At 42.4% G+C, this 105,988-nt stretch overlaps 4 protein-coding genes and 1 pseudogene across 6 annotated transcripts in view; 1 reads left to right on the top strand and 4 right to left on the bottom strand.

The window, feature by feature from the left end:
- The window catches only part of LOC149320620 (protein ZBED8-like), a 28,167-nt gene extending 10,025 nt beyond the window's left edge, over window positions 1–18,142 (bottom strand). Inside the window, exons 1-6 of one of the 2 annotated variants that reach the window (XM_089503172.1) lie at window positions 17,699–18,142; window positions 16,495–16,621; window positions 13,079–13,149; window positions 11,218–11,344; window positions 4,549–4,643; window positions 1,070–3,024 (exon numbers count right to left, since the gene is read on the bottom strand). In XM_089503172.1, coding sequence (XP_089359298.1) covers window positions 1,087–3,024; window positions 4,549–4,643; window positions 11,218–11,344; window positions 13,079–13,149; window positions 16,495–16,621; window positions 17,699–18,109 — 2,769 coding nt within the window. In that variant the 5' untranslated portion in view covers window positions 18,110–18,142 and the 3' untranslated portion in view covers window positions 1,070–1,086. Of the gene's footprint in view, window positions 1–1,069; window positions 3,025–4,548; window positions 4,644–11,217; window positions 11,345–13,078; window positions 13,150–16,494; window positions 16,622–17,698 lie in introns of those variants that run through there. The other variant, XM_089503180.1, reaches the window with a different exon arrangement.
- An 8,442-nt stretch (window positions 18,143–26,584) lies between these two features.
- On the bottom strand, window positions 26,585–53,582 carry LOC149320619 (uncharacterized). The gene is made up of 8 exons (XM_089500053.1): window positions 53,473–53,582; window positions 50,238–50,735; window positions 49,217–49,319; window positions 48,529–48,599; window positions 47,179–47,305; window positions 44,315–45,702; window positions 27,012–29,197; window positions 26,585–26,927 (listed from the first exon to the last, which is right to left on the bottom strand). The coding sequence occupies exons 2-8, from the start codon at window positions 50,640–50,642 to the stop codon at window positions 26,585–26,587; spliced, it is 4,623 nt and encodes a 1,540-aa protein (XP_089356179.1). The 5' UTR covers window positions 50,643–50,735; window positions 53,473–53,582.
- A 4,126-nt stretch (window positions 53,583–57,708) lies between these two features.
- LOC149320618 (zinc finger protein 202-like) lies at window positions 57,709–66,084 on the bottom strand. The gene is made up of 7 exons (XM_089506021.1): window positions 65,921–66,084; window positions 63,627–64,148; window positions 62,543–62,669; window positions 61,692–61,762; window positions 60,664–60,790; window positions 58,204–58,734; window positions 57,709–57,818 (listed from the first exon to the last, which is right to left on the bottom strand). The coding sequence occupies exons 2-7, from the start codon at window positions 64,020–64,022 to the stop codon at window positions 57,805–57,807; spliced, it is 1,266 nt and encodes a 421-aa protein (XP_089362147.1). The 5' UTR covers window positions 64,023–64,148; window positions 65,921–66,084; the 3' UTR covers window positions 57,709–57,804.
- A 188-nt stretch (window positions 66,085–66,272) lies between these two features.
- Window positions 66,273–89,649, bottom strand: LOC149320617 (uncharacterized). The gene is made up of 4 exons (XM_089504741.1): window positions 89,546–89,649; window positions 88,581–88,707; window positions 86,622–88,023; window positions 66,273–67,243 (listed from the first exon to the last, which is right to left on the bottom strand). Exons 1-4 carry the CDS (start codon window positions 89,615–89,617, stop codon window positions 66,952–66,954), a joined length of 1,893 nt encoding a protein of 630 aa, XP_089360867.1. The 5' UTR covers window positions 89,618–89,649; the 3' UTR covers window positions 66,273–66,951.
- Window positions 69,438–99,676, top strand: LOC149320616 (uncharacterized; annotated as a pseudogene). The gene is made up of 6 exons (XR_016279477.1): window positions 69,438–69,486; window positions 72,674–73,174; window positions 74,137–74,263; window positions 75,440–75,553; window positions 76,284–77,668; window positions 97,704–99,676. The product of XR_016279477.1 is annotated as an uncharacterized LOC149320616 (transcript).
- The last annotated feature ends 6,312 nt before the right edge of the window (window positions 99,677–105,988 follow it).

The raw sequence follows: 105,988 nt of genomic DNA, 5'->3' as shown, positions 1-105,988 counted from the left end.
CTGTAGGACAACTGCAGGACAAAACTCAGCCCAAAATGTAGGACATTGAAGAAAAATGGAGGACCTTAAATGTCCTACATTTTGAGCTGAGTTTTGTCCTGCAGTTGCCCTACAGTTTGGTCTTGAATTTGTCCTACATTTTGTCCCTGGTAAAAGTGGACAATTATGGCAGCCCTACGCAAGGGCCATCCAGTCCAACCCCATTCTGCAATGCAGGAACTTTCAGTCAAAGCATCCCCAACAGATGGCCATCCAGCCTCTGTTTAAAGACCTTCAAAGAAGGAGACCACCACACTCCAGGGAGTGTGTTCCACTGTCGAATAGCTCCTAATGTCCTCCTAATGTTGTGGTGGAATCACTTTTCCTGTCATTTGCATCTGTTGTTCCATGTCCTATTCTCTGGAGCAGCAGTAAACAAGCTTGCTCCTTCCTCAATATGACACCCCTTCAACTACTTAAACAGGGCGATCATACCACCTCTTAACCTTCTCTTCTCCAGGCTAAACATACCCAGCTCCTTAAGTCTCTCCTCATAGGGCTTATGATTTCCAGATCCGTCACCATTTTAGTTGCCCTCATCTGGACACGCTCCCCCTTCCCCACATCCTTCTTGAATTGTGGTGCCCAAAACAGTATTCCAGGTGAGGTGTGACCAAAGCAGAATACAGTGGCACTATTCTTTTGCCTGCTGCAACCATCTTACAAGAATGTAAGCATCTCTTGGGAGGGAACAGAATACACACATATATAGTCCTTATCAGAGCACCTTATCAACCAAAAATGAGGCCCAACAAAAGCTGGCATCTTTTCAGCCGCTCTGTGTGCCACATGGGAGAAAAGCCACATATAAATCAAATAAAATAAATAAAATACAAGTAAACAAATTCTTGTTATTCCCAACAAGGGAAACACATTCAATCAATTGAATTGTGAATGAACATGTAGGTGGAGTCCACTGATTCAGTGGTTCTAATCTAGGGTGCACCTACACTGTCTTGAAAGAAAAGCACATTAACAGAGCTTTCAATGGTACAAACAATTTTTTATTGAAAGGTAAAAGTCTGCATCTGGCATGCTTTTGAACAATTAATGTGATTCTTGCTTTTGTATGCATGCTGATAACTTGTCTATCCTTGGCTCATATTTAGTAAGTTTGAGAGCAACACATGCAGCCCTCAGGTCATCTGTTAGTCTGTTTCTGGAGTCAGATTCGATGTAATTCAAAACTGAAAACAGCTGCTCACAAGCATAAGATGACCCAAACAAAGTAAGGAAAGCAATCCCAAGTGCTTTCATTGACTTAAAATTATTTGGCAGAGAATTCCACACTTTAAGAATTTCATTTTCAGGTCTAACTATGCTGTCCAATGCCATCCTTTCTATCTTCTCAAGTGTTTCACGCAGGTCATAGAATTTATTTTTCCAGAAAGAGCTTTCTTGAAATTCCAATAGCTCCATTTCCAGATTTCCTAAATCTAACCAATGTAAGCAAGAAAGCTCAAGTTCTTCAAATTTGGCTTTATCTGGAAAAATAAGAAAACACAAGGTTGTCTCCATCTTATAGAACTGTAAAAACCTGTCACTGAAATTCACTTTTGCAGCTGCCACAGTGCTAGAAAATTCCTTGTAGATTTCTTGATGGCTTGTAGGATTGTCTGCAAATTTTGTAGAATTTTCTAAATGCATTCTTAGGTTTGGAAAATATTTCAGCTGCCCACTTTCAAGGTCTCTTTCAAAAACCTGCAGTTTTCTCTCAAATGTTTTGATATTACAAAACACCCTTTCTGCTGTTTTTCCTACACCTTGCAGTTGTTTGTTCAGTATATTGAAATGTAGTGTAAAATCTGTAAAAAACATGAGGTTGGTAAGCCAGGCCATATCAGTGAGCTGTGGATATTCCCGCCTTTCCTGATCCATAAACAGCCGGATTTCATCCAAACAGGCCACAAATCTCTCCAGGACTTGTCCTCTGCTCAGCCACCGGACATTATTGTACATAAGTAAACAATTATACTGTGCTTGAACCTCCTCAAGAAGTGCTTGAAAGTGTTGACAATGCAGAGCATGAGCCATGATGTAATTCACCATTTCTGTGACATCTTTGAGGACATCGTCAAATTTTTTGCTGCTTTCCCTGGCACAAAGAGCTTCTTGATGTATAATATAATGGAACTGAATTACTTGCTGTTTTGTTTCTTTAACAAACAACTGTATGAAACCAGATTTTCCCCCTACCATAGAAGGTGCCCCATCACAAGTAATCGAAACCACTTTTTCTGGTCTTATGTCATGTGACGAAAAAGCCTCCATCACAGCATTGTAGATATCTATGCCTTGTGTTCTTTCAGGCAAAGACACCAGTTTCAACAGCTCTTCTCTCATGATGTTACCAACAGCATAACGCAAAATTACTGCTAGTCTTGCATGATTATTTACATCTGTGCTTTCATCCAAGCACATGGAATAACAGGTTGCCTTTTGTAAGTCAGTGGTGAGCTGCTGACTAACATCACTGGCCATGCACTGGATTTGATCTTTAACTGTATTTCTGCTAAGTGGCATCTCAGAGATGCGTTGAATAATTTTATCTTTGTTTAGAAAATCATGAAAAAGGGAATTACTCCCAGACAACATAGCTGTTTTGATAATATCCCCATCAAAGAGGGGCTTACCATGTTTTGCTAGGCAAAGTGAAAAATTAAAACTGGCAGCTGTCAAATGATTTGTTTTAGCAAGATAGTTGGGAGAACTAAGATTCTGGGAATGATAATTCCTCAATTTCCCTTTAAGAAACTCTTTTCTTTCCGTTTCATCAAGTATGGCAACACCTTTGTGGTTGGTGTCTAAGTGCCGTCTGACACTTGATGTGCGACACACAAGGATTTTATTACAAAGAATACATAACGCTTTCCCATTGTGTTCTATCATTCCAAATGAGCTTGTCCAGGCCTCTTGGAATGATCTTCCACTATCTGTTTTTCCTGTTTTGGAAGTACTCATATTTGAGTGTTCAAGATTTGGAGTCTACAAAAACACAAAATTAAAAAAAAAAAAATGAAGCACCCAATCCAAATACCAAAAATAGCTAACACTATTAGTTAACACTAAAGAAATGGATATTCCCTGTCATAGCATATGACCAAACAAATCAAGAAATGCCTTCCCCATTTCTAGCTTGTTTCTCCTTTATTTCCTTTGCAGGTCCTGCATCAGGATGAGCAGTGGACAAGACAAGCCTGGAACATGCCTTGGTTTAAACAGATCAGATTTTCTAAGACAGCAAGAAACCATAGGTTCATATTGTGATATGTGGCAGCGAAACACACCACAGTTTCTTAGCAAAGTCAAGTGTGCACATTAGAATAAACCAAACTTTTAAAATCTAGGCCATAGCTTGTTGTGACATGGAAATTTGGTCTCTGATATACAGTCCAAACATCAATCCCCATTCATATGGTGTTACAACCACTCTCATGTTAGCACAATATGCACATCTACAGCCAGAATGAGGGTCGTATATATTTTTGCTCCATTTATTACAATCAAACAGTTGGAAACCACCTATATTTATTGCCTTAGGTCGTTATCAGATACTCCATGTAGATCCATATGACTGGTAACTTAAGCTTTGCTCGGCAGTAACTGAAATCACAAAGCAGCCACAAACTCTGACTAAGCTGTTGCCAACTGCACAAACAAAGCAGTTTGGCAACACTTTATTTTCCATGGCTCAATGTGATTGAATTCTGTGATTTGTAGTTTAGTGGGGAAGGCTAAATATCTCACAAACCTATCCTTGGAATATGTCCCTGGAAACAGCTAACTGTGTGTTTTTTCCCCTCCTTAATTTCTTTTCTACAGTGTGCCCTTGTTATCTGGTGGGGTTTGCTTCCAAAAACTCCCTTGGATAAAACCCGTGGATGCTCAAGTCCCATAATGGCAGGTAAAATTATGACCTTTATATAAAATGGAAAATCAAGGTTTGTTATTTGGAGTTTATAGTTTTAAAAATATTTTCAAGGTGTGGATGTTTGAACTCATGGATTAAATCTGTATTGATAAGGACTGTATATATAAAAAATCATTGGATTAAGGAACATCTGGTATCACAATACTTTACAATATCATTCTGTTATATGAAATGGAATTTTCCCATGAATATTTTGTTAAGAATGTCATATCCCAAACTGTGGTTGCCTTTAATAAGTGTAGCACATATTTTGGAGGTAGAGTTCAGTACTTTGGGTTGCTATTTCTAAGTACAGGTGAAAGCATGGAGAGCATTTCCACAATTGCTTGGGACTCTTGCTTTTAATTTAAAAATAACAACACAAAAAACACAAACTTCTTGAAGCAGCCCTGTCCCCCTTTACTGGATCTCAGATCTCTCAAGAGTGAATGGGACCCCCCAGACGCATATGCCTGTTTATCACAATCTCACAAGTAATATTGTTACTCCCCTCTTACTTATTGATTGAATTTGTACACCACCTTTTCCCCAAAATGGGATTCAAGGCAGTAATAATAATGATAACCTTATTTATTTACCTGTTGACAAAGATCCTTGTACCTCTGTTTTATTTGTTGCCTCTGGTCTGATGAGCGGCTGGAGAGGATTTCAGTAATTAGCTTTTCATCTCTTTCTGAAAAGAGTTAATGCAAAGAGGGGAGGAATCAAATTGAAATTGTTAAGAGGGGTAATTCATATAAAATGGGGAGGGGGTAACCATGTAAAACACGCCTCACCTGCATTGCATAAATAATGCAGTTTGATACTGATTTCTAGCTATGATAGAGTTCAGGATTTTCCCTGGCCTTGAGGTTCCTGGGACAAAACCTGAGACCCAGGGCTAGTCCACACATAAGCATATTATACGAACTGTATCGACATTTAATCATTTTAATTTTCCTGTACAAATTCATATCTTTTCATCTTTCTATGCTGAAAATTCATCTATTTGCCCTCCCTCTGCTGAAAATGTGCAGCCTTGTGAAATGGATGACCACAAGTGTGATAAGGCACATTTCTGTGGGTTTCTGTGGCTACTTTGGTAAAAACCATGAAACTTTTTTCTGCAGTTTTTTTTAAAAAATTGGGTCATCCCTGCAAAAAAAACTCCTGCGAATTATGTATGACCAGATCACATTTTTTCAACTACGCCAGCTGCGACCCTTCCTGGAGCCGGGCGACCTAGAAACAGTGGTACATGCGCTGGTAACCTCAACTTGACTTCTGCAACGCGCTCTACATGGGGCTACCCTTGTGCCAAGTTCGGAAACTCGAAGTGGTGCAGAACATGGTAGCCAGGTTGATCACAGGTACATCTAAAACCAAACACATAACACCTGTCCTAAAATCTCTCCATTGGCTGCCTTTTAGTTTCCAGGCACGGTACAAGGTGTTGGTTATAACCTTTAAAGCCCTATATGGCCTGAATCGAGACTTATTTGCGGGAGCGCCTTCCTCCACACCAGGGGTCAGCAACCCCCGGCCCGCGGGCCGCATCCGGCCTGGTGAGGCCTTAGGATCAGCCCCAGCCTGGTCCTGCCACCGATTGCCACCGGCGAGAGGCCAAAGGCCCCGTGCCAGCTGCAATCAGCGGCAGGACCTCTCGCGCGGGGCCTTTGGGGGGCAAGGGGCGGAAAGGGGGGCAAGGGGGGGCAAGCAGAGTGCAAGGCGGGCAACTGTCTATAGAAGCCTCAGAAACATGCATTTATATTAACATTTGTTAAAAAATCAGCAATTTTTTTAGTGTCCTCCATTTTTATAAAAAGTGTCCTCCAATTGAAATTTTTGTCCGACATTTGTCCCGGTCTGAGGGACAGCAACTCGGCCCCTGGCTCAAAAAGGTTGCCTACCCCTGCTCCACACAATCCACCCCGCATACTTAAGTCCTCTGGGAAGAATTTACTGCAGCCTAAAAAGACCAAATTGGCTGCGGTAACCCAGAGGGCCTTTTCATCTGCCGCTCCTAGGTTACGGAACGATCTGCAAGAGGAGATCCATCACATTACTACTCTAGAAATCTTTTAAAAGGCTGTTAAGACAGATCTCTTCCAGCAGGCCTTTCCAGATTGCCTCCCCTCCACTAATACTGATAGCCCCCGTCTACTCCAAGAAAGATAGATGTCTCGCCTTTAATTTTAGCTAATTTTTTTTATTAGCATTTTATATTGTTGTTTATCTTATGTTGTTATTGCTTTAGTTTGTTCTTTTTAGGGCTGGGACGGGGGTAGGGGATTAATTAGAAAAATGGATTTTAATTGTACAGTTGGCCCTTCCCTTATGCGGGGGATCTGTTTCGGAACCCACTGCGTAAGGGAAATACTGTATATATTCAAGCCCCATTAGAAACAATGGGGCTTGTTCCTGCAGGGCGCAATTGTTTCCTCCAGGGTGTGGGAGAAGCCTTTCCGGTGTGGCTTCCAGATTTTGGTATCTGCAGGAGGATCTGGAATGGGGTATCAGTTGGACAACCTGGATGAACAAAGGATTTGGGTGAGCACACCTCTGTATAGTGACATGAAGTCCAAGTGGCAGAGGGGCTCAACCCAAATTTGCATGGTAAGGTGTCCATCCCTGTGTTGAAACTACAAACCCCACCTCAGCATACTCATACCCTATTAATGGCTTCAATCATGCAGGTTCTGTATCTAAGGGATATAGAACTGCAAACTAAACATCAGATAACAATGATATACTGCAGCAAAAAAAGACTCATGGTCAGTGTAACGAGCTGACTACAAACCAGCCAATCAGAAGCCAGAGGCCATAAGCCAATCAGGTGCTGGCTTGGGAATTTGAAGATTCCGCTTGGCAGTTGGGTTGGGTCAGTTGGGCTTTTAGAATCCTGAGGGTTGAAGGGGAGTTGAGTTGAGGAGACAGTGAGAGGAAGAGTCTCTTCCAGAGGGGAACTTGGTTATAGTCTAGAGCAGTGATGGTGAACCTTTTAGAGGCCGAGTGCCCAAATTGCAACCCAAAACCCACTTATTTATTGCAAAGTGCCATGTCCCTTTGGCTTTCTAGTAACAAACTCTGGCAAATTCTGTGCTGGGGTGATGGTACATGTACCCACAGAGAGGACTCTGAGTGCCACCTCTGGCACGTATGCCATAGGTTCGCCATCACTGGTCTAGAGAGAGGGACTTTTAACCAGTTAGGGACTCTAATTGAAGAAGGCTTATGGTAAGCCTGAGAGGCAATACTGTGGCGTTTAAGCTTAGGAAGGTGGATAGGGACAGTGTCAGTGTCCTTAACAGCTGGTCATAGAAATACTCTGTAGCAAGTTTAACTGGAGTAATAAAGTAACCATTAAGAAGTAACACGTGCCGGAACTAACAGTTGTTTAATATCATTTAGTTCAAGGAATATCTGTTCAAACCTTTTGTTAAATAAAGTTCTTATTTTGTTTTATCCAAAGGCTGGTCTGGCATATATATTTTATCCACACTACTATATTATATAATACTGTGAACCTGCCACATAAGAAAGGGGGTTCGTTCTATAAATTGGTTGGCAGCGGGGTGGGAAAAGAAAACCCCCATAGGACTGCCATAAAGAGAAGGAGTGTGTTCGTTACAGTCAGTTTGTGATTTCCTAAGTCCCCTACGTGCAGAGCTTGAACGTTAGGAGAAAAAGCTTTAAATGTTTTACTAAGCATTGTAAGATTTTAAAAAATTAGTCTGTTCACATATTAATAATGAAAGCGGACATTATATCCCTGCTTTCTTCAAAAAAGGTTATTTGGGGTCTTATAAGCATCTATGACTCACATCCCGCACGTCAGAGATAACCAAAGCATTCAGACCAAAGCAGATAAATTTCCAAAATTTTGATACCAGAGGAATCCAGGGGATCCCAGAATCAAATAATTGAAGGAGACCAAAGGTGCAATCCAGTCCGACCCTCTGCCATACAGGAATACACCATCAAAGCACATCCAGCCTCCACTTAAAAACCTCCAAAGGAGACTGTACTACACTCCAAGACAACCTATTCTATCAAACAGTGATTGCTGTCAGAGGTTCTTCATAATGTCTTTCTTTTCCTGTAGTTTGCATCCATTGCTGTATGTCCTAGTCTCTGGAGCAGGAGCAGCAAACAAGCTTCCTACATCCTCAATAAAACATCCTTTCAAATATTTAAACATGGCTGTCATGTCACCCCTTAACCTTCTTATCCCCAGGCTAAACATCCCCAGCTGCCTAAGCTGCTCCTCAAAGCAGACCCGGCCTTCCAACCCCAGGTGAAAAAACATCTCAGGAGGACTGGTACTTTGAGAAATCTACATCCTTGGAAGCAGGCGCATGGTACTTTTTCAGTGGCCTTCCCATTTTGGGTGAAGTAAGCATGTCTTCTGTGCAATTTGACCAGCGGGTGCACACTCATGTCCGACTATTCATCATTTTCTGTGGCCAGAGCAAAGCAAGTCTCAAAACTAAAATCTTGTTCTTCCTCCATGCAGGCCTGAGATTTAATTTCCAACACAAGGGTTTGTCAGTGTGGCCAGGGGCCATTTGTCATCTCTGAACTCTCTGTAGACTCTGAAGCCCATCACCTAACCTGCAAAGCCATCCAATGATTCAATTTTTTTAAAAAAGGGCATAATTTTCAGTCAAATTTTGCCCCCAAATCACAGAACCCTTCAAATGTGTGCACACAGGCAGAAATACCCCCACAAGCACCTCAGAGCCCCATACTACCCCAACCACATCCACATCTATTGTTTTTGCTGTGTGCTCTTCAAGTTGTTTCTGACTTATGGAGATCCTAAGGCATACCTATCATGCGGTTTTCTTTGCAAGATTGGTCCACAGGCGGTTTGCCATTGCTTTCCCCTGAGGCTGAGAGTATGTGACTTGCCCAAGGTCACCCAATGGGTTTCAAGGCCAAGTGGGGAACTGAACTCTGGTCTCCAGAGTTGTAGTCCAACACTCAAAATACTTTACCATGCTGGGTCTCCAGTCCCTCTCAAAATGGTGAGAGGAAGTGACATTACTCACTTCTTACTGCCATTTTGGCAAACTACAAAGGAAAACAGAAATATTTGGGGGGCAGAGATATCACCCATGGGTGGCCAGTGGGGAGCTCTCCCTAACATCCATGCTTTACCTATCCCACTGTAATATATACATATAACATTAATATATTAATATAATAATTATAATAAAATATTTATTTATATCCTGCCTCTTCCCTTTTGGGGGATCGAGGCAAGTATCAACAGAGTTTAAAAGTACAAGTACAATATAATAAAACAACAAAAAAACCCACCCCCCTATCCCACCCTCCCTAAAATACAAATTTATAAAATAAAATTGTAGATATCTGCAAACATCGCAATAATACCGGAAGATATTGTTCACTGAACAGTGACAACTAATATGGGAGCATAATATGGACAGATTTCTTCATTCAGGACCTAGTGAATCTGGGTAGGCCAAAGAGGGTTGTTTTTACCACCTTCTTAAAAGCCTCAACTGAGGGTATTTGGCAGATTTCTTCGGGCAGGTTATTTCAGATTTTTGGAGCGGCTACAGAAAAGGTCCTCTGGGCAGTTATCACTAATCTAGTTCTTCTCCACTGTAAAAGATTCTTCCCTGAGGAATGGAGTGTGAGGGAAGGATTGTATGGGAGGAGGCGTTCCTTCACGTAAGCTGGACCCAAGCCATGTAGGGCTTTATAGGTAATGACCAACACCTTGTACTGTGCCTGGAAGCTAATGGGCAGCCAATGTAATGACTTTAGAATTGGTGTAATATGGTCAAATTAATATTTTTCAGCAACCGGTCTGGTAGCCATATTTTGTACCAATTGAAGCTTCTGAACATGGCACAGGAGCTGCCCCAAGTAGTGCGCATAACAGAAGTCAAGATGAGAGGTTACCAGTGCTTGTACAACCGTTTCTAGCTCCTGCTGCTCTAGGTAGGGTCACAGCTGCCGTATCAGCTGAAGCTGATAATAGGCACTCCTGGCTGTCGCATCAACCTGTGATGACAGTTGGAGTGACGAGTCCAGGAGTAACCCCAAGCTGCAAACACAGTCCTTTAGGGAAATGTGACCCCATCCAGGACAGGTGGACTTATCTCCATACCTAGAGAGGGATTACCTCTTACAGGTACCTCCGTTTTATTTGGATTCAGCTTAAGTCTATTTTCCCTCATCCAATCCATTACTGACCTCAGACAGTCATTCAGAGGGGAGATGCCCTCCTTGGTCGCTGAAACAGTCAGAGACATAGAGAAATAAATCTGGGTATCATCAGCGCACCCTGCCCCATGTCTGCAGATGACCTCATCCAGCAGCTTCATGTAATATTAAACAGCATGGGGGACAGGATGGCACTCTGAGGGATGCCAGATGTCAGCTCTCTTTTAGAGGAGCAGCTGTCCCCCAGCATCACCATCTGGAACCTACCTGAGAGGTAGGAACGGAGCCACTGCAAAGCCGAGCCTCCAGTTCCTAACTCTCTCAGGTGTTCCAGAAGGATACACATTTCACTTGCCTTCTCTACAGTATTACACATTTGGTGGGAAATGGACACAGAGAAAGGTTGTGCACTGCCCACTCCTGCCACTTATAGCCTTGCTATGCTATCAGTTCTTAATTTCATTTCTAGTTATAGCTACGAAGAGCCGGGGAATATTTGCCACTTCAGATGCCAAAGCCAAACTCCAGAACCCATAATTCCTTGTTGTTGTTGTGTGTTCAAGTCATTTCTGAGCTATGGAGGACCCTATCATGTAGTTTTCTTTGAAGAATTTCTTCAGAGAAGGTTTGCCATTGCCTTTCTCTGAGACTGAGAGGGTGACTTGCCCAAAGTCACCCCATGGGTTTCCAAGGCCAAGGAGGATTTGAACTCTGGTCTCCCAGTGTCTTAGCCCAACAGTTGGAGGAATACAGATTTCATAACATGTGGAGGGACACCAATTTCCCCCCTGTGCCTTAAGCAGACCCCAACCTCCTCCAGTGTTGCTGTTGTGGTGTGCTTTCAGGTCATTTCCAACTTATGGCAGCCCTAAGGCAAACCTGTCACAGTGTTTTCTGGGGCCACAATAAACTACAATTCCCAGGATTCCCTAGCACTGAGCCAGGGCAGCTAAAGCAGTCACAAACTGGATTATTTCTATAGTGTGTTTTGGACCACTATTGCTGTTATTGCTACAGTGATTATTGTCCTTCAAAACATTATCAGTAAAGTAAACAGGAATCCTTACCAAGAGAGGCCACGATCGCACAGGTCTCCTCCATGACATCCCTGTGCAGAGCTCTCTGATCAGGATCCAGTAGGGCCCACTCCTCCTCTGAGAAAGACACAGCCACGTCCTCAAAGGTCACTGGAGCCTGTATGAAAAAAGAAAATATTTCCTGACCACAGCTACCATCAAAATGATCTAACATCCAAATCTAGGAAGCTAGTTAAAGTGAGTTAGTCGAGTATTACACTGTAGGATTTAAATGTCTATGGATAGCATCCTATTAGGATGTCCTAATAAAAAACAAGGTTATATGGTTATAGATCATGCAAATTATCTTCCAAGTTTTAAACCTCAAACAGCTTTGAGACTAACAGTGAGGAGGAAATTTGTAGAATAAGCTTTCATGGACATAGTATATATCAGCCCAGTCACTGGGTTCCTTTATGGCTGCATTTGCACTACAGAAATAATGCCATTTGAGACTACTTTAACTGCCAAGGCTCCGTGCTATCAAATCCTGGAATGTGTAGTTTGTTGTGGCACCAAAGCCAACAGAGAAGGCGAAATATCTCACAAAATTACAAATTCCAAAATTCCATAGCATTGAGCCGTGGCAGTTAAAGTAGTGTCAAACTGCATTATTTCTGCAGTGCAGATGCAGCCTGTTTTTGTAAAGCTAAAAGAAAATAATACTGTCCTTCTCTGTCCATTTTTATACACTCACACAAAAAATGTTTATACATACACAGACACACACACACACTTTAAAACCGTGTTCTTTTTGTCGACTATTAAGAAATGGTTTGGGTTAATTCTTTACAAAGGAACTGAAACAAAAATCTTCTCCTGTTGCACTAGTCAAATTGTATGCAGGTATCATTTTTATTTATGTTTATAATAATTTGTTTCTTATTTTTTCCCCAGTAGCTGGGATTCGTGGTGGCTTACAGAATAAATACCTGAGTATGAAAATTAGAATCGTACGTGGCTTGTATTCCCTATTACCATGTACAGACACAACAGCTGGACAGTGAGGAAAGCAGATAAGGGGAAAATCAATTCGTGTGAATTGGGGTGCTTGAGAAGAGTGCTAAGGATACCATGGACACCCACAAAAACCGAAACAAACAAATGCATCTTAGAACAAATCAAAGCTGAAATCTCCCTGGAGGCCAAGATGATAAAATTGAGGTTGTCGTACTTTGTCATGAGAAGGAATGACTCAATGGAAAATACAATAATGCTAGGAAAGGTAGAGGGATGCAGAAAAAGGAAGGGCGCATGCTAGATGGATGGGCAGATTCCTTTAAGGAGGTCATGGTTATGAATCTGCAAGAACTAAGCAGGGCAGGGGAGGACAAGGTGTCTTGGAAATGTCTCATCCACAGGGCTGCCATGAGTGAGTCAGGATTGACTTGATGGCAATTAACAACAAAATAGAATTTAAAAAATGCTGTTAAAAATGGATAAACAACTGGACAGAAATTATGGAAGAATAATTCAATACATGGTAACAGCTGTGAGGATATTACACAGGCGCAGTGGGTAAATGCCTGTACTGCAGCCATTCACTCAAAACCACAAGGTTGCGAGTTCAAGACCAGCAAAAGGGCCCAAGCTCGACTCAGGCTTGCATCCTTCCGAGGTCGCTAAAATGAGTACCCAGACTGTTGGGGGCAAATTAGCTTACTTGCTAATTAGCTTACTTGCTGTTCACCGCTATGATCTTTGGAATAGCGGTATATAAATAAAACAAATTATTATTATTATTATTATAATCTCCCGAGCAGCACAAAACAAAACGGCATCATCTTCTACACAATATGCCTTCTGGTATGGCTATCACATCACCTCTCATCCAAGAGAGACTTCCTCCTACCTGAGAGAGTTCTTTTCCTCTCCAGTGGAGAAATGATGGTTGGATATTTGCTGGTGAAATTATTCCAGCCCCTGAATTAGAGACAAAGACAGCTTGGTTAAGAGACCAAAACTGCAATGCTGAAAACATCTGCTAGGAGGTAACCCCTTCAAAGAGAGCCAGTGTGGTGTAGTGGTTTCAGCACTGGACTATGACTCTGGAGACCAGGCTTCTAATCTCCCCTTGGCCACTGAAACCCACTGGGTGACCTTGGACAAGTTACCCTCTCTCACCTCAAAGGAGGGCAATGACAAACTCACTCTGAACAATTCTTGCCAAGAAAACCACTTTAGGATTGCCATAAATCAGAAATAACCTGAAGGCACACAACATCAACAAAACCCTTCCAATGCTATTAGTTTTACAGAGTTGAACTGAGACTGGAGAGCTCTAGCTTCTAATCTCCACTGAGCCATGAAACTCTGCAGGGGACCAAGGGCCACTCACTCTCTCAATCTGACCAACTTCACAGGGCTGGCAAGGAGAAAGATTATAAGATCTTGAACACATTTGGCAGAAAGCCAGGTACAGGCAAATTTAATCCTTTAAGGTTGATGAACAAGGTCTGTTGGTAGACTGAATACAGCAGTTTATTTATTTACACCAAAAAACTCCTGGGGCACTTGCTCAGAGTATATTGCCTACCAAGCAATTATCTTAAGCTTATATAGAATTCTTCCTAATCACTGTAGTGGCAGCAATTGAATTCCAAAAGGTTATAACAGTCATTTAACTTACCAATAAAGAGCAAGCACTATTTCTAAATTATGTACATTACTCTTGTTCTTTGTATCTCACTCTGGCGTTCTAGCTGATGTCTTCATCATGATGTTTTAAGATCTTTGTCATAAGATCTACATCAATGCTTCACGATCTTTTAAGTTCTACATTTGCTTCTATGTCATAGAAGCAAAGAATGACATAGCTGGACAACCATCCCATTCAACTTCCTGCCATGCAGCAATACCCAATTAAACACATCCAAAAGACGGCCATCCAATCTCTGGTTAAAGACTTCCAAGGGGACTCCATCACCTCTGAAACAAGTATATTTAACTATTAAATAGACCAGCTATTGAATAGACTACCTTGGAGGGTGGTGGAGGGATATATGTTTAATGTAATTTGAAAGCTCTGAAAGTTTACAACATTTTCTAAGCAGTGTTTTTCTTCAGCATGGCTCCACCTTATGGTCAGGGAGCTATTACCTTCACAGGATGCCAATTTAACAAATAGATACCGTATTTTCTGGCGTATAAGACGACTGGGCGTATAAGACGACACCCCCCACAACTTTTTCAGTAAAAATATAGTTTGGGACATTCTTGCCATATAAGACTACCCCTCTTCCTGTGAAACCAGGGGCTGGCTGTGCGCGTGCGCCCACAGGCTTCAAGGGACCCCCAGAGGCCTGTGAAGCCAGGGGCCAGCTATGTGCATGTGCGCCGGCTTCAAGAGACCTCCGGAGGCCTATGAAGCCAGGGGCCAGCTGTGTGCGCGTGCCAACTTCAAACACCCTCCGGAGGCCACGGGGTTCTCTTGTTGCCAGGCTCAACCCAGCATATAAGACAACCCCCGATTTTATATATCGTCTTATATACTGGAAAATACAGTAAATAAGTCTGGCAATAATAATAACATATATAGTTGTGTTAGTCTGTAGAATCAGTATGTAGAGAGATCTTGTAGTACCTTTGAGACTAACTGAAAGAAAGAAGTTGGCAGCATGAGCTTTTGTAGACTTCAGTCTACTTAAATAATAATAAAAGTTTTATTTGTATCCCGCTTTTCTGTGATGAGACAATCAAAGCGGCTCACAACACATTAAAATCCACATTTACAAAATTATGTCCCAAATTCTCCCCCTTAAAACAGGATTAAACATGTTACAATTAAAATATCTATTAAAAACACAATAAGAAAATACGAGGACAGAGCACTGGGCTAATACATGATGTGGGGGAAGTCATTCTGTGGCTGGGCTCTTTTATTCAGGAAAGGCCTGCCAGAAGAGATCCGTCTTGACAGCTTTTTAAAAGCTGTCTAAGCTGGCAATTTGACGGATCTCATCCGGCAGGCCATTCCATAGTTTGGGAACAACTGCAGAGAAGGCCCACTGGGAGGGAGCAGTTAGTCTGGTTTTTAAAGGCTGCAATAGATTCCTCCCAGAGGACCTGAGGGTGTGGGGCAGATTATAAGGAAGCAGGCAATCCCTCAAATAGGTTGGACCCAAGCCATGTAGGGCTTTAAAGGTTATAACCGACACCTTGTTCTGTGCCCGGAAACTAATAGGCAGCCAGTGAAGAGATTCTAGGATGGGTGTTATTCGGTCACTCCTAGTTTTTCCGGTGACCAGCCTGGCTGCCATATTTTTCACTAGTTAAGTTTCCAGACTAGGCACAAGGGTAGCCCCATGTAGAGCGCATTACAGAATTCAAGTTGTGAAGTTACCAGTGAATGTACAACAGTTTCTAGGTCCTTTACTTCCAGGAAAGGGCGCAGCTGGCATATCAGCCAAAGCTGATAACAGGCGCCCCTGATCGTCGCATTCATCTGATTTCTCATGTGAAGCGACGGGTCTAGGAGCACCCCCAGACTGCGAACACAGTCCTTTGAGGAGAGCGTGACTCCATCTAGGACTGGAGGTTGCAACCCTATACCTGGTTTGGGGGCCCCTACTGTAAGTACCTCCATTTTGTCTGGATTCAGCCTGAGTTTGTTTTTCCTCATCCAGCCGATTACCTCTTCAAGACACTGACTGAGGGGAGAAATGCCATCTGTTGTCACAACTGCTGATCGGGACATGGAGAAATATATTTGGGTGTCATCAGCATACTAATAACACTCTGCCCCATGTCTGCGAATGATTTCTCCCAGTGGCTTCATATAAATGTTGAATAGCATTGGGGACAGTATGGCGCCTTGAGGGACACCACATTTAAGCTCCGTTTTTGAGGAGCGACTGTCCCTGAGCATCATCCTCTGGAATCTACCCGAGAGGAAGGACCGGAACCACTGGAGTGCAGTGCCACCGATTCCTAACTCTCCCAGGCGTTCCAAGAGGATGTCATGATCTATTGTATTGAAGGCCACTGAGAGGTCTAGAAGCACCAACAGGGTCATGCTTCCTCTGTCAATGCCTAGATGAAGATCGTCAGCCTTCCTCAAATGCTTTTGGTAGAGTGGAAGCCAGGGGCAGACATATATATGCCCTAGGTATGTGAGAATGTCCATTCAAATTCAAAATCCTTTGGGTATGAAAATGAAGTAGCAAGTCCAGTTTTAACAATTGTTGTCTGTGGACAAAGATATAGCTGTTGGGTATGGAAATGAGGTGGCAAGACTGGTTTGGCCTTGGAAACTAGCCTCATCCTTACCTTGCAAGGTGATTCCTCCATCACCGTGCCGCTTGTTTCCCTTTCGCTGAAGATTCTGTCTGGTGTCCGCTGGAACTTTCTTGGGCACTGTGAAATCAGATTGGATCATCACAGACCGGCTTCCCACCTGAAAGAGAAGGGGGGACCTGATGGATGGAATGAGCCAAAGGAACAGAGAAGAAATGATACAGGGAACAATGTTGGTCGGTGTGATTTAGTCATTCCTCTTTGGATATCTAATTCTGCCTATACGCTGCAGAGTTAATGCAATTTGACACCACGTTAACTGTCATGGCTCCATCCTATGCAATCCTGGGATTTGTAGTTTGTCATGGCACCAGAGATCTCTGACAGAGGCTGCTAAATAGCTCACAGAACTACAGATCCCAGAATTCCACAGCATTGGGCCATAGCAGTTCAATTGGTGTCAAACTGTATTCAATTCTGCAGGGTAGATGAAGATTTTTAGAGCAGAAGTAAGCAACTCCTTTGAGGCTGTGGAGAGGATTGTCCTCCTGAATCCAGTGGAAGCCATGCCTTCCCAGTGAAGCCATTCACAGCAGCAGCAATAACATCTGGAATTGCCTTCAAAAATACAGGGAGCACGTACTTTGTTTTAAAGTGGAATCCTGCTTCCCCGAGGGTTTGTGAATACAGCTGGGGTTTGGTTCCAGGACCTCCCATGGATACCAAAATGTGTGGATGCTCAAGTACCATTAAATACAATGGCATAGCGAAGTGGTGTCCCTTACATCAAATGGCCAAATCAAGGTTTGCCTTTGGAATTTATATTATTTTTGAATATTTTCAAACCATGGCTGCTTGAATCTGTAGATTTTAAAAAATCTACTGCTACAGAGGGACTGTGCAAAAGTCTTGCTTTCATAGGAGATGGAAAAGCAGAGTCAACTGTGGCACAAGAGTGACAAAATTGAGCCAGAGAGATGTAGTGGTTTGAGTGATGGCTTGTGCCTCCCCGCTTAGCCATGGAAACCCATGGAAACCTTAGGCAAGTCACCCTCTCTCAGCCTCAGACAAAGGCAAGGGCAAAACCCCTCTGAAAAAAATCTTACCAAGAAAACTTAGGGTCGCCATAAGCTGGAAATGACTGGAAGGCACACACAACAACAGTGACAAAACTGGCAGCAGAGGGGGCAGAGGGTCCATTCTTTGCCTGAGAGCCACCAGGATGAAATGTTCTTACCTGCTGCTTATTCTGCTTCTCCTCTGCCTGGCTCAGGAGGAAACCCTCTGCCAAGGCTACCGCCTGGGAACTGGTCTCTGCTCCACATTCTCGAATCCAGCTCTCCATCTCCAGGGGAAGGGCCGCCAGAAATTGTTCCAGGACCACCAAGTCCAAGATTTGGCTTTTTGTGTGTTGCTCTGGCTTCAACCATTGCCAGCAGAGATTGTGGAGTTGAGTGCAAAGTTTTCGGGGACCCTGCGACTCCTGGTAACAGAATTGCTTGAAGTGCTGGCAGTGCTCTTTTGAGTGCATATTGGCTTCGCCCTGGGCCTTCTGGGCATTTCCTTCCCAGAATTCGCTGCCATTCCCAGCACTGATGGCATCAGGGCTTTTACCTGATTCAGAGACAACTGAGATTTGCTCCTTCATCTTTGTTCTGGGCTTCAAAGCCAAAATGTTTTCTCTCCGATCCGACACTGCCAAAACCTCAAGCTCCAGCTTCTAAGGGAAGTGGCAATTGACTCTCCACCTATTCTTCCTGTGCCCCCCTGGCCATTCACCTCTCTTGGGGGGAAGAACTCTGTGTGGGTCTCCCATGCAGGACTGCCAGATGAAAGAAGAATAATGCTGTTATACTTTTAATGTTTGCGTGGAAGAGAGATGTTTATCAAGTGTCCCTTGCCTCCCAAGTTGCACCTTCTGAAACTCCCTCTGTCACCCAGCAATTGGAGGTACAAGAGTCCTATCTTGCACCCTGCCTCAAATCCCAGCAATTAAAGGTACAGGAGCCCTCTCTTGCACCCCAGCAACTGAAGGTAGAGGAACCCTGTCTTGCCAACCCCAGCAATTAAAAGTACAGGAGCCCTGCCTCATACCCCACCAATTTAAAGTACAGGAGGCCTGTTTCACACTCCAGCAATTTAAGCTAGGAGAATCCAGTCTTGTCCCTCAGCAATTAAAGGTACAGGAGCCCTGTCTTACACCCCAGCAATTAAAAGTGCAGAAATCTTTTCTTGCACCCAGCAAGTAAAGGTACAGGCGCTCTCCCCCCTCACACCTCAGCAATTAAATGTAGAGGAGTTCTCCCTTGCACCCCAGCAATTAAAAGTACAGAAGTCTTTTCTTGCACCCCAGAAATTAAAAGTACAGGAGCTCTCTCTCAGACTTCAGCAAGTAAAAGTATAGAAGTCTTTTCTTGCATCTCATGGAAATAAAAGCACATGAGCTCACCCTCAGACCTCAGCAAGTAGGTGCAGAAGTCTCTTCTTGCAGCCCAGCAAGTGCAGGTACAGGAGCCCTACTTTGCATGACACTTGGCAACTCTTGTCCCACCTGGCCTCTCCTCCTCCTCCTCCTCCTCCTCCTCCTCCAGACCAACAGCCACTTCAGAAACACTGAGGAGGAGGGAAATGCCCCAGGATCTCCTTCCTGCCCAAACTGGGGGGAAGGCAAGCCTGCTGCCCCATCAAACCCCTCCCCTTTGGGAGACCTAGTGCCTCAGTTCCTCTTGCTCTGCCCCAAGCCTCCCTCCTCAGCAGGGGCTCCCTCTCCTAGACCTCCCCCTTCCTTTCCACCTTCCTGGCCCTTTCTTTCCTCCAGTTCCATCCAGGACCAGCAATCCTCTCAAGTTTCCCGCCTTCACAATTTTGCAAGAGTCCCTCTTAAGTCAAGATTGAAAATTAGAGGGTTGGTGTTTCCGGGGGGTTCCTTTTGAAAATGGCACCGTTCCGGACCTTTTTAAGAACACACACACAACTTCCGCTTCTGGTCAGGTGACTGAAGCCCAGCCAGGCTCCTGGCAAGAGAAAGCCTGCCCTAGAGACCTCCTTCTCAAGTGTTCCAGGAGTACCTGGGTCCCTCCCTAGACACACTTTATAAACAATAACTGTCTTTATTGTACTTTTCCACTTTCTATTCTGTGGTATAAAGTATTATGATTCTGTTCTGGATCATAAAATCACAGTCATAACAAAATCACAGAATAAAATCACAGTCATAATAAATAAATCACACCTAAACATGTTAGATTTAAGTACTATGATCCTTAGTACATCCTTAGGTATACATCCTACATAAAACAACATAATCACAAGGGCCATCCATCCAGTCAAAGCCCATTCTGCCATTCCTGTGGTCTCCTATGATTCTACAAAGATCATGCGTCCAAAAGCCATTTGGCCCATTGCACAGATTACACAAAGTTTCCTAATATCGCTTGAACACCATAGTCTTTAAATCTAGCATGTTTTTATGTAGCATATATACTGAAGGATATACACCTAAGGATCATAGCACTTTTAAATGTCATTTTAAAAGTCATTTTAAATTTGAAGGGGGAGGGTTAGGTTAGGAGGCTTTTATTATATTCATCATAATTTGGTATTTTTATATATTTTAATGCTGTTTTTAATGTAAGCTGCCTCAATCCACTTGGACAGGCGGGATATAAATATTTTATCTATTTATTATTATTATTATTATTATTGCTTAAATCTAACATTGTTTAGGTAGGATGTATACCTAAGGATGTTTACCTTTTATAGCTAAACACTAACACCTTTTGTAGTACCTTTGGTACTAACTGAAAGAGAGAGGTTGGCATATTGATTTTCCAGAATAACACTAGGGTTTTTTTTAATGCAAAGGGAACTTGCAGCACCTTTGAGACTATATGAAAGTCAGAAGTTGGTAGCATGAGCTTTCACAGACTTGAGCCTATTACTTAGATGCAAGTCTATCAAAGTTCATGCTGCCAACCTCTCTCTTTCAGTTAGTCTCAATGGTGCTACAAGATCTTTCTACTCTACTGTTCCTTTTTCTTTGATTGTGTTAGTATTTAACTATAAAAGGTAAACATCCTTAGGTATACATCCTACCTAAACAATGTCAGATTCATGTACTATGATCCTTAGGTGTATATCCTTAGGTATACATCCTACATTTTAACAAAATTAGATTTAAGTGCTATGATGTTCAATTATTATTATTATTATTATTATTTGTATCCCACCTCTCCCTGTATTGGATCAAGCAATATTAGGGGACCTTGTCTAATCTGTATTATGGGATATATGGTGTTTGGACAAAAGAAAATTATTTTCTGGCCGGATAACAAAGAGATGTGTGGCAGAAGGCACTAGTACTAGTTTCTATCAAGGTGGATCTCACAGGGAAGCCTGAAAGGAAAAATATGTTGAGGGGGACAGGTGGAGGACAGCAATGAATGCATGAATGTTTGTGAATAAGTAAGGGGAAAGCCCTCAAACTTTTAGTGGAGGGTCTTGCATTTCTACTTGATGCTGGTACCTGGGGATGATGGTAGTTCTGTCTACAGAAGTCATGCCATTACGTTCTTTTGGAGGCCAAGGGATCTGGTAGCATCTTTGAGACTGAAAGAAGTTGGTCGCATGAGCTTTTGGAGACTAGAGCTTACTTCCTCAGATTCACAGGATGGAATTTTTATGCTAATTTTCAGACTAACCTGGCTGATTCTAAATTCTTTTGGTTACTGAAAGTAAAGCTTTGCTGTTATTGCACAGAGGAACAATTTACCGAACTGAAGGGATGAGGCAAGTTCTGACATTACCCAACTTCCAGACTTGAGAAGCACCAGTCCACAGGGCTTTCATCTTATCAGGATTCATAGAATCATAGAGTTGGAAGAAACCCCAAGGGTCATCCAGCCCAACCGTGTCCTGCCATGCAGGAACTCACAACCAAAGCACCCCCTTTCACAGATGGCTATCCAGCCTGTTTAAAGACCTCCAAAGAAGGAGACTCCACCACCCTCCGAGCTTCAGTTTATTGGCCCTCATCCATTCTGAAGACAAGGAGGAGGAGAACTGAGTGTGATCAGCACATTGAAAGCACCTGTTATATGGGCCCATGACCCCAATACTTGGATATTGAAAATGTAATAAAGTGCATAGTCTGTGTGACTTTCCTCCTGTGACCCTCATGTGAAAGCCATGAATCCAGGTGGGAAATTCCAGACAAGGCTAGCAGGACTGGAGTCCCAGGAACCAGCTTGATTGAATCAATCACCCTTTTGAGGGAAGGGAACCCAAGACAAAAAAAGTGGCCAAGAAGCTCTTAGACCAAAAAAAATCATGGAAATATTGCACATTAAACCCATCTATCCTGGTAACTGCCCATCTATCACCCTTCTTGGTTTGGTTTCAGCTTATTGTTCCAGCCTGGAAAAAACAATGCTAAAGCCATTTCCCAACCATTTGCTCTTGGGATTAGACCCAAAGATGGAAATGAGACATATAATACTGGGCCATTTGGCTTCAATCTTTGGCTCAGTCAGCTGGCAGGCAGAATCTCTGCCAGATGTTCTGGGTAATTCCTCTGGAAGCTTGCCCAACCCATCTGTGCCATGGAAGCTGCAGAGTCCTACACTTCATCAAGGACCCCCAGCCATTGCAGACCAGATCATCTCAAGTGTTGGATGTGACTGTGAGGAGAGCCTCACTGCTACTCTGTCCCTCTTTGAACCCTTGATTCCTTTAATCTCTACAGTGTTTACGTGTTGCTTATCTTTTGCCTTTTAATGCCTATTAATAAAACCCAAAAGACATCTAGGGGTAGCCATGTTGGCCATACAGCAAATCCAATAACATCCAAACAGATACCTTCCTCTGAAGATGCCAGCCACAGATGCTGGTGAAATGTCAGGAAGAAACTCTTCTAGAACATGGACACATAGCCCGAAAAATCCACAAAAAACTATGGATGCCAGCCATGAAAGCCTTCGACTTCACAAGGATACCTTTATTGGGACAACCAAAATGCACAATTACATGTTGCAAGCTTTTGAAGTCACACAGACTTCTTTATCAGGTAAACAGGAGAAATTGTAGATGTTAGTCATAGGCTTGCATTTTCTGTTTCTGGTCTTTCTTTGTTCAGATGGTAGGGAGGGCTATCTGCAGGCTGTTATCTCCCCCTTTGGCCACCAGTCACTGGGAGAATCTCAAATGTCCAGGAAATTTAATGTTTCATTTGCAACTCAAAGAAGATGGTCCCTTTGGGATCCAGCATATCTCCATCCTTTGTGAAGCCACAAGAAGTCTTAATGCTTTGCATCAGGGAAACTTTAGGTGGTGAAAATAAAGAAGGCAGTGTGAGTTCAAAAGCTGGCATTTTGGTTGGACCAATAAAGGTATCATTGTTTGGATGTTATTGGATTTATTAATAAAATCATTGTTATTTGCAAACCTGCTTCTGGAGTTCTGTGAATCTGGACATGGTATAGCTGGTAAAAGATCCAATGAGCTATCAACCTCCATCCCCTACCTTTAAGATAAATACAAAAAACCCTGTGTAACTGGTTTTTTGAGTGTCCTCCAGAGGATACGTCCTCCATGGTGGGTAACACACTCAATTAAAAACCTTCTAATAACCTTGCTGAAAGCCTCAATATTGATCAGGCCTGCACAACATGTGGCCGCCAAAGGACTTCAGGAAGCCCACGAAGATGTGGAATGAGTTCAGTGTTCCTCCACCGCTTGGCCTTCTCCCGAGGATTGGGCCAGGCAGAGGAGGATGGAATAATACTATGAATTATTATTCATTATTAATTAATTAAAACCTATCTGCGGCCTGGCTAAGTTTAGCCTATTTTAATTTTGGCCCCTACGTATTGCCAAGTTGTGCAGGTCTGATATAGATATTAAAGAATATATAACCAGGGTGCATCTAGACTGTAGAATTAATGCAGTTTGACACCACTGTAAGTGTAGAATGTTTATATTTTTTAATCTATTTTACTGATTGTATGTACAGCACTGTGTAAATCTACAGCACTATATAAATAAAGGTCACCCTCCTCTGGAAACACTCCATCTTGTCAATATCTTGCTTGAATTGTGGTGACGAGAACTGTATTCCGATATTCCAGGTGAGGTCTGAGTCAAAGCAGAACAGAGAGGCACTATTACTTCTCACAGTCTAGATGTTATACTCCTATTCAGTGGCGTCACTCAGGTGCAGACTGCACCAGGTGACACCCTAAGAGAGGGTGACACCACTGCTCCTCAAACACCTAACATTTGGCAGAAATGGGCTGTGGCATTCATCTGCTTCCCTTTAAAATGCTTTAAGAGATGGTAGGTGTGGGGCAAAGCTCAGTGGGAGGAGAAAGGAGAGGCCCCACATTTTTTTTTAATTAAAATTTCAAAATTCAAAATTGTATTTTTAAAAAAAATATTGTAAAATTTTATTTAAAAACATCACATTTTAACCAAATCTTCACTATGTATATGTAAATACATATAGCTTGTGCATATGTTATTGTAATTTGAAGGTATAATTTTAATTTTGCTATTTTACAACTATTAGCATGACATTCAGTGTATATAGGAATTATGATTTACAAGTAACATTAGTGCAAAAGAAATTGGCAGCATGAGCTTTCATAGACTTCAGTCTACTTCCTCTGATGTATTTGGAGGAGTGGGGGCCAGGCATAGAAAATATATATGTCCGATATATGCATCTGAGGAAGTAGACTGAAGTCTACAAAAGCTCATGCTACCAAATTCTTTATTTCAGTTAGTCTCAAAGGTGCTACAATTTCTCTCTACGTACCGATTCTACTGACTAACACAGCTCTATATTTGAATTAGTGCAAAAAAGAAGCATTACTAAGGATTCTGTATGGTGTAAAGTGGAAGGATGTCAATGGGAAGTGATACCATGAGTAACCACACCAGGTGACACCAATCCTAGGGACTCCAGTGCAGGCCAGAATCACATTGGCTTTTTCCCTATTTACCAAGACAGTAATGGGACTGGGAACCAAATCCTCTGAGGATAAGATGAGGGAGATGGGTATGTTTAGCTTGAAAAAGAGAAGATAGAGAGATGATATAATAATCTTCTTTCAATATCTGAAGGACTGTTATGTGGAAGATAGAGTGAGCTTGTTTTCTGCTTCTCTGGAGGATCGGATTGGAATTAATGGATTGAAACTCCAGCAAAAAAGATTCTAATTGAAGTTTAGAAAGGACTTTCTAATTGTAAGAGCGATTCACCATTGGAACAGACTATATTTTGGATGATCCAAATTTGAAAACCATTGGTCTAGAGTCAGACAATACTACTGTTAAGTGGATTTGTAACTGGTTGATGGGTCACAAAGAGAAAAGAGTGCTCACCAGTCACTTGGAAGGAAGTGACATGCTTCAGGGTTCTGCCCTGGGTCCAGAATTGTTCAACACCTCTACATATTGACTCCCATAAAGGAATAAAGAGCATGCCCATCAAACCGGAAGATGACAGAACCTGGGAGAGGTAGTTAATACCTCAGAGGATAGGATCATGCGTCAAGATGCACTTAACAGATTGGAGAACTGGGTCAGAACTAACACAATTAATTTTAACAAGGTTGAATGTAAGGCACTACATTTTGGCCGGAAAAATCAGGTACACAAATGTTTTCATTGGTGAAACATGTCATGAGAGCAATACATGTGAAAAGAATCTTTGTGCCTTAGTAGGCCACAAGCAGTAGGAATGAACTGCAAGGAAAACACTGCAATGTGATCACAGTGGCAAAATCCTATCAAAATACAGTTCTGTGATTAATTTAGCAGAATGATAGTCTAACTCAGGGGTAGGCAACCTTTTTGAGCCGGGGGCCGGGTTGCTGTCCCTCAGACAACTGGGGGGTCGAAGCCGGGGGTGGAGCTTCCACTCTCCGGGGGCCAGGCCTCCTCCTCTTTGCCGGCCCCTGACGGGGCCCCAGGCCCCATCAGAGGCCGGGAAAGAGCCGGCAGGGGCTGCCAACGTTGGAGGCCTCCCCCTCTTTGCTGGCCCCTGATGGGGCCCCAGGCCCCTTCAGAGGCCGGCAAAAAAGCCGGCGGGGGCCACCAGCGCTGGAGGCCTCCCTCTCTTTGCTGGCCCTTGATGGGGCCCCAGGCCCCGTCAGACGCCAGCAAAAAAGCCAGTGGGGGCTGCCAGCGCTGGAGGCCTCCCCCTCTTTGCTGGCCCCTGAGGGGGCCCCAGGCCCCATCAGAGCCTGGCAAAAAAGCCGGCGGGGGCCGCCAGCGCTGGAGGCCTCCTCCTCTTTGCTGGCCCTTTTGCCATCGCTGGGGCCCTCCAAGAGGGCTCCGGCGGCGGCAGCGGGCCTCTGGGAGGGCCCTAGCAATGGCAACGGGCCTCCCAGAGGGCTGCTGCCACCGCCAGAGCCTTCTTGGAGGGCCCCAGCAACGGCAATGGGCCTCCCAGAGGGCCACTGCCACCACCGGAGCCCTCTTGGAGGGCCCCAGTGACGGCAACGGGCCTCTTGGAGGGCCCCAGCAACAGCATCGGGCCTCCCAGAGGGCCTCTGCCGCCACCAGAGCCCTCTTGGAAGGCCCCAGCGACGGCAGCAGGCCTCTTAGAGGGCCCCAGCGACGGCATCGGGCCTCCCAGAGGCCGCCGCCAATGGCGGCAAAGTCTCGTGCGACCTTTCTTGTGGTCGCACAAGATTTCGCCTCTAGGCCGCCACCATTTTGTTTTTCAAAATGGCGACAAAGTCTCGTGCAACCTCGGGGAAGGTCGTGCGAGACTTCGCCGCCATTTTGAGAAAAAAAATGGCGGCGACCGGGAGCAGCGAAAAGCCGCAATCGGCAGCGGCGGCGGCAGGGGCAGGCAGGGGCCGGCCGAAAGGCCTCCGCGGGCTGAATCCGGCCCGCGGGCCGGAGGTTGCCGACCCCTGGTCTAACTCAATACTTCTTTGATCAGATCTCACCTGGAGAACTGTGTCTGTTCTGACAGGGATGAGTTACTGCAGATTTCTGTCCTGGCAGGGGGTTGAACTGGATCCAGTCTTGGGATCTATTGCTAATATATGACCCTGTGATTCTTGTTCGCTCTCTGATGTGTCATACGGTCTTACCTGGAAGTAAAACATTTTCACACAAGTGACATTTTTATGGCATTTGAGGCTATGTGGATTCTCTGGTGGTTCACAAGGTTCAAATTTCGAGGAAAACTTTTCTCATAATACTGGCACTGGTATGGTTTTAGTCCTGTGTGGACTCTCTGGTGATTTACAAGGGCTGAATTTTGTGAAAAACATTTCCCACATTCCTCACATTTATATGGTTTCTCTCCTGTGTGGACCCTCCAGTGGCTGACAAGGGTTGAATTTTGAAGAAAACATTTTCCACATTCCTGACATTTGTATGGTTTCTCTCCTGAGTGAACTTTCTGATGGCCCATGAGGTTAGAACTCCAAGCAAAACATTTTCCACATGTGAGGCATTTGTATGGTTTCTCTCCTGTATGGACTCTCCGATGCAATAGAAAGTGTGAGTTGCAAAGGAAAGATTTACCACATTCCTCACACTTGTATGGTTTCTCTCCTCCATGGACTTTTTGATGCCTCACAAGTTCTGTCTTTTGAGCAAAACATTTTCCACACTCTTGACATTTGTACGGTTTCTCTCCAGTGTGGAGTTTCAGATGCAACACAAGATGTGAATTCTGAGAAAAATATTTCCTGCACTCATGGCATTTGTATGGTTTCTCTCCTATGTGGACTCTCTCATGGACCAGAAGGTATGAACTGTGGGTATAACATTTTCCACATTCTTGGCATCTGAATGGCTTCTCTCCTGTGTGGACTCTCTGATGGATGACAAGGTTTGATTTACAAGAGAAACAGTTCCCACACTCCTGACATTTGTATGGTTTTTCCCCTGTATGGCTGCTTTGGTGACTGACAATCTGTGAACTGGAAGCAAAACACTTCCCACACTCCTGGCATTTGTATGGTTTCTCTCCTGTGTGGACTCTTAGGTGCCTCACAAGTTCTGACTTTTGAGCAAAACCTTTCCCACATTCCTGGCATTTATAAGGTCTTTCTCCTGTGTGCACTCGCTTATGAGTCAATAGGGATGAACTGCAAGGAAAACATTTCCCACAGTGCTGGCATTTGTGTAGTTTCTCTCCTGTGTGGACCCTCTGATGCAGTACAAGGTGTGAATTTTGAGTAAAGCATTTCTTACACTCCTGGCATTTGTACGGTTTTTCTCCTGAGTGGATCCGCTGATGAGTTGCAAGCCATGACTTCTGAGCAAAAGATTTGCCACACTCCTGGCATTTGTATGGTTTCTCTCCTGTGTGAACTCTCTTATGCCTCATGAAGGATGAACTGCAAGGAAAAGATTTTCCACACTCCTGACATCTGTATGGTTTCTCTCCTGTGTGAACCCTCCAGTGGCTGACAAGGGTTGAATTTTGAAGAAAACATTTTCCACATTCCTGACATTTGTATGGTTTCTCTCCTGAGTGAACTTTCTGATGGCCCATGAGGTTAGAACTCCAAGCAAAACATTTTCCACATGTGAGGCATTTGTATGGTTTCTCTCCTGTATGGACTCTCCGATGCAATAGAAAGTGTGAGTTGCAAAGGAAAGATTTACCACATTCCTCACACTTGTATGGTTTCTCTCCTCCATGGACTTTTTGATGCCTCACAAGTTCTGTCTTTTGAGCAAAACATTTTCCACACTCTTGACATTTGTACGGTTTCTCTCCAGTGTGGAGTTTCAGATGCAACACAAGATGTGAATTCTGAGAAAAATATTTCCTGCACTCATGGCATTTGTATGGTTTCTCTCCTATGTGGACTCTCTCATGGACCAGAAGGTATGAACTGTGGGTATAACATTTTCCACATTCTTGGCATCTGAATGGCTTCTCTCCTGTGTGGACTCTCTGATGGATGACAAGGTTTGATTTACAAGAGAAACAGTTCCCACACTCCTGACATTTGTATGGTTTTTCCCCTGTATGGCTGCTTTGGTGACTGACAATCTGTGAACTGGAAGCAAAACACTTCCCACACTCCTGGCATTTGTATGGTTTCTCTCCTGTGTGGACTCTTAGGTGCCTCACAAGTTCTGACTTTTGAGCAAAACCTTTCCCACATTCCTGGCATTTATAAGGTCTTTCTCCTGTGTGCACTCGCTTATGAGTCAATAGGGATGAACTGCAAGGAAAACATTTCCCACAGTGCTGGCATTTGTGTAGTTTCTCTCCTGTGTGGACCCTCTGATGCAGTACAAGGTGTGAATTTTGAGTAAAGCATTTCTTACACTCCTGGCATTTGTACGGTTTTTCTCCTGAGTGGATCCGCTGATGAGTTGCAAGCCATGACTTCTGAGCAAAAGATTTGCCACACTCCTGGCATTTGTATGGTTTCTCTCCTGTGTGAACTCTCTTATGCCTCATGAAGGATGAACTGCAAGGAAAAGATTTTCCACACTCCTGACATCTGTATGGTTTCTCTCCTGTGTGAACCCTCTGATGCAGTAGAAGATCTGAACTGCGAATGAAACACTTTCCACATTCATTACATCTGAATGGTTTCTCTCCTCTGTGGATTCTCTGGTGGCCCAGAAGATATGAATTCTGAGTAAAACATTTGCCACACTCCTGGCACTTGTATGGCCTCTCGCCTGTGTGGATTCTCTCATGAATCACAAGCAGTGAATGGAAAGCAAAGTGTTTCCCACAATCCTGGCATTCATGTAGTTTCCTTCCTTTGTGGTCTCCTTGCTGGCTCATATGGTACAACTGGGGATCAAAACCTTTCGCACAAACTTCAGAACTAAAGCATTTCTTTCTAGAGTGAATTCTCAAGTGAAGCGCAAGCATTATCTTTATGGCAAAATGCTTCCCACATACAATGCATTGCCAGAGCTTCTCTCTGGTAGAACTCTCCTCTTCTACAGGGGCTCGTGGGTGTCTGCTATGCTCCAATTTGTGACAATCTGGGAAAGAGAAAAAACTGATGATCAAATGTGCACATTAGGAAACCCCAGGAAGAGTAAAAGGGATTAAATGAATAAGAACCTAAAAAGAAACCAACACGAGAAGGAAAATATAAATATTTCATCTCTTTGTTGTACTTATTTGTATGTCAGGATCCGGGTGAAGGCATTTTGAGTCCTCATGATACAGACTGAGGATCCCTTATCCAACATGCTTGGGACCAGAAGTATTTTGGAATTTGATTTTTTTAAATTTTGGAATATTTGCATATACATAATGAGATAACCCTCTGATGCAGCACAAAGTGTGAATTCTGAGTAAAGCATTTCTTATACTCCTGGCATGGGACCCAAGTCTAAACACAAAATTCATTAATATACATATATGTATATACTCCTTATATACATAACCTGAAACTAATTTTATACACAATATTTTAAATGATTTTGTGAATGAAAGAAAGTTTGTGTACATTGAACTATCGAAAAGTGTAACTATTTCAGCTATCCCATGCAGACAATTTTTGATTTTGGAGTATTTCAGATTTTGGAATTCAAGATAGAGGAAACTCAGCCTGTATTTCAAAACATTAAAAATAAAAGCTTTAATGTATTTCAGTGGGCCCTTGGTATCTACTGCAATTTGTTTCCAGAATCTCCAGTGGATACCAAAACCTGTGGATGTTCAGGTCCCATTAAATGCAATGGCATAATAAAATGGTATACCTTATACAGAATGGCAAAATCAATGTTTGCTTTTGCAATTTATATATTTTAAAATTATTTTCAAGCATAAGAATCCATGGATATGGGGCGTCAACTGTAATACTCTTTTAGTTTAGTCCAGCTTCACATGCTATAGTGGATTTATTTCAGTTACAAGAAAGAAAAATAATCATCAGTATTGGATATCTAAGGTCAACAAAACCACATAATATGTGTGAATCAAAGAACCTCAGGGTAAGTAACTGGCTGGCTGGACTGTTGCTTTCATGTCTTGTTTGGGACCATCCCTGGGGCATCTTCTAGACTCAGGTAATAGGACCACTGATACTTTGAGCTTTCCTCTGAAAGTGGAAGTTTGAAATAGGATGGTATAGCTGAGTTGGGACTGACATTTAGATTCCAGCATAGCTTAGTGCTTGGTAAAAATGGAACCTGTTTAACTGAACAAAGCCTGTCAGACAGGGTGGACTTCTCCTTTGGAGGTTTTTAAACCGAGACTGGATAGCCATCTGTCAGGAATGCCTTAACTGCGTATTCCTGCATGGCAGGTGGTTAGACCAGATGGGCCTTGGTGTTTCTTCAATTCTATGTTGCTATGATTCTATTAAAAAGTGTTAAAGAAAAAGACTCCCGATAAAGATTCCTGGTGTCCGGCAAGAGTAGGGATGCAAAAGCTGAACAGCTATCAGGGTGGAAAGAGAGAGAAAATGCTAGTAAGAAAGAAGCGGAAGAGAGAAATGAAACAGCACTGCAGGTAAGGGAGAGCTGGCGCAGACTGAATGAGAACCATGACAAGGAGTCAGAAAGACCAGCACAGAGAAGAAACAGCATTGTGAAGAAAGGAGACATAGAAGAGACCAACAGGATGAAGTATTAACAACGGATTAAATTTACTCGGGTGAATCCAGGTACTTTTGCTACTTTCTTTTATCAAAGGGATTCTCAAATCAGATCACAGAATTTTAAAATAGTTATTTAACTGCTTGATATCATCCTCCTTAGCTGTTCCCACTAATACAAGGAGGTATATTTCTACATTAGGCTATTTTTGTCCTCCTGTAGGCATCATTGCTACACTATTAGAATCAAAATCTCTTTCCTAGATGGAACTGATCCTGTGAAGCGCTGAGTGGGCTCTGCAGGTGCTGCAAGGACTAGCACTCTCAAAATCAGTGGCCAAGTTGAAGAGACTACTAGCCAGGTTGGCAAAGATTCACATCTGTGAGAAACAACCTGAATTAAATTGTGATGAAGTTCTCCAAGATATGTACCTTAAAGATCCAGCAGGGTTGTAACAGGAAAGGAGTCTCATGAGCCACAAAACACAAGTTTTTAAAGACAGACCAAGAGGAAGGGCTAAATATGATGAATTAGAATTCTTCCACCCACTGGGCGAGATGAATGTGCCTCTGAACATGCCTGGCGTGCCTATGCCTCAACAATGAATATTCAGACTCCCAATTACATGGCCATGTTAAGCCAGGGAAGCAGAGATGCCAAAGTTGGATTTCTTGAGTTCGCATCTTTTGAGAGTGCTCGAACCACCTCAAAAAAACGAACCTTGGGTGCATGTACACTGTGGGAATAATGCAGTTTGACACCCCTTTAGCTGCTTTAGCTCCATCCTATGCAACCCTGAGATTTGTAGTTTTACAAAAGTTTTCATTTTTAGAGTATTTTGGAATTCCGGATAAGGGAGACACAACCTGTACTGTTGTTATGATTCTTGAAGTTTTAAACAAAAAATAGTTATCAGTGAGGAAAAGAAGGAGGCATACCAAAAGTAGACAAGAACCTATAGGTCTCCTCCTGTGCAAAGCAATCTGGTCAGAATCCAACAGGGCCCACTCCTCTGGGGAGAAATCTACAGCCACTTCCTCAAAGGTTACCGGAACCTGAAAATAGATAATGAGTGACATTCACAGTGCTGCTAATGGAAGGTAAGCTTACTGGCAGTCGCATCGCCACCCAGGATGTCACCTGGTACGGGGGGGGGGGGGATTTCTGGGTGGGGCTTCTAGGATGAGGGCGAAAAGGGTGCTATGCACCTCGATGCCATGCTCTGCTATACTTGTGAATAGATGACACATGGCAGGGAGGTGAGAGTGCATTGAGCACATTCCCTCACTGCTGAATGCTGCTCTACTCACGGGTAAAACAGCATGCAGCAAGGAGGGAGGCTGGGCTGCTCCTTCACTGCCACACACTGAGGAAACAGCACTGGGGGGGGGTGTTCAGCTTCATTGGTGCCACCATGTCATTCTCCTCATGAAGAGAATGAGGCTATGGCACTGAGGTGAGGGGCCAAACAGATGTCACCTCTCTTCTGGGGTGTCACCCAATGTGGTCTGCATCCCTCTAGTGACACCACTGACCATGGAAGTTACTCACCAGCTCCAGAAGCATCATGCCTTTGAATATCAGCTGCTGGAGAAGAACAACCAGAGAAGGCGATGGCCTTCATATTCAGCCTGTCAGGTTTCTATAGGAATCTGGCTGGTCACAGTGAGAATTAGGGTAGTGTATTAGACAGGATTTTGGTCAGACCCAAGAAGGCCCTTCTTAAGCTATTAGCTTTGCCAGAAGGAATGCTGGGGAAAGAAATATGTTCTGGTCTAAGTAGAATGGAAAGGAAAATCTATTGGTTCAATTTTTTATTTCCTCCCCACATTTTTTAAAAAAATGAATTAAGTCAATGGTAGAATGGGAACTCCAATATGATCCCACTGTATTTGATCCAAGTGATCTTTCTCTTTACCTGATCAGGTTCTACTCCATCACAAGTAAGAAGACATGAGCAAATACTTGTTGCCCTCAATGTTCCAGCTCCTGCATGAGACACAAAGACAGAAGGAAGCAAGTTATTTGTGCTTGTCTCAGGCTGCAGCTGCAATGCAGAAATAATACAGTTTGACATTGTTTTAACTACCATGGCTCCATGCTATTGAGTCCTGAGATTTGCAGTTTGTTGTAGTGCCAGAGCTTGCTGACAGAGAAGGCTAAATATCTCACAAAGCTACAAATCTGAAAACTTCCATATCATGAAGCCATATCAGTTAAAGTGTTGTGAAACTGCATTATTTCTGCAGTGCAAGCAAGGCCTAAGACTGCAGTCCCAAAACTCTTTTGCTAGTGTGTCACCCTTGGAACACCACAGAATATAGATCATAGAAGAAAGCAAAGGATTACTTTGTAAGATAGCAAGGTGGTAAAAACTGGAGGGCAGGAATTTAGCCACCTTTTGGGAAGTCCACATTCTAGCCCCACTAAACTATGATAGTCACAGGATGTCTGTGTTACATTCTCACAGTCTGCAGAAGAAAATGCACCGCATGTCTCAAGGTGCTCAGTGGATGAACAGATTTTACTGATAAAAAAGCCAACCCTTGGTGAGCCATTGCTTGGAACAATATCATCTAACAACAGATTTTACGTTTGGGGCTATAGAAAAGGTGAATACCTTGATGAGAGAATTCTGAAAAGGAAAGAAATAGGGAGGATTTTAATATTAAACTCTTTGCTCCCCGGAGGCCTAAATGAGGATCTTTGACTTCCTTCCACTCTTAAAAATTTCCTCTGATTTTTCTGATGGCCCCCTTTCCTTCAGCCAGTGACACTGATGTATCTTGGATTTTCCTGAGCATCATTGTAAAAAAACAAAAACTTTTGCCTTAGTTCACCTTTCTTCTATAAATGGTGTCAGAGTTCCAGCCCTCAATGTTTCTTAAGTCAAATTTTAAATAGATACATACAGGTCATAGGCAGTGCACCAGTGTAATAATGATTTCATACCTGGTAAACATATGCATTGCTTGAGCATGTATTTATGTGTTGTCTCTTTTTATAATGTTTGTAGTTCCTTAAGAAGGCCTTTGAGAAGTGTACACAAGCCAAAATGCACTTTTAAAAACATCAATAAACCATCTACTGAGCATCTTGAGATGTATCTCCAGTTTCTTCTGTGGATTTCATGCTCCCCAGTTTTTGCTTTCCTCCTCTCTGAATCTGACCTGCCTCAAAGAATTATTGTTGGGAGAACAAAGTGGTTTGATAGAAACTATAACATTTGAGCATACCAATGGCATATATATGTCTGTCCCTGGCTTCCACTCCACCAAAAGCATCTGAGGAAGTAGACTGAAGTCTATGAAAGCTCATGCTGCCAACCTCTTTCTTTTAGTTAGTCTCAAAGGTGCTACAAGATCTCTCTATATACTATTTTAAACAGATATAGTTGTACACAATGCATTAGTTTTATGGTTTGCCTACTTTATTTCACTTTGTTACCCAGCTTGTTGGGGGCAATTGGCTTACAAATTGTAAACTGCTTAGGAGAGCTAGTTCAGTGATAAGCAGTATAGAAATGTACTTGCTATTAATATTTCACAATTAAAAATTTAAACAATTAAACAATTAAAAAAAGAAAACACACACATACACAAATCCTCCTACAGTTTATTGTTACCTTGCAAGGTGGCACCTCCATCTCCCTCCCACTTGATCTTCCTCTGTGGGGGACTCTGTTTGGAGTCTAATTCAGCCTTCCCTTGTGCAGGAAAATCAAACTGGACTTCCACAGATACTTTCTTGATCTGAAACAGTTGTGAGGATTCAAGACAGAGTGCATGGAGAAGGATTAGAACATGTCAAAAACCTACAGGGATGGGGCTGAAACCTGTGGGGTTTGAAACATCTATCCACCATGTTTTCAAGAAAAAGAGAGTTTTACTCTTTACAGCAAGAGTGGGTGACTTCTAGAGATGGGTGAGAACACTTCCAGTACTGAATGCACTGAGGGTCATGCTCTGGTGGCGCAGTGGTTAAATGCCTGTACTGCAGCCATTCACTCGAAACCACAAGGTTGCGAGTTCAAGACCAGCAAAAGGGCCCAAGCTCGACTCAGGCTTGCATCCTTCCGAGGTCGCTAAAATGAGTACCCAGACTGTTGGGGGCAAATTAGCTTACTTGCTAATTAGCTTACTTGCTTTTCACCGCTATGATCTTTGGAATAGCGGTATATAAATAAAACAAATTAATAAAACAAATTAATTAATTAATTACCTTTGCAGCCACACCAGCAAATCCAGTTCTGCAGCAGAAGCAGTGATAAGACCCTTGATTTCCTTTGATAACAAGGCACACAGGGAGCATGCACCTTCTTTTAAATCAAAATCATGCTCCCAACACACTTCTGGGACTTGATTCCACTTGCTTCCCATACCTCTTTCTTGGGAATCACAGAATTTGAAGGAATCACAAGACCATATAGTCCAACCCTGAATACACAGCTAGAGCTCTGCTGAAAGATGCCTGTCCAACCTCTGTTTAAAAAGCTCCAGAGAAGGAGGGTCCACTGCCCTCCCAGGTAGTTTATCCTACTATCAAGTAGCTCTTACAGTAGAAAAGCTATTTCTAATGTTTAGGTGGTATCTCTTTGCCTATATTTGGTAAACCAATACCAATACCAGAGACACTAAGGGTGCATCTACACTGTAGAAGTAATGCAGTTTGACACCACTTTAACTGATCTGACTCTGTCCTACAGAATCCTGGGATTTGGAGCATCAGAGCTCTGAGAGACTAGGCTGAATACCTCACCAAACTACAAACCCCAGGATTCCATAGGATGGAGCCAGGACAGTTAAAGTGGTGTCAAACTGCTTTATTTCTACAGTGTGGATACACCCTCAGTCCAGGAAGTGTGCTGGGAGCATGATTTTGATTTAAAAGAAGGTGCATGCTTTTTGCATGCCTTGCTTTCAAAAGAAATCAAGGGTCTTATCACTGCTTCTGCTACAGAACAAGCTGAATGGTTTGGTGGCGGCAAAAGTAGAATGTGGCCCTGGTGTGTTCAGCACTGGAAACATTCTCACTTTGCTGTACCTCCATCCTATGGAATTGTGGGATCCATAGTTTTACAAAGACTTTAGCCCTCTCTGTCAAAAATGCTGGTGCCTCACAAAACAGCAAATCCCAGGATGCTGTAGGATGGAGCTGCCGTGGCAGTTAAAGTGGCATCAAAGTGAATTATTTCTACAGTGTAGATACACCCCAAATTTCAGTAAAAAAGCAACAGATTTAGCAGTGGTCATGACAGTGGCAGCAACGGAGTAGGAGAGACTGTTAAAAAGGGCACAGAAGAGTAGTCTCCTGCTCAACTCTGTCTTGCAGATGAACTATCTTAACTGCTGCTCCTCTTGCCTTTTATCCTCCTTCTTACTAAGGAGGAAACCTTCTGCCAGGGCCACTGCTTGGGAACAGGTCTCTGCCCCACATTCCCTGACCCAGCTCTCCATCTCCGGGGGCAAGTTGCTCAGGAACTGTTCCAGGACCACCAGGTCCAGCATCTGATTTTTCATCTGCTCATCCAGCTTCAGCCACTTACGGCAGAAATCACGGACGTAGCCGCAAACCTCCCGGAGCCCCTCAACCTCCTTATAGTGGAATTGCCTGAAGCATTGCCGTTGTACCTCTGGGCTGGTGAGATCCTCACCCAGGATCCTCTGCACTGTTCTTTCCTCACTGTTCCCAGCATTGATAGCTTCAGGACTTCTTCCTACTCCAGTGCCAGATAAGTCTGGTTTGTCCATCTTTGTTCTATTTGATTCTCCAATGAACAGGATCAAAGTCACTCCTTCCTCAGGGCAATTTCTTGTAACAGGCTCTGCTCCAGATCCCTGCAAAGACAAGACATGTTTGTGTTAAAAATCATTACATACTAGTTTTTAATTTCTTTCTTTCTTCATATATTCACATTTATATATTCAAGGAAACTGTAAAATCAAAACTTCAGTAGAGATATTAACAAAACCTGTGGTGATTATCAGGTAGAGACACTGAAATTTATTCAGAAGGAGAATGCAAGGAATAAGAAAATTCAGAAAACAGTAGGATAACCAAAATTAATTGACTGATGTATATATTTACTATTTACAAAGATAGCTTACTTTTTAAACTTGAAAGAAAATATGAGAGAACTGAAGAAAAGGAAGTAACTGAATGTGAATGAAAGATGACCAAATTTCAGAATTTATTTTTGTATTTAGAAAGTAATGGAAATAAAAGAGTTGATATGAATATTGAAACTCATTTTAATTATATGTTTGTCTTTATATGTTTGTTTATTGGTCTGTATGTTATATTGATAGTTTGTAATGTATAAAATTTATTAAAATTAAAAAAAATTGTGACATACTAGAAGCAGAAAGCTACTTGCAAGACTCCAGCTAGCAACCACAGAAGGAATCCTATCAAGTTAGGGATTTTAAACTACATCTGTACTGCAGAAATAATGTAGTTTGACACCACTTCAACTGCCATGGTTCAATGCTATGGAATTCTGGGATTCCTATCTTTGTGGAGCACCAAAGCTCTCTGACAGAGAAGGCTAAACGTCTTGCAAAACTACAATTCCCAGAATTCTATAGCATTGAGCCATGGCAGTTAAAGTGGTGTCAACCTGGATTATTTCTGCCATGTGGATGTAGCCCTTGTCTACAAAAGCTTGTGCTACAATGTCTTTCACACAGTTAGGTGCTACAAGATCCCTTTAGATATTCCAGACTAACATGGCTGTATCTTTGTGTACAGTAGGCCCTCCACATTTGCTGAGGACAGAGGCACAGAATCCAGTGAATGTGGGGAAACCGCAAATAACAAAAACACTATGCTTTTACCTGAGTGAACACCTCTCTAGGAATATCCTCCAAGGCAATTCTATGGTCAATATCCGCTGGAAGCTGACCAAAGAATTGTGCTGGAGGACCTACAAATGCCTAGAGAAGTGTTCTCTCTAAGCATCTCTAGGTCCTCCAGCATGACATTTTGCAGAAGCTGACCACAGAGTTGCTATGGACGACCTAGAGATTCCTAGAAAGAACATAATTAATGAATAATCAGATCTGCAAACACCAAAGCTGAAAATGTGGATGGTTGACTGTGCATGGTTTCACAAAACCTAGATATTCTGATGGACAAGTATCTTTAACTTTTGTAATGCAATACATTCTGTGAAAGTCAGTGAGGGGTAGTGGTTTGAGCGTTGGACTATGCCTCTGGAGACCAAGGCTTGAATCTCCGCTTTGCCACGTAAATCCATTGGGTGAGCCTGGGCAAGTTGCGCTCTCTCAGCCTCAAGAGAATGGCAATGGCAAAGCCCCCTCTGAACTAATCTTGCCAAGAAAACTCTGTGGTAAGTTCACCTTAGGGGCTTGAAAACACACAACAACAAACTATGAATGAAGTCAACAACACTTGAAAACACACAACAACAACAAGAAACTATGAATGAAGAGAGTGATGAGAAGAGAGTGAGTGGGTGGTTTGTAACAAGGGGGGGATTGTTGTAATACTGAGATTGTACTTTTGTTAAGAGCCAGTGTGGCATAGTGGTTTTGAGCCTGGGACTACGGCTATGGAGATCAGGGTTAAAATCCCCACTCGGCCATGTAAACCCACTAGGTGACCTTAGGCAAGTCACACTCTCTCAGCCTCAGAGGCTGGCAATGGCAAAAACCCCTCTGACAAAACTTGCCAAGAAAACCCCATGGTAGGGTTGCCTTATGGTCGCCATAATTCAGAAATTATTTGAAGGCACAGAACAACAACTATGTCTCAGTTTTTAAAACTAAAAATTAAAAACTGGGGAAGGGTTAGATATTTCAACTTGATTTCTCTCCAATGATTTGAAAGTGCAGAACAACAACTATGGTTAAATGTCAATCAAGTTTATGTCTTTTTTAAATTAAGAATTTAATTTAATTTTTTAAATTTAATTAACAATTTAAAAAGAATTAAATGTCCATCAATTTTTTCTTATTTTTTTTAAATCATAAATTGGGGAAAGGGTAGATGTTTCAACTTGATTTCTCTCCAATGATTTGAAGGCACAGAATGACAACTATGGTTGTCATTCATTCAAATTTGTGTCTTAACTATGGTTAACTATGGTTAACTATGGTTGTCATTCATTCAAATTTGTGTCTTAACTACGGTTAACTATGGTTAACTATGGTTGTCATTCATTCAAATTTGTGTCTTAACTATGGTTAACTATGGTTAACTATGGTTGTCATTCATTCAAATTTGTGTCTTAACTACGGTTAACTATGGTTGTCATTCATTCAAATTTGTGTCTTAACTATGGTTAACTATGGTTAACTATGGTTGTCATTCATTCAAATTTGTGTCTTAACTACGGTTAACTATGGTTAACTATGGTTGTCATTCATTCAAATTTGTGTCTTAACTACGGTTAACTATGGTTAACTATGGTTGTCATTCATTCAAATTTGTGTCTTAACTACGGTTAACTATGGTTAACTATGGTTGTCATTCATTCAAATTTGTGTCTTAACTATGGTTAACTATGGTTAACTATGGTTGTCATTCATTCAAATTTGTGTCTTAACTACGGTTAACTATGGTTGTCATTCATTCAAATTTGTGTCTTAACTATGGTTAACTATGGTTAACTATGGTTGTCATTCATTCAAATTTGTGTCTTAACTACGGTTAACTATGGTTAACTATGGTTGTCATTCATTCAAATTTGTGTCTTAACTACGGTTAACTATGGTTGTCATTCATTCAAATTTGTGTCTTAACTACGGTTAACTATGGTTGTCATTCATTCAAATTTGTGTCTTAACTACGGTTAACTATGGTTAACTATGGTTGTCATTCATTCAAATTTGTGTCTTAACTACGGTTAACTATGGTTGTCATTCATTCAAATTTGTGTCTTAACTATGGTTAACTATGGTTAACTATGGTTGTCATTCATTCAAATTTGTGTCTTAACTATGGTTAACTATGGTTAACTATGGTTGTCATTCATTCAAATTTGTGTCTTAACTATGGTTAACTATGGTTAACTATGGTTGTCATTCATTCAAATTTGTGTCTTAATTTTTTAAAAATTAAAATTGAAAAAGGGGTGGCTGTTTCTCTCACTGCATTCTGGATTAGATCCTTGGGCTGGTTCAGTGCTCTCCTATTCAAGGCTCCTTGGCCTCCAAGTTTCCATTCCTTCTTTTTGCCAGGATTATTTCCTCCCCAAAAACCCCATCCACCAGCAGCCATTCTCAACTGGACTCCTCCTGGCTTCCTTCCCTCTTTCACCTTTTCCAGAAGCAATGCTGCTTTATTTTGCAGGGAGGAAAATAAAAAACGGGTTAGTGTTTCCCACGGGCCTCTTTTAATGTGGCACCACTTAGGCTCCTCTCTCCTTATGACGTCAGAGAAGCTAAGCCAGACTCCTGGCAAGGCAAGCACAGACCCGACCAATCTGGACTCTGAGAACATGGATGGGCAGGAGACCCCTGAGGCTGCTGCCACACTGCAGGCTTAATGCAGTTTGACACCGCATTAACTGCCATGGCTTCATCCTATGGATTCCTGGGAACTGTAGTTTGTTGTGACACCAACATGATCTGATGAAAGATGCCCAAAAATCTCGCAGAACTACAAATCCCAGAATTCCATAAGTGTTAAAGCGGTGTCAAACTGCATTAAGTCTGCAGTGCGATTTAGGCTACTGAGACCTTAAGACAGCAAGCTTTTGATAACTGAAATGAATGAGAGATCTTGTAGCACCTATGAAACTAACTGAAAGAAAGAAGTGGGCAGCGTGAGCTTTCGTAGGCTTAAGTCTACTTCCTCAGATGCATTTGCTCCAAAGGTGCTACAAGATCACTCTGCATACTGAGTCCACAGACTAACAAGGCTATGTTTTGAATTCTACTAAAAATGAGTTAAGACAGAACTAGGCTAGATTTCACTTCTTTGAACTGAAACCTTGGGGGAAAAGGAGGAATGAAAATGGCTTTGTGTGCACTAAGCCCAAGGACACACTTGTGTCTCGGTTAATTGTGTATCCTGGTCCTAAGGAAATTCTTCCCAAAGAATAATCTGATACTATGAATCATGGAATCGTAGAGTTGGAAGAGACCGCAAGGGCCATTCAGTCCAACCCCATTCTGCCATGCAGGAACTCACAATCAAAGCATACCTGACAGATGGCCATCCAGCCTCTGTTTAAGAACCTCCAAAGGAGGAGACCATTTTCTGAGGAGGCATGTTTCACTGTCGAACAGCTCTCATCCTTCCTAAACTACAAGTCACAGCAATGCATAGGATGGAACCACGGCTATCTTCAATCTCATTATGGGAGAAATGCAGGATACAAATCCAAATAAATGGCAGCTTAAATTGATTTTTAATTAAAAATGATTTTTATTAAATCTAAACACCAACCAAACCAATTTTATACATATAGCAAAACCAGCATGATCAAACAGTAACAAAACAAACTTAACTAAAACACTAAGCAAAACCAAACGTACACTACTGACTCTCTCCTGATGGATATAAAACCACTATTACTATGCTTTCCTTATATATGAAACTATATTTACGCTTCTACAACATACAAACCCTGTGTCTTTTACAAAACTCCAAAGCTGAAATCACAAGTATGTAATAAACAATTTGCAGTCTTTCTTTAAAGTTTTAGAAGATTTCTCTTCAGTCAAAGTTGTCAATTTGTCCATTTTAGCCAGTTCGATCATCTTCTTGTGTGGGAGTATCCATGTCCTTCCAGCTCTGAACATATATTATTCTTGCTGCTGTGATCATATATTGTAAACGCATTCCATATTTCCTACTCGATTTGATCAGTCAGCATTCCAAGCAAAAAGCTCTCAGGTGTCAATTGTAACTTGATTTTAAAAGTATCTTGCAACATTAAATGAATTTGAGTCCAGAATTTCTGTGTTTTATCACAGGTCCATCGTATATGGATGAAAGACCCTATCTTCTGTTTATATTTCAAACATTTCTTTGAACTATAGTCGGCCCTCTGTCTCTACGGATTCTTTATCCACAGATTCAAGCATCCACAGCTTGAAAAGATTCAAATATATATATATATATTAGGGACATCATTTTATTATGCTACTATATATAATGGGACTTGAGCATCCATGGATTTTGGTATCCACAACGAATCCAGGAATCAAACCCCAAGGACCCACTGTACCCTTATACATTTTCATTAACCTGTCAGGTGTTAAACACCATCTGCACATCATTTTGTAAAATTATCTTATATCATAACTCATAAATTTCAAACTTTTTGTGCTTTTCCATTGCTCCATTTTAATTTGGGAATTAATGTTTGGAGCCCATTTCACTATACAATCCTTTACCTGTTCCCCTTCAGTTTCAAATCTGAACAACAGTTTATACATTTTTGCAACCAAATGTTCATCACCTATATATAGTTGGGTCTCAAACTAAGATTTAGATATGACACACTCTCAGATTTTTTTAAAAATCAATTTTAAATCTTTCACTTAACTGTCTTTAAAAAAACAAACTGAAATTTAACATGTCCTGCCAGTTGAAATGGAATAACAATGTTGAAATTCTGTCGTGTGAATGGACCCCAAATATGTTGGTTTCAGTTTCTCGGAATGCTTCCAGCGGAGACAGAGATCTAAAGCACCCAGAGTTGATGGTATATATATATGGACACTAAAATGTGCTGCAGTTGTCAATATTATAACAGTGCCCCATGTGTAGCTACTAAGTGGACTACAGGATTGAAATGATGCAAGAATTCTCAATATGAATCTATCTGTTGTTCCAAAATATAAATCCTGCAGTCATTTCTTCCACATAATATTATACGAAGAGACAATGGGTGAGGGTAACTGTTTTCCTCTTTTTGTCATTTTAAACCTGCCTGTCACTAACCTGGTTTTCAGATCAGTGGCTCCCAACCTTTGGTCCAACGGATGATTTAGACTTGAGCTCCCATAATTCCTGACTGTGGACCAGCTGCAGAGAGCTGAAGTCCGAAACAAATGGAAGATCAAAGATTGGGGATTCCTAGAAGGAATACAAAGCCCCACAATACAATTATTGTCTGAGGATGGTGTTAACTTCAACATGCCTGGACGCTGTTAGGATTTTATCAATTATGTTTTGTCATTGATCTGTACCTCTCTTCTTTATACTTCTTCCCACCCCTACATGAACACTGTTCACTAACTGTTCAAATACATTTTTTTTTAAATGAAAGTTTAATAAAGCTAGATGCGTTTAACTTGGAGAAAAAAAGACAGAGTGCTGATATAACACGTTTTGATATCTGAAGGACTGTCATGTGGACAATGGATTGCGCTTAATTTTTCTTGCTCCAGAGGATAGGATCTGAACCAGTGGATTCCTCACACAGGAAAGGAGAAGAACTTCCTAATGTTGACGGCTATTCCATTTTGGAATATTCTGCCTTAGAACCTTTCTGAAAGGTTTTCAACTTCAGGCTACATGATATTCTCTCAGGAATGTCTTAGCTACACATTCATGAAATGAAAGCAGGCAGAACTAGCTGATCCTTGGGGTCTAAACAATTCGTTGGGGTTAGAGGCACAGGACTCCTGTGGAAATGGAAAACATGGAAACAGCTTTTTTTTAACCTGAGAGAACATCTCTTTAGGAATCACTAGGTCCTCCAGCACAACTCTATGGTAAGCATGTATCCTCCAGAGGTTGACCATTGAATTGTACTGGAAGACCTATAAATGCTTAGAGAAGTGTGAAGTCGAAGGCTTTCATGGCCGGCATCCATAGTTTTTTGTGGGTTTTTCGGGCTCTGTGGCCATGTTCTATAAGAGTTTATTCCTAACGTTTCACCAGCATCTGTGGCTGGCATCTTAGAGAAAAGATGTCAGCCACAGATACTGGCGAAACGTCAGGAATAAACTCTTCTAGAACATGGCCACAGAGCCCGAAAAACCCACAAAAAGCTTAGAGAAGTGTTTTCTTTTGGAATCACTACGTTCTCCTGCACAACTCTATGGCCAACTTCCAGAAGAATCGCACTGGAGGACCTAGAGATTCCTAGGGATAACTTATTAATCAAATCCACTAATAATCATATCCAAAAAAGTCAAAGCCGCAAATGTGGAGGACTGGCTGTAAATGTATGATCCTGTGAATTCTGATGTGTTCAAAGCTCTGATATAAAAGAACATTTTCCTCACAGTTGGCTTTTTAATTGTTTTTCTGCTGCATGGACTCTCCGGTGCTTCACAAGATTTGAATTCCGAATAAAACATTTCCCACACACGAGGCATTTGTACGGTCTCTCTCCTGTGTGCAGTCTCTGGTGACTCACAAGATATGAACTGTGAACGAAACTTTTCCCACACTTCTGGCATTTGTATGGTTTTTCTCCTGTATGGACTCGCCAGTGGAAGCGAAGGTGTGAATTTTGCGTGTAACATTTCCCACATACATGGCATTGGTACGGTTTCTCTCCTGTGTGGATTCTCTGGTGTTTCACAAGTTCTGATTTGCAAACAAAACGTTTTCCACATTCCTGGCATCCGTATGGTCTTTCTCCTGTGTGACTTCTCTGATGGATTACAAGTTCAGACCTGCGACTGCAACCTTTCCCACACTCCTGGCATTTGTATGGTCGCTCTCCTGTGTGGACTCTCTGGTGGATTTCAAGTTCTGACCTGCGAGTACAACCCTTCCCACACTCCTGGCACTTGTATGGTTTCTCTCCTGTGTGGAGTCTTTGGTGGAAGAGAAGGTGTGAATTTTCAATATAACACTTCCCACACTCCTGGCATTTGAATGGCCTCTCTCCTGTGTGGACTTTCAAGTGGGTCAAAAAGTGTGAATTCCGTGAAAAACATTTGCCACACTCCTGACAACTGTATGATGTCTCTGCTCTATGGACTCTCTCATGGTTCACAAGTCCTGACTTGGAAATAAAACATTTTTCACACTCTTCGCATTTGAATGGTTTCTCCCCTGTGTGGACTCTCTGGTGCCTCACAAGGTCTGACTTGCAGGCAAAACATTTTTCACACTCCTGGCATTTGTAGGGTTTATTTCCCGAGTGGATTCTCAGGTGCTTCACCACTGAACTGGAAGCAAAATATTTCCCACACTCTTCACATTTGTACGGCTTTTCTCCTGTGTGGACTCTCAGGTGCCTCACAAGATCTGACCTGGAGATAAAACATTTATCACATTCCTGGCATTTGAAGGGTTTCTCCCCCCTGTGGGCCATGAGGTGCCTTACTAGTCCTGACTTGCAAACAAAGCATTTTCCACACTCAGTACAGTTGTATGATTTCTCACCTGTGCGGATTCTTTGGTATTTCACAAGTGATGAACTGCTGGCAAAATACTTTGCACAGTCCTTGCATTTGTGTTCTCTCTTTCCTGTGTAGATCACCTGGTGGCTCAGGTAACGCAATTTGTAGCCAAAATCCTTCACAGAGAGTTCATATCCAAAATGTTTGTTTCCAGGCTGGACCACCGTGTGACACACAAGTGCCATCTTTTGGATAAAGCATCTCCCACATCTGGTGCATGTCCAGACCATCTCACCAGTATAACCTTTTTCTTCTGGGTGGGCTTGCTCGTAACTTGGGAACTCCACGTTTTTCCAAAGAGAATTGTCATGCTTGCCATGCATATTTCCTTCCCTCCAGTTACCTGGTGGGAAGAAGAACAAGAAGAGGAAAAACTGATTCCCATGTGAGCAAAAAAAAAAAAAAAGAAGAAGAAAATCTCAAGGAAAAAGAAAGGAACCAAATAATAGAAGAGCAGGAAAGTAAAGGGAGCATTGAAGAGTGCAACTGAACAATTTCTGGATCAGAACTGTTATTATATTACAATCTTATGTACCTTTCCCCCCTGATATTCCTATAAGCCTTTTTGACCATGACCTTACCATGGAAATAGGGCATACAAATCAACATACATACATAATGAGATATCTTGGGGTTGGGACCCAAGTCTAAACATAAACTTCATTTATGTTTCATATCCACCTTATACACATAGCCTGAAGATAATTTGATACAGTATTTTTAATAAATTTGTGCATGGAACAAAGTTTGTGTACATTAAACAATCAGAAAATAAAGGTGTTGCTATCTCAGTGCCTAAATTTGAGTTGTCTTGATAACATCTTCAGCAACTGTGAAATGCACAGAAACTGTTTGAAAAGGTAAAGACTCTTCAGATTCCTTGTGTCTGGCAATGGTAGGGATGGCAACACTGAATGAGTGCTGAGGAGGCGGCAAAATTCTTTCTATACCAACAGGTTTTTAAAACAATTTTTTTAAGAATGGGGTAAGGGTGCAGTATTGTTTTAAATTGAACTATTTTCAGTTACTTTTTATCATTTTAGTTTTTTAAGCTGCCTTGAGTCCCTATTTTGAGAGAAAGGCAGGATAGTACTACAGGGAGCCTCTGGTATCCACTGGGGATTGGTTCCATCTGTGGATACTAAAATCTGTGGATAGTCAAGTTTTATTAAATACAGTGGCACAGTAAGATGGTGTCCCTTGTATAAAATGACAAAATCAAGGTTTGTATTTTAGAATTTATCTATTTTAAAGATATTTTCGAACCGTGGCTGCTTGAATCCGTGGATATGATGAGCTGACTGTACTACTACTACTACTACTAATAATAATAATAATAATAATACAAAGGGAGAGAGAGATGTTTTGCTTTAGCTAAACCAGAAATATATCTCCCCCTTTGTATTATTATTATTATTAGTAGTAGTAGTAGTAGTAGTAGTATTCTGCCTTTTTCTTTCCTGTCCTTGTTGTCTGTCCTCAAGTAATTAGGTATATCCATTGTTATGCTATTAACATAAAAATCTCCTTCCCAATCAGACTGAGTATCTCCAGAATCCCACAAAGCAAGATTGGAGAGCTTTCAGCTCTCCAAGCAGAGATGAACTACCACTCTGATCATGCCTCAACACTGACCAAGCTGAAGGGTGTACATGTCACACTGGCAAGAGTTGATAGGCAGTGTCAAAACTTCTGGAAGGAGATAAATTCCAACCCCTGCCTTAAGAACCCTCCCAATGGTTGGAATAAGCGGCTGTTCTTGTTCTCAAGATTCTTGCATTTTTAAATAGATACCAGTGAGGGAAAGAAAGAACCATACCAAGAGAAGCCATAACCCCACACGTCTCCTCCATAATGTCCTTGTGCAGGGCTCTCTGGTCAGGATCCAGCAGGGCCCACTCCTCCTCAGAGAAAGACACAGCCACCTCCTCAAAGGTCACTGGAGCCTGGAAGTAAAAGCAGAAGTAAGGATTTCCTGCTTATACCCACCATTAAGACAACTGACAAACAAGATACAAAAGGTGACTGGGTCACATATTGCAGCATTAAAATCACAGGTGGTAAACTGCAGGTCACAGCCTTTCTAACAAGAGATCAAATTATTTGCCGCTTCTGCTCCTGGAATTGCTACATGGCAATTCCAGGAGTAGAAGGAACATCACTTTGAATAACACTTGTAGGGGAACAACACTGGGAGACATCTATGGCCACCATACTCTGAACGCTGGACCAAATGGACCATAGGTCTGACTCAATGTATCCTTTCTGAAAAAGGAGAAATTTCTCCTTGTTCAGGTAGGAGTTTCAAATTCAGATTTTTAATAACTAGCTGCTCAGGCCTTGATGGATGAGTTTGCTTTGTCGACACCCCCATCCTTTGCCTCTTAGGGGGAAAACAGACAGAGGAAATTTTCCTGTTGATTTCTCTGTTTAGAAAAGTTTTCATTTTCTTAAAAAACAACTAGATGATATTTCCTTTTTCACAGAACATGCAGGCACTAATCCTAGTACAAACAGAAATATTTTATTTTTACCTAAAGGCTGGGTACTTTTTATTCCATGATGCGTTTTATAAAAACATATACTTTTTCTTCTTTTTTGATGTGTGGTACTTGAGTTTTAATTACAGGTCACACTGTCACACTGCTGGCTAGGAGGAGGAGCACTGTTATACTAGAACAGTAAGATTTTTGCAATGCTGAACCTTTAAAAAAGAAAGCATCCCCATCCAAGTCACCAAAGAAGAGATCTACAATTGGCCAAATGTCTATAGCCTTATGAAATTTGTAAGTTTCCTGGCCAGACTGCTTAGACAAATTCCTTTGTCCTCCTTCCCCTCTCTGCTGGCTAGAGAAGCCTGTGTGAATTGAAAATGCTTTTCTATGAAGTCCCAAACTGTAACAAATGAGGTTTTCTCTTCTGAGAGGTCTTGCTTTTTTGCAGTAATTTAGATATTTAGTTATGTGGGCTCCCTTCCAACTCCAGGAGAAAACCTTTAAATCACAATGTCTTTCCATGCCAAATATTTAGGAAACTCCCAGTTTTTATTATTTTTAATGAAAAAGGAATGACAACAATATGCTCAGCACTCTTTACCAAGGACTGAGTTATGGATAGTGGACCCTAAACTCATCCCTTCCTGTCTGATCCCAATGATCCTTCTCCTTACTTGATATGGTTCCTCTCCATCAGAAGAAAGAAGAGGCAACTGAGTCATTGTTGACAGCGCTGTTCCAACTCCTGTGAAAGAGAGCAAGAGAAGCAAATTACCTGTGCTTGTCACAAAGATTAAGATTACATTTCCCCCATACCCTTAGCAGAGAGAAATCCCTTGAACGCAATAGGTGTGTGTGTGTGTGTGTGTGTGTGTGTTGTGTGCCTTCAAAACATTTCTTACTTATGATGACCCTAAGGTGAACCTATCATGGGGTTTTCTTGGGAAGATTTATTCAGAGGAGTTGGCCATTGCCAACTCCTGAGGCTGAGAGCATGTGACTTGCCCAAGTGGGTTTACATGGTCAAGTGGGGAATCAACCCCTGGTCTCCAGAATCGTAGTCCAACGTTCAAACCACAATGCCATGCTGGCTCGCCCAACAGAAGATAGATCCGGGTATACTACATAAATAGCAAGGTGATAATGGGTGTCTAACTGGATCTTGGGAATGCCACATTTCAATCCCCACGGAGCTATGAAGCCAACTGGATTGCCTTTGGCCAGTTACGCTCCCTTGGTCTGGACTACATCAAAGAGTTATGGATTTCTGTACTCATAGCATAAAGCCAGAGCACACTGAAGACGACAAGGGATATAAATACTATTATGAAAAATGCACACCCTCCTGCATATCTTCCTTACCTTGCAAAGCGGTGTTTCTTTGCTGGGAACTTTGCATGGCAGCTGATGAAGCCTTCTTTGAAGCAGGAAAATCAGATTGACTTTCCACAGAGAGCCCTTTCACCTAAAACAATTGTGAGGGTTAACACAGAGTGTGGAAAAAGATAATAAAATTCTGTACATCTGTACGGGGTGAATTTGACAGTGTAGTGTTTGAGCCAGCTATCTCTTCACTCACAACCTCCTCTAGATAAGGAGGGTTTCATACTTTAGAGTGGGAAGGAAAGACTTGTAGGGGTGTGGGAAAGCATGTACCACATCTGATCCCATCACAGTCAAACACACTCCTAGGTGGGTTATAGACCGCCGCTTTGAGGCGGTCTGCCGCCGCTGCCGCTTGCTCCGTGCGGGAGCTGTAGCAGCCACACCGCGCGGCTCCCGCGCGGAGCAAAAAAGGAGCTCCAAAATGGAGCTCCTTCTTGCGGCGCCTCTATGATGTCGCAAGGCGCCGCTGGCGCATTCGCGACGTCATAGGCGCTGCGACACGTTCGGACGCTATGCGTCCGATACGTAAAGATGGCGCCGGCCGTATGGAACGGCCGGTGCCATATTGTACGGACAGAGTCCGTATCAGACCCAGGGGCGTCTAGAAGAGACGCCCCTTTTTTAAAATGGGACGTCCTGTGGACATCCCAAGTGCCGGTGTGTAACCGGCCCTATTGAAGTCACCATACCAGCAATCTGGTTCTGCATTAGTGGAAGCCCCAACATCTGTGGTTTCCTTTAAAAACAATACAAAAAGGATGCATCTTGTTTTAAAGCAGATGCATGCTTCCAAAGAAGCTTAGAAACAGTGATTCCTCTTCATAACAAGGAGCGTCTTACTCTCTAAGTTGATAACAAGGACACAAAATGTCAATAGAAGTGCAACAAACATCCCAGTGCCTATGGATGTGTCATCAGTAGGGATGGAAAGGGTGGAAAGAGAGAGCAGAGGGCCCATGTCCTGCTCATGTCTGCCTTACAAAGGAAAGGTTCTCACCTGGTGCTCTTCCTGCTTTTTCTCCTCTTTCTGACTCAGCATGTAACCTTCTGCTAGTGCCACTGCCTGGGAACAGGTCTCCACCCCACATTCCCTCACCCAGTTTGCCATCTCTGGGGGCAGGATGCTCAGGAACTGCTCCAGGACCACCAGGTCCAGCATCTGATTTTTGGTCTGTTTCTCTGGCTTCAGCCACTGACGACAGAGATCATGGAGTCGGCTGCAAACCTCTCGGGGTCCCTCAACCTCCTCATAGGAGAACTGCCTGAAGCGCTGATACTGTATGTCTGAGCCGGCAAGGTCTTCACCCAGCACCATTCTTTCCCAGTATTCTCCATTGCTCCCAGCACTCATGACATCGAGGCCTCTTCCTGCTTCAGGACCAGCTGAGTCTGGTTCATCCATCTTTGAATTGATGTCCAATGAGGTTGACAACAGGGTCAACTTTTCTCCTTCTCCTTCTTTCTCAGGCTCAAGGTCAGGCTCTGCTCCCAAATTCTGTAATGTCATGATTTTGAGTTAACAATTATTATACTGTATGGACAAAAAGAAATGTGGAACACTCCAGCAAGCAACCATATCTCTTCCCTGAAAGAAGGTACACAAATGACCAAACTTACACTAGATGGTCAGGAAAGTTCTTTCATCCGAGACCCACAAAATAAGGTCTTGGTAGACGAGGGGAATGCTGTGGATGTAATGGTTTTTTTTTATTTCAGTAGTAGTAGTCTTTCTTTAGTTAGTCTCAAAGGTATTACAAAATCTCTCTACATATTAATTTCAGTAAGTGTGATGTCCTGCCAGGACTGATTAACTTTCCCCTGCATTTTCTTTCACATTGGTTCAGGCCATAGTATGTTTAGTGTAGAAAAGTTCTTTGTATTAGTTGTGGGAGGAGCTGTAGGATTCCCCTGCATTATTTCCAGGTTTGGTTTGCCCTTTCTCAGCATGCTCTGCTGTAGCTAGAGGTTTTTAGTTGGGGAGCAGTCTTTGCTGTGAGCAGGCAGAGAGCTGTCTTTTGGTGGCAAGCAGGCCCAGACAGCTGGAAAGGGCATTTCTTACACTTTAGCCATTTTAGTTACCAATTTAGCCAAATCAGTTACCAAGTTAGCCATTTTAGTTACTATCAGCAAGAAAATAGAGGAATTCAGGAGCTGAAAGACCCTGCACCAGCTTCATTGAGTGAGGAGAGCAAACTAACATCAGACCCAGAAAGATGACATCCGGAAGATTGCTGAAACTGTAAAGTACCTTTTGTTTAGAGCTGGGGAGGAGAAAACTCTTTATTTTGTCCTTTAAATTAAATTTCCCCCCTTTTGAACTTTACATTCAGCTTCAGAGCCTTTTTTGGGTAGAAGAGTTTGATCTCACCAGGGTATCGGCGTTGCACACCCAAACCTGCCACCAGCTTTAGTTGGGTGTGTCTTCACAGTAAGGCATTTGACAAGATCCCCGTGATATCCTTGCAAAAAAGACTAGTAAAAATGTGGACTAGACAAGGAGACAGTTAGGTGGATTTGTAATTGGCTGATGGACTGAACCCAAAGGATGTTCACAAATGGTTTTTCTTCTTCATGCTGCAGAGAAATGGCTAGTGGGGTGCCATAGAACTGGGCCCAGTGCTGATCAACATCTTTATCAATGACTTGAAGGAATACAATGCATGCTTACGAAATTTGCAGATGACATGAAATTAGGAGGGGTAGCTAATACCCCAGAGAACAAGATCAGAATTCAGAATGACCTGAACAGATCAGAGAGCTGGGCCAGGACTAACTAACTGAATTTCAACAGGGAGAAATGTAGGCTACTACGCTTGGGCAGTAAAAATGAAATGCACAGATATAAGATAGGTGACACCTGGCTTGACAGCAGCACATGAAGAAGGGATCAAGGAATCTTAGTGGCCCAGAGGCTAAATATGAGTCAGAAATGTGATAGAATCATAGAATCCCCACTGGACACTTCTCTCCAGGATGAAAAGGAGCCATTGTAGAGCACCCTTTGGGTTCGGTCAGTCAACCAATTACAAATCCATGTAACAGTTACCTTGTCTAGCCCGCATTTTACGAGCTTGTTTGCAAGGCCTTACTGAAATCAAGATATACTATATCCACAGCATTCCCTTCATCTACCAAGCTGGTAATTTTATCAAAGAAAGAGATTAGATTTGTCTGGCATGACTTGTTTCTCTGAAACCCATGTTGACTTTTTGTGATTATGGCATTGCCTTCTAGATGTTCACAGACTCTCTGTTCAATGATCTGCTCCAGAATGATGCGGCAACTGAGGCAGCCAACGTGATTCTAGGCTGCATGAATAGAGATATAGTGTCTAGAAGGGAAGTACAGTAATAGTGTCACTCTATTCTGCTTTGGTCAGGTCTCACCTGGAATATAGTTCTGGGCACCACTATTCAAGAGGAACATGACAAGCTGGAGTGTGTCCAGAGGGTGACCAAAATGGTGAAAGGTCTGGAAACCATTCCCTACAAAGAGAAACTTAGGCAGTTGGGTATATTTAGCCTGGAGAAGAGAAGGTTAAGAGGTGATATGATAGCCCTATTTAAATATTTGAAGGGATGTCATATTGAGGAGGGAGCAAGCTTGTTTTCTGCTGCTCCAGAGAACAGGACCAAGAACAATGGATGCAAGCTCCAGGAAAAGAGATTCCAGCTCAACATTAGGAGGAACTTCCTGACAGTAAGGGCTGTTTGACAGTGGAAGACACTCCTTCCTTGGAGTGCAGTGGAGTCTCCTTCCTTGGAGGTCTTTAAGCAGAGGCTGGATGGCCATCTGTCAAAAGGGGTGCTCTGACTGTGAGTTCCTGCATGGCAGAAGGGGGCTGGACGAGGTCTTGGGGTCTCTTCCAACTCTTTTATTTGCCTCACCAAGAAGAAGACCAAGCATGCAGCTACGCTGTAAGAAACCATGCTGCTTTGGCACCGCTTTAAAGTGCTGCATCTCCATCTTATGGGACTTTACAAGGTCTCTAGCCTTCCCTGCCAAAGAGGGCTGGGTGCCTCCCCAAACTACAAATCCCAGGGCTCTGTAGGATGGTTCCATGGAAGTTAAAGCGGTGTCAAACAGGATCATTCTACAGTGTAGATGCACCCTGAGGTCACAATGGGTGGAAGCACAGCAGTTCTCCCTTGGGTCCTCTCCCAGCCACAGACCCACGCCTTCACCCCAGGAGTCCCCCACCGAATCCTCCCCTCTTCCTCCTCCTCCTTCACCTTGCCTTCCTTTCCCAGCTCCGGTTCTCCGCCTCGCTTCCCCTCCTTCACCCTTTACAGCATCCCCGCCTCCTATTCATCTTTCCAGCACACACAAAAGGCTCGGTGATTCCGAGGGGGCCCCTTTGAATGGGACTCCTTCCTGTCACGTGGCTGAAGCCTTGCCAGGCTCTTGGTGAGACCCGTCCAATCGATCGCCGAGAACAATGGACTGGGGAGGAGATCACCTTCCCTGTATGTTTGTGTGTGTGTATACATACAATATTAAATATATATAACAATGCAATACAATTATACACACACACATTCTCTCTCTCTCTCTCTCTCTCTCTATATATATATATATATATATATATATAATAAATTATGTGTGTGTGTGTGCCTTCCAGTCATTTCCGTCTTGTAGCAACCCAAAGTTAAATCTCTCATAGGGTTTTCTTGGCAAGATTTGTGCGGAGGAGGTTTGCCCTTGCCTTCCCTTGAGGCTGAGAGAGTGTGACTTCTTGCCCTAGGGCACCCAGTGGGTTTCATAGCCATGCTGGCAATCTAACCCTGATCTCTGTAGTCATAGTCCAAGGCTCTAAGCACTGCGCCACTATCTCCATAGAGAGGAATTATTTGTTATATTTGTTGTTTCCTAACCATAAGTGTTAATAATGTACTGTATATACTGTGTGTAATTTTTCTTTTTCTCTCTCTCTCTGTTAATGTAGTTGTTTCAGTTTAATTTGTAGTATAGATTTTTTATCCCGCCTTTCTCCCAAAGTGGGAACCAAGGCGGCTATCGTATATAAAACACTACAATTAAAATTGCACAATTAAAATCATAAAAATATAAAATTACAAATACAAAAATTAAAATATACAATGTTAAAATAATTTTAAGCAACCCCCGCATTCCCCAATAAAGCCAGCCCTGATGAGATTGTGAGAATGAGAAATGGGATATTCATACTTTGAAATACATGAGCCATCTTGGGTCCCTTTCTGGGAGAAAGGCACTGTAGAAAATGAATGAATGAATGAATGAATGAATGAATGAATCTAACCACACCACTGCAAGACTGGAATTAATTTTTCCTTAGCCAGGTATACATCATCTGCTCCATTTCCCCCAAGTTGAGCACTTCTCAAGCACTTCGGTCTTCTTTTTATGTTTTTATAATGTTCATTATGGTTTCAGTGAATGATTTAGTGGTCATCCACATACACTAAAAGAAACAGCCCTGTTTGAAAGCCTACCTGTCGGCTGAAATGGGAGGAAAATTTACTGAAGCCACACTTTGGGGCTTAACACCGGAGCAAAAAACATCCCAGTTTGTTCCAGTTCAAGCTGGAAAGAGTGAACCACTGCCCTGGTGTGAGGATTGTCTGCCAGTTTGGAGAAAGAAAGGGGAACTCCCCAAAGAATTTTTACTATTACTATTTTAGGTATTATTATCCAAAAAATGTTTTGTCACCCACCGCAAATCAGTCACAGTTTCATGAGTGGTCAGCTCATGCATTTGCAGCTGTGAATGCTCCATTTTGGCAGGTACACCCTTGCAGAGTAGGGAGGCAGTGTTGAACTGTTGTGGGAGCTGGTGGTGTGTTTAGTGTGTTCTTACAAATTGGGAGACCCCAGACATAAGCTAGGTTTTCTCTTCCATCTGCTCAGGTTCTTAGTCTCTTATCTTAGTAGGTGTGGATGGATTAATTGTGGATTGGCATTTTGTTGCACAACCTTCCCCCATTTTCTCCACAGAAGCCTCCCTTCTCTTATTGCTATGCAAGGATCTGGTGCAGAAGACACAATTTCTCAGCTTCCATTAGGGGAATTTTTTATGTTTTAAGGATTTCAATTTGTCAAAGTTCTTCACTGAAGTGTTCCAGTTTAGTTTAACTCCTCTTTTATTTTATTTTCTCAGAGGGAGCATGCCAACAGGATAGTTGCCTGCCACCTGAGTGCTGATTTCAGCAATAATATTAGCAATAGCTAATTTACATTTCTATACTATGTCATAGTAAACTAGCACTCTCTAAGCAGTTTACAGTCTGTAAGACAATTGCCCCCAACAAGCTGGGTACTCATTTTATCAACCTACGAAAGCATGGAAGGGGCTGAATCAATCCATAGCCCTCCAGGATCGAATATTATTATCATTAAATAATATTATTCATAAACATGATACGTATTGTTAACAGCATGGTGCTTTGTTAACGTAAGGTCTGTCAATGCCAACAGAAAAACAGGTAAGGTCTTGAACTGACTTTAAAAACCTAATCCAGATCTCATATTTTTCAAGAAACACACTGCATACAAACCTCTGTATGCATGCAAGCACATGCCCATTAAACACTCACAATTAATGTTTGTGATCTTTTTTTACCATTTTTATTATTACTAATGTACAAGATGGTGCCAGTAAGAGTGATTTATTCCCATTTTGTCCTTCAGACATTCTACTGTAATATCAGTGCTAGAATATCTAAAGGTATAGTCATACTTTTTGTCTCAGGTTCCTGACCCCTGTGCTTGATGATTTTGTTGTTGTACGCCTTCAAGTCATTTCTGACTTATGGCAACCCTATGGGGGAACCCTGGAGTTTTCTTGGCAAGATCTGTTCAGAGGTTTGCCATTGTCATTCTCTAAGGCTGAGAGAAAGTGAATTGCCCAAGGTCACCCAGTGGGTTTCATGGCTGAGCTGGCAACTGAACCCTTGTCTCCAGAGTTGTAGTACAACACTCAAACCACTACACAACACTGGTTCACATATTTGGGATACTGGTGATGATACAATGGGTCCTTCTTGACCTTGGTTAATCTTGGTTCCAGGATCCCTAGTGGATAACAAAATCCATGGATGCTCAAGTCCCATTAAATATAATGGCCAACCAAAATGGTGTCCCTTATATAAAATGGAAAATCAAGAGTTGCTATTTGGAATTTATACTTTAAAAGAAATATTTTCTAGCCAGGGATGCTTGAATCTGTGAAAAAAAAACCATTGGTGGATAAGAAGGGCTGACTGTATTTACACAAACCCTAATGGATGCTCTTTATATGTCAAAGACCAACTAGACCCAGTTAGGACTTATTTTCCTTTCTTCATGTATCAAATTGACTTTTTCAAAAAATGTTTAAGACTGACAATGAATTTGGTGGCGATTTATAGGAGTTAATTGAAATCCCAAACTTGATCATATAAACTGCCCTCAGGAAGGAACTACTCATTATCTAGACAAATTAATTATAAGTTACCCTGCATTGCTGGTAATGTGTCATACATCTTACACAATATTAGGATTTCTCAAATCATCTGTGGAAGAAACAGGCATCCAGGGAAGACAATTGTCTTCCATCATTATTGCAACCTCTTTATTGCATCAACCATTACATCCGAACCTACACTAACCAGTTGAATTCCACCAGCCGATCCCACACTAACCAGACCAGGAAATCAAATCATGGTCTGCACAGCTGTAGTCCAGTGGTCAAATCATTACACCACACTGGCTCTCAGTAATATAACCATCATTTAATATCTGAAAAAGTGTTATGTGGAAGATGGGAGTAAGCTTCCCCCCCCCCCCCTTCTCTAAAGGATAAGATCTGAACCACTGGACTGAAGTAACAGGAAAGGAAATTCCAACAAAACATGGTTGCCGTGTCCCTCCAAGTTGTTTCTAATTTATGGCTGAGCCTGCATTTGAACCTTGGCCTCCAGGATCATACTTGAGTGCACAAACCATCACACCATGCTGGCTTTAGGAAGAATTTAATAAAAGCTACTCAAGAGCAGAACAGATTGCTTTGGAACCTTGCTGGAGGTTTCCAACTATAGGTTAGATGACTACCTCTCAAGGATTCCTGCACTGTTAGATCATCCTTGAGATCTATACCAAGTCTATAATTCTGTGACTCCTGTGAGGACGCTGGTTTGTGGCATGGTCTGACGGGAAAACAAACCATCTCCCTCACAGTTGGCTTTTTAACATTCACTCCTATGTGGACCCTCTGGTGGAAGACACACATTCTGAGTATTTTTCCCGTACAGGAGAGACATTTGTATGTTTTCTGTCTTGTTTAGACTATCTGGTGGACCAGATGAATTTTGAGTATAACATATTCTACACTTCTGGTATTTCTATCACTTCTCTCCTATGTGAACTCTCTGGTTTTTCTGAAGGTCTGATTTGGACAAAAAAACAGTTTCTACACTGCTGGTATTTGTATGGCCTTTCTTCTGTCTGGATGCTCTGGTGGTTTGCAAGTTCTGATTTGGCAGCAAAGAATTTCCCACACTCCTGGAGTTTGTATGGTTTCTCTCCCATGTGGATCTTCTGGTGCCTCACAACTTTTGACCTGGAAGTAAAACATTTTTCACACTCTTGGCATTTGTATGGTCTCTCTCCTGTGTGGATTCTTAGATGTGTCACTAGTTCTGACTTAAAAGCAAAACATTTTCCACACTCCAGACATTTGAATGGTTTCTCTCCTGTGTGGACTCTCAAGTGCTTCAAAACCTCTGACTTGGAAGCAAAGTGTTTTCCACACTCTTGGCATTTGTACGGCTTTTCTCCTGTGTGGACTCTAAGGTGCCTAACAAGATCTGACCTGGAAACAAAACATTTATCACACTCCTGGCATTTGTATGGTTTCTCTCCTCTGTGGACCCTCAGATGCCTTACTAGACCTGAGCTGAAAACAAAACATTTCCCACACTCCTGGCATTTGTAAGGTTTCTCACCTGTGTGGACTCTCTTGTGCCTCACAAGATCTGAACTGGAAACAAAACATTTCCCACACTCCTTGCATTTGTACGGTTTCTCTCCTGTATGGACTCTCTCGTGTAGAACAAGGTGTGAATTGTGAGAAAAACATTTCCCACACTGCTGGCATGTGTATGGTTTCTCGCCTGTGTGGACTCTCTCATGCAGCACAAGGTGTGAATTGTGAGAAAAACATTTCCCACATTCCTGGCATTTGTGTGGTTTCTCTCTGGCGTGGATCTCCTGGTAGCTCTCACAGTCCACTCTGCAATCAAAACCTTCCTCAGAGAGTTCACATGTAAAGTGTTTATTTCCAGGGTGGACCTTCTTTGGAAGCATAAGTGTCATCTTTTGGGTGAAAGGTTTCTCACAAATGGCGTCTCTGAAGAGCCCCTCTCTGACATAACATTTTTCTTCTGTGTGGGCTTGCTGGTTTATGGCAGGCTCCAATTTGTGCCTAAAAGAATTTCCATGTTTGGCATATTCATTTCCCCCCCTCCAGTTACCTGCTGGGAAGAAGGACAAGAAGAGGTAAGACTCATTCCCAAGTATGAACAAAAACAAAGCTCAGGGCTCAAAATGGGGTCAAGTACAAAAGATCCTAAAAAGACGCAACCTTGGGGGAAAACAAAAGATACTACTATATATAACTGCCATCTGCCGTCCTGAGAGGGAGTTCACCAGGCAGGTCCAGCTCCATCAGGACCAGCCTGAGAGAAAGGAGACTCCGCTCTCCATAACTGCCATCCTCCGGCCTGAGAGGGAGTTCACCAGGCACATCCAGCTCCATCAGGGCTAGCCTGGAAGAAGGAAGAGCCCTCCCTCCAATCCATCTGCCTTGGTCCAGGCCTCAGAGGGAGAGAAGAACCACTGGACCTCATCCCCTTTCCCTCCACCATTCCCTTCTCCTTTTGTTTCGTGTCTTTTAGATTGTAAGCCTGAGGGCAGGGAACTGTCTGATTAAAAATAATAATTGTAAGCCGCCCTGAGAGCCATTAGGGCTGAAGGGCGGGATATAAATACCTAAATAAAATAAATAAATATACTCATGTATAAGTCTAGAAATTTTAGTCAAAAAATTCACCCAAACAACCTGAGTCGACTTATCCAAGGGTCAACGTAAGTACTGTACTTGAACTCTTATTTAAAAAGGAACCAGCCACCGGTGAAAGGCAAGAGTAATCTGTCCTGGAAAAACTTTTTTTGTGAGCATAAACAGTTATTCCTGCTGGAATTTTGTGAGCACTTTGGTATTATATTTCTTTGCCTCATCCTTTAGATCCTTTGTTATATACCTCTAGATTTTACCTTTGACTTATTCACAGGTCATATCAGAATCTGTAATTTTGATCCCAAAACTTGTCTTCAACTTATACATGAGGTCAACTTCTAGTCAAGTATATACAGTATAATCCCTTTTTTCTCCTCACTAGTCTTTCAGGCTCCAGGTAAAAGGCTTTTTTAGTTTTCATGATGTTTTTAAAAAAAGCATTTGCAGAGCTTTTACATTTTAATACTCAAGCTTCTGATTTCAATTTAGTTTCTTATAAAGTAGGGAGTAGGGAGAGATCATGGTCAGCATGGAAAAGGAAGGAGAGACAGAAGAAAGTACTGAGATGCATATGCCAATGACAGGTTTTTTTTAACCCAGGTGAAGCCTTTTGCTACGTTCGTTTATGAAATAAACTGTCAAAGTAGCCCACAATTTAAAAAACATACATATGTATGTCTGTTTTTGCTTCTTTAGTCTGTTCCCACTGACATAAGGGGAAGTATATTTCTGCTTTAGACCAATCTTCTAATCTTTCCTCATGTCCTTCTAATGCACACACTTATTGCTATGCTATCAGCATCAATATTTCCTTCCTAATCAGACTTGTGTATGACCAGAATCATGTAAGGCAGGAGGAGCACAGAATCTGCAGTGCTTCAAATGCTGATGAACTACCAGTCTTATCATACCTCATCACTGCCCAGCTGACAAAAATACTGGCCAAGCTGGCAAGATATTACTGGAAGAGGTATTTCAAAATATTTGGATGGACACCAATTCCCCAGCCCTGCCTTCAGGAACCTGAGAGCATGAGTTGGAATAAACAGAAGTGGGAACAATATGAGTTGGAAGACCATTTCCTCTTGAAAGGAGTACTGTTGCTGTTCTTGTTATTATTTTTAACTGAATTGGTTTTAAGAGCTCTATTTTTTTTATGCACATCTCCCTTTTTTAAAAAAGAAACTGATTTGTTTTAATACTGCAGATAGTTTAATTCTGTCTTAATGCTCTCTTTTTGTATGTTTTTAATTGTATAATTCTTTTAAACTGTGAGCCACTTTGAGTTCCAATACTGGGGAAAAGTGGGATACAAATTACAATAACTACATGTTTTTTTGCATTTTAAAGTAAAAACTTTATCAGTGAGGGAAAGAAAGAGCTTTACCAAGAGTGGACACAATCCCATGGGTTTCTTCCATGATGTCCCTGTGAAGGGCTCTCTGGTCAGGATCCAGCAGGGCCCACTCCTCTTCAGAGAAAGACAAATCCACCTCCTCAAAGGTCACTGGGACCTGGATAAGAAAGAAAACATTTCCTGCTTACATACAACATCAGTATCATTGATTGGTGAATAAAATGCAAGAGGGGATTAGCATGGGGTAAGTAGGTTTTAACAATGCAAGATTAAACATTCATGAGTGCCATTCAAGGCTCTGTGCCTGAAGACAAAAGTATTCACTTTATAAATACACATTCCACTTGTTAGCTCCTGGAGCTGAGGGAGCATTCCATTATTATTATTAATTTTATTTATTTACATCCCACCTTTCTCCTGATCTAGGGACTCAAGGTGGCTAACAAAATTTAGAACAGTACGAGATCAAAACAATATAGGATTATAATGTAGATACAACGTTTAAAAACTATTAACCAATTTTTAAAAATTAAAGACATTACACATTAAAAATTTAAATATATTAAACTCTATACAAAACTCTTTGAATTCCAGTTGCTGTAGAACAACAGCCAGACAGATCTATGCCTATCATATCCAGCTTCCATGCTTCCTACAGCCATCTAGTGGGCCACTGTGAGGAAAAGAGGGCTAAAGTAGATGGGCATAACCCAGCAGGATCTGAACCAAATAGGTCTGTCCTTGCAGCACCCTTCTGATGCTATTAGCTTTGTCAGAAGTAAAAAGGGGAAATATTTTTCCTTATCTGTCTATGAAGACAGGATGGAAAGATTTTTCCCTATTCAAGGGGAGAAAAAAACAAGCCACCACCTCTATTCCTGCATTAATGCGTTAAATGTACAGGGATGCCCACTCAGCCGTTTACCTCTTCCCACACCAAATATTTAGGAAATCACCATGTTATTTTTTTTCCTGCTTGGAAGCAATAGTCTTAACTGCCCCATTCAGGGATGTGAGATGCCAGACTTGTGTTTGATCCCAATGATTGTTCTCCTTACCTGATCCAGTTCTACTCCATTACCAAGAAAAAGAGATGACTGAGTAATTGTTGCCAGCATTGTTCCAGTCCCTGCATAAGAGACAAAGGCAGTAGAAAACAACTCACCAGTGCTCATCTTGGAGACTAAGGAGATTATTGCACTGCCTTTCATTCTGCACTAGACATGGGATGTAAATTTAAATAGGCAGATCCTGTTCATTAAAAGGTGCAAGAAAAGTCTGGATCAGGTACAGGATGCCTACTGCCTACACATGAGTGTGTGTGATAAAATCTGCCTATTTAAGTTTACATCCTGTGGGAGGAAAAGCACTGTGATAATCTCCTATGATTATAATCCTAAAAGCCTTCCTAGGGAGTAATTCCTTGAACACATCCTCACTAGAATGCATAGGATTTTCTAAGTCATAATGGTTTGGTTGTTCAATGGGGCTTGGGAGGGTTGGGAGATCCAAATTCTAATGGACCACTGGCTGAATTTGGGCCAGCTACACATTCTCAGTCTGACCTACATCATAGGGTTCTTTGTGAGAACAAATGGGTGAAATACAAAACCATGAAGAATGGGGACAACAAAGGTGGTGTGTGACATGAATATATATATATACTCAGCCCTCCGAATCCATGGGTTCAACCACCCATTACTTGAAAATATTCAAAACTTTAAACATCTAAAAAACAAACCTTGACCTAGCCATTTTATATAAGGGACACCATTTTAATACAGCACAGTATTTAATGGGATATGAGTATCCATGGGAGGTCCTGGAACCAAGCTCCAGCGGATACCAAGGGCCTATTGTAAATGTGTGTGTGTGGGGGGGGGGACCGCCTATCTGAGTTCATCCTTACCTTGCAAGGTGACACCACCATCACTCTCCTGTTTTATTTCCCTTTGCTGGGGACTCTGTCTGGAGTCTGATGGAGTCTTCCTTGCAGCAGAGAAATCAGACTGTACTTCCACAGGGAGATTTTGGATCTGAAAGAGTTGTGAGGATGCAAGATGTAAAGTGTGGAGAAGAAAGAGAAAATGCTATATATCTGTGGGAAATTTTGAAATGTCTACTCATCCATCTACAGCCACTTCTGGAAAAGGAGGGCATCATACTTTAGAGGGGGAAGGTGAGACCTAGGCTCTATCTGCACTGCAGAATTAATGCAGTTTGACATCGCTTAACTGTCATGGCTCCATGCTATGGAATACTGGGATTTGAAGTTTGCTGTGGCACCAGAGCTCTCTAAAAGGGTAGGCTAAATATCTCACAAAAATACTAATCCCAAAATTTTATAGTATTGAGCCATGGCAGTCTAAGTGATGTCAAACTGCATTAATTCTGCAGTGCAGAGCCAGTGTAGCATAGTAGTTTAAGTGTTGGACTACAACTCTGGAGACCAGAGTTCAGTTCCCTGCATGGCTTTAAAACCCACTGGGTGACTGATCAAGTCACATGCTCTCGGCCTCAGGTGCAGGCAACAGCAAACTTCCTCTAAATAAACCTTGTCAGGAAAACCCCATGATAGGTTCGTCTTAGGGTCACCATAAGTTAGAAATGACTTGAAATCACACATTTCCTATCTCAGCCTATCAGAATCACATGCTTCCATTGCAGAGACCACATCAGCATATTTGGTTCTGCAGCAGTGGCAGCTATGCAACCTGTGATTTCCTTAACAACCAAGGCAGAACAGAAGGATGTGTCTAGTTTTAAAGCAGAATCTTGCTTCTGAGAGACTTCTGGAATGGTGATTCCTCCTCAAAATAAGGGTCCTTGGCTGTCTAAGCCAATACTGGGAGCACAACATTTCAGCAGAAGTTCAATGAATATCCCAGTGGCTATAGAATTGACAATAGAATTGACAGAAGGGACTGGGGGAGAGAAAGGGGCAGAGGGCCCATGTCCTGCTCATCTCTGCCTTACAAATGAAAGGCTCTCACCTGGCGCTCTTCCTGCTTCTTCTCTTCTTTCTTACTCAGCATGTAACCTTCTACCAGGGCCACTGCCTGAGAACAGGTTTCCGTTCCACATTCCCTGACCCAGTTTGCCATCTCTCGGGGCAGGATGGTGAGGAACTGCTCCAGGACCACCAGATCCAGCATCTGATTTTTAGTCTTTTTTGTTGGATTCAACCACTGACGGCAGAGATAGTGGAGTCGGCTGCAAAGCTCTCGGGGGCCCTCAACCTCCCTATAGGTAAACTCCCTGAAGCTCTGACGCTGTATGTCTGAATTGGCAAGGTCATCACTCAGGAATTTCTGTATGGTCCTTTCCCATACTTCCCTAGTGCCAGCTTGAAAGGCTGCTTCGGGACAAGCTGAATCTGGTGCATCCATCTTTGAACTGGTGTCTGATAATTCTGCCCACAGGATCAAAGCTACTCCTTCTCCTCCACCATCTCTCTCAGGACCAAGACCTCTCTAGCAGGTGTTACCCAAAATTCTGCAAAGCCAAGATACCTGCTGGATTAAAAATCAGTACATTAAAATTAGTACATAGGCGAGAAGAAATGTAGAAGATTCCAGCTAGCAACCATGCCTCTTCCTGGGAGATAGATAGCCAAATTTAAGAGACTCAGGAAAGGTCATTCTCGGTTTACTAATGAGTCATAAAATGGTGGTGTATCCTTCCACCTAGTCTCTCTGTTTCCGAGTTTCATCTTCCCTCCATTGGTTTTTCGTCGCTATTAACCCCATCTCATCACCCAAAGCCTGCAACAGGACCAGAACAGTTAAAGCACTGACTCCTCATTAGGTGTTCTCAGCTACGGTGTTCTTCCGATGTCTACGCAGCATCTACACTGCAGAAATGATATAGTTTGACACTGCCTTAACTGTCATGGCACTGTCATGGCACAATGTTACAGAATACTGTCATATTTGTAACTTTGTGAGATATTCAGCCTTCTTTGGTGCCACAAGAAACTAAAAATGCCAGGATCCCATAGCATGGACCATAACAGTTAAAGCAGCGTCAAACTGCATTGTTTCTGCAGTGCAGATGCATCCCTAATTTATACTAAATTACTTTAACAGCTTGTATATGTGTATATATTATACACTTGCCCCTCTGTTTTTGTGGACTTGGGGAGTCTGTGTCCCTCGCTTGTTCATGGGTGGCAAACGGAGAGGAATAAAACTGGGCAGGAGCTGCCATTCAAGCCAATGAGGCTTGAATGTTGGCGATTTTCCATTTTCATAGGGGGGGGTCCCCTGTAGATCCCCTGCAAAATCAGGGGGGGGCGACTGTGTGTGTGCGTGTGTATATCTTCCTATGGGAAGAGTCGGGATATAAATAAAACTTTATTTTATATACACACACACACACACACACACACTAATAGGTATAATTATAATAATTAAAAAGGTTATGTCCCTCAAAAGCAAAGTTGATCAATCAATCAAGGCCTTGAGATCTGCTGATATAAGGTGGGATAGAAATGTTTTAATAAATTAAGAATCATAGCATCCTAGAGTTGGCAGAGAGCCCAGGGCCATCCAGTCCAACCCCATTCTGCCACGCAGGAACTCTCAATCAAAGCATCCCCTTTGACAGATGGCCATCCAGCCTCTGTTTAAAGACCTCCAAGGAAAGAGATTCCACCAGCCTCTGAAGGAGTGTCTTCCACTGTGGAGCAGCCCTTACTCTCAGGAAGTTCCTCCTAATGTTGAACTGGAATCTCTTTTCCTGCAGCTTGCATCCATTGTTTCAGGTTCTAGTCTCTGGAGCAGCAGAAAACAAGCTTGCTCCCTCCTCAATATGACATCTCTTCTAATACGAATGAAGTATTATCTCTTAGGTCCAAAACACACTGCAGAAATAATCCAGTTTGAGACCCCTTTAACCGCTCTGGCTCAGTGCTAGGGAATCCTGGGAACTGTAGTTTATGGTGGCAGCACCAGAGCTCTCTCTGACAGAGAAGGCTCAATGTCTCACAAAACTACAGTCCCCGGAATTCCCTAGCATTGACCCAGAGCATTAAAGCGGTCTCAAACTGGATTCTTTCTCACTCCCCGCATCTTACACTTGGAGAAAGGCAAGCCTCTCTCGATGGGAGTCCCCCCATGCAAGCCTGAAGCCTCTGTTTCCTCCCTACCCTCCTCCCTTAGCCATTCCAGCTGCAGAGCCCCCCTTCTGCTCAGGGGCTCCCCGGTCTACCAATTCCACCACTTGGCTTCCCTTCAATATTTCTTGCCCCTTTTCAATTTTCCTTCCCAGCTCCAGAGACTCTCACCCGGACCCCTTCCTTCGCCTTTTCCAGGGTCCTTCAGCCTTGGGCTTGGAACAGAGGTCGAGGTTGGTGTTTCAGAGGGACCCCTTTTAATGTGGCACCGCTTTGCTTCCTCCATCTTGAAGCCATGCCAGGTTACTGGCAAGGAAAGAAGAAGACTTGCCCTACAAATCAATTCCCAGAGAATAATAACAATATAATAACAACAACTTTGTTCGTATTATTTAATATAGTCTAAAATAATGATATAGTTATATATTTACAGCGATTTATAAATAAAGGTTAATAATAATAATATTCTATTCTATATTATATTCTTATATATGAGAATATTGTATAGCATATGTTACAGAATATATATTAGCAATAGCAGCTTCATTTATATACCGCTTCACACCACCTAACCAGTCTCTAAGCAGTTTACAACTGTAAGTTAATTGCACCAAACAAGCTGGATATTCTTTTTCGCAACCTCAGAAGGATGCCAGGCTGAGACAAGCCTGGGCCCTTGGCTGGTATTGAACTTGCAACCTTGTAGTTTGTGAGTGAGTGGCTGCAGTGCAGGAATTTAACCACTGCACCCCCAGGGCTCCTTATATATAATATATAATATATTTTAATATATAATATTAGAGTAATAAATTAAAATTTTAAATAAAATTGATAACATTTAGCTATACGTTACAAATTCAAGTACTAAAGTTCAGTGCTAATTTACAAAAATGAAAACTACAGTTTGTAAACTCCACAAAAAGCATCACTTTTGCATCCTTAAATAATCTTAAAGAGACTGTGAAAAGACGATGAGCTCATCCTTGGGTTTTGCCAGTCGTTGTCACCCCTCCATTCTGCTGTTGTTCCATTCTTTTTTGGGACTGTTTGTAGTCACTTCTTGGATCTGCATTAGGTCTCTTCCAAAGATTTGTTTTGAAAGGGACATAGTTTATTGAGGAAGTCCTATGATTTGAACGGCAAATCATTGTTCTCTAAGAATTCGAGGACAATTTCAGAAAGAGTTACAAGTTGAGTATCCCTTATCCAGAATTCCAAAATCCAAAATACTGCTGTGTACAGTGAGCAAAACATTTCCTGCACTCTTTGCATCTGAATGGTTTCTGTCCTGTGTGGATTAATTTATGATAGATAAGGGATGAATTACAAGAAAAAGACTGCCCACCTTCCTGGCATTTGTATGGTTTCTCTCCTGTATGGACTCTCTGGTGACAGAGAAGGCTTGAATTCTGAGAAAAGCATTTCCCACACTCCTGCCATTTGTATGGCTTCTCTCCTGCTGTGTGGATCCTCTCATATACTAGAAGGTGTGAACTGCAATCAAAGCACTTCTCACACTCCTGGCATTTGTATGGCATCTCTCCTGCATGGATTATATAATGCCTCATTAGGTCCGGTTGGAAACAAACTGTTTTCCACACTCTTGGCATTTGTGTGGTTTCTCTCCTGTGTGGAGGACTCTCACGTTGTGATGTACAATCAAAATGTTTCACAGAGACCTCACATCTACAGCTTTTATTTCCAGTGTGGTTCTTCTTGTGAAGCATAAGCTCCATCTTTTGGGCAAAACATTTCCCACAGATAAGACATTTGCAGGACCTCTCTCCAGTATAACCTTCCTCTTTTGCGTGGGCATGATGCTGATGTCTGGCAAGATCCAATTTGTGCCTAAATCATTTTCCACACTTGGTACATACATTTGTTTTCCACTGAATATCTGTTGAGAGGACAGAAAAGAAAAGACGGATTCCCAACTGTGAGGCAAAAGGGAATGGGAAAGGGACCAAATGAAAATGATCTTAAAAACAAAGCCACCTGTTGCATTCTGGGGTTTGTAGTTCAGTGAGGCCTAAGAGCTCCCTGGATGAGGATTCTAAATGCCCCATCCTTAAACTGCAAATCCCAGGATGCAACAGGAGGCAGCCAGAGCCGTTAAAGTGGAATGGCAGAACTATAGGGGTTTAGTGTGGTTATCTAGGTCACTGATAGTAGCAATAGAGGAGTCTGTTGCAAACCTCTTGATGGGCAGGAGGCTTGGACTCCTGGGTTGCATCCACACTGCAGAAATAATCCAGTTTGACGCCACTTTAACTGCCATGGCCCAATGCTATGCTGGGAATAATCATTATTATTATTGTTATTATTGTTGTTTTCTTATATCCTGCCTTTCTCCCAATATAGGGACTCAAGGCAGCAAACAGCAGATTTAAAACAATATAATCGAAAAACAATACACAATTAAAATGTATAAATATAAAATTAAAAAATCTCACACAATTAAACCATTTTAAAAGTTAAAAACAGTTAGGAGTTAAAATAGAATATGTTAAAAATCCAAACCTTAAAATTTCATTAGGAATTGCTGTCTATTCTCTCTGACAGAGAAGGGGAACTATTCCGTAGCACTGAGCCAAGGCAGTTCAAGTGGTTTCGAACTGGATTATTTCTGTAATGCGGATGAAGCTTTTGATCCAAAACACACTGCAGCAATAATACAGTTTGAGACCGCTTGAACTGCCCTGGCTCAGTGCTAGGGAATTCTGGGAACTGTAACTTTATGAGGCATTTAGCCTTCTCAGTCAGAGAGCTTTGGTGCTGCAACAAACTACAGTTCCTAGGATTCCCTAGCACTGAGCCAGGAAAGCAGCTTCAAACTGGATCATTTCTGCAGTGTATTTTGGGTCTTAAGAGAGTGTAGTATGGAGCTCCATGGTGGAAGCAGACTCTTCTTGTTCTTCTTCCGTCTATCTTCCTCTTCTCAGCTGCACACAGTTCCAGCTGCTCACCCGGACTCTCAAGCGAGGCTCCGGTTTACTTTGTCAGAAGCCGGGCAGGGCTTCAGTCACGTGACAAGAGAAACAGCGGCTCAGCCAATTAAAGCGCTTGGAATGGTCCGACACTAAAAGGGGCTCGTGAGAAACTGGAACCCTGGCTTTTCCTTCCTCCCCCTTTAAGGCCCTTGGAAGGGAGAGACCCAGGGTTTGGGGCCGGGAAGGCGGTCTGGCAGGGTCCAAAGGCCTGAGCCTGGCCAGAGTTGGACCAGAGAGCCCAGCCTGGCCGCCCCAAGACTTTTGGCTGCCTAAGGCGGGGTGTGTATGTGTGTTTGTAGGTGTATGTGTGAGACATGATTGCCAGCATTTGCTACCTGAGGCTTCCTTGTGAGGCCACTCCTGCCAGAAGGAGAAGGGAGAGAGTAGGGGAACTAGTCCCCATTAGGGTTATTTGGGTGTTTGTGGTTGTTGCTGTCATTGGAGCAGTGTTCTCCAAACTGTTCTCTTTTAAGGGATTTTGGACTTCAGCTCCCAGAAGCCTCAGCCATGTGGGCCAATACGCTGGGATTCTGGGAGTTGAAGTCCAAAATTGTGGCCCTCCTCCCACTCCGCCCCTCTGGAATGTCTTGCCAGGAGCTTGGCAGTGGCGTCAGTCACGTGACGGGAGGAGGCGGAAGCCAATGGAGCCTTGCCTTGGCTGAGGATGAAGGCAGGCGGTGTCGCACTCAAAGGGGTCCGACGGAAACAACAGCAAGAAGAACAAGCACTCCAGCCACTGCGAATCTGGTACTCAAAAGGGGAGGATTTCCTTCGAGAGGGGGACAGTCCGCGGTGAGGAGAGGGGAGAGGGCTCCGGGGATGCATCCGCACGGCAGAAATAACCCGGTTCGACACCGCTTTAACTGCCCTGGCTCAGCGCTAAGGAATCCTGGGAATTGTATTTGTGAGACATTGAGCCTTCTCTGTCAAAGCGCTCTGGGTCCACAACAACAAACTACAGTTCCCAGGATTCCATGGCTCTTGAGCCAAGCACTGGTCCCAAACCTGGACTATTTCTGCCGTCTGCTTTGGACCAGATTCACCCCAAGTGGGTCTTTCTTTTTAATGCTGGAGCAAGGAATCAAACCTTGGTTCCCAGAATACAACATCATCCAGAATCCACCGCGCAAGGAGTTTGGCAGCGAAAGAGCTGCAATTTAACATGTACTAATATGTATCGTATTTAATTATTTTTTGTAGAATGTATGCCATAGGCAGGTTTATTTGATCTATCTTAATTGATTGTATGTACAGCGCTTTGTATGTTTACAGCGCTGTCTAAATAAAGCTTAATAATAATAATGAACAAGGATACCTCTATGGGGCCGACCCAAATGCACAGAATACACGGCTGCAAGCTTTCGAAGCTCCGCTGGCTTCTTTGTCAGGCAAAGATGTTAAAAACCATACAAGAGAAAGCAAAAGAAATGACAGTGTTAGTCCTAGTTCAGTCTTAAAACACCACACTTCGTGTTGTGTGTTGGCATACTTAACTAAGTAGCTGATACAGTTGGCCCTCCTTATCCACGAATTTTTTTATCCACGGCTTGAAAATATTCAAAAGAAGCATAGGGTAAATTCCAAATAGCAAACCTTGATTATCCATTTTATATAAGGGGCACCATTTTGCTCTGCCATTATATTTACTGGGACTTGAGCATCCACGGATTTTGTTATCCACGGGGGATCCTGGAACCAAACCCCAGCGGATAACAAGGTCCCACTGTAATGCACTTTAAAAGTTGTTTCCAACTTATGGCAACTCGAAGGTGACCCTATTGTAGGGTTTTCTGGGGCAAGATTTGTCCAGAAGTTTGCCATTGCCATCCTTTAAGGCTGAGAGAGTGTGACTTGCCCGAGGTCACCAAGTGGGTTTCCATGGCTGAGCAGGAATTTGAACCCTGGTCTCTTGAGATCGTAGGCCAAAGCTCAAATATCTACCCCGTTGTGGCCCTCTAATTTAAAAGCACATGCTCTCAGCATCAAGGGAATGGCGAAACTCCTCTGAAGAAATCCTGCCAAGAAAACCCACCATAAGTTGGAAATGACTTGTTGTTGTTGTTATGTTTATTATGTTTATCTATAGCCTGACTTCCTTCCAGTACAGAGACTTGAAGGCACACAACAACCGCAGGACATGTCTAAGTGCCTGGGAGTGAATGAGCTGCAATCGCTGAACAGAGAATTTACACTGGGATGTTTTGCTTGGAGGAGGCAAAATGGGGGCATGAACCCTCCTCCAAAATAAGAATCCTGTTTCCCCTCCAAATAATTTTTTCCTGCATCCCCACATTTCTAGCACTGAAGAGAGCGAGACAATGTAAATCCTTCACACCTTTGTTGTTGTGTGCCTCCAAGTCAATTTTGACTTACGGCAACCCTAAGGCGAACCTATCACGGGGTTTTCTTGGCAAGTTTCTTCAGAGCGGGGTTTGCCATTGTCATCCTCTGAGGCTGAAAGAATGTGACCTCCCCAGGGCCACCCAGTGGATTTTGATGCTCAAGCAGAGAACCCATTTTGGATGTCACTGGATTTGTATGTTTAGATTAGTGGTCTCCAAACTGTGCTCTTGAAGAGATTTTGGACTTAAGCGCCCAGAATTCCAGACTATGGGCCAACATGGCTGAGGCTTCTGGGAACTGAAGTCCAAAATCTCTTAAAGGGCACAGTTTGGGAACCACTGGTCTAGATGTTCAACTGATGTTTTGAGTCATCCCAGTTCTTCAAATGTAAGGTTGACTGGTTGTAAGGTTGACTGAGACGAGATGCTTTGGCGGTTGTGGGTTTTGGTTTGTTTTGTTTTCTGCCTGCAGCCATGCCTTTTTATTTCTCGCTGAAATCTCTGGCTGTCAACCAAGAAAAAAGAAAAAGAAAAGTAGGCACATGAGAACATTCAAATTAGATTGTGGATGCTTCCTTAGAGACCTGTCTCTAACTATTACTTGTCTCACCTTATCAGTGACTAATAAGGAGTTTGAGTATACAGTCAGCCCTCCATGGTCACACATTTTTTGTCCACGGATTCAAACATCTGTGGCTTGAAAATATTTTAAAGATATATACATTCCAAAAAGCAAACCTTGATTTTGCCTTAATTTTATATAAGGGGCACCATTTTACTATGCCACTGTATTTAATGGGACATCAGCATCCACGGATTTTGTTATCCATGAGGGCGTCTTGGAGCTAAACCCCAGTGGATACCAAGGGCCCACTGTATTGGCATATTATTTTAGTATTTTATAGTGTTTATTTATTTCATCTGTATGCCACTTTTCTCCCAGAAGGGTTGTGTCATCCATTTTTGATTATATATGTTTGATGTTCTGCCATGGAAAGTGCATTCTAAATAAATGCTACTGTTGTTCTTGTTCTTGTTATTACCTTCACCCCCAAGACTCACTCTTTGGGACTTTGATGAAGGAGATCTCATCTCTGTTCCCTGTTCCTCACCTAAACTGGGTGATAGAGAATAGCTAGAGATAGACTACCTGGGGAGCAGAGAAAAGATGAATATTTTGTCTCAAGTCAAAGAAGAATGTTGTTTTGTGGCTGTTAGGTGAATGAAGTTCCCCAAGTCTTCACCCTGAATTTTGCTTGTCTTTCCTTCAGGGAGGAGACCAAGACCTCATCTGCACTTCAGAAATAATGTGGTTTGACATCACTTTAACTGTCACGGATCCATGCTATAGAATCTTAGGATTTGTAGTTTGTTGTGGCACCAGAGCACTCTGACAGAGAAGGCGAAATTTCTTACAAAATTACAAATCCCCTGAATTCCATAGCATTCAGCCATGGCAGTTAAAGCAGTGTCAGACTGCATTAATTCTACAGTTTGGATCAGGCCCAAGTCCGTAGCTGGAATCTGCTGCCCTTTGTCTTACCCAAACAGTGTAATAATTCTTAATTCTGAATAATTATTTTCCCTGACAGAAAGAATAGTCCCTTTGCTCCTCTGAAGGAGTCATTTGGAGGTACAGTTCGAAGATGGAGGAACACCACCCAGCTGGCCTCACTGCAGAAACAGGCCCGAATGCCATCAAGTGTGAAGGAAGTGGGGAATTCTGGGAAAGGACAGTGCCAAAGTTCCTGGGTGAGGACATTGTCAGCTTAGGTGTCCAGTGCCAGCACTTCAGGCAGTTCTGTTACCAGGAGTCCCAGGGGCCCCAAGATGCTTACAGCCAACTCCACGATCTCTGCCATCAGTGGCTGAAACCTGAACACCGTACAAAAAGCCAGATTTTGGATCTGGTGATCTTGGAACAATTCCTGACCATCCTGCCCACAGAGATGTCAGCCTGGGTAAGAGAATGTGGAGCAGAGAGCAGTTCCCAGGCAGTGGCCCTGGCCGAATATTTTCTTCTGAGTCAGGCTGAGGACAAGAAGTTGGAGGAACGGGTGACACTGTTTCCTCCGGGTGTCTGTAAGACCGAGGTGAGCAGGATATGACTCATGTGCCACTTTTTTCCTGGACCCCATTATTGCTATTCCTCTTTCCAATGTTTTGCTCTTCTCCTGAAATTTAGTGCCCTCTGAATTGCTTTTGAAAGCAAGGGACATAGTGAGCATGCATGGAATCACTAACCAGAAACTCTTGCTTCCAATGCTTACATTGGAACAACTTGTATACTTGGCAGTGTACTTAGATTTCAGTGGAAATGCCTCTTTGATTGGTGTCATTGCTAGACAGGTTGAGGATCCCTTATCCGGAATTCCGAAATCCAAAATTGCCCACATGGGTGGCTGAGACAGTGACACCTTTGCTTTCTGATGGCTCAGTGTAGCCAAACTGTATTTCATGCACAAAATTCTTTAAAATATTATATATAAAATTATTATCAAGCTATGTGTATAAGGTGTATACAAAACATACATGAATTTCATGTTTAGACTTGGGTCTCATCACTAAGGTATCTTGTTATGTATAAGTAAATATTCCAAAATCCCCAAAATCCAAAATCCTGAGCATTTCAGATAAGGGAGACTCAGCCTGTACACCCAAATTAAGCGTGTGGGTGGCTAAAACTGGAGAATGCCTGTCATGGGTTCATCAGGGAAATGAAGAAAGACATTATGGAACACTCTTTTTATTTATTTGAAACAGTTATCTGTTGCCCCTTGCTTTCCAGGATTTCTGAGGCTATATAAAGATACACACATTTAAATAAAAATATTTAAGACAGCTCCTTTTTAAAAATACTTGAAAAACTATAGTCACTTAAAACAGCCAGAGCAGCCAGCCCTAAAGCTCTATCACATCTAAAAAAAATTCTTGAAATCTTCCAAGGATTGATATTCTGTATTAACACTGGACACATTCTACCCAAGTTTTTGCCTCTGTCTTTGATACTCTATAATTTCTCATTGCTTGTTTTCATTTTTCACTGTTCCTTCAGGTTGAAGATCTCCCTGTGACTGGTCCATCTGATTTCCCTGCAGTAGAGAGGGCTCCGTTAGACACCAGGCTGAGTCTCCAGTGGAGGGAGGCAATTCCTGAGGGGGACAACGGTGCCACGCTGCAGGGTAAACTGGCTGGGTGTTTTTGTGTAGTAATTCTACTTATGTCCTTCCTCTCGCAAGACTTTGTGGCTTTCGATCTAACCACTATACTCATTATTTATTTATTTATTTATGTTGATGCAACCTAGAATTGTATTGGCTTTTTAAGCTGCTGCATCACACTGTTGACTCATGTTCAGCTTATGGTCTGTTGAGACTCCCAGATCCCTTTTGCATGTACTATTGTCAAGCTGGGTGTCACCCATCCTATATTTGAGCCCTTCATTTTTCCTACCTAAGTGTAGTACCTTATATTTCACAGAATCATAGAGTTGGAGGAGATCAAAAGGGTCATCCAGTCCAACCCCCTGCCATGCAGGAACACACAATCATAGCACTCCCAACTGATAGCCATCCAGCTTCTTTTTAAAAATCTCCAAAAGGAGGAGACTCAACCAGACTCCAGGGAAGCCTATTCCACTGTCAAACAGCTGTTACTGTCAGGAAGTTCTTTCTAATGTTTAGGTAGACTCTCTTTTCTTGTAAAGCAGAATAGAGTGGCACTATTACTTCATTCAGTCTAGACACTATACATCTATTTATGCAGCCTAAAATCACATTGGCTTTTTAAGGGCCTGAACAGACAGCTTTGTGTCACATGCATCTTAAAGAGGCCAGAAGCTTCATCAAAGCTGTGCTCCAGTCCTTAGGTCTGGAATGTGGCTTTGGTGTAGCTTCTGGCCTCTTAGGATGCATGCAGCATTTAAACAACATACCTCCAAAGTGTCCCAAAACAGCTTTATTTTGGCCTGTCTGTTTGGGCCCTTAGTTGCTGCATCACACTGTTGACTCATGTTCAGCTTGTGGTCTGCTAGTACACCTAGATCTTTTTCACATGAACTGTTGTTGTGCCAGGTGTCCGTCAGCCTATATTTATGCATTTTTTTCTGCTTAAGTACAGTACCTTACATTTCTCCCTGTTGATAGTCATTTTGTTAGTTTTGTCCCAATTCTCTGATATGTTACGGTAATGTTGAATTCTGATTCTGTCTTCTGGAGCATTAACTACCTCTCCTAATTTGGTGTCATCTGGGCAAATTTGATAACCATATCCTCTATTCAATTTAATCATGCAGAAGTTCATACAAGTGCTGTAAATTACTTCCCGCTGTTTCCTTCTTTCCCCATCTTTCTTTCCAGTGCCCAAACCTGAGCTGATGTGTGAAGGGGAGCAGAGGAAGGAGCTGTGGCTGCCAGATGTGAAGGATGTGGATGAAGCAGAAATTTTGGATACTGAATCAGGCGATTCACTAGGTAAAACCTCTGGGTACAGTAAAGTCCCCCCAAACCCTCCTGGCAATTGCCTAGAATAGGGATGCCATAACCCGGCTACGCCCGTGATTGTAACAGTTTTGGGGGTACTGGCACGGTCACGGTCCGGTTCATTCTAAATCCCAGGTTTGGGCCCCGGCCAGCAGCCATCGCGCCTAAAGAGAACACTCGTCCCCTTGAGGCTGGCTGGCCAATGGCAGAGCAGCTGGGGCAGAGCTGTTTCCAGCCCCACTCTACCATTGGCCAGCCTCAAGGAGGAGGTGGCCCCTTGGAGGTCTCTCCTCTCCTTTCCTGCCTCCCTTCCCTTCCCTTATAAATAAGTTTTATTTATAGACCGCTATTCCGCAATGATCATAGCGGTGTACAGTAAAAATTGCAATACAAAATTAGCCCACCCCCTCGCTCCCTCCAGGCTGGATGATGACAGTTGGCTGTGGAGGGAGGGCTCTGCCTCTTCAGGGAGAGAGCTTAACTGAATAGCATAATAAAGGAGTTTAAACATGTAAAGGCACTAAATGCAGTTGTTGAAATACCATGTAGAATAGAAAGTCCTGTCTTTGGAGCATATAAACCTAGGAAGAAAGAAAAAGGTGTACAAAATCCCCCCTTTCCCCCTTAGGTTGCTTATTTCACTTAGTCCCTTTTATTGCTCCCTGAGATTCCTTGGCTGTCACGCTTAAGAATCAATCTTTTCTTGTTCTTCTCCCAACAGATAGTAGGAAGAAGACTAATGTATGCATCAGAAGTGAGAAGTGCTTTAGGCACAAACTAGTTCTGACCAGATATCACACAGAAGATAAAAGTTTCACCAGAGAGAAGCTCTACAGATGTATAATTTGTGGGAAATGTTTTGCCCAGAAGATGGGACTTATGCATCACAAGAGGGTCCGTCCAGCAAAGAAAGGCTTTAGACAGGAGCTCTCTGGGAAGTGTTTTGATTATTCATCCTACCGTATGAGCCGCCAGAGAGTTCAGACTGGGAAGAAACTACACAAATGCCAAGAGTGTGGAAAATGGTTCACTTGGAAGTCAGATCTAGTGAGACATAAAAGAATCCACACAGGAGAGAAACCGTACAAATGCCAGGAGTGTGGGAAACATTTTGCTTTCAGTTCATCCCTTGTTATGCATAAGAGATTTCACACAGGTGAGAAACCATATAAGTGCCAGGAGTGTAAGAAATGTTTTACTTGCAGTTCAAACCTTCTAAGTCACCAGAGAGTCCACACAGGAAAGAAACCATACAAATGCCAAGAGTGTAATAAAAGTTTTGCTCACAATACACAGCTTCTGCGTCACAGGAGATTTCACACAGGGGAGAAACCATACAAATGCCAGGAGTGTGGCAAATGCTTTTTTTGCAATTCAAGCCTTCTGGTGCATCAGAGATTCCACACAGGAGAGAAACCATATAAATGTCCAGAATGTGGGAAGTCTTTTGCTAAGAATTCAAACTTTCTGGTGCATCACAGAATTCATACTGGAGAGAAACTACACAAATGCAAAGTGTGTGGGAAATGCTTTCCTTTCAATTCAAGCCTTGTGAGTCACCAAAGATTCCACACAGGAGAGAAACCGCACAAATGCCAGCAGTGTACAAAAAGCTTTTCTCGAAAGTCAACTCTTGTGAATCATCAGAGAGTCCATACAGGTGAGACACCACACAAATGCCGGGAGTGTGGGAAATGCTTTACTCAAAATTCAGACCTTGTAAAGCACCTGAGGGTTCACACTGGAGAGAAACTATACAAATGCCAGGAGTGTGGGAAATACTTTGCTCGGAAATCAAGCCTTGCAGTTCATCAAAGAATCCATACAGGAGAGAAACCATATAAATGCCAGGAATGTGGCACATGTTTTACTTGTAGTTCATCCCTTCTGAGCCATCTGAGACTCCACAGAGGAGAGAAACCACATAAATGCCAAGAGTGTGGGAGATGTTTTTCCCGGAAATCAAATCTTGTGAGTCACCAGAGAATTCACACTGGAGAGAAGCCACACAAGTGCCAGGAATGTGGCAAAGGTTTTACTTTCCGCTCCTCCCTTGTTCGTCATCTAAGACTCCACACAGGAATTGTGGGATCATAATGTTTAAAAGTATCCCATGATCCTTCCAGTGAAACCTTTTGCCAGTGTTATTATCTGGAGGTAAAGCATCCTTGGGAGATGTCCAGCTAAATTCATTTTGAAAGCCTGCAAGGCAATATGTTGCACTATTTGAAAGCTTTTACTATTGGGAGCTTCTTCCTAATGTTTAGTTGGAATCTTTTTGGACAAGTTAATGTGTGACTGAAGCAGAATATTGTGGTGTTTGTATGGCTACCTGAAGACCTAACTGAAAATCCTAAAGACAAGCTAAGAGAATTATCATTAGTGGAAACTTATGCAGGGGCCTCTGGCCAAGGGTAAGAATAAACTCTGAATGGACTGTTCATCCCTCCTGGTACCATTCTTTGAAATAAGACATTTAGTGCTTCCACTAACATCATTTCTGTTTCCTAATTATAAATGCCAATCTAGATTTAGCTGAGTGACTAAATCTGGAGCAAGAGACATGTGCAATGGCTAAATAGTTATTCACTTTATTTCAGCAGATCTGCTCTCAGAGGATAGACAAGAAGTTTGGAATTTGCCTTCAGGAGCTTGTCACAAGCCTTACCAAATTCAAGACCCATCACATTCACATCACATTCCCTTGATCTTGCAGGGTTGTCAGTCACTCATGGGAGGGGGAAAAAGAGATAAAATAAGTGTGGCATGAACTTTTTGAAAAACTGCTGCTAGCTGTTATAAATCACAACATGCTTTTCTAAGTATCGAGGCTGACAGTTGAATTCTATATTCCAAAACCTTTCCTGTTATTGACATTAAGCAAACAGATGAGTAGTTTCTTGGGACCTATTTCCGCTGTGCACACATCTTTTTGATAACAGAGATAATGTTTGCATTCCTCTATTCTGTAAGTACCTCAAGTATTCTCTGTGGATTTGCAAAGATTATAGATAAAGGCTGTGAGGTTGCATCTTTTAAGTTTCCTCATTACCCTTGAATGTGATTCATCTGATGGAGGAGGCTTGAATTCATTTTAAATAGTTGGGTATTCATGTACCACAAGATTTACCTGTTTGTGTTGCAATCTCATGACTGCATCACATAATCTAATTTCACCAGGTTGAACAGCTATCTTAATGTGTACAGTTTGTACAATGGAAGGCTCAGGGGCTTGGAATAGGAGCTGGACATTATCTCTGAAAATAAGTCAGGAATCCAAAAGTTGTAGAGGCAGCAGGAACTGTGAACATGCATGAAGAGAGCTCTGGGGATTCCTAGTAAGAATTACTTCACTCATTCATACATTCGTTCATTCATTTCCATTTATTACAGAAAATAGTCAGCCTAATACATAAAATAAAAACATTACAAAACAATCAACTAAGTATAATATTTACATTTAAGAATCATTTCAGCCATCATAAAAAGATGAAATCACGGAAGGGCCAATAACCAATTATTTAACATATATTTAACAATGTTGTTTTTCTACCCCTTTATGGCAGTCAATGGCAGCTCTGCAGAATCTAGTGAATTCATCAGTAATCTGCTCTTTTAAATCTCTGAGAAGGTATTCTACATAACATTTATCTTGTCTACCCAGGATTCTTTGAATAAGGGGAGTTATAAGTGAGGCTCTGATTTCTTTATAGAAAGTGCAATAAGATAAGACATGGCACACTGAATCAACTTTGTCTAAACCACAAGAGCAAATCCGATTCGGATATGGGATTTTTTAAAATATCTGACAAGAAGTATAGATGACAGATGCTTGTAGCCCTCCAGTCCAGGTCTCTTGGAGACCTGGGTTGAACAAAAACGAGATAACTTTCTGTGTTGTGCTAGAAACAAATAAGAAGTCATGCTGATATTTTGCAATATATATCTGGAATGTATTTTACATTATACAGTGTGTTATGTGCCTCCTGTGGGAGTGTGTCTGTGAATAAACTTACGAATCCTTACCGCGAACAATAAATAATAAAAGCTTCACACACTCACACAGTCATTTTCTCAAGGTAAAACATAATACTCTAGAGTCAGTTTTTAAACCAAGCCCATGGTTTTTCATATATCAACAACACAAAAGCAATTCCAATAAATAACATAAAATACACACATGTCCATTTTTAAATTCTCTACCACAGACCCACATTTATGACACAGTTTGTTAGAAACACACACAGAGACAAAAAAAAAACCAACAGCCTTTTATTCATTATATAAAAACACTTATTATCTTATACTAAAGACAAAGACAAACAAAGTTCAAATGAGGATTCTGTTTTTATTTTATTCTTCTAACCACCATTTTAAAAAACTTTATATATTAGCACCTTCTTTTCCACATGGAGAACTTATCCTTTATACTTTTATCAAAAGTCCATCTATGAGGCTAAAATGTTCTCTGCTGATCTGTTACCTTATCAGCAGGGTTGTAGAGCATTCTTAAGTTTCTCACTGCCCAGAGGGAAAGCTGGCTGGGAGGAAAGAGTTAATTCTTTTAAAACAAAGGCAATTTCCAATAATATTGTTTGCAGGGATTTACTCCCTGGTAACCAAGTTCTAACATTGGTTCATGAGTCCATTAAAGTAACATATTCTTTTCATTTTTGATCAGTGGCTGTGGCAAATTTCATACTTTTTCTGTTTGTGATGCCAATTTGTCAAGGGTGGCAAGAGGTGTTTTGTCACTGCCAGCAAAACAGGTTCTTTTTGTTTTTACCAGTCCCTTGGCAAGCTACACATTTAGTTTTCTTCAATGGGATTTTACTATCTACCAAAACTTCTTTCAGCACACCCACTCTTTGTTTCTGTATTTTACATTCCTGCTCTTTTTCCTCCAAAGCATCCAAACAGACCACTTCACTCATTGACTCAAATAATCCAAACCAACCTGCACCAACAGCAATCCAACTTTCATCTGCTCTACCTTGTCAGTAGAAGCTGTATGAAAGCAAAACATTCCAATTCCCTTACATAAAGCTTCCCAGGGGTCATGTTTTTCCAATGCCTGTTGAAACCATTCTGAAACCTTATTCAAAGCTATTTCGTACTTATTTCCCTTCAAAAGGGACCTCTTTAAAAACGAACCCCAATCTTTACTCTCTTCAATAAGATCATCGGCAGCAGAAACCTTCCTGATCTCTCCATCCACAGTACAAAAAAGGTTATCCAAGACGGAGTTCCTGCCTTGCCCCGTCTCCCTTCTGTTTTTCTTTCCAAACATTATGTCAACTGCGGGAGAAAGCACGCCGACTCTCTCCCTCAAAGAACAAAGAAGTTGTGTGAACAGGCTTCCAAACCTCCACCTGTTCCCCCTCTGTTCTTGTTACACTTGCGGGAGAAAGCACACCGACTCTCTCCCTCAAAGAACAAAGAAGTTGTGTGAACAGGCTTCCAAACCTCCACCTGTTCCCTCTTTGCTCTTGGCTCCAAGCTTTTTGTTACAACTGCGGGAAGAAGCACGCTGACTTCATCCCTCAAACAACAAAGAAGTTGTGTAAACAGGCTTCCAAACCTCCACCTGTTCCCTCTTTGCCCCTTGTACCCAGCAAGGGCGTCCCCTTGCACCAAGTCTCAAGATCCGTCCCCCCCCAGCTATGAGAATCCCCAGAAAGAAAGAGTCTCACCACGCTCTAGGATCCCACTTCTGACACCAAATATGTTATGCCCAAGATTGTAAGGGCAACCTGTTTATCCTGAGAGCGTGTAATGAGAATCTTCCTCTCCGTGAACTTATTCACAGTAGGGCTGACACAGACATTGAGACACCAAATTTGGTTTTAAACACCATGCATGTAACATTTATTGAATCACAAAGTAATACAACCATTGATTATCAAGAGCTCTTTCACTCACACATTCATACAATACTCACACACACTTTCTTTCCGCCGAACATTGATCAGTTGTTCTCGAAGGCTGGGGATGACACCGTTGCCGCGGTAGATGCCAACAAAATGGAGATGAAAGTCCAGGGTCTTTATACTTTTTCTTCTCTCTGGCTCTTGGCTGCTGAAGTCTTGCAATATTGCAGCCCATTACTCAACTTCCTCTTTTGGGAGGACAGACAGGTTGTTCAGATCAGTCCATGTTCAAAGCAACTCGTTCTGTTCAAAGTTCTCCATTGTCCTGTCAGTTCCTCATCATGGCGACTCAGGAGATAAGGTTCTTCCCGGACATGGTTTGTCACACCTGGACGGCACCCCACTTCAGCTTCCAAGTTTTCAGACTTTCCTCGCCTCGGTTGCCAAATACCTTCGTCACATCAATGCTTTGCGCGGAACCATCTTGTTTGTTCCTTTAGCTATGTTTAAAGCACAATTCCTTGGTTCTTCGGTTCTTCAGCTCTGGGTTTAAGTCAGAACTCACTCATTCGTCTTACAGCATAAGAATATGGTGGACTCTCCTTCCTTGGAGTTCTTCAAGCAGAGGCTGGATGGCCATCTGTCGGGGTGCTTTGATTGAGAGTTCCTGCATGGCAGGAAGTTAGACTGGATGGCCCTTGTGGTCTCTTCCAACTCTATGATTCTATGACTGGAGTCTGTGTGGATACTGGCTTGTCAGAAACTTCCCATCTTATTCTTCTTTGAATACCACATAGTTCATATTTAAAGAGATCTTATGGCACCTTTGACTGAAATCAAGAGGTTGATCATTTGGGGGAAACAAATTGTGACAGAACAACAACATATCTGGCAGTGGCTACAAAGTGGCAAAAGCAGGGGCAGAGGGATGGAAAAGGGGCAGAGTGGCCAGGTGCTGCCCACCTCTGAACTACCAAGAGGCAATACTCTTACCTGCAGTTCTTTCTGCTTCTTCTCCTCCACCTGACTCAGGAGGAAAAGCCTTCTGCCAGGGCCACTGTCTGGGAACTGGTCTCTGTGCCACATTCCCTGACCCAGATTGACATCTCTGGGGGCAGGATGCTGAGGAACTGAGCCAGGATCACCAGGTCCAGCATCTGATTTTTTGTGCATCTCTCCAGCTTCAGCCACTGACAGCAGAGACTGTGAAGTTGGCAGCAAATCTCTTGGGGGCCCTTGGCTGTTGCATGAGAGAGCTTTCTGAAGCATTGGCGCTGTATATCTGAGATGGCCATGACTCCACTCAGGAACCTCTCCAAATTTCTTTCCCATTTCTTTCACCATTGCTCACACAGCAGTGATGGCACCAGAGCCTTGTCCTCCTTTGGGGCCAACTGAGTCTTGTTGGTCCATTTTTGATCCATGAGGCGAGACTTAGAGCTGGGGATGTTTAGCCTGGAGAAGAGAAGGTGGCTAAGAGGTGATATGATAGCCCTGTTTAAGCACTTGGAGGGATGTCATATTGAGGATGGAGCAAGTTTACTATTATATCTGTTTTAGTTGTTGTCTGTTCTGTTAGATATGTCAGGGGGGATGAGTAGTCGGTGGGCTGCTTATGGCTTCTGAACTCCTCACCTGGAATACATAATCATAGAGTTGGAAGAGACCACAAGGACCATCTAGTCCAACTGCATTCTGCCATGCAAGAACTCACAATGAAAGCATCCCTGACAGATGGCCATCCAGCCTCTGTTTAAAGACCTCCAAGGAAGGAGACTCCACCTCTCTCCGAGGAAAGAGTGTGTTCCACTGTCAAATGGCTCTTATAGTCAGGACGTTCCTCCTAACCTTGAGCTGGAATCTCTTTTTCTGCAGTGTGCATCCACTGTTCCATGTTCTAGTCTCTGGACTATCAGCTCCCTCCTCAATATGACATCCCTTCATGAATTTAAACAGGGGTTTTAGATTGTAAGCCTGAGGGCAAGGAAATGTCTAATTAACTGTCTGTAAGCCACTCTGAGAGCCTTTCTGGCTGAAGAGGGGGGTATAAATACAGTAAATAAATAAATACAACTGTGTCTAATTCTGGGCACCACAATCCAAAAAGGATGTTGAGAAACTGACGTATGTCCAAAGGAGGGTGACTAAAATGGTGAAGGGTCTGGAAACCATGCCCTATGAGGAAAGACTTGGGGAGTTGGGGATGTTTAGCCTGAAGAAGAGAAGGTTAAGAGGTGATACGATGGCTCTGTTTAAACACTTGAAGGGATGTCATACTGAGTAAAGAGCAAGCTTGTTTTCTGCTGCTCCAGAGACTAGAACACGGAGCAGTGGATGCAAGCTGCAGGAAAAGATTCCACCTCAACTTCTTGACAGTGAGGGCTGTTCAACACTGGAATAGGCTGCCTCAGAGTGTCATGGAGTCTCCTTCCATGGAGGCCTTTAAACAGAGGCTGGATGGCCATGTGTCCCAGGAAGGGCTTTGATTGTGATTTCCTGCATGGCAGAATGGGGTTGGACTGGATGGCCCTTGTGCCTCTTCCAACTCTAGGATTCTATGAATTGCCCACTCGTGCTTTAATGGCTGTCCAAGAGGAGACATTTCAGCGATTTCAGCAAGCCTTGCTTGATCCCTGGCTGAAGCAAGCGCCCTCCTCTGCTGAATGGTCCCCTTCTGCAGCACAGCCATTCCAAGGACAGGGCTCTTTCCCAATCACCAAGGGCTTCACGCTTCCGTCCTTCACGATCCAAGCCTTACTTTCTTCAGGTTATTAAATATAAATTTATATGTTTAAGTTTTTTTAAAGAAGGGGTTAATGTTTCCGGAGGGAGCCTTTTCACCGTTGCACCGCTCGCCTTCCTCTCTAGACGGCGAGCTGGCCTTCGACTTCCCGTCACGTGACTGAAGCCACGCCAGACTCCTGGCGCGAACCAGGGCAGACCCGTCCAGTCTGCGCATCGAAAGCATCGATCTGGGAAAAGCTGTCCATTTCAGAGGCTGAGCTTGGCTTTTTGTTCAGGGAAAGCTCTTTCAGAGCTAGACTTGCCAGATTTGAGCTATACCCCCCTGCCAGGGTAATCCCCACTGCAGAAATAATGTAGTTTGACACCGCTTTAACTGCCATGGCTCAGTGCTATGGAATCCTGGGAACTCTAGTTCTGTGAGACATTTTAGCCTTCTCTGTCAGAGAGCTCTGGTGCCACAGCAAACTACAGTTCCCAGGATTCCCTAGCACTGAGCCAGAGCAGATAAAGCCGCCTTGAGTCCCTGTATTGGGAGAAAGGCGGGATATAAGGAATAATAAATAAATAACTAAAACGGCCTCAAACTGCAATTTCTGCAATGTAGATTCAGATTACAGCTTTCCCTGTTCTTTCTTTTCTCACTTGTACAAACAGCCTCTCCCTTATCAGAAATGCTTGGGATCAATGAGGCTGCATCCCCACTGTAGAAATAATGCAGTTTGGCACCTCATTCATTGCTGTGGTGCCATTTTAGGGCCTCCTGGGATTTATAGTTTGTTGTGGCATCAGAGCTCTCTAGACTGAGAAGGCTAAACATCTCACCAAACTACAAATCCCAGAATTCTATAGCATTCAGCCCTGGCAGTTAAAGTGGTGTTAAAACTGCATTCTTTCTGTAGCGCGGATTAGCCCTAGATTGGATTTCAGTTTTTTTCAGGGGATTTTTGAATACCTGTATTTGCATAAAGGTATATCATGGGATGCCTTGCAGATGGGACCCAAGTCTAAGCACAAAATTCATTTATGTGAAGGTGAAGGCTTTCATGGCCAGCATCCATAGTTGTTTCGTGGGTTTTTCGGCCTTTCCCTGAGGCTGACAGCATGTAGTCTATTAGCTGTTGTTATCGTCCAAGTCTTCCTCTGTGTCTCAAAAGTGGGGGTAACACAATGTGTGAAGATATGGAAGAGGGCCTTCTCTGCTGTGGCACCCCAGTTGTAGAATATATACAAAGCTGTTTTACCTTGTTAAATTAATATGCTTTTGTTGTTGTTTGTTGTTGTATGCCTTCGAATCGTTTCTGACTAATGCCAACCCTAAAGCGACCGTATCATGGGGATTTCTTGACAAGATTTGTTCAGAGGAGGTTTCCATGGCCTTCTTTAAGGCTGAGAGAGTGTGACTTGCCCAAGGTCACCCAGTGGGTTTCCATGGCTGACAAGGGTTCAAACCCTGGTTTCCAGAGTTGCAATCCAATATGCTTTTAGCCAGCTTTAAATGCTAAACTGTTTTGGACGATTTAATTGCTTTGACTTGTATTTGCCCAGAGATTGTGCGAAATGGGGCAGGATAGAAATATTTATTTTATTCATTTACACTTTGCCTTTCCTCCCATAATGGGACTTAAGAGGCAGTTTACAACGTACTGAAAACAAAGCAGATGAAAAACCATACAAGTATTTCAATAAAAAGTATAAACATGATTTTTAAAAAACACAATTAAACCATCTGTAAAGTTAAAACCATTAAAATTCATTCAGACAACATATAAACCAACAAAACAGCACACTGTGAAAAGGCCATCCCAGTCAATTTCTAAATATGTTTTTCTTTGCTGGCACCAGGAAAGCAAGAACAACCCTTGTCTCCCTAGAGAGGGAGGTTCAAAGCCTGGGAGCAGCCACCAAGAAGGCCCTCTCCTTTGTTCCCATGAAATGAGCCTGAGAAGGTGGTAGGACAAAAAGAAGGCCCTCTCCTGAAAATCTTAAGAGATCTAATGAGATCATATAGGGATATTGTTGTTGTCGTTGTTGCTGTGTGCCTTCAAGTCATTTCCAACTTATGGCGACCCTAAAGCAAACCTGTCATGGAGTTTTCTTGACAAGATTCGTCCAGAAGGGGTTTGCCATTGCCATCCTCTGAGGATGAGAGAGTGTAACATGCCCAATGTCACCCAGTGGGTTTCAAGCTCAAGCTGGGAATTGAACCCTAGTTTCCTGAATCATAGTCTAACATTCAAAACACTATACCATGCTGGCTCATATAGGGAGATATAGCCTTTTGGGTGGTTTCTTAAATGTGATTGAGCGAAAAACCTCCTCCCAAACTCAGAGCACTGGTATAAGATTTCTCTTAAGATGTGATTTGCGAGGAACTATTTCCCACACTTCTGGCATTTGTATCATTTTTTTTCTTGTGTACTTTTTGATGCTTTGCAAACTCTGACTTGTGAGTAAAACATTTCCCACACATTTGGCACTTGTATGCTTTTTCTCCTGTGTGGCGTCCCTGATGATTCACAAGGCGTGAACTGCAAGCAAAGCCTTTGCCACATTCCTGGCATCTGTATGGTTTCTCTCCTGTGTGGACCATTCGATGACTTACAAGGTGTGAGTTCTGAGAAAAACATTTCCCACACTCCTGGCATTTGTATGGTTTCTCTCCAGTGTGGACTCTCTGGTGAACCAGAAGGGCTGAATTCTGAGTAAAACATTTCCCACACTCCTGGCATTTGTATGGCTTCTCTCCTGTGTGGAATCTCTGGTGTGTTACAAGGTCTGAGGTGTGAGCAAAACATTTCCCACACTCCCTGCATTCATATGGTTTCTCTCCTGTGTGGACTGTTTGGTGGCTGACAAGGTGTGAATTTTGAGCAAAACATTTCCCACACGCTTGGCATTTGTATGGTTTCTCTCCTGTGTGGATTCTCTGGTGGACCAAAAGGGCTGAATTTTGAGCAAAATATTTCCCACACTCCTGGCATTTGTATGGTTTCTGTCCTGTATGGACCCTTTGATGTGTTGTAAGATCTGATGTCTGAGGAAAACATTTGCCACACTGCTGGCATTTGTACGGTTTCTCTCCAGTGTGGACTCTCTGATGCGCTGTAAGATCAGATGTATGGGCAAAAGATCTCCCGCATTCCTGGCACTTGTATGGCTTCTCTCCGGTGTGAACTCGCTGATGTACCATGAGGTGTGAGTTCTGAGCAAAACATCTCCCACATTCCCAGCATTTGTATGGCTTCTCTCCTGTGTGGACTCTCTGGTGGATGAGAAGAGTTGAATTCTGAGTAAAACATTTCCCACACTCCCGGCACTTGTATGGCCTCTCTCCTGTGTGGATTCTCTGGTGACTGACAATCCGTGAGCTGCAAGCAAAACCTTTTCCACACTCCTGGCATTGGTATGGCTTCTCTCCGGTGTGGATTCTCTGATGCTTTGCAAGTTCTGACTTGTGTGCAAAAGATTTTCCACACACCTGACATCTGTGGAGCTTCTGTCTCGTCTGATGGCTTGCAATGCATGAATTTGGAGCAAAACCATCCCCACATTCCTTGCTTTTGTGTGATTTTTCTCCTGTGTTGTCCCCTTGATGGCTTCCAAGATAAAACTTGCAGTCAAAATGTTTCCCAGGCAGTCCAGGTGCAAAAGGATCTTTTCCATGGTGGGCTGTGTTGTCAAGCCACATCTTTTGGGCAAAATGTTTTCCACAGATGGTGCATATATTGGGCTTCTCCCTGGTATCACTTTCCTCTTCCATGTGGGTTCTCTTGTGTCTGGAAAGATCCAGTCTGAGCCTAAAACGGCCCCAACATTTTGCACATGTGTTTGTTCCCCTCCAGTTGCCTGTTGGAAAGAAAGACAAGCACAAACAAGATTTAATCCCATGTCTGAGAGAGAAGGTGCATTAAGGAGTCCAGGCCATATAAAGAGCTTCAGGCACTGCCAAAGGTCCTAAAAGAAAAGAGATATTGGCAATGCCTGAATAAGAGTAAACTCTTCAGATCCAGAATTCCATAGCATGGAACCATTACAGTTAAAGTGGTGTAAAACTGTCTGATTTCGGCAGTGCAGACTGGGTCTGTGAGTTTCCATGGCTGGAACTGGTCTCCCAAGTCCTAATCCAATGTTCAAACTGCTATTTTGCTTCTGTTACATTTTTCACCCTTATCTTTCTCTTTCTTTCTTTCTTTCTTTCTTTCTTTCTTTCTTTTTCTTTCTTTTTCTATCACATTGATAAACAATTGATAAATGATTCTCTGAAGACGCCAGCCACAGATGCTAGCGAAACATCAGGAATAAACTCTTCTAGAACATGGCCACTTAGGAAGTTGACTTAGGGAGAGCAAGTCATGAGCCTGAGTCGGAAGGATAATGGATTAAGAAGAAAGCAAGTTCCTTACCGAGAGAGGACAGAGTCTCATAGTTTTCCATCATAACCTCCCTGTACAAAGATTTCTGGTTCGGATCCAGCAGATCCCACTCGTCTTGAGTAAAATACACAACCACATCTTCAAAGGTCACTGGTTCCTGAAAGAGTAACAGGAAGAAAATTCAGAAAGGCGAAGCCAAAGTAGAGGAAAAAGATATATCACATGACTACGGAAGGGTAGAATATGTAACAGTGCTTCCAATATTTCTAAACATTAAATGAGGTACAGATTAAATCTAAAAAATTATGCTTTTATTCTTTTGCCTTTGTTACACTAGAATAAATGTTGAGTCTGCCTTATCCAAATGCTTGGGAGCAGAAGTGATATGCAAGTCCATACCATTAAATACATAATGAGATATCTAGGAGATGAGACTCAAATCTAAACATTAAATTTATTTATATTTCATATACACCTTCTACACATTGCCTGAAGGTCATTTTATGCAATATATTTGATAATTTTGTGCATGAGACAAAGGGCCAAAATACACTGCAGAAATAATCCAGTTTGAGACCGCTTTAACTGCTCTGGCTCAGCCAGAGGGCATTTTCTTCAGCTGCCCCTAAACTGGGGAATGACCTGCCAGAAGAGATTCGACATCTGGGTACGCTGTCCAAGTTGAAAACGGCATTCAAAGACCAGTCTCTGCCAGTAAGCTTATCCAGATGATTTTTATACAGTGAATTTAGATGGTGAGTTTTAGACATGGACCATTTTAAAATGTGTATGTCTTATTTGTCCTTTTAAACCGTTGCGTGTATTAACATGTTTTACTTGTTGTGGTTCATTGTTGATTTGCTGTTGTCCCCCACCTCGATGCACGGTTCGAGGCAGATAAGAATTATTATTATTATTATTATTGGTGCAGCCTAGGGTTATCTTGGCCTTTTTAGCTGCTGCAGAGCAGTCTGAGCTTTCACCATGCCACCTACCTGGGCAGCTTTTCTGGCAGGCCTGGTCTTCTCTTTGCTCTTCTTCCACCTGGAGTGGGACAAGGGTCCCATGCTGCCCTCTAGAGGGGGAAGTGCTTTACAAGTAACGGCGTTCCTTCAGAGCTACAATGTAACGTTTCCTTCCTCCTTTTTAGTAACTCCCATTTCCTTTTTTATTGTTACTAAGGAAATCTAACCCCAGTTTGATTATTCCCCACTTGCCATCATTTGTCTGAAGCCTCTCCAGGGGACCCAGCCCCTTCCCACCCTCCTCTTGGTCCTCCTTCCCCCCAGAGACACGTGTCTGAGCATACAGACGTGCCAGTGCTCCTCTCCTCCTCCTCCTCCTCCTCCAGCGATCGTTGTTCTCGGAAAGCTGCTTGGATGGGTCTGCTGCTTCTGCTTTGGCTTGGCCTGATGGGAAGAAGCAGCAGCAGCAGCAGCAGGGCAAGGGAGGGAAGTTGGGGGGAGAGAGAAAGGGGAGTCGAACCGGATTGTCTGCAAAGGGGTGTAAAGCCAGGCACAAGGAAGCAGCAGAGAAACCAGATTGCAGCCCCCCCCCCTTTGGAAAAGGAAAGATAAGGGTGAGAAGGGATTGATTGAATGATGGAGTGACAGAGTGATTGATTAATTGACTGGTTGCCTGACTAACTGATTGCAAGCATAGTCCAGATCAAGGTGGGCTTCTGGGGGAGAGAAAGGGCCAGCTCCCAATCCACACTGCAGAAAGCGTCCAGTTTGAAACCGCTTTAACTGCCCTGGCTCAAGGCTGGGGAAACCTGGGAACCAGTTCTGGGAGGCAATGAGCCTCCCCTGCTGCCCCAATCAAAGACAGCTCCCAGGATCCCTTAGCACAGAGCAGAGTGTGGTTGGGGAGCCAGGAGCAGAGCAGGGCCAGAGGGGAGAGGGGTTGGTTGTGTCTGACTGTATGGTGAGGAGCTTTGCCATTGCTTCCCCCTGAGGCTGAGAGAGTGTGACTTCTTGCCCCAAGTCCATGGCCCAGCAGGGATCTGCACCCTGGCCTCCAGAGGCATGGCCCAGCACTCCCACCTCCTCTGCCCCATAGAAATAAAGCAGCTTGGCACCATTTCTAAGTGCCACCGCTCCATGCTAAGAGAGTCCCGGGATCTGTAGTTTTCTGTGGCTTCAGCTTTGGTGGAGAAGACTAAATGTATTGCTTTTGTATGCTTTTAACTGTACTGTTCTTTAATGTTGTAAGCCACCCTGAGTCTCAGTGGGATATAAATAAATATTATATATATAATAAATCCTTCCATTAATATAAGTTCGGCCAAAAGAATTTGCTTTAGAAGAGCACTTTTCCCAGAACAACTATTATTTAAGCTAGTGGCCATAACATCTGAACTATATCCAAAAACCTTTAGTCCCTATCATTATCATTATCATTATCATTTTATTTTCTAATATCCCACCTTTCTCCCAATATAGGGACTCAAATCGGAGAACAGCAGATTTAAAACAATACAATTTAAAAACAGTACAGCATTAAAATGTATAAATGGAAAATTAAAAACACACACACTATTAAACCTTTTTAAAAGTTAAAAGCAGTTATGCATTAAAATAAAATCTGTTAAAAATACAAAGACCTTAAAATTTAAATATCACAAGGTTCCCAGCCCATTTGCAAACTGATAATCCCTATGAACACAATTGCCTAAACACCCCAGAAAAGGAGCCTAATAACTTTGTTCATGTTAGAAAGCATTAAAACATGGCGGATCAAGCTTTCTAATACATAAAACAATGTTTCACAGTATTAATATAATGAACCATATTCAAATTGTTTTTATTAAAACAATGCAAAAAAAAAAAACCCACAACACATGGATAATCAAGCCTTCTAATACATAAAATAATATTTCACAGTATTAGAATAACAAGCTGAATTCAAATTGTTTTCATTAAAACATGAATGCAAACAACAACAACAAAACAACCCTTGAACAAGTCACGCTCTGTCAGCCTCAGATGAAAGCCATGGCAGACCCACTCTGAACAAATTGTGCTAAGAAAACCCTGTGAGAGGTTCACCTTAGAGTTGCCATAAGTCAGAAATGACTTGAAGGCACACAACAACAACAACGGCAGTTCACACATTGACTAGACTGCTGCAATGCACTCTGTGTAGGGCTGCCCTTGAAGATGACTCAAAAGTTACAGCTAGTGCAAAATGCAGCAGCTAGATTGATAACCAGACAATTATATATAAGTTGTGAATTTTAAATGATGGATTTTAGATGTGGACTATTTTAATATGGGCACAACTTATTTGTCCCTATAAACTGATGTGTGTTTTCACTGACGTGTTTTAACTTATGTTGTTTGTTGCTTAATTGTTGTTGCTCCTTCTTGATCCATAGGGAGAAGCGGGTAAGAAATAATAATAATAATAATAATAATAATAATAATAATAATCAGTAGAATAACTGATTTAAACCCCCAAAATGTGCTTTAAAGTCCAAGGGTGTCCCCATTATATACAATGGAGTAGTAAAATTGTGTATCTTATATCAGTGGTTCCATTTTGTTTTGATTTTAACCCTCCTTTCCCCCCCACAACCCTGGTCCTGAGCAGAAAGCTCTACTTTCAAGAAAAGGAAGATAATCTTTCCAGTCTTCTGGTCCCAAGGATTTCAGATAAGAGAGATTCAATTTGTACTGAATTTCCAAAAAGTACTCTTATTGGCAAAGAACATTCATTGCTTTGGTTTGGTTTCTATAGGGATCCATAACTCAGATTCTAACACATACACACGGAATACATCTCTCTATCTCCCTCTTTTTCTCTCTCCTTGTGTAGGATTTCCACCCATCAAGCCTCCCTTGGTCTCTTGGCTTCTGCAAGACGCATGGTTTCCAGGTTAGCTGATCTGCGAGAAAATGGAGGTCACATCGCAAGACAATGAAGGTAAAGATCAAGAAGAGTTTATTCCTGACATTTTGGTGACATCTGTGGCTGGCATCTTCAGAGAAAGATTGTATTGAATGATTGAAAGTTGTATTGTGGCCCCAGAGCTCTCTGGCAGAGAAGGCTAAATGTCTCACAAAGCCCAGTTCCCAGATTTCTCTAGCACTGAGCCAGGGCAATTAAAGAGGTGTCAAACTGGATTATTTCTGCAGTGTGTTTTGGACCCAAGATTTGGGCAATTTAGTGAAGGCAAGTTTGTTGTTGTTGTGTGCCTTCATGTCATTCTCGACTCATGGCAACCCTAAGGAGAACCTGACATGAGGTTTTCTTCACCAGATTTGTGCAGAGGAGGTTTGCCATTGCCTCCCCCTGAGGCTGAGAGAGTGTGACTTGCCCAAGGTCACCCAATGGGCTTTATGACTGAGCTGAGAATCGAACCTGGTCTACAGAGTCGTAGCCCAACGCTCAAACCTATAGTATGTACCTGTATTGTATTTGGAGGCTGGAGAAAGAGAGGGAAGCAAGGATCTGCAAAATGGTGAGAGTCCACCACTCCTGCCATTTCACAAATCCTCACTCTCCAGCCAGTTTATGTATATGTAAATACAAGTATTCCAAAGTCTGGGGGGCGGGGGGAATACAGAACACTTCTGGTTCCAAGCATTTTGGATAAAGGGAGACTCAACCAGTACAGAGTTTTCTTTTTAGTTCTGTGTTCTTCCATATTTGAATCTACTTGGATGTTCTTATCTCATTCAATTTAAAATGGTCTTTTAAAAAAAGAAAAACAGGAAGGAAAAGCCAGAGAAGACAGCTTCTCAACAAAGCTTTTGGTCATGTCATCTCCTGACCCTTTCGTTAAATGAGGATCAATGGACCTCTTTCTTTCTGGATTCCACCTCTGTATTAAAACCATAGTGCACATTCAGGGTAGATATTCTGGATTTATCGCTTCCTCTCTGGGCCATTTTCCCATCTAATCCCCTTTTCCTTACCCCATCTCTGTGGATCAGAGGTTCCTGGTGTGATCATCAAACTGGAACCAGAAGAAGAGCCCTGTGACCAGCATCTACCTGAATCTGAGACCTTCCCAGGGACAAGCTCAGGTGAAGTACTGGTTGTTGTTGTGTGCTTTCACGTCATTTCCAACTTATGGAAACTCAAAGGTGACCTAGCAAGGGGCTTTCTTGGCAAGTTTCTTCAGAGGGGGGGTTGCCATTGCCTTCCTCTGAGGTTGAGAGAATGTGATTTGCCCATGGTCACCCATTGGCTTTCCATGGCTGAGCCAGAATTCAAACCCTAGTCTCCAGAGTCCTAATCCAATGCTCAAACCACTATACCACACTGGCTTACTAGTATTGCTTACTAAAGGCCTTTCCCTATGCCTAGAATTTTGTCCCATAGGTGTGCAGCTCTTTGTCATTTGTTGCATAGCATCCAGTTATTTCCTTTTAAAGTTATTTCCTCTTAAAATAATTTTTATCTGTGAGACGCCTTGCGTCTCTCATGGGTGAAAGGGGCTATACAAATGAAATAAATTAATTAAATTAAATAAATAAAAATAGCACATCAGTCATTTTTCAGCATTCACTCGATAGCGTCATTTTGTTGAGGCAAATCTTTCATTAGCCTGTGTTTAAAAATAAATTACGGCACCCATATCTACTGACTCACTTTCCATAGTTTCACTTACCTGCTGCACCAAAAAATATGTGTCCTCTAGGCATCTCTAGGTCCTTCAATGTGATTATATGGTCAGCCTCCAGCCTGAGCATACCATAGAATTGGGCTGGAGAACCTAGAAATGCCTAGAGAGAGAGAACACTTCTCTGGGCATCTCTAGGTCCTCTGGTGTGATTCTGTGTTACGCTTGGGCCAGAAGGCCAAGGCTTCATTCATTTCAGGTATAAATAAATAAAGCATTTGCTACTATCCACATTTTTCATTATTCTCTCAAAGTCTTGGAATGTATTGGGTGACAATGCCAAGATCGCTACCTCTTCTTTGTGAGTGTCGTCTCTCTTTATAATATATATATGTAAAAACTGTGGTGTAATAGGAAATGACATTTATGTGTCCACAAGATAGAGCTGTAGCGGAACCTATTACAGTTCCAGTGGCAGTTGACAGTTGACACTTGAATTATGGAATGTTGATGCTGTCAGTCCTTCTGAGAGAGAGTGTATCAGTTATGATAGTTGGTGTTAGAGTAACTGCCTCTGTTTTTGTTGTTATGGTTGTTTGGTTGGCAAAGTAACTTATTTATTAAAGTAACTTATTTATTGAGGCCCTCGTGTAGAGTGAAGGCTTGAAGTGCTCTTGTCGTTATTTTTCAAACCGGGAGCTTAAGGCCGTTTGCAGTGGTGAAGGAATATTTTTCTTCTTGGCCTTAATACCTTTGCAGACATCTCTTCAGATTCCTTCTCCCTGGCATCCTGTCGACGTGGTTCAACTCTGTAGGTGGCCGTGGTGGACCCAGCGCTTCTTTCCACGCCCTAACAGTACCTTAGTGGCGCAGTGGTTAAATGCCTGTACTGCAGCCATTCACTCAAAACCACAAGGTTGCGAGTTCAAGACCAGCAAAAGGGCCCAAGCTCAACTCAGGCTTGCATCCTTCCGAGGTCGCTAAAATGAGTACCCAGACTGTTGGGGGCAAGCTTACTTGCTGTTCACCGCTATGATCTTTGGAATAGCGGTATATAAATAAAACAAATTATTATTATTATTATTATTATTATTATTATTATTATTTCTGTGTGGAAATTCATTTTGTTAGCTTTGGCCCAGCTTTCTAATTTATTCAGGTCTTTTTCAATTTTGATCTTGTCCTCTGGGGTATTAGCTACTACTAATTTGATGTCATCTGCAGATTAGATAAGCATGCCCTCTAATCCTTAATCCAAGTCATTGATAAAGATGTTGAATAGCACAGAACTCTGTGGCAGCCCACTGGTCACTTCTTTCCAAGAAGAGGAGCCATGGCTGAGCACTGTTTGGGTTCAGTTGGTCAACCAATTACGAGTTTGGAAACCTCATTTTTTTGCCGCCGCTTTTCCCATGCCACCACATGTTGTAACTTCTTGCTCCAGTCAATCAGTCTTTCCCAAATGGCATCTCTTTAGGTCACAGAAGCAATGCCCTGTGCCCAGCATTGCAAGTTTCCCAACTGCGACGGCCACTACTAGCAAAAGATGTGGCTAAGGGAGTCAGCTCATGCTGGCAGATAAAGAGCAGGGGACACCACCACATGAAGCGATCAGTGGGGCTGTGCAGTAGTTTTAAGGGACTCTGAAAAGAAGTTTCATGCAACCCTCATCCACACCATGGTCCTAAATGCTGATGGTTGCCCTTATCTTTCTTGTGCACCAGTACTTTGAAGACCCCCCTGCCATCCCCCTTCCCCCCTCACCACCCTCTTGGATGTTCATAAGTGGATTGCTCTTACCTACTGACCTCTTTCTCTTGCACTTTCTGTTGATTCAGGACTTTCTAATATTATAATAAAAGAAGAGGAGGAAGAGGAGTTTTGTGCCCTAGATCACAAGGGATCCAAGGAAAGCGGAAATATTGCTGGTGAGCAATCAGGTGAGACAGTGATTAATGTCACTTGAAGTTTATAACAAGCTTACTATATATATATATATATATATATATATATATATAATATCAGATGTTTAGCCTAGAGTTGTTTGGTATTAATTATTTTCCCCTGATGTTCCTGTGTGCTACATTGAGCCTGTTTTATTATGAAAAAAAGTGTACAGGTTGAGTTTCCATTGTCTGAAATGCTTGAGACCAGAAGTGTTTTGGATTTTGGAGTTTTTTGGATTTTGGAATATTTTCATGTACATAATGAAATATCTTGGAGATGGGACCCAAGTCTAAACACGACATTCATTTGTGTTTCATATACAGTTAGCTTTCTGTGTCTATGGATTCTTTATCCATGGATTCAACCTACACAGCTTGAAAATAGTTTTAAGAAATATAGGGGTGTACAGACTGCGCTGAAAGGGTGGTCTGCAGTCACCCTTTTCTGCTCCCAAGGGACTCCGCAGCAGCCAAACCACACCTTTTTATCAAAACTGCTTTGATTTGCAAAATAGGACTATATCCTGATTTTGAGCCTGCCCAAAATTTGAGAACCTCAGAGGAGCCCCTGTTGTATGTCCCAAGACACTGAAAAGGTAAATTGGCATGTACGCATATGCTGCATCTGCACAGCAGAATTAATGCAGTTTGATGCTGCTTTAACTGCCATGGCTTAATGCTATGGAATTCTAAGTTTTATGAGATATTTAGCCTTCTTTCTGAGAGAGAGCTCTGGTGCCACAAAAAACTATAAATCCCAAGGTTCCATAGGATGGAGCCAGTGCGGTGTCAAACTGCATTAATTCTGCAGTGGAAGTGCAGCCATAACAGGACTTTCTCTGTAGCAGCACCCTGATTGTGGAACTCCCTATTAAAGGATGTTAGATTATTTGAAAAAGTTTTTAAAGAGTATTTTAATGTGTTTTTTAATTGTACTGGTTTTATTGCTTTTATTTGTTAATTGCCTTGGGAGCCCTTGTGGGCTGGGAGGCAATATGGAAACACCTTAAATAAATATATAGTTTTGGAAACTAGAATATGACATTCTTGAGAGGCTATGGAGGAGGGTTAGTAGATAGAAAGGCTGAACAATGCCTGTGTTGATGGAAAAGAATAGCAGCAAAAGAAAGACAGTGGCGGAATAGAGGAGAAAAACAACACAGTGTTGAACAAGGGAAAAGAAGCTTGTAACCCAGGCAAAACTGGTACAGCCTCAATGTTTACTAGAGTATAGAGAGAAAAAGACCAGAACAAATGAGAAAAAGCTGAGGAATGGGGAGGTGGAGGGAGACAAAGAAATCCCACTCTGAGGTTTGGGTTCTTTGGCTAGTGTAGACTTAAAAAGCCTCCACATGGAGCCAAAAAGACCTACTAAGTGGAAAATGATACAGAGGATCCCGTCTTTCTCAATGTTGCTTTTCTATCAGCATCGCTTTAGTTCATTTCATTTCTGCTCCCTGAGGTTCCTTCACCTTCACACTGGAATTCAGTCTTGTCTATTTCTTCTTTTTCATAGCAGATAAGTGCAAGAAAACAAATATATGCACCAAGTGTGGAAAGAGCTTTCTACTCTTATTGGATCTTGACAGACACAAGCTACTTCATGTAGAAGAGGATGGCATTGATGATGAAGAGCCATATAAATGTACCATTTGTGGGGATCTTTTTGCCCAAAAAACAGCACTTATACATCACAAGAGGATCCACTCGCGACAGAAACAAAGGGACTGCTTAGATCCCAAGTTGTGTCTTGAGAGCCACCAGAAACTCCAACCACGAGAGAAACCACACAAATGCCAGGAGTGTGAGAAATGTTTTGCTCAGAAATCAGATTATGTGAAGCATCAAAGAATCCACACAGGGGAAAAACCGTACAAGTGCTTAGTGTGTGAAAAATGTTTCGCCTGGAAGTCAGATCTTGTGACTCACCAGAGAGTCCACACTGGAGAAAAACCATACAAATGCCAGGAATGTGGGAAATGTTTTGCTTGCAGCTCAAACCTTCTTACTCATCAAAGAGTCCATACAGGAGAGAAACCATACAAATGCCAAGAATGTGGGAAAGTGTTTGCTGATCATTCATACTTTGCAAAGCATCAGAGACTCCACACGGGAGAGAGACTGTTCAAATGTCAAGAATGTGGAAAACGTTTTGCTGAAAAGCAAGATCTTGCAAAGCATCAAAGAATCCACACAGGAGAGAAACCATACAAATGCCAGGAATGTGGGAAATACTTTGCCAGCAGCGCACAGGTTGTCAGCCACCAGAGGCGCCATACAGGAGAAAGACCATTCAAATGCCAGGAGTGTGGTAAAGGTTTTGTTTGCAATTCGCATCTTGTAAGGCATCTGAGAGTTCACACAGGTGAAAAACCATATGGATGTCAGGAATGCGGGAAATATTTTACGCAAAAACAAGATCTTGTAGGCCATCAGAGAATCCATACAGGGGAGAAACCATACAAATGCCCAGAATGTGAAAAATGTTTTGCTCGTCATTCACTCCTTACCAAGCATCAAAGAGTCCACACCAGACAGAAACCCTAGAAATACCTGGACTGTTAAAAAGGCTTTGCTTTCTAGACAGACCTTATGACTCATCTGGAGCCTGTGCAGGAGAGAAATCAAAGAAATAGTCAAGAAGGTGGGAAAGGTTTTGCTTGCAACTCAGACCTTGTGACACATCAGAGGATTTACACAAAGGGAAAGCCATACAGATGCCAAGAGTAGAGGAGTGTTTTGCTGACTGTTTCTATTTTGCAGCATGTAACAGAATCCATACAAAATTAAAAAATGCCAGGACTATAACCTGTGTATTGCTTACGGGTCAGCCTTATGATTCATCGTGGAGTCAGCACTGGAGAGGAACCATGCAAATGACATGAATGTGGGAAATAATTTTCTTGTAGTTCACAGAGGGTCAGCCACCATACAACATACAGAAGGGGACAAATACCAATACCAGGAGCATAGGAAATGCTTTGCTCACCTCTAAGATCTTAACAAAAAGCAGAAAACTCATACAGTGGAATTAAACTATTCTAGACCTGAGCAGAGAGGTTGAGGACAGAGGGATTTGTCTCATCCACAGGGCCTCCATGCATTGAAGTTGACTTGAAGGCAGCTAACATCTAGGGGAAAGTTCTGGTCCTTACTCACTCTTAATGTTTATTTGCAAATCTCTTCCAGAGATAGAACTCATCAATCTGCCCAGTTTAGGAAATGTTTTTTGGGCTAATCAGAGCAACCGTGCAAAATTCCATGTTGAAATTAAAGGCTTTCAGAAGGGGCAAAGTGTGGCAAATAACAGATGTTGCAACTTGTGAATCCTTGGCAAAGTCTCTTCACGATTGAATGTTTCAGAGTATGCTGGAGTGCCTTGTCACCTGCGGAATAGACAAACACTGCACCATTTAGGATTGAGGATACTTTGAGAGAGAGCAACTTGCCCAAGGGTCTGAACCCTGTTCTCCAGAGTTGTATTTCCAGCACTCAAGCCTCTACACCACACTAGCTTTCTTAATAGAATAAATTTGATGCACTGGCTTGATTAGAATAAAGAATTAGAATATTTTATACAATATAATCAATTAAAACCGAACTTGGTTTTTTTTTTTATATGCAATAGTTCTTTAAATCATGGGTGGGCAATGTGTAGTCCCCATATGTTGCTAGGTTGCAAATCCCATGATTCCTCAAGTCTGGTCTAAAATAAATCCATCCGTTCACGATTCCGTATCATTGACTATCCTTGATACAACTGATGGGAGTGGGAATCTAATACCGTTTGGAAGGCCATGAGTTGCCCTGCTTTAGATTAAAAATAAGGCTTCTCACACAAAAATGGCATGGGTGGCTGTTGGATACCACTTCTTCCTTTTGGGAAAAAGCTGGTTGAGGGTTTTGTTTTGCTTTTGGTGGTCTAGAGCAGATAATGCCCGGCACTCTGTTAGTGGCACATACATACCATATATCAGTGGTCCCCAAACCTTTTTGGGCTGTTGTCCTCCTTTGCTCTTGGACGGCAACCTTAGCAGTGGCATCAGTAGGGAGGTGAAGGGGGTGCATACCGCAACAGGTGACACCCTAAGGGTGGGGTGGCACCACTGCTCCTCACACCTTTTGGCAGAAACTGTGTGTGGCATTCACCTGCTTCCCTTTAAAATGCTTTAAGAGATGGTGGGAGTGGGGTGAAGCTCAGTGGGAGGAGAAAGGAGAGGCTCCAGAATTTTTTAAAATTAAAATTTCAAATTTCAAAATTTTAATTTGTTTTCTTTTTTTAAAAAAATCTTTAAAAACGTCACATTTTAACCAAATCTTCACTATGTATATGTAAATACGTTTAGGTTGTGCATATAATATTGTGATTTGAAGGTATAATTTTAATTTTGCTACAACTATTAGCATTATATTCAGTGGTAGATGGGAATTATGATTTATGAGTAACATTAGTGCAAAAAGTGTTACTAAGGATTCTGTATGGTGTGAAATGGGAAGAGGTCAATGGGGAGAGGTGACACCATGAGTTACTGCATCCAGTGACACCAACCCTAGTGACGCCACTGAACCTTGGTGCCCCCCAATGCCTATTTTTTTATATTAGGTCTACTGTCTGTGCAGCAACCAGCTGGCCAGTGGCATCTACCTCAGCTGTGCCTGGCTCGCCACTGCCTCCTCTTCCACTTCAGCCTCTCATGTGTGAATAGGGCAGGGTCCCAGGCCTGCTCCTCTTTCTTGCCCACGCCAGCCTTACAGCAAAAGGAAGGCCAGCTGGTTGGCTGGTTGGCTGCTGCTCTTGGGGTGACTGGGAGCAGTGACTGAGCAACCAGTTGAGCATCCTCATGTCTTGCAGCATAGGCCAGTGCATACCAAAACCTTCTTGGTTGCTGCTGAACTGACTGCTCAGTTGCTGCTCCCAAAGTAACCAGGTGTAAAGGGAGAAGCTTCTCTCTAGTGAGGAAGGACTCAATACTTTTTCACTGGGGCCAAGAGGAATGCAGCTAGCTTCCAACTTTTCTTCTTGGCAAAGAAATACTTTTCCAGGGCCCCCAAGAAGGGAGGTACTGTCCATTTTGTGAATCACTGCCATATGTACAAGTCAAGGGCAGGTTTAGGGATCAACTTATGGATTTTGATATGACCTATAGATAAGTCAAGGGTAAAACTTTGTTGTCATTGCTGTTGTGTGCCTTCAAGTTCTTTCTGACCCCTGTCAGGGGGTTTTCTGAGTCTGAGAGTGAAAACTCAGGCAGGTAACATGTATGCGGAGTTGTGCATACCGCAGAGTTGTGCTTTGTGTTTATGTATAGTACACTGCAGCTGTGCATTTGGTTGTATACTGCACATTGTACAACAGCAACCAGTTGTTGACATTTGTTGCGCAACATTGCTGTTCTGCATGGGAGAAGCATAGTGCTGGTTCAGCATATCTCCATATGTGGATATTTAAGGGGATACTAAGGCTGAGTAGCTCTTTGAGACTTGCAGTTTGGTTGTGCCCCTTAGTAGCGTCTTTTGAGTATCATGATTCACATCGCTCTTGTTTTACCAGTCATCGTCATCATGGGTTTTATATTCCTTATATTTTACCTGACCTTGTGGACACTGCAAATGGATCCCATGTGCAAGAAAAACCCATCATCCGACACGCAGTGATCCGAAGACATCACAGTTTTGTCTTTATCTTACATTTGCAAATTTTATATGTATATTTTGTTATTTATTCCTATGCTTCTTGTATTAAACTGTATACTTAAGTAATGTTAGTCACTACTGAACTCTTGGTGAAATGTATTGGCATGTAGATGGATTTTGAAAAGTTTACCTCCTGGATTATTTCTAGATGATCTAACTGAGATATGTCATGCCTCATTGCAGGTATATCTTAAGTCTTTTGAATTAAATGTGGAAACGTGATCCAATACTTTGAATTTCTTAAATTATTATTTAACCTCTTGATACCCTGCAAACTTTTGAGGTGTTTGTGGGATGTATTCGATTCCTGTCTAGCCACCTTAGAGAAAGTGCAGAGCTACTTAGCTAGCTATTAGTTTCTACGACTATGGTAAAAACAAATTAAATTTACATGGATGGTTTTTGACATGGTAACCATCATGTTTTATTGAGACTGCTGGTTTAAGGTTATCCCAGGCCCTGAGGTTTCTGCACAAAAACTCAAGACTTAGGGATGGTCCATGGTGGTATCATCAAATGTTATGCATGAAGTCCTAACCATAGTTGCTCACAGTTTATCATTCAAACACTACCTACCCACAAAACATATCTTTCTGTTTGGAAATTAAGAAAAGACATCCCAGCTAAAGGAGCTGTTCCGAGATGGAAGTGAATTGAGGGTATTATTCTGTCTCATAGAATCATACAATTGGAAGAGACCCCAAGGGCCATCCAGTCCAACCCCCTTCTGCCATGCAGGAACTCTCAATCAAAGCACCCCCAACAGATAGCCATCCAGCCTCTGTAAAAGACCTCCAAGGAAGTAGACTCCAGTACACTCCGAGGGAGTGTGTTCCACTGTTGAAAAGCTCTTACTGTCAGGAAGCTCCTCCTAATGTTGAGGTGGAATCTTTTTTCCTGCAGCTTGCATTCATTGTTCCGTGTCCTATTCTCTGGAACAGCAGAAAACAAGCTTGCTCCCTCCTCAATATGACATCTCTTCAAATATTTAAACAGGGCTATCATATCACCTCTTAACGTTCTCTTCTCCAGCCCAGGGCTGGCTCATCCATAAGTGAACTAGGCAGCCGCCCAGGGCGGCAAAATTTAGGGACAGCTTGGTGGCTTTTTTTGTATAATTTTTTGGCTTTTTGACTTAATTCTCAATACTATGACGAGAGATTGGAACCTAAGTTTTATGTCATGTTTAGCTTTAACAAATCAAGGGTTTAAAATAATTATGAGGGGTGACGGGGTGCCAAAATATTTCTCACCTAGGGTGGCCAAATACCTAGAGCCGGCCCTGCTCCAGGCTAAACATACCCAGCTTCCTACGTCATTCTTCATAGGGCTTGGTTTCCAGACCCTTCACCATTTTAGTCGCCCTCACCTGCTTAAGAAGACAGGATAAGGAATATTTAACCTAGCCAAATTCTAGCCAGGGAGTGAATGTGGAGTAGAGTGGAGGGTGACTCCTGGCACTGCAACAACTATGACGGAAGGTGGAAGCTAAGTAAGTAAATCCATATACCCACTGGAGAATTTTTGCAAGTTTTATCAACAGATCAGCTCATCCTTGCATATTGTAGCAAGCTGTTGCTCTATTAAATGAGCTGGAGATTTGAACACAACCCTTTCCTTATGCCTATGTTCAGCTCCCCAGAACCAGCAGCTTTGACTCCCACTGGAAAATGACCCCATGGAAGTGGAAACTCTGGGTAAGGCCCTGAGATATGGCCATCCTCTATTTATTTATTTTTATTATTTTACACTATAGAGCACCTTAGAGGTCTGGTCATTATCGTGAAGATCCCCCAAGAGCAGCCAGATCATTTGTCCACTTTAGAGGCATACTATCTTAGAGCTGATCTGGTCCCAAAAGGACTCACTGGAGCGGGTGGTTAATTTCTGGTGCCCCAACAAGCTACATACCCCAGGATTCTACAACATGGAACCAGGGCAGTGAAAGTAGTGTCTAACTGGATTATTTCTGCACTACGGATGCAGCCCAAATGCTCAAGTGTAAAACCTATTTGCAGAAAAGCCAGTGGTTCATCCTTGCTCTCAGAACAAATTGGACGGGTTTTGTCTTGCCAAGAGCCTGGCTTGCCTTCAGTCACATGGTGAGGCATGGAAATCACGGATGCTGCACATAGGCACACACAGAGAAAGAAATCATCCAGCTTTGAAAGGGACTTTCCCAAAGGAACTTGTTTAGTTTTTTTTAAAAAAAGAAATGAGGGATCTTTGAAATTGTAAAAGGGGGAAGGAGTCCACAAGAGAATGGCTGATGCTGAACTGAGTTGCAAAAGAAAGATCTGGCAAGTAGCAGAGGAGCATTAGCCAGGTAAGGTAAACTACAGAGAGAAACTGGCTCTGTTGCTGAGAATTAAGATATAGGTTGACGCTGAGGGTGTATCTACACTCCATAATAATAATACTAATTGTTGTTGTTGATTTATTCCCACTAACAACAATGGCATAGTAAAATGGCGTAGATGAGGGTGCATCTACACAGTATAATAACAACAATACTACTACTAATAATTGTTATTCTAAATGGAGGACACTCCCGAAAAAGGAAGAACCTGATGAGATAAAAGCTTTAAAAACCACTCATATACAAGTAAAAAACCATGCTTCTGAGACATGCTCAAAATGGAGGACCTTTGGGAATCCCTCCTGGCAGGAGGTGGAAATGCAGGGAGCTTCAAGGTCCTTCCTCTCCTTCCCTCCCACTACACTCATCCCTCCATATTTGCGGATTTGATATTTGCGGATTTGATTATTCACGGATTTGATTAATACGTTCTCTCTAGGAATCTCTAGGTCCTCCAGTGCAACTCTATGGCCAACTTTAACTAAAGGTTGCACTGAAAGACCTAGAGATTCCTAGAGAGAATACTCTACTAGGCATTTGTAGCTCCTCCAGCACAACTTGAATTGATGGTCAGTGTCTGTTGGACGTTGACCACAGTTGCGAGGACCTAGAGATTCCTAGAGAGGTGTCTTCTCAGGTATAAACATGGTGTTCTTGGTATTTGTGGTTTTTCCATGTTCATAGGGGCCTTGTGCTCCTAACCCTAGCGAATAAACATGGCTAGGTTTGTAATGCAGCGAATCCCAAACTTTGATCCTCCAGGTATTTTGGGACTTCAACTGCCAGAGGTCCCAGCCAGCTTGAACAACAGTCAGGGATTCCCAAACTTCTGAAAGCCCAAAGAATCTAATTCAGTGGTCCCCAAACGGTGCCCTTTAAGAGATTTTGGACTTCAGCTCCCAAAAGCCTCAGCCATGTTGGCCAGTAGTCTGGGATTCTGGGAGCTGAAGTCCAAATCTCTTAAAGAGTACAGTTGGGGACCACTGAATTCTAATCTGTATTTAATGTAACATATGCCTTGGTGGTGGTGGTCAAAAACACACTGCTGAAATAAATCAGTTTGAGACCTCTTTAACTCCCCTGGCTCAGTGCTAGGGGATCCTGGGGACTGTAATTTATTGTGGCACCAGAGCTCTCTGACAGAGAAGACTCAATGTCTCACAAAACAGTTGTCTATCTTTATTCTCCAGGATCTTGTCTATTTCTTTCATAGCTGCCCTTCCAGTTCCTAGCCTTCTTATTTCTTCACTGCAATCTCTTTCCTGATCAATGTTTGATCCAAATTATGTCTATCCTCCACAGTCATTATTTTCTTGATGCCTTAATAACTGTTCCAAATCCATAATGTTTCCTGCTAATATGGTATCATCTGCATATCTTAGATTGTTGATGTTCCTTTGTCCTGGCTTTACTTCTCCTCCTTCTGAGTCCAAGTCTACTTTTCACATGATATTTTCTGCATACAAATTGAATATTTTCATAATACAGTTGGCCCTCATCGGCGGATTGGAGCATCCATGGCTGGCCCCATCCCATTCTCATCAATGGTTGTGCATGCACATGGCTGCGCCAACGTGATCACATGTCCATCATGCCGCCATTAACTATAATGGGACTTCAAATCCTGTGGTATTTGGCATTGGAACGGAACCCACATGAATATAAAGGGCCGACTGTATTTATTTATATAGTTTAACTATTTAAAATTAATAGAACCTAATTTTACTAGAGTACTATAATTCTAACAACCTTGACATTTCAATTCAAAATTATTGACAGTAAAGACATAGTTGTCCTTTCCAACATGCAGGAGATTCATTCTGGACCCACCCACCCCCGCAAATCATGAAAATCGCCAATATTGGAG

The sequence above is a fragment of the Sceloporus occidentalis genome, unplaced genomic scaffold (assembly GCF_023333645.1).
Source record: "Sceloporus occidentalis isolate IW3139 unplaced genomic scaffold, rSceOcc1.0.p SCAF_1, whole genome shotgun sequence".
Lineage (NCBI taxonomy): Eukaryota > Metazoa > Chordata > Lepidosauria > Squamata > Phrynosomatidae > Sceloporus > Sceloporus occidentalis.
This window is presented reverse-complemented; position numbering and strand designations above follow the sequence as displayed.

Bases quoted from the DNA above. Each gene is read 5' to 3' on its own strand.
- LOC149320617 (XM_089504741.1), bottom strand. From the start codon at position 89,617: ATGGGACCCTTGTCCCACTCCAGGTGGAAGAAGAGCAAAGAGAAGACC. The intron at 88,024-88,580 runs GTAAGGAACTTG...TCTTTCCAACAG, and splicing joins TGAGACTCTGTCCTCTCTCG to GCAACTGGAGGGGAACAAAC. The intron at 67,244-86,621 runs GTCAGAGTTTGC...CTTTGATTGCAG, and splicing joins GGGAAATGTTTTACTCACAA to TTCACACCTTCTAGTATATG.
- LOC149320619 (XM_089500053.1), bottom strand. From the start codon at position 50,642: ATGGATGAACCAGACTCAGCTGGTCCTGAAGCAGGAAGAGGCCTCGAT. The intron at 48,600-49,216 runs GTAAGGAAGATA...TCTCTTTCACAG, and splicing joins AAGAAACACCGCTTTGCAAG to GAGTTGGAACAGCGCTGTCA. The intron at 47,306-48,528 runs GTAAGGAGAAGG...TTTTACTTCCAG, and splicing joins ATGGAGAGGAACCATATCAA to GCTCCAGTGACCTTTGAGGA.
- LOC149320618 (XM_089506021.1), bottom strand. From the start codon at position 64,022: ATGGATGCACCAGATTCAGCTTGTCCCGAAGCAGCCTTTCAAGCTGGC. The intron at 61,763-62,542 runs GTAAGGATGAAC...TCTCTTATGCAG, and splicing joins TGGTGGTGTCACCTTGCAAG to GGACTGGAACAATGCTGGCA. The intron at 60,791-61,691 runs GTAAGGAGAACA...TTTCTTATCCAG, and splicing joins ATGGAGTAGAACTGGATCAG to GTCCCAGTGACCTTTGAGGA.